The sequence below is a fragment of the Platichthys flesus genome, chromosome 19 (assembly GCF_949316205.1).
Source record: "Platichthys flesus chromosome 19, fPlaFle2.1, whole genome shotgun sequence".
NCBI classification, from domain to species: domain Eukaryota; kingdom Metazoa; phylum Chordata; class Actinopteri; order Pleuronectiformes; family Pleuronectidae; genus Platichthys; species Platichthys flesus.
Window position 1 is genome coordinate 7986468 of NC_084963.1, and position 116586 is coordinate 8103053.

A 116586-nucleotide genomic window follows, 5' to 3' on the forward strand; every position below is an offset into this window, starting at 1 on the left:
GGGATTTATTGCAGGGCTCTTGCATTAGACTGCATTAGTATAAGTAATATGTACTTTATTAGAATGGCCATTCAATGACAATTAAAGTTGTTTTGAATTATGCCCTATCAACAGAGTATGTTAGAAATCATTAGAAATCAATATATGTATCACGTTGCTTTCTAATGACTTCAGTGTATTTTTATGCATTTTAATATAATGTGCTTGCTTTTTTCTGTTTAATTTAATTAACATTTTTATTGCTTATTCTTTTCTTGTATATACAATATCTTCATACTTTAAATATTTCAACTCATATTTAGTCAGGTCATGTATCTGTGGTGCAGCTGTGTGTTTTAGTCTATGCTTGTCATCTCAAATGTGACATAAATAAACTTGATTTGACTGATTATTCACTTATAAACCCCTTTCTGCTGTTAATGTGTGATCATGATGTGATTTTATATTTTCTTATAACTATGCTCCACTGTTTAGACCCGTTAAGAACTTTCCCAGCTGAGGACCATGGCTGACGCAGCCTTTTCGGTCAGGGCTCTCACAGAAGAAACCTCTCAGGGACAATTATCCTCTTTCAAATCTCTCTTAGAGAAAATTTAATAAGCGTGCTCCCTCCCAGTTCTGACTGTACCATCTGTTTTTGTTTTTCATTAAATAATGTATTATTTCATTATGTTTTTACTCTTTACTCATCAGTAACATTTCTTACTTCTGTGCTGCAATGTTATGTGATCTTTACATTTATTTTTCTGATTGTATTAGAACTGTTTCCTATTGTTTGCCTTCAAATTAAAATGTTTAACTTGCAAAACACAGGGTGGCATCTAAACTAAATGTATTAATATTATCATTATCACCATCATAGTGCCTTTGAGCATTGTTAAAAGTAAATAATAACATATTAGCATGTATTGTTAAAACGTATGCAACACTTTAATGTGACCCTGGGAACTTCACAATATTCCACATTAACACAATAAAATATTTAAAAGAAGGCTTGCCAGGAGACCTCGATCATGTTTCTAACTGAGAAGACAAATGTCTGATTTAAAATTAAGGAATTAAAGTCTTATATTAGCGATGTTTGTGGTACTCTGGCTACTGAGGTGTAAACATGCTGTAAATCCATGTCGCTAGCTTACTTGTGGAGCTACATGACTGGCAGGCTCTAACGGGATGTTAGCTTGAACAGCTAGCCGCCGTGTTGTCAACTCTGAAAATAAACTAAACCCCGGAGTTTTCCTCGGTGTGTCGCCGCCCCGTGCTTCTCCGGGATGTGGAGCACCGGTTGTGTTACTTCACACGGTGTGTGGAGGCTGAATAAAGTGTGTTAACGGAGATGAACGGAGGATGCACGGGCTCCTCAGTGACCGGGCTGACTGACAACAACACGCTAACAGCATCATGCCGCCGGCACGACCTTGTGTGAAGCTAGCAGGATGCTACCAGGCTAACCACAGCGCAGAGGCAGGCCACTCACCCGGGTGTCCTTCTCCCACCGACTCGGAGGTGAAGAGGAAGCAGTCTTCATCAATGTACGAGTCGCCGTGGAAGCCGTTCAGGTGGTCGTTCATTTTAGTGGGTGAACACACTGTCAGCTAACCAGCTAGCAGCTCTCTCTCACGCTCACACTCACACACACAAACTCACACAGACCTCCTGCTTCAGCTCAGGTCGTACAGATCTCCTCCTCACACACACAAACACACAATGATCAGCTTCAGCTCCCTGCATGAAATATAAAGAACTGAACTCCTCTTCCTCTTCTTCCTCAGCTTCTTCTGGGACTTTATGGAGCCTTCAACTCATCTCTACGCAGCCAATGTTGATGTTGAGCTGAGACCATGTGGTGCGAGAGGGCGTGTCTGTGTGTGGAGAGAAACTGCACGAGGGGAAGGAGGAGTGTCAAGTGCAAATGTTGACAATAAAGTTTAACAATATCAAGTGTATTCTTTAGATTTAGCACTTCGAGAAGGACATGTTGAGAATTAAGCCAAAGCCAATCTAAGTTTTTTCTTTTAAATAAAATATAAAAATTCAACAATATATGTATTTTAATTTTACATATCAACAATACATTCAAAATGCTTAGATTAAAGTCAGTAAATGAAAGAGTATCGCATTTCGAGAATTAAGTCAAAAAGTTCAGAATAAAGTCAAACTATAATAGATAATTTTCTTTTTTTTGTAAATTTCAAGCATAAAGTCGAAATGTGGACGATAGAGTCAAACTACATCCTTTAAAAAATATATTTACCATTTGAAATTTCAAGATGTTAGTAAAGCTTTTAAGAATACATGAAAACACTTATATATAAGAGCATATAACTTCCTTTACAATAATTAACTGATTAACTGATGAAAATGTTCTTCAGAATCGGTTAAACGTTTTTTTCTCTCTTAATTCAAAAACACAGTGTGGTATTCAATATTCAGACTTTGAAGGGATTTTGCTGAAAACTGCATCGGTCCTGAAGGAAAAAACTCAGAAGCTTGAAAGAGGTGTTTGCATTGGGCCTTATTGAAACAGTGGGTTTATTCAAGGAGATTTATCGACCTTAAAGGTGATGGAATCTCGTATTTAACATGATGTATTGAGCCTGAGAAGACTGAAACTGTGCAAATATCAAATATTTGTAATATTTAATCATTGTTTCGTGTATTTAAGTTTTGTCAGAGCCAGAGTTGTCCACACTATTTTCTGTCACCTGAACAGGTTTAAGTATGACCACATCAGTTATCTTGAGGATTATCTTTTTGAACTGATGGGGAATAGTAGCTAGAACTGACTTATGGAAATATATGGCATGAAGGAATGGAAAGTATGAAGCATATGACACAAAAAATAAAAATGAAAAAACAAACGATAAGAAAATTCCCACTGGAATAACCTTCTCCAAACAAAACTTAATATATATAAATATCATCATATCCACAATAACTGTAGCATAGAAATGAAGCCGTCCAATGGAAAGTGTTTGGAGTAAGTGGAGGTTGTGGATCTGCAATGATGGTTTGGGCTTGACTTCAACTTTCTGCAGCCAACGTGCGATTTTAAAATCATTTCTAGAAATAGTGAACACAAAAAAGGAGCTACTTTACTTTTGTGCTGGCATCAGGTGCCTCACTCGTCTGCCCATCTGATTAAACCTAATGCTCACTGGAATGTGCAGCCTGTTTCACCCTCGCCAGCGTCTCTCTCTGGTTTTAGATGTGCTTGCTAATCCAAAAGAGATTAACTTGATCACAAACATCAGGACGAACCTTAAGCTGTGTACACTCGTCTCTGCGAAAACCTCAAGAGTTTCTTTGTCTATATTGAATGGATTTTGTTTTGTTGACTGTATTTAATACTTGATACTGGATCTTTTTCTTGGTCTTGACACTAATAACCTTTATCAGTATATGACTGATTTTCATCTTTTGTCGTCCTGTCTCTAATCTGGATTTTGACAACACTGACCTTTTCAGTGCAATACGTTGGTTGTACACACGTGCAGTGGTTTGACATTATCAGTGTTTAGTCACAATTCACAAGCACAGTAGTTTTTTGTTTTTTTTTGCTATGATGTCCTCAGGTGCCATTATAAAAAACAGTTCTCAGTAAAATTGAGTTAAAGTTGAAATTTGATTTGCTGCACACAAAGAGGCTGAGAGTTAGGGTGAAGTTTGTATCTGATGTTAAAATTAAATTACTTTTGTTTTTCATTTGATCAAGTCCAGTCAAAACTCGTCCAAACCGTGACTCCACCATGTGCCCCTCCCCCTCCTCTGCACACATGCACAAAAAACAGATAGAACTTTTTGTTTACATTTCACAACTTGTTCTGTTTTTTTTTTTATTATTATTTGCACACTCGCACAGATAAATAACAGTTTTCCTTGAAGCAAACAAACCACATTGGTCTAAAGATCCACTCACTGAGCTCTATAGAACAGGGGCTGTATCCACAAAGCTGCTAAGAATAAGAGCATTGAAGCAGGATTATTGTTGAAGTCACTTAGTCACATGAACACTTCAGGTTGATTGCGTTGGTAAAATGCTCTACCACTATTCACGAGAGGTTCATTTCATGAATACAGACCGAAAACTATAGAGGTAAAATGTTTAAACCACCATTTGGTCCAAAATGCATATTTCACAAATTTATGTTTTAACACAACCCACAGACACACAAACACACACACACTCTCCCTCCACGGTGAACCATGATACCGTCAGTGTTTCTGGTCCGGAGTCATTATGGTAGGAGACAGTTTACAAAGATCCGTATTGCTGTCGATAATAACCGCTCACATCAATCACAGGTCTACTCTGGTTTCACATTCAACATGTTGTTTACGTATGATTTAGCTTATGAGTCTATAAAAGCACTTGTTGTCCTTGGGGGCGTCTGGGCTCAGCTTCCAGTCCGAGATACACACAGTGTAAGAGATGATGGTCGATTCAGAGACAGAGCTGCAGGGCTACAATGTGGAATGTTTGCAAACTACGTTAGGAGTCATTGCTTGTGCTGCTTCTACGAGCACAGAGACAGTGTGGAATCACATCAGACTGTACCTGCTTTCAGTAACTGATCTTTATGTCCGTTTCCCCGGCCTTCCCTATGTGTCTGTCCCCTGTGGGGCTAACCTGAGCTGGTCTGTGTTCACCTAAGATGGCAGCGATGAGGGCCTCCGGTGCAGTCACTCCACTACCTGGAGACACAGGACTGCGAGGACTGAGCGGGCTGATGGACGGAGACTGCACAGTGTTGGGGGACACCAGCCGTTCCTTCTTAGCAGTGGAGCAGGGTGAGCGGCTTGGCGTCTGTCCGTCTTTGGAGCGAGGGCAGAGGCTGAGGCCCTGTAAGGAGGGGAGGGGGTTGGAGGAGAGTGTCGGGACCGCCGGGCTGCGGCTGCGCCGGTGGCGATGATGGGCTTTTCCTGTTTTAGGACTCGGGCTACGGGAGCTTGGGACCAGCAGGACGAGGGTGCTGTCGTCTTCTGAGCTGACTTCAGAGCTGTCGGAGCGATGCATGGTGGGACTGTGGACTGGTATCCTGATCTGCAAAGGATGGAGGATTCAAAGGGAATAAAATTCATAAGCAGGGCTGCTAACAGAAGACGTCACACAATGCAGAAAAGTTACAAGCCGAAGTCATCTTTCAAAATATCACATAAGTATAAGTACAAATGAATTATCACCTGAACGGGTGTTGACAATCCAACGATACTGTTCATATTATTGCTGTAGTAGCCCATGAGGTATTCACAATCGTCTTTGGGCAAATCTTCCTCTGAAAACGTCACCTGGAGAGAAACAGAGTGGTAAAGAACTCAGCGTGAGTTCCTCTGTGGCAAAAAATCCATCAGAGAGGTTCAGTATGTGACCAACCTGTGATATGTGCTCTCCCTTGGCCCACACGTACGCCTGGTAGTCTTTGTGATGCCTGAATCTGACCTGTGCAGAGAGAACAGAAGAACCTAACTGTAACATAACAAAGATCTTTGCAGGGGTGAATGTGGATTTGAGTGAATGAAAGATCACCTTATATATTGCCACCCAGTCCCACGAGCTGCGCTGATAAGTAGATGCATATGTGAATTTGACTGTGGCATCGGAGACTTTACACCACTCCTTATTGACCTGCAGCTCCACCAGGGGCACAGCCACCTTGAATGGGAACTAGAGGAAAACGGGATAAATAGGAGAAAAAAACGTGAAGAAGAATCAAACTGTGCAAAGTGAAGAAGTAACTGAGACAGTTGATTGAGAAAATGTGTAAAACAGTGTCTCACATGCAGGGAGAACAGGGCAGAAACAGGCTTGTGGTCGCTGATGGTGTAGCTCACGTGACTTCGGTACGTGTGCTGCGTCACTTTGGTTGCCCCACCGAGCCACGAGGTCAGACCCCGCTGTAGTGCTGCATTGTGGGAAGGGGCCGGGGAGCCGGTGCGTCGGAGGCGCCAGAGGATGCGATCCGTCCAGGCAGGTTTCCTCTTCTTTGTACTGACACACACGGAAACAAGAGAGACAGAATCTCTATAAGGCCTCACTTTTAATAAGAAAACCTACTAATTACATCTTGTGATGGAGGTGGCTGAACAAACCTGGTGTCGTACGTATGAGTGCCCACATCAAACTTGTAGGTCGGGGCAAAATTGAGTGGCCCCTCTATGAAGCCCTCCAGGATGGGCTCTGTGTTTTTAGCCATGTTGAGCTGTGGAGGTTGAGGACAGCAGGGTTAAAATATGCACTACAGCAGCGCCCTCTGTTGGTGGAGGTGTGCGGGACAAACAGGTCTTCCAGAAGAGCCCCCCTCCGTGAACAAGGGGGATGTTTCCTCACCTGATCCCGCTCCCACAGAAGAGGCAGCTTGTTGCTGTCGATGGCACATTTCACCACATGGATGTCGTAGTCTTCGATGCGGAAATTTAGATCTCCAAACCAAAACACCACACTGGAGGCAGGAAAAACACACAAAGAGACGTTTTACTAACTCGAGATGCATAAAAAACACATAGGGAGACCCATAACCTTTATTACATAACATAACCTCCTAAGATTCGTAAATAATTGGTGAATGCAAATTCAAAGAATAAAACGTAAATAAAACAATGCAGCCTTCAATTAAATGCCAATCTGTGTCAAGTTATTTTAAAGGCTTGTTACTTTATTGAGCGACTCAGATTTCTCAAACCTTAAAAAGCATGAATACTTTAATGCAATAGAGTCGCAGTTAAAAAAAAAAAATCTTGCAAAGTTAAAGATAGTGAAAAGAAAGACCGGGCTCTGCCCCAATTTTAATGAGTTCTTCCCTGACTCACAACAAATCACATGACTAAGTTTTGTGGTAATCCATCCATTAGTTTTTGCAAGTTCCCTAACACACAATGAATGACTGCCGGGCATGTATTTGTCAATGAAAAGCTGACTAATGGTTTGCACTTTCTATGGGTGGTAAAAAGATTGTGTAACATTGTCGTCACCCACTCGTGGTCCAGCACACCAGTGGCATTGCCGCCTTCAAACTGCTGCTGCTGCAGGATGCTCTCAAAGTCCTCCATCCGCTGCTCCAGGTTCCTCATGTGAGCCGGCAGGTGACAGTTGAGGAAGCACAACGGGTGTCCGAACACCGTCATCCTCGCACTGACACCCCCTTTATTCCCCTGAGAGCGAGAGGAGAGACACAAACACATCCTGTCCTTATTCACATTTAAATAAACACTGAGCGCATGTATCAACCAGATCTGTGTGCGGGGTACAAGGTCGTGTTTTCATGTTTTGCTGCCGTGTGGAGTCAAAGAACCGGAGCGCGAGACAGCCCGCTGCTGCACTGCCCTCAAAGAGAAGGAGACTGCACCAGCAGCAGCCAGGGGTGATGCTGACATCAACACGCACAGGAAGGTCACAGGCTGACATATGCACCCACACGTGCGTGCGCCTGCCGGCAGGAGGGGGCACGCACGCCACCTTTCAACACCCCATCCCTCCCAAAGCCCTCTTACTGAACCCGCCACACATGTACCGACGCAATAAATCTCTGAGCGGCTCTCTTCGATGTGCAGCACGTACCCAGTATCCCCCAAGTCCTGTGCGTGTGCTCTCCGTCTGCACGCCTCGGAGGAACGGAAGATGGCAGAATTTAGAGAAAACCAGCAGCAGCACTCCCTGCATTCGCTGGGACGCCACCTAACAGATGGGAGGGATGAGAATAACAAACGAATGAGCAATCCATGGCACAAAAAGGGGTCAGGGTGAAAAGAGATCTCAGGTATGGGAGATATGAGTAGCAACATCTTTAACCGACCAGAACGTATCCGAAAGGGCTGAGTGTGTCCATGCACAGCTCGCTCCACTGGTCCGAGAACAGAGCATCCTTCAGCCTCTTGTTGATCATGGAGTTCACCTCCTGGAGTCTGGACGGTGCCAGGAAAGCAGAGTCACGTCGTGAAACAAGTGAGGATGAAACTTTTTTAGGACAGGACAGTGATGTGTAACGGGAGCACAGATGACTGAGTGGGCACCGTGTCCCTGGCACCGCTGAGTCTGCTGGGAATACTTGCTTACCCGATGATAAACACGTCGACGCTCCCATCTGAAACATTTGGTCCGAACAGGGAGGTGATGTCATCCGGCGGGACAGCTGAGCCCACGTTCCATGTGACGATGTACACCCTGTCAGGAGAGGAGATGGTGGAAATGGCTGCATTAGATTTAATTTGTGTAGAGGCTGAGAGAGAGAGGACGTAATCCTCAGGGATGAAGCTTTCATCAGCCTCTCTGTGTATGGAAAAAAAAAAGATAAGCACAATTAAGCACCTCTCTGTACCTCGATGATGACTAAGTATTTCACGTGTGTGTGTGTGTGTGTGTGTATGGGTGAGAGACAGAGATGGCTCTAATTGCTCTCCTACAAAACTGACCAATCAGCTACTCTGTAATAACACATATCAGGCCTGTAGCTTTATATTTTTATTCGTGATTAATCCGTCCATCTTCTTAACTAATTGTTTTGTATTTAAAGTGTAAGAAATTGTGATGAGGTGACATTGAATAATAAATTCACTAGTAATCAAGTTAAGACCTGTTTGATTTGTTATTGTCCTTTATCAATGTTATTGTATACTTGTGTCTAGTTTTTGCTGTTTTCAGTTTTGATTATTACAGTTTCAGCTTCTCGATGACTTGTGTGTATTAATCTAACACAGTTTGACATTTGTACTGTACTATCCGCTTGTCAATCATCTGTAGAGAACTTCACTTGCATGTGGTGCGGTGCTACACTAATAAAGTTTGAGTGTATTAAATTAAACCCATTGTTACTGGTCTACAACTTTCTATATAAACCCGAGACATACAGTATGTGAAGAGAATGTGTAACAGTCGGACGTGCAGAAGGCTTCTGCCGTCCCGACACCTTACTCGAACATTTTCACCTTCGTATAAACACAGGTCTATGAATTCAAAAGGTTTTTACAAGCTGACATTGTTTATAGTTGAGGAACAACAGAAGTATAAGCCTCTGGGACGGCTGCCAACAAAATGTGGCCGTGTTGCCCTGTCAGATTCACAAAGCTCTTATTGAACTGTGCCGCCTTGATTCATGTGTCATGGTCTGGCTCACGTCAACATCCTACCCACCGACTGCAGGGCGGCTTCTGTAGCTTCTGTGCAAAACAGGGATCGGCCCAGTCTCAGGGGTAAAAGCACAGAATCGTTTAATCTGACAGAAGCTCCAGTAGGTCTGATAAAGTGCTTTAATCAACGTGTTAATATTAGTCTCACCTGAAGTCATTGTTCTCTCCTGCCGGCTTCTCTGGCTGCACTTGGCTCTGTGTTGGACACACGGGTGAGGGGCTCCTCTGTGACTGACCACCGGGGCCTGGTTTGGGGCTGAGGCAGGCGGGTGGGAGAGGGCTGGGTGAGGGACTCAGGTAAGGCTGGCTGGTGTAAGACTGAGGACTCTGAGGACTGTGGAGCGGGAGGGAGGACTCAGTCTGCGGCAGGACGTTGGCACTCTGAGGTCCTGGGATGTAAACGGGGATCAAATCTATTTCCTTGGAGGGGTCCGCTGAGATCCTGTTCGGCTTCGGAGCAGGTTTAGTCCCGAGGGCGGTCGGTCTCGGCCGGCTTATGCTCGTCAGCGTCGGAGCGGACCCAGTGCTTGTGTGGCCGGCCTGTGACGGTTCTGTCACTCTCACGGGTGGAACCGGGGACTGGACGGGGCTCAGTCCAGACTTTGGTTTGCTGATGAGAGCTGGCTCCTGGATTGCAAGCTGTGGAGGTAAACCTGGACTGGCTGCGAGTACCAGACAGGGTCCAGGCTGCACTTCGACCCCACATGGGTCAGTGCTGATTTGTTTGTGCCGCATGCGATCCATCGACCTGAAACATGAAATAAGTTTAAAAAAAACAAAAACAAGACAGGATTCGTTTGCAGCCAAAAGGACAGGCATGACTTTTGTGTAATTTTTTTTCTTCTGCTGTCACAAAACCTCTACTTTTATCAGTGCAACAGTGAAGGATGCAGTCTCTTTCTCTGATGTTCCGATGAGCAGGCAACAGGGCTGAGGACCTAACGTGAAGTCTTCCTAACCTGGGTTACATCATTGTGGCTCAGAAGCCTTATTTACCCCCCTGACCCTTTATACCAAGCAGGAGAAAGGTTTGGTCCTTTTGGGATGATATGAGCTTGACTGTGGTTTGATCTCTCTCTCTCACTTCAGAGAAGGGGGGGGGGATGCATGCGATTGGACGATGAGAGCTGAAGATAGACAGAGGACATCAGACAATGTCAACAGATCCTGGATAGGTCACAAGATAGAGGATATGCCTCACATGACAGGAGGACATGGAGCATCCCACCATTTTGTTACCCCCCCACAGAGAAATTAAACACCGCTTTTAAAGTATTCATGACATGCAAATGAAAAAAGCTCTTTGTGTCTGGTAAATCCACCTGACCACAGTTCTGAAATAATCTGCAAATCAAAAGCAGGGAATGGTAACGGTTCGAGTTTGGTGTTAGATCTACTTTTTTTTTAAGTGGGAACTTTCAGAGCTTGAATACCTGAGGACTTGTGGGCCTGATTCATATTTTAGAACCCAGTGCATGAGCCTGCGAGTCTGAATGACAGCTCCGTTATCCACAGCCTGGACTGAGCGGCACCACAGTGAAAACACCAAGTCCGGGACAGGAGCTGCGGTGTCTTCGCAGGTCTCCTGAAAACACGTCTTACCTTTCATGCGTTTTTCTTATTTCCAAGGTGAACCGCAAAGGTGATCTCACAAGCGCACCGAGGGGCGAAGCATCAGTCTCCCCCCCAGTCAACGCGACAGCACGGGGGAGAGAGCGAGCGAAAGAGAGGGGCAGGCGAGGGCAGGGTCGGTTGTTTTCCGGTCCGGGGACACACCGGATCCGGGGACGGATGGATGGGACCCGTCGGTGCCGTGGACAGCGGTCGACTCCGTCACGGTGCACGGACCCGCTCCTCCTCGCCGCTCCGCCGGGCTGTCAGGACAGGAGGAGGCGCTCGCTGGTGCTGGACTCGTGCATGTTGATGTGTGTGCCACGACACGGCAGCTGATTATTCCTCATCCCACTAATCATGTGCGTCTACGGCAGATGGACGGCGATGCGGTGCGCTTTTCTGCCAGAAGCATCCCGCCCGCACTTCCTGCACACCGGCACCGTACCCACAACCCACCGGGCGCGCTCACGGTGCACCCCATCCCCCCTCTCTCTCTCTATCTCTCTCTCGCCTTCACATCACACACTCTCACACACACACACACACACGCACACACACACACACACACACACACACACACATGCACGTCTCTCGATAGTTGTGAGGACACACGTTGGCATGATGCTTTCCTAGCCCCTTACCCTTACATCACAATTAAATGCCTAAACTTAACCCTAAACCTGAACCGTATTCTAAACCTAACCATCACAACTAAATGCCTAATCTTAATCTTAACCTTTACCCTAACCCTAATCTAAAGCAAATTCTAAGCTTAACCCCAAAACCAAGGACCTGCCAAAATGTCCTCACAATGACAGTATTGAACAAAAATTGGCCCTAACAACTATGGATAGACACGTATGTACTTCTATCTTAACGAGGACACTCATTGGCATAATGCATTCCCTTGCCCCTTACCCTAACCTTAACAATCCAAACTACATGCCTAGCCCTAACCCTAATTCTAACTCTGACCCTTAATCCAAGTCTGAACCCTCAACCAGTCCAATGAAAAAGTAAGGACCAGTCAAAATGTCCTCACTCTGCAGGGTCTCTATGCCTAAAATGGTCCTCACAAATATATTAGTACAGTAACACACACACACACACACACACACCTATTATTAGAATGAACTGATCATCTGTCCCATATCAGTGACACATCAATCTGGTATCGGTGCGTCACTGATGGGGAGAATTGATCAGCATGAGTATAAATGAAGCTTCACTCTGGCGAGGCGCTCACGGGGCGCAACAACACAGACACCATAAACGATCTAATGCGATCAATAAAACAACACAATAAAACCATCAGATGTTATTTGCATTTGTGCTAGTACGTTGTAAAGTTACCTTTTGCAGAGATTGTTTTGAAAGTATGTTCATTAAATATACATTTTGAAGCATCATGTTAATATGGTGAGTTGTTTCCTGATTCCTCAAGTCCCCTTGTGCTGCAATGCATGGTTTTCAGCCTCAACATTTATTAGGCTACTATTTAATGCAGTGGCTCTACTCAATATATGCAAGTGTTTTTTAAGATTCGCTTATTTATAATTAAAAGTTTTAAAATAATAAGTTATTGAGCAGGATTTCATTGTAAGCTATGCATATGTCCATGAGTCTGTGTCGAGAGAAGCTGGTGCAGTAATTCCATGAAGCCGCCCTATTAAAGGGACATTCCAGATGATACAGTTGTGGGCCCCAGAAAGGTTTGCAAGACAGGATTTGGGTTAAAAATCTCAAAATCCCTGATGACATCACAAGGGTCATTATCAGTACCTCAACAACAACAGACACAGAAAACATCATACAAAGGACAAAACTAGAAAGTGGAATTATGAAAGCAAGTTTTTTCAGGCTGTGTTTATTCACTTTGTTAGTGGAGTGCCCATTAATTTATCCCATAATCATTCACCACACATTTATACCACTCACACAAGGTGTTGGTGGATATGTTCAAAATAAATCTATTCCCTCCAATGTACTTTTCTGACTATATTATGAATTATGAATTTATCAATGAACATAACATCTGATATCTCAAGAGAAACTGCGTAATAATGAAATGGATACGTAGTAAATCTGTCTTGGCCCTAGGGCATCATCATAACATTTGTTCCCAGATTCTCCATGGCCCTGACTGGGATTAATGCAGATGTGTAATCTCAGTGGAATGTACTGATCCTAAGCACCATCTGTCCACTGAGAGCACACAGCCAACCATAAGTCCCTGCTAACACACACACACACACACACACACACACACACACACACACAGTACAAATACGTTAGGCACTTTACATTCATGTTCGTATGGGGCATCAGAGCTGAACACTTAACCTTTTACCCCTTGGCAAACTGACAAGAGTGCATGATATAATCTTTTGACCTCATCTTGTGCTATAATCTGTGTTTCGATTGAAATTCCATCGAGTCATGCATGGCTGTGTCTGAGTGTCCCCGGAGTCTACGGCTTCTTTTTGGTTTTCACCAGGCCTTTCTCCACCAGGCAGCGGTAAAACTCCTGGATGTATGTGTACACACACTTCCAGTCGGGCTCTTTCATCCGGACTAAATCATCAGGGTCCAGCAGAGGGGGGCAGCCTGCCAGCCTCCTGCAGGCAGAGAGCGAGAGTCACTGACAAACGACTCAAGGCAAACAATGACACCAAACTGTAACGCCACTTTGTCCTTATTTGCGATTTACTACCGGAGCTCATTCCAGACAAGATACTTCTCAATGGTCATATAAGGAGTGAGCGCTCACTCTGCAGTGTCGAAAGCCAGCTGGAAGTTTTCCCTGGGCTTGTTGGGGTTGAGGATGGAGTACTCGAACGCATCGGGGAAGAACCGGTGCACTAAGGCGCAAAAGGCTATACCGTCTTTCCAGCTTGAGGAGAAGTTCTGGATTTTCACCCCCTGTTTCATACACCAGAGTCAGTTTAGGAGAAATGGTGGAAAAGAGTGAGCCATAAGGGACAGAGCTATGTATAGCTCCACAGGGCAATAAGAGAGTCTGGGCATATTTACCTCATATGGCTCTGTTTTGGCCCTGCACCAATCCAGAAGCATCTGTTTGACATTTTTAGCGTTGGGTACTGCAGCAGCAGCAGGACATGTCTGGACCGGGGCTGCAGCAGGACTGGTCTTGCTGAGGAGAGGACACGGAGATGTATCACAGATATTCAGGATTTAGCAAATGTTACTTTAAGCAGAGTAAATGTCCCCCCCAACCTTTTGGGTGAATGAGGTCACTAAATAAATATACAAGACGACTGCGATGGATTACATTTGCAATGTAGTAAACAAACAGCTAAGGCAACAACTTCCATTTTAAAAGTTGCCAAACAATAAAATTCATGACATGGAAGAATAAATTTCCCCTCTAAGACTGAGAAATGATGGAGAAATGGTCAGAATGAGAAGGTTTAGTTTTCTGAGCTGGTAACAAATCAGGCATTGCTGTATATAACCCATTGATCAGATTCCATGATGCCTATGTCAGTTGGATGGAAGTTGGATTACATAGCAATTGGTAATTATTGTTGTGTGTCTACACGATTCCTTTCTCTGTGCACATATGATTTTATAATCATCCTTTTTACAGTTAATGCAAAACTGACCACGCAAAAATGTTCATGTGCCGATATGTGACTCACCTGCCTCCTGTCCTGTTGAAGGGAGCGGAGGCTGATGGAGAGGACTGACCTGTCGGTTCTAAAAAGAGAATATCAGCAACAGTTAAACATTAAGTATAACAAATTCATAGGCAACAGCGGTGTGAGAGATTATCTGTATTAATCTGACTCACTGTTTGTTGATGGCTGCTGGTTCATGGACGCTCTGCCTGTGCTAACTGCTGAGCCGGTCTTTGCTCCTTTGCCGAGGCCCTGCTGCCTCAGGTCCTGCTGCCTCGACCCTCGCTCCTGCTCCCGTTTATCTGATCACAGACGGTTGGAGAGTTTAGAAAGCAGGCAAAGCCTCAGAGGAGAATGTGGTTAGACGTCCTCAGCGTTTACCTCTCTTTTTCTTCAGCAGGTCTCTTAATGCAGCACGAATCATTCGTCTCTGGTCGAAATCTGCTGCGTCGTCCAGCTAGAATAGTAAAAAAAAAAAAGGAAACCTCTAGAGTGCCAAGCTATTAATTCTCACCGAGCCCTTCAAACACTTTGGTCAAATGATCACCACGTTTCCATGACACTCTGGTGAGAGATCAATCGCTGGCTCACCATCTTGTTGAGAACCTCTTCATCTTCTACAGCAGCCAGTTCCTCACTCGTCACTGCAGCCGATCCACCGTCTGTTTTTTCCTCCATGTCTGAGAGGCAACACACATATACACGCTTGACATTTTAAAAGTTGACTCTGACTTTTCTGACATTCAAATGGAACAACTTGGATTCAGAAATCAAAACATTCATCAGGACTGGATGTGTCTGAATCACTTAAACAGACCAGATAGTGCTCCGGTGTTTACACTGAATAACCCAACAGCATAAAAGCCTGCATCTGTTCTAGTCGCAGTCTTCAAATATAAACAGTTGTGTGAGTCTTGACAGAAACATACTGAGCGTCCATGCAAAACGAAATGTGTTTGTATTAGTGAAGTAGCGCTCAGTGTATCTCAGCAACAGGCTGAGTGCAGCAGAGACGGAGCAAAAGCACGTACAAATATAGTAATGTAGTGGAACGAGAGCAAAACGACAAGCATCTGATAACAGCGTGAAACTATGTGCTCAGACACAGAGGAGAACGAGATGATTCAAACCTTAAAAACACAAGATTTGGGACAATAATGCAAAATAAAATGTGGATTTAATGGTTGTGGTTTTGGTTGTGTGCTGAGGTGCAGTGTCACTCACCTGTTGATGGGGTCTAGTGAGTCTCTGGGCTCCTCAGACGTCTTCAGCGCACTTGTCTTGCAGGGCTGTGAGAGCTGAGGTCTGACATCAGACCTCTCACCACAGCGCGGGATTCCTGTTTGGAGAGCGAGAGGAGGTCGCGCACGAGAACCACCCAAGATGGGAAGAAGGTGCAGGAGGAGGAGGAGGAGAAGGAGGAGGAGGAAGAGGAAGGAACACATCAGGTCCAGGTCCATCAGTCTCGCCTCCTCTGGCCACTGCATCCTGGATGGATGATGTAATGTGAAACTTAATCGGGCCTTCCCTCAGCCACACTCTGTGTTTTTTTTTAGTTGTTCACACATTTGGCTTGGTCACAGTTCGTTTGAAGGAGTCGGCTGCGGGAGAATAATTTAGTGAGAAATGAAGGATTTAACAAAGGGGAAAAACTCTGAGCGCTGCCTTATTCAGGCAGAAATACTGACCAGTGAACTTTGTTTAGAGACAAAGGAATTTGTAAAAGTGAGCACACACACACACACACACACACACACACACACACACACTCACACACACATCCATAGACACACACAAACACACACACACACAAGCACACTAGCTATAAGTCACAGAGTGTCCTCAGGACAACCCCCCTCAGTCTGTCTATGCAGGTGGTGAAACAGAACATTTTGTCTCCAGAGATCTCGGGACATTGGGTCTGTCCTGTCTGTCTTTTGCCGCCTTTGTAGATGTTAGTATTTTCTCTTGTTGTATCATCTGTCCTCATCTCAAACCACAGTGGCTATGGCCCTCGGTGTCTTGACCTTAATGACACTGTGACATTTTCTTAAGTGATGCTTGAATAAGCCAGAACTCTTCTCTCTTCATGAGGGAGACGTATGAAAGTATATGATCCATTCCAAGAACTAAAAGTTTTCTGAAGTGCAGGGATCCCCCACACATCATCAGTCCTGTCTCTAAAGCAGAGGAGCAGATAAATCAGAAATCAGATAAACAGTGCCACTCAGTGGGGAAAATGCATAACCACTTCAAAATAAACAATTGAGCTTCAATGGGCTTTTTTCTCAACATTTCACTTGTCATATTAAGAAAGAGCGAATTACTCGATTATAACCAACATAAACAATTCCAGGATCTTAATACTGAGAAGCTCAACTGGATTCAGTCAATTTTTTTTTTTTTTCATAATTTTCTACATGTTCTGATAGGATAAAAAGTATTCTTTTTCAAGATATGATTAATTATATCATTTATGAATTAAATATGAACAAAGATGAAATCCTGCTTTTCTGTGATGATTGTTTTTTTCTTTTGTACTGTTGGTCAGACACAACTGCTATTTAAAAGATGTCATCATTTCACCCATACCATACTATTTTCTATTATTTTAGACATTTTATATAAAAAACAGTTAATAATTTGATAAACTCGCAGTCAATTTTGATGACAATAATTGTAACTTGCAGCCTTGAAGGGAACTTTAATTTGTAATAAATGTCATCGAAGCGTAATTGATGCTTTATGTACAAATTCGAAATTGCTTTGAAATGTCAAGATTTATAAACATTGGTGTAAGTCATTAACAGTAATATGGTGTGAGACAGTGGTGGTAATTCATGTAAACAGCAACTCTGACTCAGTTATGAGGTGTTTGTTATTGTTTATTGTACCAGTCAGTTTATTTGTATTCAAGCAATTGGGGATCATGTGAATCGTCCATATGTCTAATCAGAAGCATACTCTCGCCTGCTGTTGGCATTCAAAGTATTCCCAAACAATTCAACAAAAAAGAAAAAAAGAGAGATTGTTTCACTCCTTCCTCTTCTACAGTGTGTCCAAATAAGGCATGAGGCAAACAATTCGTTCTTGAACCAGTGTAGCTTAAACCAACCATATATTACTATAAAATACATAAATATCATAAAATAACTATTTACATCCAACTAGCTTTGCAAACAATCAAAAACCAATATATATATATACACAAGAACCGTAGGCTCTGAAGACACAGGCGTCTTCTCACCATGTCAGTGCAACTGTTGCTTCGCCCCACACTCATTATTTCCTCAACATGAAATCCTTGAGACTTGCCCGACACCAGACTGAGAGTGTAAAACTGAAAATGAATTTAAAATCTGTTTTAAAATATGCTGATATCTGTGCTCAAGTGACTCTGTTGACACATTATAACCAAACATCCACAGGCTGGTTTAGAGTGGTGGTTGAAAACCTGCTTGCTCTCCATCCAATAATTAATAATAAACAAACACAGGGGCATGAGGTCGTATTTAACAGATGAGGTATTCAATAATGTTAAACCCACAAAACCAATCATCAAACAGCAGAATAAAAGCACTTCATATCTTTCTTACATTTTCCACTGACTGGGGATTAATTAAAGATTAGGTTCAAATATTAATTCTCAATTACTAACAATGCTCAGGAAAATGAAATTTGAAGAATGGCACTATTGAAATACATTTTAAGTCTGCGATAAGTCTGCGATATATATTTATATATATCAACTAAAGATCTTTCACTATACAATCCTAAATAAAGTTATTCTTATGGCAAAGTATACAGAGGGTATGAAAAGTGTCAAAAACAAAAACACACTTAGAAGTATGGCTTCGTTGTTGTTGTCGAAATGAACTAGAGATGACTGACGACCATGTTCCCTCACTGAAGGAACCAGTTATTCAAAGTAAACATTTGGCATACCATATATGTTGGAGGGAGTATGAGGGACGTCATGCTTATCATACCTGACTTTTTTCTCTAGAGAGGTATAGAAGAGGCCAGAGCAATCGATAAATTCACGAATGCATGTAAAAGACACTTGAGAACAAAAATGTACAGCATTATTAAGCCAATGATTGTTATAGTCACTCAAAAATAAATATTCTCTCCTACAGAAATATTTAAAAGGGGTTTCAAATGAAAGCACTTACAGAGAGAAAACATAACACTGTCCAGCAGGAGTCAGCCTTTTGTCAAGATGTGCTGTATAACCAACTTTGTGTCACTTGCTAAATCTACACTCAACAGAAGACAGTGGCGGGGATGGAAGAAGCTACCTGAAAGGTCGGCTCGGTCTTCTCTTTTCTCGTCACCCCCAGGGGAACGAGTGACAGCTAAAGTGGAGTGACACTCCTTAGAGAACTCGTGGAGCTAATTATCGAGCTGCGGCGAAAGACTGGAGTAATTGGACTAATTCTACTGGGAGAGACCTTCCTCTCAAGCTGGGAGGAGCAGAAGATCTCGGCCTTAATTGGGCAGCGACAGGCGAGGTTCAGAGGGGGAGAACAAAACACAGAGCTCGGGCCTCTTCTTAAAAATGTGCTTCAGTGGAGGAGAAGAGGCGTCTCATTGCACAGGTATGTTGGCTTTGACAGTTGTAACAGCCACAACTGCAGTGTCCTTATTTGACAAGCTTCCTGCATCTCATATCAACAAAAACATGAAATCAAATGTTTTAAAAAAAGCTGCCAAACAACCCTGGTCCCCTACCATGACAGGGCCAGGTGAATGTCAGATAAAAGTACCATATATATACTTTTTTCTTTCTTACTAAAAATAGTGCCCACTCTGAGGCTAACAATGTCCACGTCAGCCACTGAAGATCCTTGATTAGAGCCCTCTATTAATGAGACTATTTCACAGTGTAGTGTGAGTAATGGTGTGGATACCCCGTGAGGTACTGACCAGTTTAGTGTGCTCTTGCATGCATATACCGACACAGGTTAGGTACAGATGAAGGAGGGAAGTTAACCATCACCGTGAGAAATAAAAGGCAAACTTCTCTTCTCTGAGGCCTGGAGTTCTGTGTGACCAGAGGAGAGATAAATTGGAACAGTGTGGAAGTAAAAAATAATAAACTTGAAATAAAAGATTCGTAACATCATTAGTTTTAATGGCCTTATAAGGTCACACTCCCTCCAGCCAGGGTTTTTAGCTATTTTTTCCCCTTCAGCATATTACTCTCTCCTTCATCTTTTCACCTTAGTCTATCTTGTCTTCATCTTTGCCGTCGGATCTCTGCTGATGATACGTTGGTTCAGACGCACAAGATTCCTCTCCACATGCACCGTGACCGTCCACCTGTCCGGACACTTTCGCTTTGGCCTTGTGTGCGTCAAAACAGCTGACGATGAACTCAGAGTTCTGATAGATGAGCATGCCGGACAGCGTCAACACCACTCCCGCGCAGCTGAGGGCGGACAGTTCGCTGCCGAAGAGCAGCTGGGACAACAGCAGGTTCCCCACCACGCTCAGGTTGCCCAGGATGTGCAGGGTGACGGCCGAGGTGAGCGTGATGACGCAGGAGCTGGCCAGGTTGTACATGACTGAGCCCAGGCAGCTGAGCAGGATGAAGACCCACAGGTGGCGGTCGTAATGCATGGGCGATTCCATCAGAGTCCAGTTCTCTAAGGCCAGAGCCGCCACGGTCAAGATGCAGAAGCTAGGAATGGACATCAGGTAGAGCAGGAACACAGAGTTGATTTTCTCTTCCTGAAGTAGGATGCCTGATTTAACAAAGACACATACAAAGAAGTTATAAACATGACTGGAATGGAATTTTTGAGACTTACAGAAAACAAACACACTCTTCTGGGTTGAGGTGATGTAACAGAAAGTTATTGTGTTTTTCTAGTCAAAATAACAGCAGCAGAGTTCAAAAAGGCGAGAGTGAACCCCGAAGTGGACAGATAGCAAGAAATGGACTTATGCAAAACTCCTGTTTGAAAACTATAAAATGCCTTCATGTCTGGACACACTTCTTTATATGAAGGTCATATATATATATATATAAGGTAAAGTGGTGAAGCAGCTCTAATGCTGTTCACAGATAGTAAACACAGACCGAGGCATTGACTCCTTTAACCTTTAAACTAAACACATCTGAAGTGTGTCAGAAAAATAGCCTGAGGGGAAACTGTTAACAACAACAAGCGAGAGAGGGTTAAAATAGCTCTTTGAAACTTGAGACAACATCTCAGAGCCAGATTGGATCCTCAGGATTGATTTTAAGTGTTGGATTAAAAATAAAAGAAATGTGTAGCAACTTTCCTTCGCTGGACCTTGTTTTTAAATTCTGCTCGAAAGGAGGTCATAATCTTCCCTCCATGTTCTTTCTCATTAAGGCATTGCATTAAATAAAGCAGGTAACCTTCTGAACAAATTTGCTAGTAGCTATAGTAAAGTATTTGAGGATTTAAAAAGATAAACCTATGGAAACAAGCTCTGTACCTCGAGGTCCGGAGTCTGCTCCTGTATAATCTAACTAATTAAAGAGTGGGCCTCATTATATTTTTAGAAACTCATATCTCATCTTTCTTCTCTGACAACTACAGTGTTATTAAGCCTCATGACATTAAAGTGACTAATCCACTGCACAGACGCACATATTAAAGCAACTACGACAACAAATGCTTCCCTGAGAGCGGAGGACATTTGAATAATTGAGAAGTGATGGCAAACCATGTGATGTCAATTCAAGAGTCTCTTTCCAAGAAAGGTTCACTTCAGCTGTGGCCACATCTTAATTCTCGCCATGTTTTCAACCTCTGCCTTGGAGGTCATGTTTTCCTCCCTGTCTGCTTGTTTGTCTGACAAAGGGATTTCCATGAAACTTGGTAAAAGGATGAGACATGGGCCAAGAATTAACTAATTCAGTTTTGGGATGGATTCAGACAAATGGCTGGATCCAGGAGATTTTTACTTTCTCGAACTTTGCGAGAATTTTCATGGATTCTCAAGTGAATAATTCATGAATCTTGATGGGAAAAAGTTAGCTTGAATGAATTTAAGGGTGTTTTTGCGGAAGCTTTGGCAGAGGTAAGCACTCTACTAACAATACTGCACACCATGGAGTCCTGGGTACATATAATAAACAACAGATAACTGTCAATGAATTTCAAGATGAGGTCTCTGGGCCACCTCGTTTGTTTATTTTGAAAACCGGAAATTAATTCCGGTTAATTACCGAATAATTAGTTGGTAACAAAGAGAAACTTGAAAAATATGCTTGCTTCATGACGATTGCTTCATGGAAGCAGCTGTAACAAGAAGTTTAGGCGTTCTAAAGACTCCTGTCCCTCAACAAACAAGAGAAGCATTCATGCTCAACTGATCAGCATGTCATTTGGATATACGGAACCTCTGGCAGTTATACCTCATGAACACATACACATTTTTTATTATGTTTCCCTGGTAACCAGAAAATGTGCAACTGTGACATTCCAGCGTAATGTGTGGGTGTTACTGGACCCAAGAGTGATTCACCGAAACACTAAAAAGTTCCAGGACCACAGACCGCTGTGGCGTCCGGGGGAAAACACTAAAATATCCTCTGATGTCATGAGGAATTTTTCCAGTTTAAAAATAATTTGAACTACCTCGGAGGATTAGCTTCCACAGCCTGGTGTTGACCTACAGGACAGAAAACAGGGAGCTGGCCCAGTAAAGAGGTACTCACTCTGCTGAATGGACTTGACACCCCTCAACATGGTCGCAGCAAACACAAAGAAGCAGCCGGTCTGGTCGTACTGGACCTCCCCCATGATGCTGAAGGAGGCTCCCAGGCAGATGGGCATCATGGCTGTGTATTTGAGGATGTGATGGTGCTTGCCCAGTATCAGGGCGGAGATGGCGAGAGTGAAGAGCGGAGTGGTCGTGTAGATCATCTGTGCAAACGACAGCTGGACCTGGTTCAGGCCCATGTTCCCGAAGGCGATACTAGCGCAAAATGTCAGACTCAACAGGAACACCTTGCACTTGGCGTTGGTGGTCAGTTCCTTCTCTGCAGCACCTTTCTGGTGGATCACCCGCAGCTTGATGAGCCCGTAGTCCACCACTATGGCTGTGAGCATGTGCAGGGCGGACAGCAGCAGCGGGTACCTGAAGTTGTACACGGCAAAAATCCATTTGTTGAGGCTGGAGATGGTGGTGCCCGTCACCAGCCACACGATCACAGCTGTCAGCAGATGGAGCATCTCCGCAGGGGGCCGCCTCCTGCCTCCCTCCCGCAGAGTCGCCTCGCATTTGGAGAAGCCATCGGCGCTGATCATGTTCGCATCATGGTCCTCCCTGAAAGGCAAACACATGTTGAATCCTCGGCTCTCGCCCCAGACTGTGAGGTAAACATCGCAGCCGGTTTCCTCCTCCTCGAGGCTGCGCCGCTTTGTTGCTCAGCAAACCTGCATCAACTCGGCGCCGCCCACAGACACGTGTTACCAGTTTGCATGACAGACTGGTTGTGTAACTTAGCCCAGGTCGTGCTGGAACAGGAAGAGAGCAACGGCGGAGGGGAGGGAACCGTTCGGGGCGGGTTGGACAAATAGAACCAAAACGCGCCTTCCTCTCCACAGATATATATAACAGGTTATTACCCTGGTCCGCTGCGATGGACTGACTGTGACGGGACGATGCACCTAACACCACCCAGAGCAGGGTAGTAAACACCAGGGGGCAACTCCTCCACTGTAACCAAATACCACACACACGACTGGGTGCAGTTCAATGGAGTTGTGGTTTGAACCTCCCCTTTAAATAGCAGCTTACTTCAGGTCCGGAGATTCTGAGATTCCCATTTCCCAGAAACGACACAACAACACGAACACGGTGCAGCAGAAGAGGCAGCGGTGGCTCAGACGCGATGTGTTCATTCGATCACACTTGCTGTCTAACGGCGGAGAACCGGCATTTTGTTTGTTTGCTTAAAAGAAGTGGTGAGGCGCGTAAAGCTCGCCTGACCTCTGCGACGGACTGCCAGCGAACACCGGGCAGCCAAACCCGCGTTCCTGCTTCACGCTAACGTTAGCAGCTAGCTCCCGTCCGGTTGCTAACGATCAAAAACAAAGCTGGCCATAGGCGGCCGTTACTCCCGGTCTGACCCGGTGTTGGCTCCCGTTCAACGGGCGACACGTTAGCAGTCTCCCCGCTGAGCTGCGTCATCTTTACCTTGTTCTCTGACGAGTCCATTGACCGCATTGACTGCAGCATCAGCCCTCCAAAGGAACAAGTCTCCGCCGCTTGGTCAGCCGAGCCGAGCCGGAGCGATCGCGCTTCGCTGTCATTGGCTGGTGCGTTTAAAGAGCCACGACCCTTCAGAGACCTGCAGCGGAGTTTGGAGCCTCCAGCAGGTCTGGAAACATCATCATCCAGCGACACAATGTGACCCGGTCATCACTCAGGTCGAGGAACGAGCAGGATGTAGCACGATAATAATGGTTCCCTATTAAAAAAATGCGAGACTTAGAGGGATAGTTCAACCCAAAATGAAACAAATCCCTCATTATCTGCTCACCACTGTGCCCATGGGGGGTGGGTGAAGTGGTACGGTCCACAAAACAAAGTTCAGGGGTAAAAAGTGTTGCAGCCAACCCAAATCCAATACAATTGAATTAAATGGCGACCACTTCTTTAAACGTAATAAAACATGTCATATTGTATTGCATGTATTTCGCCTAAATGTCCTCTAGTATTCTCAGCGAGAGTAGATGAGTGAATTTTCCTTTTTTAAGTGAACTTACCCTTTAAAGTTACACTTCAATAAAGCACCAGCTAACCATCCAATTGGAGACTTTCAATTTTTAAGGCTAAAGTTCCCAAAATAACTGTCAGAGACATGTGACCCCCAAAAGAACATTTATATGAGCCAGTTCACGAAAACAATCACCCACGTGCACATGAATGCAAACTAAGTGTAAACCAACCTGTTAAAACTGAAGCTGTCTCAATCAAACTCTAGAGGCGTGGAGACAAGGACAATCAGAAGGTTGAAGATTCTTTGCATGGTTTATTTTAAATTACCTACTTTTTAAAAATCTTTTGGAACATTTAAGGATCAAACAACAATTGTTTTTATTGTTGTTTTTATTATGGAAATAATCTTGCGACCCTCTGGGTCCCGACCCTGGTTTGGAAAACATTGCTTCAGTGCACCGGCTTTACTTACTAGACATTTTCGAGACTCATTTCCACTTCCTTTTTAAGTATAAATCATCGTAACAACTCATTGTCGAACTGGCTGATCTAAGTCAGTCTCATCCATTGCATCGTCCATAAAAATCTATTTAACCTGCAGTTTTTCTTTAGTGAATTATAAAGTGAGTTGACAGCAGTTTGGAGAAGAAAGAGACAGTTATTGGTCTTAAGGACTCATGACAGACACTGACACTCGTAACGTCTTATGCATCATCTGTCCGTGGGGACTTGAAAGATTTGACAGTAAACAACCACACAGTGACAAGTTAATGTTTTTATTTGAGCTCAAAAAGTTTTCTCGGCCTTTGGGCCCAAAATGTTGAGTTCACATCATGTAGTCCACGTTACAGTTAGCTAGGTGAAGAGGCTTCTCACTACAGAGGCGCTAGAGCCCTCTCATACCATGCATAGCTATATATTGTCATGGAAACCTTGGAATTTATGTAGCATTTGCTGACGTCTGCATGTAAACATGATGTTGTGCTTATTTTTATCATCAATATTTTATATTCACTGTATCTTATAAACTCAAGTTCCTCATTTAATTCCCCAACATCACAGGAACTTGTATATGATATTGACAAATAGTTAAAATAGTGACCAGTGATGTGAAATAATACTTTCTTACAGTAATTTTAATGAGGTGATTCTATTTCTATTATATTCTTGCTATATATAGACCAAATGAACCCAGGTAGTACATGTGCATCATGCCCTATTATACACAACAAGCTGAAAAGGATGAATAAACAGCTTATTATTGTTTATTAAGAGAATGCATATTGACTACTTATGTACAGTGTTTATCAGCACACAAAATCTGAGCTAATGTTCTGCTAAGCTTTCTCTTAATAGTTTTCGGGCTCTGGACTGATTTAGAACTATGATTCAGCTAAATGACACTTCTACTATATGACATGTGTTGCATAAAACACCTTTCTGACTTGGGAGTATTTTCTTCTCATGTGTGGTTTTACTATTACAAAAGTTGTAATAGTAAAACCAGCAAATTCTAAGTGTTTTAATGAGGGAGAATATGTTTGTTGTCACTTGCTATATGATAAACCCTGATATTCTGAGTAAAAATAAAATGAAATTCACCCTGAAAAATACACGTAAGTGCCTTCAAAGGAAATAGTCTGTCCGACTGCCTATAATCTGCTCCAAATCTCAGAGAACATGTTTACAGGGTTTTGCTACTTTATTATATAATTAAGGCTAAAATTACCAACAAGCACCAAACAGCAGTATAATCCCTGGCTTGAGAAAATCCCCCTGGTTTAGCAGATTATACTTCAGCGGAACTCCTATGGTAGAGTCTCTGAGATATTTGAAGTGGTTTAGTGCTGCAGAAAAAGTCGTGGAAACTGCTGCAGCAGAGGTGCAGGACTTTATGTCAATAATATGAATCAAGCTCCAATAAATGATGTGCAACTCAGCCTGAGTGTCCAAACCCTGGTAAAATGTCCCCTTTAATCCAACCAGAAACAGGTTTGAAATGATGTGCAGCCGTACCTGTAAAACAACATGGTCTTGTCATCCGTTGTCCATCCAAAGACAAAGATGTCTACTTTGGGTTTCATGACAAAGAAGCTGCTCTCCAGCCTGTCACAGCCGACTGTAACTGTAAATCCTTGAAAATACAGTTTGTGCAATTTTAAGAAATAGAATAGTAAAAAAAAAATCTCCAAGTATCAGCTGGATCAGTGAATGAAGTTCTGCTGTGAAAAAATCCTTCTCTGCCCATAACAATGCTTCATCCTGCAACGGTCCTTTCAAAGTTTTATGTCTCTGGCGCAGCCCAGCGTGAGGATCGTGTTCCAGCTTCGAGGAGAACAAGACATTCAGTGCTTGTACCAAAACATTTGCAGCACTCCTTGCCCCCTAGGTTATTCCCTTACACATACTCTCACCCCAGGAAATGGAAGTTTTCTTTACAGCCTCACACGCACATTCACACACACATAAAGAACTCTCTGCTGAAGTGAGGCCCTGCATTATGTAAACACAAGCTATAACAGAAGGGATAAAGTAGATCAGTCACTTGGAGTTGGAGCCTTGTGCAGGAAATTCTGCAACTGCGCACACGCACACACGGGCACACACACACACACACACACCCACACACACATAACTCACAGAGATTCCTCACATCAGAAGGAACCACTCAGCAGATTTGATGCTCTGGTGAATGGGAACATTTTGTCTTTTAGAAAATCTCGGGGCATTGGGTCCAGTCCTGGCTGTCTTTGGCTTCCCAGTAGCCGCCCCTGTAGGTGTAAGTATTTTCTCCCGTTGTGTCGTCAGTCCTCTTTTGAAACCACAGTGGCTCGTAGCCCTCGATGTCTTGTTGCCCTAAGGACACAGAATCACATTGTTTTAAGACCTAGCATGAATGTGCACAATGTCCTACTTTCTCCACACTATGTAAATACTGCACTCTTCGTGAGAAAGTACGCTGTCTGGATAAGGAGAGTAAATACTGTCTGTGTTCCACCCCAACATATATAAGTTAGGTTCTAAAGTCCAGGATTTCTCCACTCTTCTTAATCAACCCTTTCTCCTGTAGATTCATGACCATACAACTAAACTGCAAACATACATTGTGCAGTAACAATCTGGTTAAGTTTGTTATTATCATAATGAGAATATGCTGCAGATTTATGGATTTGTCAAGTTGCAAATATGCTGAATATAAAAGGTTTATTCTCTATCTTGTCCTATGATCAAATATTACACATCTTTCTGGTTATGTATAGTTGGCTAGTGAAAGATTGTGTTCTGGTTTAAAACGGAAAAAGTTCTTTAAGCCTAAACCTAAAAAAGCAAAACAGGGATTATGTTTTCTTGCACAATGTATGCTTTTAAAATGTATTATTTGTACAGAACCAAAATGATCAGCAGCCTCCATTTTTGAAAATCATTTCAAAATGCTATCTTATAATGTAATGCAGACAAACAAACTCCAGCCACCGTTTACATAAATTGATCCAACCATCATCTGTCTGGTAATGTAAACTGTATATTAGGTAAAGGCAAAATCTCTCTCTCTCTCTCTCTCTCTCTCTCTCTCTCTGTGTCTGGTTCTGGTTTCCTTGTGCTTACCCTCCTCAAGTGCCTGATTGGCTTGCGCGCCACGTTTTTTCCTCTCCACCCTCTGACGTTCCTCCAGTCGCTGCTTCTGGCCGTTGGCTTCATCCCACAGACCGGCCTCCATTAGCCGCTGGTCCTGCCGCAGACGACTGTCAGTGGGTGCAACCCCCTCCTCCTGTTCATTCAAAGTCAAAGCCAGGGAGGAGAAAAAGTGCATGTTCTCTGCATTGTCTCTGGAAGGTGACCGATAGAGGAGAGAACACATGAAGACAAAAGGTCAGATGCAGGTCACAGAGGGGGGGATGGGTTGAAATGCTGCTCTAATCATGGAAACGTACGGGAGAGGGTATTTCTTCCAGAGGAGTTTGGGCTGAAGCGTCTGATAAACCGTCTTCTGTTTGCCTTCAGAGCCACCACATCCTTTGCTGCTGTCCACTATTTTGGCACTCTCCATCTTGTCGTCCCAGGTCCCTGAAAGGATGTAATGAGCCGTGCCCTCCCTGTCCTCGACCACGCCTGTCACCTGGAGACACCAGAGAAGAAGACGAGGAAGGACAAGACCAGTTACATGCATGGCCTGACCTCCATGCAGTTTCACAGCATTACTATTTCTCTAATTTCACTCTTCCAAATGGTGTGTCCACTTGAAATATTCAGGCTACTGCTCCTTATTAGCTGATAACTCAATAACTAACAAAGACGTCTGTCAGAGGGAAAAGGTAGAAGGAACGTACTTTCCGTGGGACATCTCTGGAGAAGTAGCTGTAGGGGGAGAATTTGAGACGGCAGGTGTCCTTGGTGGTGGTGTTCACAATGTCAATGTCCCCCGACTGCCAACAGCAACAGACAGGAAGACGGTAAGAAAAACAGAGGAGGACATAGATGATTTTTTGTAAGATCAATATAATGCGTTTTTATTTTCACTGTTTTTCCTGCTCTGAAATAAACTCAAAGTCAGAAACTGTCTGTGTGTTTTTTTGGCCAATTAAAGTCAGGAATTATTCAAGGGCAACAAACCTGATCAATCCAAAGTTTTCCCACAATAATGTTGTGCACCGTTGAGGTCACTTTGCTCCACACATAGCGGTTTCCACTGGAGTGGAACTGCAGGTGTATGTTTCCTACAGGGAACAGAATGAAGACACACATTAATAGATTGTGGCAAATTATTCATAAGCCTACAAATGTTTTGGGTGTGGTTACAGATCAAATCTAGTTTGTAGTTGTGCTATGTATTCACTGAATAACAGCACTAATGGTTTAATGGTAAGTGTGCTGAGCAGTAGAGAAGAGAAAGGTTAACCTGTCCTACAGGATCATAAAGTTAGGGGAGTTTCCTAGCAACCGTTACAGTGATGACTCACCAATATTGTAGAACTAGACCAGACAGACCATTTCCTGTGTAGCTGCACCAATCAATAACATTGCATGAGTCTAGCAGGAGCATGGAGTGAGGGGGTCAAAGTAACATGTCAGGAGAGGAGATTCTGGCTCTGCAGACTCTCCAAGCATGTCTGATTTGTTCTGTGTTCACTGCGTGTCTTTGATTTGTTTCCTACACACCTAGAAGTGAATGTTTGATGGAATAGAAGGAGACTGTTCAATGACCGTCAAAGTGAACTACCTCAGTGGTACGGTGTGTTTGAAGTTCTTACCTAATGGCACGACAGAAATATATTTCCCACGGAACTTGCTGTCGATAGTGATGTGCTGCCACAGCGTCCATCCCTTCTGTGACATCACGTGGTGGGCGGCGGCTGGTGGGTGGTGACTCACCTGAGAGTAAATGGCATCAGCTGGTGTCAGCAGAGGCAATCGACACATCCTATCGTATTCATGTTCCTGTTTGTAGTTTATTTCCCAACCTGTTCACAAATGGAGCGGTAGCCGTACTCCTCCAGTCGGTCCAGCTCGTAGGTCTCCCCCAGCAGAGGGTTGAAGGGCTTGGCTGTGCGGTGGACTGTGGTGGAGTACGAGGAGACAGAGAAGGCCGCCACCAGGCACATCTGCTCCAGGGTGGAGTCGCAGCGAGCTGCTCGGTCCAGGAGATCGCTGTACTCCAGATCCTCAGTCAGACGCTGCAGCATCGACAGCGGCTCGTTGAAGTTTACCTGCAAGCGAACAGACACAAAAGGTTTCTTGTATATAATCCCAAAGATTCCATATGAAAACCTGTTAACTCAAATCCACATGTAATAACTAGAATTACACCTGTGTTTTGGGTTACAACCAGTTTTAAAGGGGACATGACATGCCCATTTTACCACAAGTTGATATGGTTCCTTTGGGTCTTAATGAAATGCCTGTATCATATTTTGTTCAAAATACCACAAGGATCATTTAAAACAGCACCCTTCTTACCCTGTCTAAAACAGCCCTCCTAAGATTGACCTGTTTTAAGTGCCTGTTCCTTTAAAAGCTAATGAGCCCGTGTAATAATCTCCCCTGTGTCTCCGCCGCGGAAAGACACAGGGGTCTCCGACCAAAGACACTGGGGTCTCCACGGCGGAGACATGGCGGAGACACGGGGGTCTCCGAGTGATGGAAAAGCGAACCTCAGACAGGCGTAGCTCCGAGAGGAACCCGGGGCCTACCGGGGCGCACACCAACAGACCTTCGCCATTGCCTTCAAATGTGAATTCCATCCATTTCGCCCTTGTGTCCTCTGAGGCTGGGATGTAACGTACAGATCTGTACCACCTACCACGACGCATCTTGCATGCTTCATTTGCCTAATTTGCTGCTAGCTATCTATTCCAGGTGTATCCGAGGTTTGCAAAATTTCCCATTTCGCTTGTGACGAGAGAAGGATCCGGAAGCTCATTCGCAGTCACTCAAGCATGGTGTTTCTGACTTAGAGGAACCATAACAAATCGCGGGAGTTGTTTTTTTCCAGAGTTTTTGCATCGGTAGACAAACCAGATACCCAAATTAACGTGTAGCAGCACTACAAAGGTGTAATTTTCATAACATGTCCCTTTTATTGTTTTTTCTTTACAGGCATTGGTATCTTGGACAGGTCTTTGCCAATACAGTTCTTCATGATGCTCCAGAGATTGAGGGAGTAATTTGGTTTGTCAGGAATACGGCTGCGTCTTGTTTTTCGAAGCTGCACCTGGTTTGTGCCGGATGTCTCCTGAAAAGAAAAAAGACTGAAGTCGATTTGTTGTTTGCAAAAGACAAAAGAGAAGAAGTTTAATCTACAACAGTGAACCGGGGACCTACATTCTCATTGTGAGTCCAGTCATTGGGCACTCCTCCACTCATCATACTCTGATTACTCCCCGAGCGCCTGAGAGAAAGCATCAAACCTTAAATACAGTGCTGCGGAATTGATCACAGCTCTGGTATTATGAGGCACAGACATGATGTCTCACTTGTGCTGTATGTTGTCACTGGCTGTCACGGTTATGAATCCAGTGGAGTCCTCCATGGCATCGAAGAACTCTGCGTCATCATTCTCATCACTTGCATCCCCCTCCTGAGACCTAGCCACACCTGCAGCCAACACAGGACGAGGACAATGCTTAGCCGCTCCTCCACCATTAATATACAGTACATACATCATAGATAATGTAGTGCTGATATTCAAGAGGTGATCAAATAACAGAGGCACGGTAACATAACTCACAATGGTTAAAAGGAAAACATATTGTGATAAATAACTCTTCAGTACAGACTGCAGAAGCTCAACAGTTTAATTTAGACTTGATTATCTTTACCTCCTTCAAGGTTCATTTGTATTGCTTGTTTGTCAGCAGGATAACATAAAAACTACTGTCCTATTATTTATTTTTTAACTTGGTGGATATTTTGTAATTACTTTAAGGTTATTCAGTTACTCTACGGTAACAAATAGTCCTTTCAAGTCAATCCGGGAATGGATTATTTTGCCTGTGCACATTTTGCCGAAAAACCTCATGCTGTATTGTGATTAAGTGGCTAATTTGCCTTGGCGGGGGTATGAGCTCTCTGTGTGCTCTTCTAGTTTAAAGTGATGTAACAGCAGTTTAAGCAGCAAATATTTAGCCTATTTATAGCTTTGTAACGTGAACTCTGTAAGATGCTTAATGTCGTCATGAAAACGCATTCATGAGAAATGGGAACTTAGTATACTGAGCTGGTCATTTCTGTTTGAGCCTCTGTAAATGTACTACACAGTTGTTGCTGTCTTGCGTATTAAAGAAAAAAGAAAGACCTTTACACTCAGTTTTGTGGTAATCCGTCTGGAAGGGTAAAAAAAACAGTTTAGGGGGATTATTTTGGTTTCAGGTGGTTTTAATTTTACTTCCCATGATAATGCATTTAAAAGGACAGAATTGAGATAGGATAAGAAAGGATAGACTGAATAAGCTTCATATCTGTGACAAAAATGCATCACTGCTCCTTTCTAGAAGATGCAGAGTATGTTTATTCTGTGAGACCAACCCTACACTGAGGAGGACGTCTTCGGGGACAGAGTGTGATGTTGTCTCACCTGTGTACGAGGTGGGATTCTCTCTCCAGGCTCTCTCCAGGCTGTTGTGCTGTTTGGCTAACTGCTCGATGGTCTCCTCCAGATGGTGGCGCTGTTCTCTCTCATGCTGCAGGGCCTTCTGCCACCTCCGGCTCTGAGATTCTGCTACGTCCAGAAAATCCCGACAAGCCTGACAAGTGTGAACATAACACATGTGAAAAGACACAGGCGGGGCCCTCATGCCGAGTCCCCCCCCCCCCCCCCCCGTTAAAATACTCGTTTGCGACGGAGTAGCAGTGGTGACATGCTGCCTGAGGCGTTGCACTGTGGGAACTCACATTGATCATAGCATTGGAGGTGATGCGGAACAGGGTGGCTCGCTCGTTCACAGCTTTCACTCGGTCGGGGCTGTCTACGGATCCACGCAGCTCCTCGAGCTCGCTGAGGGAACGCTGGAGAGCGGCGCCGTGCTTTCCGATCAGATCGTTGCAGGTGCTCAGGTCGTCCAGCTTGCCGGCCAGAGTCTTGAGCACCCCTTGGGTTAGGGCACGGTCCTCCTGAGGTACGGGGCCTTCATCTCCTGAGTCATCTTCACGCAGAGAGAAGAGAAAAAGGCAAAGGAAGGAAGGATACAACAGGGATTATTAGACATTACTAATGTATAAATCATTTGGATATTTGTGGTGGTGAAATCATGTCTCATCTCATTACACTGATTGATAGAGGTAGTTCAAATACTCTACATTTGATTGAGTTGAGAGACTGCTACTGAGTAATGGATGGGGGACGATAATAACACTTCACTCCCCGATCCCCCTCGACCCCCCTTCCTCTATAAGATCTGAAAACTGTGAATGAACACGGTTGTCCTGGTAACGTAGTCCTGTGCAATCAGGAGGCAAGGCTATTTTTAGAGGAAGAAAAAAGGATGACGCACTATCCTTTTCCTCCTGTCTTTCTCTTTCCCTCCTTCTCTCTGCCCCTCATTGACTGAGCGATCATTCTCAGGGATATGAAAGGAGACGAGGGAGACTGGACTCAGAAGCAGGACCCAGAAAATAAAAACGAGGACAAGGAAATGTCCAAACCTACATTTAAATCTACAGAATTATTTTTTGTATGTGGCTGCATCCGACATCGAATGTAAACATTTTACCACTTCATATTCTTATATATTTATATATATATTTTGTTGTTTTTATATTTATATATAGTTATCTGTTTGTAATACTCCACTCCAGCAGCATACGGACACTTTTCTACTAGACACTGACACAATCACATCATTGCATTCTGTAGCATAGGGTCAGTCCCAGTCATGCACCTGTATCTGCAATGTTCTACCTATGTATACGTGTTTTACATACGTGTATGTATGTCGGTTAAGTGTATAAGCTACTGGATGACCTACATTTCCCACGGGATTAATAAAGTATCCATCTATCTATCTATCTAAACCTCAGTTATTTTGAGCAAAACCTTTCTGACACATTTTCTTGTGACTCAGCCACACAGCCCAGTCGTGTTAATCCTGAGGATCTGAAATAGATATTCACTTTGTTGTTATTCACACCACACACAAGACAAGCGCACAGTAAAACCAAATTACATCGCATCCAGAATGTTTAATGCTTGGGTTTCCAGAGTTTCTGAAGTAGGTATAAAAGCGTTCTAGTAAGTAAAATAATAAATAGGTAAACTAGATGCAAACAAACATGAGATATTATATCAAAGAAAACATACTAAATATAATAAATATGAGACTGATAGAAATAATCTCTGAGGCTCAAAATAGTGCTTGTATGCATTATATGTGTTTGTAACAATACACCTGGCAAACAGTCTGTGGCCGGTGGAAAGACCCTGTAAAAGGAAAAACATTAGTTTATAAAGAACCTATAGTTGTAAGTCACAATAAAAAGCCAGAACAATTTGATCATGTCTGGCTTCATGCTTTAGACAGTTATCGACCCAAAGAATCCAGCAAATAACTGCCTCCATCATATGTAATTGAATTATTCTAGGTCAACATATCGCTACAGGAAATGGATTTTGTGTATGTTTGTTCACTCTGCAAACTCCTGAGCTTGTTGACAGAATCTAGGCCAGTGTCTGCTTCGCTCGTGTGAACCAAGCAGGGAGACACGATACGACACTCTATTCGAGGGGGAAAGAAATTAAAAACAACTAGAGAGCGAACTGGATTAACAAAGTCTCAGGAGGAGGAGATTGTAAATTAGAGGATGAAAAATCTTTCAAGCATCTGAAATGATTTCATGACCCATATACAGCAGAGAGAGAGAGAAGGAGAAATGATCTGTGCTATGGATGGAGATTATAAATAAGAGACGCGGGTCCATTTGCCACCTAACCATGCTTACGCTTATGGATGTGCACTTCTCCGTTCACCCGCTTTCATGGAATAACAATGTGCTTCTACCAGAAAGGAGCACTCGGGTGGTTTCTGTGCACTAATTGGCTGGTTTTCACACAGGACACAGGCAGAGCGGTGACTCATTGTTGAATCACGGGAACACACCCACAGGTGATAGAGGCAGCACCAATGTGGACTCACAGTGTGGGAAGAGAGGACAGGACTGTGAGCTGATGAAGTGATAAAAGACCAGAGCTAATATCCAGCTGGAAGATTTGCCGAAGCAGAAACTGAGCTGTTCTCTCTTTGTAAACATTTCATCAGATTCACCCTCACACCCACAGATACTGAACTTTTGACTGCATATTTAAGGAATGTTAGAATTCTGTCAATTTTACACATCATTAATTGAAAGGGAAAAGCCTGTAGTGGTCAATTATGCCTGTTACAACATGGTGAAACATCAATTTAATGAATGAAGTTCTAGTTCTGTTTACGTAATTCAATTGGCTTTGCTATTAGTGCCACTATGCCATGGACCATCCATCCATCCATCCATCCATTTTCTGCACAGTTTATCCTTCCTGGAGCTGGAGCCAATCCCAGCTGACACTGCGCGAGGGGCGGGGCACACACAGGGCCAATATACAGAGACATATAACCATTCAAGCTACGGTCAAATTAGCGTCTCCAATCAACCTCTGTGTGCCTGTCTTTAGACAGTGGGAGGAAGCCAGAGAAAACCCACAGAGACACTGGAGAACCTGCCAACTGGAACAAAGGCTCATGCAATAATAAATTGTGTACATACATTAGCCTCTGTGCTTGCACATATATAAAAGCACATTAGTTGTCATGCTCAAACTTGTGTGTAACAGACAGCTTAATACTAATGTTTGTTCAAGAACAGCACATTAGATTAGTAGGATATTAAGATACAAAAGTAAATGACTGCAAAAGAGAAAATATAGCCAAAACATATGGGGGCAGCACTTTCAACAACATTTCAGGGAAACCCTGGGAAACCTCAGAGAGCAAATACCAATCTTCTAAATGGGCTCAGCTCTTTAAATCCTGTTTAATATGATAAGTGTAATCACTACCAGCTCGTGGCTGTACAGTGGCAGATGCAGCACAAACAAATCCCACATCCATCCTGGGCTTGTTACGCCAAATGGTGCCACAGCAGCAGAAAAAACTGATTTGCATCTTGCGGGGGGGCAAACCTTTAACACCGCATTAATGGGAGCTCAAAGACACTCCCCTCTCAGAAACGATTCCTCTGGCCGCAAACAAATGAGATAAATATGTAGCACACGATCGAGACCCACTGTTAAATAAGGTTCTGCTGTTCGGTCGTCACTTCATGATGCCATACTGTGGAGTTTCCATTGCCACATTAAGAAAGATAGTTGCACAGAATACAGTATTTTCATTAATTGCAACCTCACTGAACTCCAAAAACACCATTACAATCCCACACGTGCATGCATACAAGCACAAACACACACACAGCAATTAGTATGCTTCTTATTTTGTTGTCAGTAAATTATCAACAAGGATCTCACTTACAAGGTGTCGCTCACCGGGAAGGCTGCACTCATGTCTCCCTATAGTCCAGTGAGAGTGTAGTGAAAAATATTTTCAATGAAAATATTCCCATCCTTCTGCTCTCTCCTCCTCCCTCTCTCTCTTTCTTTTTTTTTACTCCTCCTGCTACCAGATCGGAAGGAGGAGTCTAAAGGAAGGTCATTTAATTCAACCCTTGCTGTCGTCATACCGAAGGAGACAGGGAGAAAGAGAGGAGACAGAGTGGGAGGGAGGAGGTAGCTCTGTGTGTGTGTGTGCTTGTGCACATTTGTGCAGAAAGAGGGAGAGGCAGAGAGAGCGAGAGAGAGAGAGAGAGAGAGAGAGAGCGGAAAAACGTCACCAAGCATCTTTGCTCCTGGTTTGTTCTTATAAACGGCCACAAAGAGGCAGCAAACAGACAACGTCCCTCAGAATCGTATAATAGAAAACAAATTATATTATATTATATTACATTATACTGTGGTGGATGACATGATTGAATTCATGGATTTTAAATTGAATAGCTCAACCATTCCTTCAACACGTCTTGAACAACACTGCCCTCTTGTGATTTTTTCTTTCAATAACACAAGGACACACCGAACTAAAAAAAGCATTGAGGTAAGTGGGTCTTGGTTGCAGCAGCCTTCAGGCAGGATGCAGCTGTTTTGTCTCCATCAGACTGGCATAGATGAACCATGTTGTTCCCTTTCATTACATATTCCGGAATGTTATATCTTGAGAGAAACAATGAATAATAATCTACAGCTCTGAAAGAATCACGCTCACCAGTGTTCCTGCTTATAAAGACTGCCTGTTTTAAGAACTTGCATTGTATCTTGGCAGAAGGGCTAAAAAACACTATTGTTCCTCACTGAAACACAGAGGACACACAAGTATAAACTGTCCTTCTCACCTGAGTGAGGCATCAGGAGCGTGGCGTTGGCCTTTGCTTCCTGCATAGCTGACACCCAGCGCTGACACTCTGCCTCAGACGTGGCCTTCAGGTGGTAGCTTCGGCCTCCGCTGGTCAACACCATGTGGCAGGTGTCACCCACCTCGATGTGCGCTGTGGCCAAGGGGATGGTGCCCCGGCAAGTGTGTCCCATCTCTGCCTTAGTCCTGAGGGAAAGCAGCAAACACAGGGTACATGTCAGTGTATGACAGCAGAGCAGAAAGATAAGGTGTTCATGAGATGCATTTATGAAATGGGCCAAAAGTAGTTTATTGTTAAAATAGCACCTTTTAGATATAACATACAACATCACACTGTACTGAAAGGTTTTTCCAGTGTAGTTTACTGATTTCACACGAATCAGAGAGGAGATACACACTTTAATACACTGCATGACTTGTTTGTAACTAACATTAGATATATTCAATTTTTGTAATTTTTCCATTTTGATATGGACCCATGACTCTGTAATAAATCTAAGCTAACAATGGTTATATGATATCGTATTTAAGATGAACAAGTCTTTGAACTTGTGACCTTTAGCGTGATGATTATTGATATGGCTGATTTGCAAAACACCTCAGTCACGATGCAGGCAGCAAATGTTACCAAACAGTTTTCGTGTCGTGTGAATATGGATGTAAACCGGATGAGGTGGAGTCGCAGCGCCAATTAGTGACGTTTAGTTCTCGTTCGGGACGTTTAATTATCCTAAGTGCAGTTAGTTCCGGTTAGTGACGTTTAGTTCTCATTCGGGACGTTTAGTCACCATTAGTGTCGTTGAGTTACAATTAGTTCCTGTAAGTGACCGTTAGTTCCTGTTAGTGACCATTCATTCTGGTCAGTTCAAGCTAATGACAATTAGTTCCCGCTAGTTCCGGTCAGTTCCCGTGTGTGAGCGTCGGTCGCCGTCGGTTACCTGTAGTAGGACACGAGGCCGTTGCTGAGGACGAACCAGCGCCTCTGGTAGCCCTTCAGGTAGTTGGTCCATTTAAAGAGCCAGCCCTTGTAGGTGCCCGCGCACGGCAGGTGGAGCCCCGGGAGGCTCGGGGACGGCAAGTTCCGCACCAGCTCGTTCATTAGCTCCGCTCGGCCGCGCACGTTAGTCCGGTCAGGATGGAGGGATCCAGAGAACAGCTGTTAGCTAGCTGCGTGAGAGAGAGAGGGTGAGGGAGCGAGAGAGAGAGAGAGAGGGAAGGAGAGCTGCAGTGCACTGAGTCCGGAGCTAAAGCTGCTGTTAGCCTGCAGCTGTGTGATGGTGAGGAGGATGCTCCGGTAGTTTCTAAAAACACCTGCGACCAACCACATCAGTGCAGGAAGCTGCTCTGGCTGCACCCTCACTGCGTCCAGGAATAACACAAAACATCATAACATCATCACAATATGAATACAGCCTGTGGATATGAGAGAGAGGGGGGGGGGGGTCCTATGATGACGTCCACATCACAGGAGTGTAGCATATGGGTGCAGCTCTCTCTCTCTCTCTCTCTCTCTCTCTGTGTGTCACATGGCATTTACTGCAATTTCTGCATCATTGCAAGAGGAATTTTTTTTATTTAAATGCATAACATCAATATCTATTACAGGGCCATGAGCAGTGGTGGTGTGTTACTAAGTGCATTAAGTACTGTGCTGCAGTCGTGCACTTGTATCTCAGTATTTTCTTTTTCATACCAGTTTCAACTTGTATCCCGCTAGATTTCCCGAGGAAAACATCAAAGCTTTATTTAGGTAAAGTAATTTCTAATATGTTCAATTTTCTTACTTAAAGTTGTATATATTCGGTTGTATGCGTACATGAGCAGTGGTGGTATGTAACAAAATAAATTAACTTGAGTACTGTGATGTAGTTGCCCACTTGTACTATGTACGTTACTTACCCTAATTTTCACTTATAATGTTTATGCTCATATCCGGGATAAATAAAATAGTCATTTTCTGAAAGCTTGAGTGACAAGAATTTGACAACAAATGATTGGAAATCAGTGTTACAATTTTTAAATGAGTGCAAATTCTCTAAAAAGCTGAAATTGATCCCTGACATGTTTTCTCACAAGTGATGTTGTTCAGATTACACAACAGGAAAGATTAAACCCTGAACCTCTCACTCAGGAGCAGTGGCTGAAAAGTAATTTCTTATTGTTTTTAATCAATAAACAACTTTCCTCTGAAATAAAAGAATGAGAAAGCTAATAAAATGGCATTGAACACGAATGCTTTTATTTGCTTTGCATTTCTCAAAACAACACATCAAAATGGTAAAATATTTGACTCTTGTACAGACGATAATTTAAATAAATACAGTGAATAATAATCATTATTAAAGGTTATATATACAACATTCACTGCCAGTAGATGTCGCACTCCCTTTGTGTTCTAATGATGCAGTGGCCCGTGAAACCAGCAGATTAACACACAAGCAGAAGCACAAATGAGTAACTTAACCCTGTATACAAGAGAGCCAGCAAACAAACAATCCAGCTCAGGTTGGTGTTCCTGTCAGTGTCTGAGCCTTTGGGTGAAAGATTTCATTCTCTGCTCAGGAAGCCATTACTCCCTTATGTCTTTACTGCTATTTTCATATTAAAAACCTTGTATATATAACCTTCAACAAGTATAATAAGCCATATCACCAAAGAAAGACCAAAGGCTTCTTGACTTGAATCTGGAGTATCTGGTATCGGTTACAGGGGAGGCTCCATTTAAATAAAAGCATTAATAAGTAAAGAAGCAGATTATTTTCATTTGGCATCATCACAGTCATTAGTGAAAACTTGAAATTTTACAATCATTTCTGCAAAGTGCTTTGTGACAATATGCCTCAAAAAGGGTTGTAATGGTTTTTAGTGTTTTTTGTATGTTGATGCCCGCAGCTTTTCCTTCACCACATCCCCATATCTTCATCTTCATCAGAAATATATCTATGGCACTACATGAGGATGCTCGATATGGTTTCCAGTAACATACTTGAACTTAGCATCTCACCGTCTAACCCTTCATTTTAAATACCATGTTGCAAATAATACAGAACCAGTTTTACACAGCACGATGCAAATGAAATATTACAAATTGAAACCCAACTGGTGTGAGACGTGATGCTGAGCGATGCCTCACCTCGAACTCAAAGGACAGAACAAACTTTTTGAACCTCTGTATACTCAGAGGTCTGCTGGGTACAGTAGTAAGGCAGTCAGCACAGCCGATACGATTTTTAAAAATTGTCGTGGTGAAAAATGTTGCTACAAGAGTGAGTTTCAATTCCATCGTCTCCCAGGTTGGTTGTCACAGTGTGAATTGTTCCAGCTTCCAGCGTCTGTCCCGTGGATATTGTCTGCTCCTGACTCGTATCCAGCACTTTGGAGTCCTCTCTTTCTTAAAGTAAGCCATCTTGCTCAAACACAGACGGCAGGAGGGAGAAGTCGAAGGGAATGAACTTGACGCCGGTTCCGTGGTAGAATTTGTTCTGAAACTCCACCCTGGGTTACGGAAGCAAGCAGGTACGATTTAATGGAGGCCCAGTAAATGATGGGGAATGTGAATGCAAACAGGAACAGTGAATAAAGTGGGTGACAATGGGAAATGAGCAAAATCTAACCTTCTTAACTCAATATGTTAAAACTGAATAACAGAATTAGGAATCACTGAGGCTCACATTCAATACCATACACTATAGACATCAGTTTAGATATAAACACAGCTACAAGGTCAATAGCTGTGTCCCAATTCAGGGGCCGGCTCGAAGGACGCAGTCTACGTGGCCCACAAAGGAGTGTGGTTCCGAAGGACACAGCTTATACCTAGTCTCATATCACTGTATTCATATTATATCACTGAACTAAAAATGTATTGCAAACATCCAGATCAGTTGTAACCACAGAGACTCACCAGTGGAGGCGGAGAGCATGGAGGAACGCCGACAAGCCTTCCATGACGAGCAGGATGGACACGGTGAGCACGGCAAAGAGGCCAAACACAGGCACCAGGAACAGGACCCCGAGTCTTGTGGTGACCCTCAGACCCAGACGCATCACCATGGACCACAACACCTCTGACAGCTCTGTGGAAACCAACAGAAACAAAATCCATTAAGACACACAACAAACACATACGAGCATGTTTTAGGCAAAGAAATGCAAGTCAGTAGAAACAAAGGCTACACCCATACTATGTATTTGTTTTTAAATGGTGTACACATACTGGGCGCCAGAGGTAACAGGAAGCAGATTGTCTTCGCTGCTGTTGGTTGCTTGTATACAGAAAACACTTACGGGCGTGAGCCAAGCTGAGGGCCCAGAGACGCAGGTAGGATGCAGTGTTGGAAATGCAGCCCAGGCAGTACTCTATGGTGTGAATGGCCTGGTGCAGGAGCACATCTGCGAAGTCAAACTGTGAAAAGATATTTCAACAACACATAAGACACCACACTTGAATAACAATGAACTGTTTGGTGATTCAGAGACTGTATATAAAGATGGGCGACAAGACTGCCACTAGGTCATAAACCCCACCTCCTCCATGTTAGCAGATGGGACATCGAACATACTAAAATGCAAAAAGTACAAATCAATGTTTGTTCAAGGGCTTTTCTAGTAAGTTTGATTTTAATTTGCTATAATTTATTCTGATAGGTCAAGGGCAAGTATCTGTGGAACTTAAATAATGAGGCTCCATCCCCAGATCGATACTGCCCAGACTCTTGATCCAAAGGATGTCATCGGTGGATGATGGTTGTGTTTGTAATTAATATAATATATTTTGGCTTTATTTCTCAATAATGGGAGGAAGTGGAGACGTGTCGTCCATCTTTATATACAGTCTTTGGGTTTCCTCTCTTCTACGACCACTAACCTCATCTTCATAACCACAGCACATCGCCCCATTAGCCGTTCAAATACCCCACATACAGCACACACTCCTCATAACGTCACATGCAGAGTTCCATTCACAACACAACAGCTTGAAATGTAACATCCAACCGGAGAGGACAGGAGGATGCTGGATCTCTGACCTCTTTGGGGAGAGCTTCTCTGCCGGTGATTTCGTCAAATCCCTCCTCTTCATCATCGTCATAGGCTGGCGCTGTGGAATTATCATCCTCACTGACACGCCTCACCCTCTCATAACCCTGAGGTGTGACAACCGATTTTCATTAAAACCACAAACGGCTCGAGTAGGAGGAAGACGTATGACACTGCGACGTTGATTTAGTTAGCTGGACTCACTCTGCGTCTGCGCAGGCCTTTGCCTCCTCGATACAGCCAGTACAAGTAGAGAGGCTTTCCTAACAGCAGCACAGGAACCGACAGCATCGCTACTACAACCAAGAAGATCTGCAGCCCGATCTGTGGAGGCGTGTTAACAAGCAATAAACATTAAGAAGGATTAAAATAGTGATAAACACAATCATTTAAGAGGAAACAGTAAACACACACTCACCTGTCCTGGGAAGAGAGGAGCGATATCATTCCCCTGCATGACGAACATGTTGATGAAGTGGATGAGGATGCTGGGAGCCTGGCTGGAGTCCCGGGCGCCGAACGCCAACCACTTGTAGATGATCATGAAGACCAGGTAGCCAAAGAGACAGAGCAGGAAGAGCATCTCCGGCAGGAACAGCAGATATATGTTGAATTTCTGTCGGAAGTGCCTGGAGGGAGAGAACATAGGAAAGTGGTCAGTGTATTGATTGGACCTTTCAAAATAAAATACATTGTACAGACGTAGTAAGTATTAATATATGAACAGAAATGGATGAGGATGATGATGATGATAATATTGTCATGGACATGTGTTGCATCAAGGCCAAAATTACACTGTAAAGCCTGATCTTTAGTGTATGATTGTTAGTATACCACATTCGCTGCTGAGACACAGAACTTCCAAAGGACAAAGCTCAGCACTGCAGCTCTTAACAGTTTGTACTTTTTATACTCCTCAAATCAGAGAATATTAACAGCGCTGTGGCCAGAGACTATTTTCGGCCGTGGATTTGGTGCACTGCACTTGTGAGTATTTCTGGCTGCAGGACGGTGCACGAGGGAATGATTCAAAATGAATTATTGTGGCCTGTGTTCGCGGCGATAAAGGAGCGTTACCTCCAGTGCAACCGAGAGGCTCATTGATGTGTTTGTTTTTCTTTCCTCTAGTGTGTTGGTTTTCTTTCCTCTAGTGTGTATTTTTAAAAGTTCTGCAATGTTAAAAAGCCCCAGAAATCTAAGGCAAAGCAAGCTCCTCTCTGCCAGAGAAAACACAGAAACTCCTTGTCAGTAGAAGTCTACATTTGCAATATGAACGTCAAGCAGCTAGTCTGATAAAACAAGGTTATATGAGAGGGGAGGCCGATAAGAGGAGCTGCAGCAACGGACATAAGAGGAAAGTGATGCGCATTTTCTGTACATTAGAGCATGCACACCTTTTAAAGTAATAACACAAATTTTAATCTTGAACCTGAATATGCGGAATGGTTCCTGGGAACTAACAGGCTGTAGCAACACAAAATGCTTAGCAAGCTCTATTTATTGCCCCTTGTGTTCTCTTAATTTTACAGAAACCCCTGTTGAATTTAATATATTTCTGATTTGAGGTAAAAACACAAATCAACAATCATTATAATAGCCGTGGAGAGAATTTCAGTGACAGCCACATCAAATTACTGTTTGTTTTCCGTCACTCTTTCAAAATAAAACCCATCCTTTCCTTTGTGGTGTGACTAAAGGGGACAGAGTTTGTTGAATGAAGACTCTGGAACGATCTACCTGAGGAAATGAGGTCAGCTGAGTCTGTGACCTCTTTTAAATCCCTTCTTAAAATAAACTGCTATCAGAGAGCCTTTCCTGATTATACCGGAATTTAATTATATTTATTGAATTTTACTTACAAAATTTTATTTAAAAGAATTTATATGTCTTCTAGAGTTCTTTTAAATGAATATTGTCTTTAAATATTGTGTTTCCTGCTATTTTTTTGGTTAGCACATGGTTTTAGGACCTGTCTTTTATTTTGCTGGCCTTGTAAAGCACTTTGTAATTTAGATTTTGAAAAGTGCTCCGTAAATAAATATATAAGTTAGTTGTGAAGGTGATGGAAAAATGACTGACACAGATTCTGGAGGCACTCACAAGTGATTGAAGACACTCAGCACCACTCCAAAGCTCATGTGGATGACCCCGATGACAACGGACATCTTCATCTTGTACGAGTTGAGGAAGGACAGTCGGTTCACCGCCATGTTCCATATCTGATTAAACATTCAAAATAAAACATTGCAGTGATAATGATACGACAGTGAGGTCAGTTATATTCTGTCTTTTCTGTTTAAGTGAATTTACTCACAGGATCAATTCCAAATGGATACGGTCCAACGAACACACCACTGACGTTTGGGTCCAACGTGAGCAAGGCGTTTGTTCGGAGCGTCTTGTTTCTGTAAGGGAAGACATTTTGTGTCACTTGTAATGAATTGAAATAAAGCACCAAAGAATCATGATTGTGATTGTTTGTATTCGTATATTGACAACTTACGTCCACTGCTGATTTGTGAACATAGCCTTCACACTCCAGCCGGAGCCGAATATGTTGAGAGACTTGGAGAAGCAGTCGTTGTAAATGAGCCCGGTGTAGATGGAGAAAAGCCCCATCATCAGGATGATGTAACGCCCGTTGAAGAACGTCGTCCAGATCTGGCAGCGACAAACACATGTATCAGCCAAAGACGATTCACAATAACACCACCTCTGCATTATGGATGAGAGGAAGACTCGCCCTCCCCCCCCACCCACCTCGTTGTTGGAGCGTTTCTTCTTCTGCTTTTTCTCCGTCAGCACCATCCACAAGGCAAAGAGGCTCATTACCATCCCGTGTCCAAGGTCACCGAACATCACGGCGAACAGGAAGGGGAACGTGATGATGGTGAAGGGAGCTGCGGATAAAGAGACACACGCTCAGTGCACCGACTCAGAGCTTCTCATATGAAGAGAAACTTCCCTGTTCTTTTAAAAGACCTAGCAGGAGCTCTTACCTGGGCTTACCTCGCGATAGTCCCCCACCCCATAAGCCTCCACAATGCTCTGAAACCCAGTTGTGAACTTGTTGGTTCTTAACATGGTCGGTGGAGGGTCGCTGCTCGGGATGCGGTTCACAAAGGATGGTACGGTGGCATCACCTTTTCTCTGATGAGGAAAAACACAGATACAGTACGTGTGTGAGAATGGAAGTGTGTGAGTAAGCTCTGCTAGCACCATTACTTCTGCTAGCATCACTACATCAGCTAGTATCGATACTCAGGGTCGAAACCCCAAAAGTGGACTCACCCACCTCTCCATCGACACAATGGTGAGTAGATAATGAGTGAATTTTCATTTTCGGATGAACTATCACTTTAAGGAGGCTGTGTGCCATATGTTTCACTCACCGCTCCCTCTTCTAGCGCCCCCCGCAGGTTCGCCAGGTCACTGACGGGACACCACACTTCAGCGATCAGACACTTGTTGGTGACGTCGAAGCTGCAGATGTTAAGGATGTGGTAGATGGCCTTCATCTTTTTCACCTGCACCACCCAGGTGTAGACCGACTCTGACGCCTTCTGCAGAACCTGCCTCAAGTAGTCCTCAGTGCGGTGCAGCACCTGGAGGAAGCACCACGTATTAACTCTCTGTGTGTGGACATGACACATATTCCTGTTTGGATCTGAGGCTTTGATGCTGCTGTGTGTTTGTGTGTATCCTACATTGTTAAGGTCCTGGATGCGTGTCTTTAAACTGTCCAGCACATCTGCCCGCTCCTCATCGTTCTCAGGGTGTGGATAGAGGTGGCAGTGGTAACTGAGGACAACAAAGACGGAGGTGAGTGGTAATAATGAAGCCGAAGACATCAGGTATTTAAACATTCAACAGTGTGATGATGGCGTTCTTACCAGTCGCAGATCTTTTGAACTTTCTGTCCGATCTGGTCTCCCCAGAAAGAGATGAGAAACACGACACTTTTGCTTATCTCACCCTGAAACAACACAGAAAAGACAAGATATTATTAAACTATTGAAAAAGCTATGAAGAGATGAAAATTAATTATTTTATGCTGACAAATTTGGTTGTATATCACTTATTTAAATCACTAGATTTTCATATACATTTTGATAAATAAACTCCTAATAATGAGCCTTGAAAACTTGGTTTCAACTCTTCATTACTTAAGTTACATTTTGGATAAACAGGAAAGCTGCGCCCCGATTCAGGGGCTGCATCCTTCGGAGGCTGCATTTGTGGACCGATTGCATCACAGCGGCACAACTAGGCTGTCACGTTTTGAAAGGCACCTTCAAATGTGTCCTTCCCTTCCCGAAGAACAAAGGGAATCTAACGGATGGATCCCTCTTGGGCCCAACCTATCCCAGGATTCATTACGTGCCAATGACACAGCTAATGAACAAACTACGCTGTATGCAGTAGGTGCGGCTGCTCTAAAGAGCTGACGATGCACTGGTAAGAGCTGCGATGCAAATAGGAAATCCCACATAGAGACCAGCCTTTCAGAGACTACTCGGTCTACGGGGGCCATGTCCTCGTAGATCGAGTAAAAGACAGAGTCCTCTGAAGGATGCTTCCTCTGATTTGGGACACAGGTTGTAAGGTTGACCCCTTTCAGCCTTGGTATTAACATCCATCCTCCATACCTGGTGTGAACCTTTACACCTGTGAACAGATCTCTCAGGACGGATGTTAGTACCAGGTCTGAACGGGGACGTTAGTGCGCAACTCACCGTGTCAAGATCGGTGAGGTTCTCATCCAACTCTGCGTAGCTGAGGATGGTGTAACCTTTACACACTCTCCACAACATGCGCTCGAAGGCCTCGACCTTCACCCGCTGGATGAGACCCGACACAAACCTGCGGACAGGAAGAGAGTCAGATTAGGATCGAGGCTCGTTTCTCTCCGATAACGGCAGCGTTCAGACGATGACGTGCTGCAGCTCACCCCAGCTTGGCTCCGAGTCTTTGCATACCGGTGCATCCACCCACCGAGTCGGTCTCCATAGTGGGGAATTCTTCATACTGGGGACCAATAGCCTCGTGCTGATTATGAGAAGGAACATGTTTCGTTGATGACAGCTTACAGTAACAGCTTTTATGTTTATTTACTCAAACCCCTCTCGTCACTGATGCTCTTTTATTCGCTGCAGCCTGGGTGAGTCAGGTGCTGCTCCTAACGGCTGCAGAGCGGCCGCGTCATCAATTAAAGTCAACGCTACCTCTACCTCCGTCACCAAGGGAAACAAGACACGTCAGCAACGAGAGAGCAGGATGCTGCTGTCGCGGTGAAGGGAGGCCCTTGGAATGAGACACAAGCACAAAGACACTCACTCTGGAGCGGCTGTGGACGAAGGTCCGCGTGATCTTCAGCATGTGCGTGTACTCGGTGAGCTCCAGGAGGTTCCGCTGCAGCTTCTCCTTGTTCTTCGCCACCTCGCTGAGCTCCATCTCCAGCCGCTGGAGCTGCTCCTGAACATCCCATAAATCAAGACTGTGTCAAATCTGGTGAGCAGCGGCCACCGGGGTCATGACAATCACGGAAACAACTGTTTACCAATGTCGCTAAAGTGCAAAGTGGTTGTAGATATTGGCAGAAGAGAGAATGAGTCATGACAGCAGATACATGTCTCAGTAATGTCTTTGTACACAAACACTTACCCAGGTTTGTTAACATTAGTTACAATTAGCAGTTATATTCCACTGGTCACAAGAGATTGAGTAATTCTGCAGCTGCAGCAACACTTTAAATTCATATAAGGAATTGTCTCTTTATATGTGTGTTGTCTCTTTATATGTGTGTAAGCACATGTATTTGTGTACTGTGTAGTGTGTGATTACATGTGTGTGAGTGCGTGTTAATATATTTTGGTAAATGCAATACAATATAAAGGTCAAAATAAATAACTGAATAATGATAACTTAAGCCCAACCGATGTATGAGCCTTTCAGAGACATCTGCGTTTATGTTTGCCTATATGAATCCTTTAATTTTACAGAATAACCAATGCAGATAACATGCAAACTTACGATTATATTTTACTTTATTTTTGTAAAGTGTAATACCGGAGCATCAGTACATTTAAAGTCACACTATTGGCCTTATTATATAATATACTGTATTTGAATCGGTTTTGGGGAGCATCCAACTTTTCAGAAACCTGGATAAGCCCTCAAGTGAAATGTAAAAACTCATCTTAAGTTTCAGGTCATTCTCAGACAGAAAGATTCTAAACTTGTGTTATGTAGCCGTTCATCATCATCACCATAAAGCATTAAAAAGAAGATGATAAAGGTGAAAGTCTGCCAACGCAGTGATGCAGATGATCACTTTTATTGTCTGTCGTCATCTTCCATTACTGATGATTACATGGAGAAGCTGAAAGCAGCAGAGTCAGGCAGCCAAAAACTAAAGTGGGCTTTCAGCTGCTGAGGTGAATCCGTCTGTACAGAGATCACAAACACGCTGGGTGACCTCCTGATCCCACTGGGAATTAGATGAGATTTCCAGCCAGGATTCATTAAGAATGTGTACAGACATTGAAGAACCTGGTGTGTGTATAAACGTACTCAACTATATGTAATGTGACGTGGGTGCTCGAATGGGGAAATCAGGTATAAAGGAAACTTACCATGATCTCCAGGACTTGTCTGGGAGGGGGAGCCAGTGGACCCTCATCCTCCTCTGGAACGGCTATATGAGCCTTCTGGATTTCCCTCAGCAGATAACCTGTCGACAGAAACACGCTGATGTGATGGTTTGTTTTCGTGGTAATTACTCGATCGCCGAAGTGTCAGAGCTGGCTGTGAAATCTTAATTCTCCGGGGGAGCGTTCTGCAGCACACAAAGGGCCTCGAGCTGCCTGCTATATATGATCAGCTGTGGGGGTGGATTTATACGCTCAGGCTGCATGCAGAGGAACCAGCCCAGGTGCTCCGCTCTCTTACCCAGAATCCTCTCCATCTCATCGCATCTCTTGATTTCGCTGACGAAGCGCCGCTGGAACGAGCTGACACTCGGGTTGAGCTGAAACCAGAGGAGCATCACAGGTCAGGTGGTGGCGCATCAGTCGATTGACGTGCATCGATAAATAGTCTTCTACTGGTTACATACAATATGAAAATGTTGCTTAAATACTTTAAAAAAACTGTTTTCATGTACAAATACCTCATCACACAATAAGTACAAATTTAAACCAGTTATCTGCACAGATGTTATAGATATATACATTTATAGATTTATAGACAGACAGACAGATAGATAGATAGATAGATAGATAGATAGATAGATAGATGCATACAGACATAGATAGATAGATAGATAGATAGATAGATGGATAGATGCATACAGACATAGATAGATAGATAGATAGATAGATAGATAGATAGATAGATAGATAGATAGACAAATGTTTTCAGACATAGATAGATAGATAGATAGATAGACAAATGCATAGAGACATAAATAGATAGGTAGATAGATAGATAGTAAAATGTTTTCAGACATAGATAGATAGATAGATAGATAGATAGATAGTCAGTGGGAAGATAAATGGTGGGGTAAAATTAATTTATAATGTTGTCAACATGTAATTAATCAAATTGTTCGAGCTGTCAGGGATTAGAGTGTGTCTGCATCCGCCTCTTCATCCTCCTCCTCCTCGTGTATCTATACTCACATCTCGGAACTCGACCAGTCCCAGTTCTCCCAGCTCACTGATGCAGTTATATTCAGAGCCGGACTGCAGGAACAGTTGCGCCAGACACATCTCCTCACTCCGGAACACCATCTTTATTCTGAGCCAGACGGTCCGCTCCGCTCCTTAGAATAAAACCAGACAACCCGCAGCCGCTCACTGCGAAGCGATGTAGGGCATCACGAATTCAACGAGTCTGCGCTTAGTCGCGTAAAACCCCCTTAACCAATTAACCTGGCCCCCGAGGGATTAATTATTATTCTCCATCGTTATTGACGCTTCTCGGGAGGGAACGTGTCCTCGCTCTGTGTTTGTTTGGTTCTTCTTCTGCGCCTCTCGGTGTCTACGGCCAAAACAATACGAAAACAAAGGCAGAAACCTCCCTGATGCACCTTCTGCGTCGAGCGACCGCAGCGACAGGCGTCATCCCGCGCGCTCCTCTTCCCCGGGAACACCTGTCATCAGGGCGCAGAAACACGCACAAGCACGCACACACACACACACGCGACGACGACGACGACACAGAGAGACGAGCCGCAGGCAACAGGCTTCACTCCGACTCAAAGCGTCCACCGGACCAAAGAGGCCGGACGCGTTCAGGGAGAGAAGCGGCGGACACACTCAGGCTCCGGCCTCTGCTCGGAGCTGCGTCGCCCGGCAATTGACACGGATTGCGTCTCCGGGGTTGCCAGGTCTGGTCGCATCCCGCGAAATAACCCGAGAGTGGACGTGGCATTCACAGACAACCATTGTAATCATACTTCTACAAATAATAACTGTTATTATACTACTACCAATAACAATTATAGCAATAATAATGATACTATACAAGCACTAGTAATAACAATAATCTGTACAAAAAACATGCTATTTGTTGTAATTCAGTATGGCACGGTTTATTTAATCTCTTGATGTTTTGCAGCTCAAACCAAAGTCTGTGTGAGACAGAGACAGTTGAAGATACAATATCAACAATCACAAATAACGACACATCTTAACATGTATAATAAATATAATTTATACATTATATTCATTTTAAAGACTGACTCCTAAATCAGTATTATAACGCAAATTTAAAAAGAATTGTTTTGGCATTCTTTGAAAATTATAATATTACCCTATATGTATATATATAAAACGTCTTAAATAAATAAATAAAACACTACATGATATGTTTTACTTCAAAATCAATGAAATCGCTCTACTGTGTGTTAAGTGGTAATATTTTGTATTCATCTTCCCAGTAAACAAGTTGGTTCAGTCCCTTTGTCTCCACAATGTGTTGTTTCTGTTTAAAAGGGGGTTTTGTACCCAAACCTGGCAACCCGCGCATCTTTTTATTCTGTTCCATCATTGAAAGCAGCCCGACCATCTGCCCCTCTTTGTGTGAGAAATCCTTTATTTAAGCTGCTGGTGGTGATTTGATCATTTTAGCAGTTTAACACTAAATATTCTCCTAAATAATTATTACTAGATGTTTTCATAAAGACGTATTTCACATGAATGAGCGTCTTCTTGGTGAGACGGACAACACACTTGTGTGCTTTGAGAGCAAAAATATACGACTCGACACAAATTACTCGAGAAATTTGAATATTATTGATTGAGCTGCATTTAAAAACCCATGCCCCTGATCAGTGTTCGATTCAGTGTTTCACTCTGTTTTATAAGTGCAACAATCAGTTCTCTTTACATTGGTTTAACAGATGCTTTTAACCAAAGCAACCCTCAGCTAGGATTTGCTCCAGCCCCCCCTCCCCACAGGCCCACACACACACAATGCTCATAGTACAGGCGGTATAAATAATGGACGGATGGCGTTTAATAGGTCAACATAGAACGATGTGTAAAATGGGACCAGATACACAGAAATACTGACACTGGTGAGACCAGCTGATGTGGTCACCACATGTGCAGCAGACAAACTGCTGTGGAGACTGTATGCAAATCATTGCCATTCGTTCGTAACTTTGAATATAGTTTGTTTGTAGGTTTTACATTCACACATTTCCATTTGTGTGAATTCTACAGTGGGTTTAAGCCCTCAGACTCTGAGCCAGTCTGTTGAGCTCCTGTGACAGAGCTGTGACTGTGTCCAGGATCCTCTTCTTGTCCTTCTCCTCTAACCGCGCCTCACATCTCTGAGCAAATCTGTCCGGATGCCACAGCGTCTGCTGCTTCTTGAGCATTTTACGAAACACCGGCACGTCCTTGCGGTCCACACCGTGCAGCATGAGGTCCACCATCTCCTGCACTGTACCTTTGGGAGCTGGCCAGGGGATGTCACTGTAGCTCAGCTTTGTGCTGCTCTCTGAGGAGCCGGTCTGGAAAGTAGCTGCACACTTCTCGTCGTACCTGCGCTTCTTGCCCTGACGAGTCTCTTCCTCTTTACGTGCTGCTCGAGCCAGATACTCTTCATGTTCCCTCTGCAGCTTCTCATGCAGCTCCTTGTAGCTTCGCTCCTCCTGCTCTTTATCTTCTTTACTCTTCTTTCTTTTCCATCCTGAAGACAACGCTGCCAGTCTTTGAGCTTCGGCATTCTTTTTATCGAAATATTCTCTCCTAATACGACTGGCCCAGTCCCCAAAATCTTCCTCGTCTTCATCAACAGGAAGAAAATCATCAGCTGTGAAAGAAATACAGCAGCACTGTTATCATCAAGTGGAGAAAGTTGATGTATAGGATGAAACATCGAAGAAGGAGACTGAGCTTTACCGTCGTATACTCCAAACATTTCAGAGAACTCATCTTCACATTCACCAAACAGCTTCTCCTGCCACTCCTTCTCAGGGTCTGCTTCAGGTGGACGACTCGGGTTCACTGCCCTCTGTGAAGAACATAAAGACAAGAGGTAAAAAATATGATCCAACACGCACAACCACCACAGACCTAACTGTGTTCTGCTAACTAAGTATGCTTAAGAAAAATGCACAAAGTTTACCAATGATTCAATAATCGCCATTTGCTGAGTTTCTCTGTGTTAAATACTGTTGAGTTTGTTAAACCTAAACATTTGAAGACCTCTTCGATGAACGATGGCAGACAGACATCGTCCATCAGCCCGGACCCTATCAGACAATGATAATTTGTCAAAATAAAGCCAAACAGAAAGTATCATTGGCACTTCTGCTGCTGACAAAACTCCATTTCAAACAGTCAGGCCTCTCCAGTGTGATGATGTGCTATGTTAAACCAACTGTGACTTTAAGTGTTGTAGTATCTTTGTGGGGGGAAAGCTAGTAGTTGGTATTTTACATCATATTCTTATATATCTGATTGTTAGTAGCAGCCCTACAGTTTATAGCGAGAGCTTGAATCTCCTTTTTACCTCTGGGTGTCTCATGAAACCCAGCAGGTCCTCGGGTGTGACTCCAGCCCGGTTCGGGACAGTCATGGCCTCAGGACAGCTCTGCTTCAGGGGCACAACCAGGTCATCGTACGCTGAGAGAAAAAAATCACAGAATAAATATGAATACAACAACCAATAAAATGTAAATTCTACACCAGCCTCCCCCTGTCACGCTCACCTGTCTTCCCGTGTTTGAGGGCCATGTTGGCCGCGGTGTGCAGCGTCGTGTCTCCTTTATGGTCCTTCTGGAGGACATCGGCTCCGTGCTCCAGCAGCAGCCGCAGCACGGCGTCGTCTCGCCGGCAGCAGGCGAGGTGCAGCGGGCTCCTCTGCCTCTTGCCTTGGGAGAAGTTCACCTCCAGGTCCCGGTGCTTCCTCAGGTACGACTTCAGCTTGGGTAGACTTCCCTCCTCCACGTACCTCCACACCCGCTTCTGCTGGCTGGACACCATGCTGCAGAAAACCGATTGTTGTTATTGTTATTTTTATGATTGAGCTTGAATATGCTAGCTTCAAATGGCCGTTTAACTTCCGGGTTGTCTGTGAAATAACTCCGACGCCAGCAACGGCTCGGTCGCAAAGGTTCCGGGGACGACAAGGTTCCGGTGCGGGCACTAGATGTCAGTATTGACCTATTTCTAAAGCAGAAATACATTGATAAAATAAACGTGTGTTTCATGGCAGTTAGCAGAGTGAAAAACAAACAGAAGCTGGTCAGGATGCTGTGAGATCAAACTTTTACTCTCTCCCCCTCTGTAATATAGGAAAACAAAGCCCTTCTGTTCTGCCTCTGAGTTCTTGGTATGCTGAAAACTGAAGCGTTTGGCACCACACAGAGGTTTTTCCTACTTTAATGACCGCGTTGACACATTCTTCATGACTAATAGCTCAGTATTCATCAGCCCTCCATGCTCGCTGTGGTTTTCTGGGCCTCGGCCTCATGTCAACACCCCTCCTGTCAAGTAAAGCTACGTCTGTTTATCTCTAAATCATCCAAACCGCTTTTTTGTAATGTCCTCTATTTGATCATACATTTTAAAGTTCCAGTTATAATATTTCTTCACAAACTACTTTATGATTTGTAATGATTGTTGCAATATTTGTTCTGTCTGTGCAATACAATGGTTCATGTGCAATCTATCCACTGCAAATGTTTTTCTTGTTTTTACAGTGTATATTAGGTTTCATACCGTTCATATTTTTCTACATTTACTATATTTACTAACACTTAATGTCACTTGCTGCTCTAAAATTGCAGATCCCCCCCCCCCCCCGTCTTAAAATAAGACAAGATGAAGGATCATCTTGTCTTATCTTAAAAGTGTGTCTGCACAGGGACACATCTGTTAATCTGCCTGCAGGAGGAATGAAGAAAAACATTAATGCAGATGCACATTTGGACTTTGAATAAACTTATAACCCACCGGGATACGTTTCCTTATTTGAAACAAGTACTTTTATATCGTTCACTTACTTCTATTTTCTTTCACAATTGAAAATAGTGAACTTACACAGATACTTCTCTGATGTTGCATGGCCAATTTCAACTCTCCAGAAAATTGATTTCATATGCACAGTCCGTCTTTTAATAATCCCGAGATTGAACCAGCGACCTTCTTGTTAGACCAAGACAACTCTACCAACTAGGTCACACCGCCTGCTCATTCCCGTAAGGAACTAAGCATCTTAAGAAGATGGAAATTATTGTGTGTGTGTGTCTGTGTCATTCTCTGCTGCTTTTTATACACGCTTCAGAGTAAATCATTGTATTTTCTACTTTACTACATATATTTGACAGCCTTACTTAAAAGTTACTTTGTGATTTTTGGATTTTAGCTACATGATGATTTTACATACTTTAACATGTTAGAGAATAACCATGTAGTTTCCAACCTTGGCTTCTGACGCCTTACAAGAATCACAGTTTGGGACACATTTAATCTAATATAATTCAGGGAATTCATGCAAAACCTTGTGGTTTATATTCAGTGATCAATAAATAAATTACATATTGTTCCCATCAACTAAGGAGTAACTACTGTCTACAACAACAACAAGCAGTCTGATGCTCTTTGTATCGATGTGATGTCCTGAGGCTGCCCCCTGCTGGCTGCTGGGTTCTTCTGCTGCTCTTGCTTGGTTTGTGCAGCTTGTGATTAACTAAAGTTGTCCATAAAAGAAAATCTGTATTATCCTTCAAGGGCAATTTGATATACAACCAACAATCAGTGCAGGACGAAAATACACCAATATATACAATGTAAATAAAACACAATATAAAAACCTTATAGACTAAGTAGCAGGGGGAAATTAGCTTTTATTAAATTAATTGATAAGTCGACCAACAGAAAATTACCCGTCAACTATTTAGATATTCTAGAAACATGTCATTCAAAATTTAAAGCAACAATTCCAAATGTTTGTGGCACCCATTTTTCAAATAGAATTTTAAGAATTTATTTAACATTTTTAGGGAATAGAATAATGTCCGATACAAATTATTATAAGATCTTTGAAAGATTAAAGAATTCAAGATTTGATTTGATACACTTCGCTTCAATTGAGCCCCAATCCTCAGAGCAGACATTTTAATATGAGACATACATGTTTAGATGAACTGACTCACACACACATACACATACTAACACACACACAGCGCAATTGCAGAAGACAGTTGGAACATGACTTAGATACAACATACTCCTCTGTGCTGTGCTTTCCAGTGAAAACTGTACCTCAGAGCATTTCTTGGTGATGTCCTTAAGAAGGATGCACACAGTGATTTCTTGCTTGCTTGTGTCGGCAGCGTTCTTTACCTGTGATGCCTACATCAGTGCAGCTGAGCCTCTGAACTGGCTCGGTCCTGCTGCAGTGGACAGGGCGCCCATTTAGGCCTGAGCGAGCGAAGGGATGCACAATAGAGAGGATAGAGGAGGGAATGAAGGGATGCACTGTGCACTGTGAAGAGGATGATCAAGTCCGAGTCTCACATAAACCAAGATCCGGAGTCTCCCAAAGCTGGGGCACATCCGCTCTTTTTTTTTTGCTTTCGGAAACGACGTGTCTCTACTAACGATGTCCGTCTTCTGTGAAACGACAGATAAAGAGAACAGAGGGATGAGGGAAAGAGAGAGAGATGTCTCATTTGTCATTTCAGGTGATTTGCATGAGTTGCATGTCTGCCACTGTTTTTCCACTTTTTTGTCTTATTTATGGAATCTCTTCAGCTCAAACATGATTCTGACTGATTCCTCACCGACTCAATGCAGAAGAGTTTCTAAAGCAAGTAGCCATGTCCTCCAAGACCTCACGTGGAGCATGCATCTCTTGCAGAGGGCCCTAAAAGGAGGGAGATGCCTCTGAAAGACAGGATTTCCCCGACCAGGAACCTCTACCTTGCCCACCCTCCCTTTGTCTTTCCTGCCTGGCCTGCAGACTTCTTTCCTGTCTGTGAGGTCTTGTCGTCCTCCTGGGACTCTGCAGGGAGGAGCGCAGAAGGACCAGGCAGCAGGAAGCCTGGGGTCCTCCAAGACGCTCCAGGGGTCAGCATCTCATCCTACCACGCTGCGGTCAGACCAGGCTCAAGCTCCGGTCTGCTGGCTGCGTTTATCCAGCCTCCATTGTTAGGAAAGGGGAGAAACGTGTTCCGACTTCCTCTGTCTATTTTCTGCTTGACCTGGTTTATTGGGTTTTCAATTTATTACATGTCGACTGGTGCTTCTAACAGAAGCAACGCCTGGCTGCAAGCGGGGATTTACAATAACACAAAGACACGAGCTATTTGTCAACCATTGATATGACAATGAATGGGTTAAGGTGGGCCCCTCCTATAGAAACTCTCCCTTCTTACGTCTATCTGTCGTTTAATTGAGTTACATCATGTCCCTGTCCAGTGGAGAGTTGGGGTTTCACCTTTTTCATTGTCTCCTTGTTGACTGAATGTCTGGAGGCACAGAGTGTTTCAAGTTCATCCAAACCTGAAGGGTCAGTTGGAAAATGGAAAATGGAAAAAGAAAACAAAATAATAATTTTATCTGGTTCTGTAAAATTACTAATTAAGTTATACTAGTATGATTTGTACATCTTTAAATACCCTAATGGACTAAAATGGATAAAGGCAAAAAAAGTGTGGGCAGTGCTGGGGAAATTCCATATATCCTTAAAATGGAGGTGAAAAGGAAGAAATAATGTAAGCTAACGCATCAAAACAGGCATCATAACAAGCCTTTCTTTAGATGTTAATGCACTAGTACTTTTTATTTCATTAATTTTAAAAGTAAAAAAAAAGTGCAGTATGTTTAACCCACAGCTGTTACTTGTGCATAAATGCTCAACTGTCGGCCTCCTCACATTTTATTTCTTAATCCTCCAGATCTTTCCTTTAACTGCCATTGAAAACCATTTAATCACAGTTTGGAAAGTGGTGATTTCGAGCTTGAAGAGCTCTCATCTTTCACAGCCTTCAGTGCATCTGTCGGCTTTATTTTAAAACCTCTGTCAGTTGCTTCGATGAAGATTTTCCCATAAAGGCTTAAATAAATAACTAAATGTGAAATATTCCTGAACTTGCACACACATTTTTTAAAATCAAATTAACATGACTATTTATTTAAACCTGTAATGATCTTTTTAATGCTGTGCTGGTTGTTTTATTTTTTATAGGTTGTGATAAGACAGAATCAAATAAATGTAGTACAATTAAAAGTGCAGTATTTCCCTCTGTAATAGAATCAAGGTATTTAGTAGTTGTAAATGAAAGTCTGTAGGCAAAGTGCTTAGTGAAGTATACAAATGTAAAAACAACAGTAAAAGTTCACAGCGACTTGTATTTGCAGGAACTATATACAGCCTATCTTGTGACGTAGGATTATCTACACACATTTACAGTTTTACATAACTTCTGTTTGATAAGGATAATTTCCTTAGAAAGGTTAGAAGCTTCCAGAGGTTTCCTTTCACACATGAGCAACGCAGAGAGAGGTTCTCCACTCAGGGTCGGTGCAGCCGACAGAGACAGAATGTTACAAATGAATTCTACTGCAGGGATCGTGTGTTTGTGTTTACAGCACATCAACACCAACATCGGCCCTCATCACTAAAGGCTATCTGGAAATCTTCATCAGTGTGTTTTACGTGTTTGGCTCCGCTTTTTCATGCAGTTATTCGGCTTTTCCGGACATTATAGCCGGGAGGCTCTCACTGGGGCATTTGCAGTTCCACATACACCTCCTCCAGAGAAGATCCAGAGGAGATCAGTGCATGTCGGAGAACAGCTTGTATCAGATGTTAACCGTTGTCAACAAGATACTATAATGGACGTCATTAGTGGTTTGAGTCGATTCATTTCATGGAGCCTTAATTCCCCCCCCCAGGTGTGTTTTCATTCAACAACAACAGTTGTCTTTGTACAGACAGTGTCCAACAATCCCAACCACCACATTACCAATACAGATATCATTGTTATTAACTAAATATTTCTAAAAGAAAGGGACACGTCATGTTTTGTGTTTGTGATTGTTTCTTGGAGATGTTCTTGTTGTTTGTCGCTTCTTGGAAATGGAGCCAGGACTGTTTATACCCCGCGGCAACAGGGCTGCCAGTGTATACACACTTCATTTTCACACTCTGTTATTACAGAGGAATGAAACATATTTGTGAAATCATTTCTGAACATCCAGTGCTCTCTGCAGACAGGCACCCGGCCTGACGAGGACCAGAGGGTATAAATCTTTTCCCCTCTCTCTCTCTCGGGACAGCTTTGGCTTGGCAAAGTTAGTGCCATGAAATCTTTGGTAACACGATCACATCGGCGTCATAAAACTTGAAAACCATGAAAATAATCTATCCAGATTGTCTTACCGAGCGGGCTTTGACTTTGATGCCGACAGGTGGAAGATAATGTGACATGTCATCTTGTAGAAAAGAAAAAAAACTAGCCGCTGCATGGTATTTTAAAATGTACTGTATGTTGTTTCACCAATAAAACATGTGCAGACTCCAGATGGCTGGACCGAGCTTATTCCCTTCCCTTCTGCCTATTTTTAATGCTTTATGTTAAAGTGTTACATGAAAAATTTCTAGACTCAGCTTCGGAAGTTCTATTTTTTTGCTTTGCATGTCTGTGTTTGCGCCTCCCGGCTGGGATCAGATTAAGGCGAGCTGAGACCGTGGTGATGAAGGAGGAGCTGAGGCCGAAGGGAATGTCACAGCAGCTGTTGCATTTCTCTCCCTTTCACGTGACGTGAGAACCTTCAGACGTCACCTGTCCCAGCGTTAAAGACGCAGATGCACTTCTTCTCTCCAGCAGGAGTTCAGCGTTGGTCATATTTGGGCCCCTGGGGAAAAAAAAAAATGTCCCTCTGTAATTGTACTTCAGGAATTGTGACTGATTTAAACTAAGCCCCTCTCATCAACAGGTATTACACAGGCCCAGTGAGTCGACTCCCACTACAAATCAGTGAGCGAGGATTTATCCAATCCCCCCTGTCTCCCTGCTGTTGCTGAGTATATCCTGTAGAAAGCTCATTACTGTCCGAATTGGTTAATCACTGAATTCTAATTTAAAGCTCAACAACCTGCTGTGGTTTCTGTTTGTTGAAAACAATACATTTGATTGTAACACAGCAAAGTGTGATGTTTAAAAGGTGGGTCGGGACTCTTTCTATAGGCTGTGGTAATTAACCCTAAGACTTCTGGGACAAAGCCAAACGACCCGTGCTTGATCCAATTTAGGAACTTTTGTGCTCGCTGATTGTTTGTGCTCGCTGATTGTCGGGAGAGCAGAAGAAACAAATACATCAGGAGGAGGAAATAGAAGTCCAACGTGCATTTCCTGCAGAGACGCATGCTTTGATTCTCGGGCCCTGCAGAACACAATGGTTGTCGGACCGCCTCCCCCCCTCCCCAACACCAACAGGAAGAAGTACATTCACTGAGTGGGAGAAAATGCATTCCAGCGACCAGACTAAACCATCACAAGGAACAGAGTGACACCAGAGAGAGGAGTTTTTTGTAAAGCACATTTTTTTCTGTTTTATTACAAAATCATAGACATTGGATTCAAAGTACTGTGTATTCACAAAAATTCTTTCATGTATTTGTCAGGAGCAAATTCATTGTCATTCTGACTATCAACACACACACACACACACAAGCAAACTCATTCCTTCACACACACAGAGACACACAAACACCAACAGACCGTCAAAGCAGTCACCTTCTAATTGGGCCCTGCACCAGCCTGAAAACATTTGTCAGCTGCCATCTGTCTGTCTGTCCGTCTGGGGACTCCCACCCCTTCCCCGTCTCTCCTTACAACACCCTTATCACACTCGAACACCTCTCACCGACTGGCACATCCTTCCTACACACACACACACACACACACACACACACACACACACACACACACACACACACACACACACACACACACACACACACACACACACACACACACACACACACACACACACACACACACACACACACACACACACTCTCTAAACTGCTGGCTGTGATGCAGATACTACAGACTGGAGCTGGAGAGCGGGACGGTCTGGTGGGTTTCACACCTCAAGTGCTTACAAATGAAAACAAGAACAGCAGGGGTGGGGGGGGGCACATGTATGAGTATTGACGGCAGGGTTTTCATAGTTCAAAGCTCAGCACTTGGCATCAAGTCCACATGGGAGAGCCAAGAGGAACTCATGAGTGTGTTGTCCTTTTTTTTTTTCAAAATACATTCCACTTTTTCAAAAAAAAAAAATATATAAATCATTTCATCTCTTGGTCCCCTGGTAAAGTTTTGCCTCCCTGCAGCTGAAAGTGGGAGTTTGAGTGTGGCGAGACCCAGACTCCACAAGCCTGAGGGTCACCTTGTAGTCCACAGAGGGGGGGTCGGAGGATGACTCCCTGGACGACCTGGGAGGAAGCACACATCAGCTGCACAGTTCTGATTCACCTGCATTGTCCTGCATCTTTCACCTCTTCCCCAGCATGCCCCTGGGCCCCCAGCAGACGTCACACCTTGGTGGCCAGGGACTGGGCCTCTGTCTTCTGGGAGGACAGGGAGCTGGCCGGGCTGGCGTGCAGGGACTTCTTCAGGTTGAGGAGGCACAGGCACTGGGACCTGAAGCGCAGGTCGAAGAAGGCGTAGAGGAAGGGGTTGAGGCAGCTGTTGATGTAGGCCAGGCAGGTGGCGTACGGGTGGGCCAGCAGCAGGAAGCGCAGGAACGCACAGGTGGCGGGGAACAGGTCCAGGTAGGAGAGGGCGTCCGCGCTCTTCACCAGGTGGAAGGGCGTCCAGCAGGCGGCGAACACCACCACCAGCGTGGTGATGATCTTCAGCAGCCTCCTCTTGCGCTGGTCCTCCTTGCGCAGGGTGTTGAAGTGGCGGGTGACGGTGCAGCCGATGAAGCCGTAGCACACCATCATGGCCAGGAAGGGCAGGAGGAAGCCCAGCGCCGAGGAGGAGATGCTGAGGCCGGCGATCCACAGGCCCTCCTCCTCCTTGCTGGTCAGCACCAGGCTGAAGTCCATGGCGCAGGAGGTGCGGTTGCTGCTGGGGTCGTCCTTGGTGGTGCGGAACACCAGGGTGGGCGCGGCGAGGAGCCCGGACAGCAGCCAGATGCCGATGAGGCAGCCGCGCGTGTGGCCGCGGGAGCGCAGCTGGGTGCTGGACAGCGAGTGCACGATGGCCAGGTAGCGGTCGAAGCTCATGCAGGTGAGGCAGAAGACGCTGGCGTACATGTTGAGCAGCACCACGTAGCTGCTGATCTTGCACAGGGCCACCCCGAAGGGCCAGTGGTAGCCCATGGCGGTGTACACGGCCCACAGGGGCAGCGTGACCACGAAGGTGAGGTCAGCCAGGGCCAGGTTCCCGATGTAGACGTCCGCCGCGCGCCGCTTGCCCTGCGCCCTCCACACGGTGAAGATGACCACCCCGTTCCCGGAGAGGCCGAGGATGAAGATGAGCATGTAGAGCACCGGGATGACGGAGTACGAGGGGGTCCACTCCGAGTAGTCACACATGGTGGAGTTCTCCGACTCATCGTATTCATAGTAATCATAGTTACCTTCAGTTGGCTTCATGTCCATTGTCTGCTTTTAAAAGTCTGGTACGTCCACAGTGGTTGACAGCTCGGAGCTCTGTGGCTTCATGTGTGATGTGTGGACCTTTATATACCCTCTCCCCTTCACTTGTACCGTCCCAGGATGCCCCCCTCCTCCCCTCCCACTGCCCTCCTCCTCTGAGCAACATGCTCTGTCACTACACACACACCCCCACCCTCCTCTTATCATTAATATTCACTACCTCCTGCAAAGTGAAGCCACTTTAACATTAAAGTTAAAAACAGCAGAAGTTATTTTTCAGAAATAATTTTCAAGCATGATTTATGGCTTTCAAAAGAAATACAAAACCAAACCTATAATTGCCAAACTTTTTTCCCCTCTCCTCAATGGAATGAAAGTTAATTATTAGACATGTTTGGACGGTGGCCCAGGAGTCAAGTCCGGGCATGACAGGTTTCATGAGGTGCAGTCAATAGTCATGACAATCGAGAGTCGTTCTGGCACCGGATCACTGTGCTGGGACGGACGAGCACACGGCATTTACATCTCTATGTGTTTTGTTGTCATGTCCCCACATGTCCAAACAATGTGTAACCACCCACTGCAGACAAGAGTTTGTGTTCAGCTCTGAGGAACTGGAGGTTAGCCAAAGACAACTTTGACCTCACACACAAACACTAAAATATACAAGCTTTAACAAGAAGAGGAGACAGATGTGTTAGAGCCTTAATTTAAATACTTAATATGATTTCCAATCCATTCAGTAGTTTTAAGACATACTAGCAGGATTTAAAATTAAAGACATGTAGGCAAGGATGTTTTTTTTAAAGAAATGTTACTATATTTTCATAATGTGGAGATAATCATTAAGATACATTTTGGTATAACTGTTCAAAACAATGTTTAAACATGCCGCATAAAGTTCAACAGTCTATTTCATATGCAAAATGAGACATTAATTAAGGGCGGGGGTAAAATATGATATAATCACGGAGATATAACAGTAAACTACTACAAATTAAAGATCTATCATATGTTTATGTGATTATGTTCTGGCTTTGGCGTTATTATCAAATCCTTACAAAACCGACCACACAAGTACAACAATTTGCACTAATGTAGTTTAGCACATCTTCCTCATTTTTATCAGTAATTTTATCCTTTGTGGTCAGAGCATTTTTATCAGTACTGCCATTTCTGCTTTTTATATTGATTTACACAGAAAACAAACGCTAGGCTATAAACTGCTTTGCAGAACAATGCATCTACCGATTTAACCTCACTCTAGCAGCTTTCAGACATGTGAGAAAGCAAAATGTATGTTTGATTTGCTCTGGACATTCTGTGGAGTTTTTCCCGGAGAGAGTAAGTCTGCGAAAACTGTAGAAGTTGTGCTAGTTAATTGTGTTCCTAACAAGCACAAAAAGAAAACAAACACAGTATCTCGGTATTAGAAAAAGAAAGGTGGAAGCCAACTTGTAAAGACAAAAAGATTGTGCCAAGGAGCTCTGAACAAAAACACATGAATTCTGAAGCTGAATTTTAGTTTTTCATATTAGAAAGAAAAGTAAGGAAAGTTTCTGAAAACAGCAAAAAAACTCAGAATAAACTCACAAAAGTTTATTCCCTAATTGTTGGTAGAGATGCAAAAGTTAAGAAAACGTAGCATCAGTAATATCTTTGAATGAGTGGATGGTGGCACCATAAAAAGCATGGAGTCTTGTGTTTGAACCTTCAGCCGTTTTAGCATTATGCTTCACGAACGAGCTGTTAGAAGGCACGATACCGACTGTGTGGCATAAGATGACTTTTCCAACTGTAGAGCTACTTAAGGGCAACTCAGTGCTGAATGGTTAAACGAGTCACGCTCCTCTTTTTCCTTCTGTTCTTTCCCGTCTCTCGGGCAGGATTTGTCGGCCCAGGTGGGAAGGCTCACTCTCCAGCCTGCTCCGTCTCTCAGCAGAGCGGCAGCAGTGGCGCCGGGGCACCAACCAATAGACAAAACGTCTGCATCACTCAACAATCTTTTCCTTCTCCACCCCCCCCCCCCCATCTCTGCCTCCTCCGTCCTCCCCTCCCCGCTCATCTCCGTCTTCCTCCGTTTACCAAGATGAGGATTGATTCCCGTCCCGTCTGCTCCTGCCAGCGTCATCGACTCTCAGAGAGCGGTTTGTTGTTGCCAGTTATTGTGATGCGCTCGGCTGGTGTTTGATAATCAAACTGATGTGTTTGTGTTTGTGCCTCCACCCAAAGCTCTGCCCACACGCGCTCCGCCTGATTGTCCGTTCCAGCTCTTTGTCCGTCCGGCTCCGTGCCGCAGAACAGGAAAAAGGCAAAGTGAAGTGAATCAGGCGAGCTTCCTATCTTCAGCCTGGTGGGACCCAGGTCTGTTTTTAGCTGCGTTCGTTGACAGGGGATGTGAAAATACAGCTAAATAAAACAGAAGGCCTTGATGAAATGTCCGCCCACACACTGAGTCCAAAATCCCCTCATCAGGGGAGATGGGGAAACAACATTATATCTCTGTTTTATATCTGAAGGGGACTTTTTTCATGCTCAACACTGTCATGACAGTAAGCATTTCTTTTTCTCACTTCTCCCTTAGAGTCGCATGTTCCAATAGGACTGACCTGGAACCTCTTTGCCCTCCGGTTCCAACCTGTGTCTCAGGCCAATTGTTGTTTGTGTTGTTGTTGTCCTCTCATGTGTGGTCCTGCGCTGTAAACCACACACCGGGACGTGCCTTGTGCTTTGCGCAACATTCAACCACAGCGAGGTGTCGTCTATCAGCGATGAGTGAGCTCCAAACTCATCTGGAGAAAGACGAATATTTTCTTCTCCAAGTATACACAACAGCAGAAAAGACACACAATCCCCCCAAAACAGACACACAAACTACAGTGACAGTCTGTCTGCAGGGATGCATAGCCTCCTTTTGATCTTTCATCGTGACCTTGTGTGTTTATTGGCCTGTTTTGGGTGATACTTGCAGGGCCAAAAGAGCTGTGAGGTGTGTGTTCTTGTTGTTTAGGTGTGTGTGTGTGAGGGCCTGTGGGGGTCTGACAGTCATTTGATGTGTGTGTTAAGCTGTTGCAGACCACATGCAGGAGGGGAGCCCCTCTGTGACGAGACAGCTGGTTCCTCGAGGCGTTTTACTTACCGACTCTGACTCCCACCCCAGTTCTTCGATGACACTGCACGTCAGAATGCATCAACTCAGAGCAGCTCGACAGCCGCGATGATAGACGGACCCTCGGGCCGACACACACCGAGTCATCAGCGTTACCAAACCAATCGTATCAACCCTCTGATCTGAACTTTTAACTATCTGGATGCGCTGTCAAAGCTAACACTCCGAGCACAGCTGGAGAGCCGGAACAGTTGTTGTTGCCGCCTGCTCCTCTCCATTTACCTCCCTCGGCTCCTTTCAGCAGGGACCACGAGGTGATTGACACCTGGTTGTCAGACACAAAGGCCACCGGGACGGAGGACGTTCACGCCTGCTCTCACCGCTCCAATGAGGACTAGACTCCATCTGAAAACTGAGTTGAACAGATGGGTTTTTTTGTTTTTCTTTTAGAGTTTTTAGATATATCACAACTGCAGAAACTGATTCACAGGCCAGGAACTACATTTTTGATTGGATGATTGATTTGTGTGTTCCTGTGGTTTTAGATCTTGATCAGTTCATTGTTCGTTGAAGGAGATTCAAGCTTTTTACTGTCACACCAGTTATATCACCACAGTCGAATGGAAAAAACTACTTTTGCAGGGAAACACCAAGGCCCTAAAGTCCCCTTGACTTCAGGCAAGCTGCACCAAAGTTAACACTGTGAAAATGTTGAGAAAGCTCTATCTTGCAATGTTAAAGATCGGCTAAAAACTTTGAGGAGTTCCTATTATCCCTCATCCTTTCACCAGGTTTCAGGGAAATTCTGTTTTTGTGGAATTGTGCAAACGGCATTACAAAACAAGCAACAAACAAACCGACAGGGGTGACAACTATCAAATAAACAGTAATTTGATAAACATTTGTATTTATCTGCACAAAGAGAACAAATAAATAAGAAAAACAGAAAATAAGTTGAAAAGGGTATTTGGGATGTAGTGCATCATTGCATCACCGTCACTCTAATTTAATTAGCATTTTGGTCTCTGCATTGGATTTATTGACAAACTGAAAAATTAGCAGATAAATCCTCAAAACCACATTAAAAACAAAAATCGGTACACCACGATTTCAACGTGTGATGAAATGTGAAAACCTGATAAATCTGCTGCTTTGCCTCCTCATAGATTATCAATTCTAATTATTTTTACCAGAAAAAAAGTCCTATAACTTTATCACACATCTGAACAATCCGGAAGCAGCCACGGTTCAGACTTCGCTGAGTTTGTGTCTCTATTATAACGGTTCCCTTGTTATCAGCTCACATGCACTGAGTTTCAAGATATTACCCTGAACTTAAAGTCACAGATGACCTTACAGCCCAGCGGCATATTCCTCAGTCAGAATATCAGCAGCTACGGACACAGGCACGTCTAATTTGAGGTCTGTGTTTGTGGGTCAGTTGACCGGGGGGCTCTGTTGATAAGACTCTTCCTGCTTTCAGCGTGTTGTTATCTTCCGAGTCCGGAGCGGCAGAGCAGAAATATTTATCAAATATGAACTTAAGGACAGGAGAGGGAAAGCCAAAAATGTTTTCACCGAAACGGTCACAAATAGGTCGGACCTGCACTCCGAGGTCGACAGAGGAAGTATGAGTACGAGGAGAGAAAGGCAGGAGGAAGGGGGGGGGGGGCTCCTCCTTGTCTTTTACGTAGGGCAGCTGAGAAAAGGGAACAAAAGAGAGAGGATCATTTTTCATTTATAGAAGCAGTGAGGTAACACTGCTGCTGCGAGTCCTGACAACCGTCTTCTGTTTACACCGACAATGACTTTGGTGTTGGGAGTTTTTTCAGGGTTAGTCAGCTGATGAGTTAATCATGAGGTTTAAAGCTAAGAGACGATGTAAAACACTGACAGTGACAGTGAGCTGCACCAACCTTCTTCACAAAGATGGTGGGATAATTTATGTTGGTGTTGTTCCCGTCTTCAGGTCTTAATAGGCAAATGTTCATAGGTCTCTCCACTGTATTTATTATCTATAGAACTCATTAAATTCTAAAATATATAATGAGGAATCTTGGGAACTTCTTAAGCACCAGAATTAGTGACTTTTTTTAATATAATGAATGTGTAGCTTTGCAATTTGTTGTTTGCCGCAAGCCAGCACCTCACGAAATGCAGGCATGCAAGAAATTAAAATAGTTAACATGTGATACCTTCTAAACATCTGTATAATAGCATTGTCATTGTGATCATTAGCATGCTGATGTTAGCAACCAGCTCAAAGCACTGTCGTACTTAAAGATGCATGACGTGACAGCTCCCCCAGAAGTGAAGCCGAATTGTCTTGATCGCCACCTGGTGGCTGGCTGCAGTAAAGGTCATGAATCCCGGCTCCTCCGTGTTGAGAAATTGTACTTGGACTAAACTAATAGGTGAATTTCTTAAAGATTGTTTCTGTTATTTAAGGTAGTTCTCACCACAATGATGAATTCAATTAGTTTGTTTAGAAATCCTGATGCATTTTCATAAAAATGTGCAGTCAGTAAAGGGGGTAAAGTGTGTATTTGATATTTTGTCCCGTTCACTCCTATGATGAGGACAAAGCAACACATTTACAGATGCACGGCTGGAATCCCACACTCTTCAGCTTTACTGCATGACACTGAGTTTAAAGCCTCGTCACTGAACTCAACAAACCCGGCGTCCACACGACGTTTCAAAATAGAGATAAAGTTCTTCCCTGATGAATAAACACAGACAAAAGAAAACTGCAATAAAACCGGCAACCACGTTTTCCTCTTCCTGTACAACCTGCAGGCGGGAAACTTTCCTCTGCTGCTGCGCTCCTGCTGCTAAAGAGGATGTTGGACCGATATCATTCACAAAACCGTGTGAAACAGAGATGAGTCAGAGAACAGGAGGTACCGAGGTCTCAGAGCTGTGTGGAGGACTCCGCTGGACTTTATCCCTCACATGTAACAGGAACCATTTGAAAGATTTTTTTTTTTATGGCTGTGCAGACATTCACATAGGTCCTGAAACACAAGCCTCACTCACAAACACACACACCAACACACACACACACACACACACACACACTCAAAAATCCTACATGTCCACACACACTGTGTAACACCCATGACTACACTGGATGCAACACAATCAGCTATTGTAACTCCAAACCAAAGGTTTTGATGCTCATATGCTTTTGTCATTAGTCTCAATTCTAACAGGCTACGAGGTCACAAGCTGACACCCACACCCACACCCACAATGCACGTATTGACGAAGAAATTATATTGTATATAACTTCTTTGTTGCAGCTGGTTCTAAAAGTTGTTCCACTAAATACGAATTTGGTTTACTGCTTTAGAAATAATACAAAACCTGGACCACTTGTAAGGCTTGTTGGAAACACAATGCATTTAAAAAAATGTGTATTAACCCACATACACTGACAGAATTTCCCTTTAATGAAATAATAAAGTCTCTTTCTATTGGATATGGTGAATTATACTTTTTAGTAGTCGTCATACTTCTGTTTTCACTATTTCAACATATGCCGTTTGGTGAAAGAACAAAAAAATGTGTTTAATTTATTTCCCAGCTCTAGGTTGAAGTAAACCTGAATTTATGCTGAAAACTTTAAAGCTCAGTATCTCTAACTATCCGTAAAGCATGTAAAAGATCACTAAGTGATTCCTAGATCGTGTTTTTGAAAATTGGGCGACTTCATTTCTGTCACTCCAAACTCCAAATCTTTGCCTCTGTTTCAATCCTGCAGACGTTTGTGTTAGCGTTACCATTCACTCCCCATCAATATCTGCTCGTCTCAGTAAAAGTCTGACCTGGTTTATCAGGAGCAGAGCAGGTCTCCCACTTTATCTCGCATGCACACACATGCACACACACACGCACACACACACACTAACACACACATCCCTGTGTATCCTCTCTGCGCACCCGGTTTCCTTGCCAGGGGGGAAAGAGAGGACTGGATGGACGGGAAGAGAGGAGACAGTGGGGATGTGACACAACAATGGCAGGAAGTGACTTCAGATCAATACAGATTAGGGAAAGACACCAACACAGCAACACAGAGCGAACAAACAGCCTCGGTGAGGAGATAAACATGCAACGCAAAAAAGTAAATGCTGCAAGACACAAAGGCACGAGATCCAGGTCCGAAAGCATCATCAACAACCTAATATGAGTTGTACAATAAAACACAGATTTCACCAATTTCACTGCACGTTAGACTCTAAAAATGCATTGTAGGATAAATTTACCACTCAATGACGATCAAACATTTCCCAGTTTTCTTCTCAAAAACTGCAATGGTTACACACTATACCATATAGAACCGCCAGTCGAGTTATTTGATAAAAGTTATGAAGCCTATCTCTGTATTTCAAATGTGCACATTGTCAATAATTACCTCTACCTTTGTTTGGAAGTTATCAGGATTACACAAAAACGACTGCACTGGTTACCACGAAACTTGGAAGGAATGCGATATGGTTCAGGGAAGAATCTATAAATCTTTGGTGATTTCTTTTTCACCCTTTGAAATATTATGCGATATGTTTTTCTTTCTACATTTTCAAGGGTGGGGGGGGGATCTGGCACATTTATGGGACTGATATTACACAGTTTGGCCTCTGGTGGATGTATGTGCCATTCCAGTTCATTATTTGACAGCTTCAACAGCAACAACTATCAGTAAATTGCTTATAAGGTCCACTTTTCTGAAACAACACTTTCACAAACTACTGCAAATAAACTGTGAATAAAGTGTTGAATCGATTAAATTATTTCAGCGCATTTAAACTTGGGCCAAAGTGAATTGAGATTCTACAAAAAGTAAACAAACACATGAAGAACATGCACAGGAACACGGTGACAACACAACGGGTCTTAAATCCTACAAAATAAAACCTGATCGCAAACAGGAAGTTGAAACAGTCAACAGTGGGGGGGGGCCGTTGGAGAAGGAGAAGAGCCGTTCAACAGTTCAAAGGTCATACCATGGTCCCCGAAATTGAAAACCTGAGGCCTGGAGCTTGTCTAATGTGTAACCAGGAGCCGGCTGGACTTCAAACATGCTTAAATCGAGCGGAAAGTGGCCTGAATAATTGGACGATGTGATCTTTTACAGCCAGAGGCCTGTGTGCAGCTCTGTGTGATGGATCAGCTGCGAACGGGGAAAACTGACGTGGGCGACACCGAGGAACAGAGGGATGCAGAAAACAAGATTTAACCTTCGCCTGACGGAAACAACAGCTCGGTCACTGCTCTGGAGTTGTTATGCACTAATGAGTCTTATGATTCATAAGACATTCAGCTGCTACACAAGGAGATGGGGGAGGGGGATCCCCAGCTGGAGCCGAGCATGTGTGTGTGTGTGGGTGTGTTTTCATTTCCTTTAATAAATCATAAACCAGAGTCAGAAAATAAAGCTGATGGATCTGAGATCATCATAGGGCTGCACATCCAGCTACTGTTATCCTGAGGAGAACCATAAAAGGACACACACACTTCCTGACCACCGTCCATTGAACGGGCATCTGTCCGACCCCTGACACCTTCCACTCCAACTCCGCTTCCTGTCCCACACGTGCAGCCCGGCTACTAGAGGCTGTTCATCAATGCCTGTTCCCCCAAAACAGGGAAGAATCCCAAACAGGAACATGCATGAGGTCTCTGGAACGAGGGGAACTCCCTGCAACATAATTCAACCTAAAAAATATAAAATGCACATAATAAAACTATAAACTTTTACATCAAGATATACATTTAAACCCTTCCCACACAAAGCATTGCAGCTGCAATCCAATAAAACTATTCAAGCTACTGTCATTCAAACAGGTCGCAGTGGAGTTTTTTGGTTTCGTGGCCCTGACCTCTACCCCTTCTAATCCAGCTTTGGGCAGAGGGCATGTGGGGGGCTGGTGGGGGTGTTGGTGGTGGAGGACGGGGATAAAGGTGCAGACCATCAGCCCTTGTTACCAAAAAGCTTTAGAGGAGCTTTGCAGCTCATGAAGCCAGACTTTAATCTCCCAGACGCTTCACACATATGGCCTCATGAGATCATCCAACCCTCCCCCCCAATAAACAGCTACAGTGTATAAACAGACATCACATGTGGGAGATATCGGTTTTCACACCTACTATAGATAGGCTTCGATCAACAAAGAAAGGCGTGTGAGAACTTTGTCATCTGTACTGACGAGAAGTGGGAGCGACAGGACGTTCTTAAGGCTGCAGGAAAGGGTTTGAGGTTTTGGAAGAAGTTATATGTGAACTTTAGCTTTAGCATATCCATGATTAATATTGATATATATCAGCTTCCCCACACACGGTTGATGGCTGGTGAGGGATCTTCTCAGCCAATCAGTGATCAAGGCCAATTTAGGATTTACCATCTTGCTGGAGGACACTGCGGCTAGCGAGAGCCAGGGATCGAACCAATGACCTTCCTTTTAGTGGACGACCCTCTCTACCTCCGGAGCATGCAGACGCCATCAGATATTTTTTCCAACTGTGTCTTGAATACTGATATCACAATCGGATACAGTGACAGTTCAGCAGTGTCAGATAGAAAAAACTGGAATTTCTCAGTTACACACTTTTAAGGACAATACAGACTTTTTTTTAAACTGTATTTATGTTATTATCCTTCCACAGTTTCTGTGTTGGTCCCGGCTTGACCGCTTTGTTTTCTGGTGGAGTGAGATAAATAAGAACAGGCAGCAGATTATGATTTGGTTCTGATGTCTTGTGTCATCAAACGCTTTGCAAGATTTTTCAGAAGTCACCCAATTTGCCAACTGTTGCTCAAAAACAATTTGTAACTTGTGGGTGTTTTGATGCAGGGAAATTATGTTTTTGTGAAATAATTTTTTTTATCCTACGATCTTTACGTCTTCTTCTGTCCACATTCTGCCACAACTCAATGTTATATATAGATTGCTATTGTAATGTAAACATTGCAACCGTGTCAATATATTAATTTGTTGTTTAATTGTGTCAAAGTATCGATTACCACTGTGCAGCAGATATCAGAGGCTGATGAGTCTTAAAGGTCGTGGTTGCACCGTTTTTCTCAAACTGGATTGGATCAAATTTCGTTTTCTCACCAACATACACCCTTGTGTTTATATTTATAACAGAGTCCTATCTACAGTGTGAGAGTGGCTTCAGATAAAGACTTGGTCGTAACAAACGGAGACGAAAGGGAAAGAGAAGAAACAGCAACACAAATATTTAGATTTTCTCAATAAGATTATTCCTTAAAAGCTCACTATGTTCAAATGTTATATAGTTTTTAAATTAGCAGAGCAACGAAAAAGAACGGACTTGCGAGAGTTATCATGTCTTGCAAACAACGCCAAAGAAGCAACAAGCTATTGTTCTGCAAGGGCTACAAATCTGCTCAGCTCTTTTCTGAGTGTGGTTATGGGGGCACGTCTGGGTCACGTCTCCTCCTCCTCCTCCTCCTCTGCAGATTAGCCATAAAGCCAGTCTCCCATTACACCCTCCCTATGGTCTCGGCTCGGGGTCTCACGAAGGTCCCCCCGTGCACCATCAGCAGAGTGACGGACAGACAGGTGGGGTTGTGGGGTGGATGATTTGAGCTGAAGGGGGGAGTTTGGTTGAGTATTGGTGGACAAGCTGACGTTTACAGGGAGTGAAAGGCACAGAGGAGATGATTAGAGGAGGCAGAAGTAGAGAGAATGCTCTAATGACAGGCATCGTCCGACGAAACACACAGAATGCGTCACAGAAATAGAAAAAGCTGTGGAGGCTGCGATTCTCGGGGTCGTAGAACTGAGAAGTGTCATGTCATGCGGTTGTTGGGAGTAATATAAATCTTTGTGCTTTCTCAAAAGATAGAAGATGAGCGGAAGCAGTTCGGTTAAGCCATTAAAATTCTATTATATCCAAACATATCCATATTAAATCAAATTAAACGGTGCTGGGGGTTTCTCTGCTTGGGTAAATTAAAATATAAGGGAGGGCATTCTTGGCTGTCATGTTCTTGGACTGCAGCTGAACCTTGTCGAGGAAGAAGGAGGCCTGTATGCACTCCATTCAGTCACCAAAGGCAAATGGCTGGGTGAGACACTGTGGGAATTCGACCTATTTGAGATGCAAATTCCTCAAAGAGCTGAAAGAGCCGGAGAAACAGGTGTCCGAGGAAGTGTGCTGCAGTGTGGGTGCGTGAGGGCGGGTGCGAGGGCGCTGAATGATAACACAGGGTGTATTGAAATCCAGCTCGCTCAGCGCAGTCTGTGTGGCACTTCATCTCTTGTCTGGTTTTCTTTGTTTCACAGAAGATGAGGGGAAAAAGAGAGGAAACCGGCTGTAAAAATAGGAAATATGACAGATATGCAAAATCCAAGAAATGTATTCATTCATTTATTGATTTAAATGTAATTTGGTACAAAAACATATCAAATCACAGAAAAAAAGTCCTATATACTGATTAAAACAGCAGAAATTGTACGAGCCCCTAGCTAAATCAGTGTTATACTTTAATACAAAATCTTACCAAGAAAATCTAAGGTTTTGGATGGAAAAGCACATCCGTGTATCCTTCATAGTAACTTGACAGTTTTATAATAATCTCTGGATGAAGCTCAGTGGCACCATCTACATGACAGAGCAGAAAATGCAGAGTAAAAACTCTTAGAGTGCATTTTGTTTAAAGAACTAAATGTTTTAAATCTAAATATCAAAAGCTTCAGAGAACGTGGCAGAGAAACAGTGCTTCCTAAACCACCCAAATTAAACCCGTAGCATATATTTATGAACAAAATATTTTTGAAATCGACACATTACCAGTTTTCATTACTCATAAAGATTTTGACACCAACTAAATTTCCAGGAACCGAATTATTAACTGCTGAGTGCATATGCATCCACTTCCTCTCAAACCATTTCTTCATTTAGTTTTTAATCAAAGTTTATGGCTCGGTGACGTCTTCACAAAAGGCCTTTGCATGAAAGTGCAGAGAAAAATCCAAGAAATCATATTGAGGCATGAATATCACATAACCGAGTCTGTAAGTCAACAACAGCTTAGGATTTGTAAAATAATTGAGACTTTTTATTTAGGTTGCCGATTTTTTCAATTATGGAAAAAAATTGGATTTCTTTGTAGTTTTAGGACTAAAACTAAAATAAGGAAAATATAGAACTTTTTGAGCATTAAAAAGTTTAGATTCTCAGACCGCAGCAAAATAAACAATCTCCCCATACCATCAGATATCATCAGATAAATAAAAGTATAAAATCTGCTAACCCTTTTACAAGATTGTACAAAACAACTCTGTCGTAGCGTTCTTCAACATAGCTCATTCACGACATAAATATAAACCTATGAGCTCTCCCAAATTGACAAATTAAATACTGTACGACAATATAATTGAATAAACTGTTTAGAAAATATACATTTAGAAAGATATGCAATACAAATCTTTGGCTTAGTGGCATAAAATATTCCTGCACACTTTTTTCCCCTTCATTTGAGAGTCACTCCGCTTTTCAACAGTTCTTCTTCTCATTAGAGGTCTGCTGGTGGTTGCTGTGGCATCAGAGCTAATCTCACAGCACCCTCCAGTGTTCGAACTCACAGATGCATCAGAACAGTCACCAGACCGTGCAAAACAGACGCGCTCTTAAACTTTGTGTCTGCAAATTAGTGAAAAGCGACAGCGCCTGGCAAAGCCGTATGAATACAAATCTCTGTGTTGGCAACATAGCGACTAACGCAGGCAAAGAGGAAGACTAGAAAGGCAAAGTGCTCCAGGAAACATCTCATCGATTAAGACTAAATCAGACTTCATTTATGTCACAGGAGATAATCAGAGCTTTACTTTGAGGAGGAAATAGCAGCAGTATTTTTTAATGGGAGAGATTCTGAGTGAAATCCTACATGTTCAGTCATATGATGCTGATATTCCCACTCAGATAAACCTCACAGACGTGTTGAAAAGTGCACACAGTCGCCACCTGCTGTTGCTCCCTGGCACTCATGCTGTCTTGAGTGCCACTGGGTTTTAAACTATACAGGTATGACTGTACTACTTAAGTAAATGTCAACCTTAAGTAAACATTGTTTGTCATTTTTGAAAATGTAATTTCAGTTACAACCGTTCAAAATCAAAACTTTTCTTGGAGTGTAATGACTGTAAAAATGTAAATGTTCTCACACTAAGAGATGGAGGTTTGTCATTTCTCTATGCCTGAAAGCTGCTGAGTCAGTGAAGGCTATATGGAATGGTTTGTGTATGTAAACTGGTGTGAAACTTACCCTGCTACAGGTAAGTGTCATGCTCTGCGCTGCTCAGACTCTCTTTGGACTCTTGTAAGGTCAAGTGTTTGAGCAGAGGTGAGGGATCACTGGGAGGAGGATATGGATTATGTGTCTCCTCTGGCGCTGGGATCGTTTTTTTCTGCTGTTCCCTGTTAGCCTTTCTTCTTCCCTTTGCGTCCTCGACCTGCCTCTTGTCTGCAGTGGGCGCCAGCGGAGACTCAACGATGATCGTGGGCCTCTGTCTCAGGTCCTGGCGGCTCGGTGGCTCGGCAGACATGATGGCCTTGGCCCCGTGCAACCTGGGAGGGGACTTGCAGTGTAGATCTCCGTGACTCTCCTTCCAACGCCGCAGCTGAGCGTGGTGCTCCCTCTCGATGTCTTTCTCAGACACCGATAGCTCTATAATCTGAGACACGGGGACAGAATCAATGTGAACGTGAGGTGATGTCTGGATTTTCCAGCATATCACACGTGAACGTTTTTTATTCACCATTAACACGACAACGGAAGGGCAAAGTCCAAGCAAGACTCCTGCACCTACATGAAAATCTGAGTGTGTATTAGGTGCTGAGTCAAAACAATAAAATGTAAAACAGATGAAGACAGCAGGTTTAACCGTACCTCGTGCACCAGGAACCTTTCTTGCATGTACTGCGGCTGTATGGCTCGGAGCAGCTCCATTGTTTCATAGAGACCTTGGCAGGACTTCAGTTTCTCCTGGGATCCCAGCATGCATTTCAGAAGAACCAGGCCCACCTTGAAAACGATCTTCACTCCTGAGAGAGGCAGCAGATGCAGCTAAAGAAGGTGTTGCTCTTACATTTACGGATCAAATTGTAACACTGTTCATGCTCTGCTGCTTTACCAGTACAACTAAAGGGGAGGATTGATAAGTACATGATACGATCTTGAGAACATTTTAATACCTATATTGTATATTGAAGTAACTAAAACACTAGAGTCGCACTTGCTGTGTCATCTCACCCTCAAATAGGAACATGTCCCAGACGCGCAGCACCGAGGCCCACGGCAGAGTGCGAGAGAAGGCGCACATGAACCACTCGGTCATGCACAGGATGGGCTCCAGCTTGTGCTTCTTCAGGTGACCGTGGGCCGCAGGAGACACCCGCCGCAGCAGAGCGTACAGGATCTCCCCGTCCAGCTGGATCGCCTCCTGTGGAGACGACATGGAACAGCGACCAGTGAAGGAAGAGAAAGAGAGAGAGATAGAGAGATAAAAAGGGAACAGACTATTCTCTCTCTCTCTGCCTAAGCTGATTGTGTGATTATCTCGTCCTTGTGGCCTGGTCACCACCTCCAGTTGGTAGGTTGTTGGTGTATCATGCTGAGACACACTGGTCCGAGAAATTCAAAGATTCCGCGGCAGAAATGTCGTCTTCAGAAACCCTGTGTCATTTAGTAACAAGATTGTGTATTTATTGTAATATACAACAGATTCGTTTTAGAAAGATATATAATGTCTATGGAGGTGACAACTGATAGTTTAACACTATCAACGTGTAATGTCAAGTATTACTCTCTTTGTGCAAGCTCTTCTCATGACATACCAGCCCTGTACTGTAGTATCCTGGAAGGTACTTTTCACACATCTGGACAAGAACCCAGAATGCATCCTAGGACAAAGAAAGGAAAGATAGCAGGTATTTATTGATATAAAATATGATATTTAAAGATTTAAGAAAAAAAGATTGATATTTAAGTAAGTAAGTTTAAAACATCTGGAGAGGTTGAACATTTAGTGTGAGCTCACCTCAGCCGGCATATGCATCAGGAGAACAGCAGCTATGGGAGCCTGGGCCTGACAATAACCCTCATCAGGACGATGCAAAGTGTAAGCCTTCAGAACTCGGAGCAGGTCCTGCTGCCTGCATGCATGAAAATAAAGAGATTAATATCATAAACGTCTGTGTATTCATTAACATCAATACAGTGTTGGGAAGTATGATACTTCTGATGGAAGAACATACCCATGACCTCCTCTTGCTTTAAACATTTCGTGGAAGGGAAACTGTCGATGGAGGTCTCTCTCAATGATGTCCACCCATTTAGGATCTCCTGACTGATCATCAAGTTCCTGGAGATACAGATTGTTTTACATTCAACTTTTGAGTGATTTCCCTTTGGCTTCTTTTGACAAGACCACTAAAATATAGCAGCTCTGAAACTCAGTAAAGTTATAAGTCTTGTACCACACATTATGTAATGCATCTGTACATAACATACATGTAATATGGGTATAGATTATTTCCATTTTGGAAAATGCTCACAACTGCAACCTCAAATGTGTCACTGACCTGGAATCTGCCCTGGTTTTGCTCCCTTTTCACCTTCCCCCCAGTGAGGTAGAGCCAGGCCCGGCCACGCAGCGATGGAGGGATCCCCTTTTGACAGCGCTCTTTCACCTGTCATTCACATGCACAGTTAATTTAGAGAGGAACACAGACTTTCCTTTGTTTTTCCTCTTGACTATATGAAATATTACATGAACTTCTAATAATCACACAGTTAGTATAATTGTATTGCTGCAGTTTCTCAAAAAAACTGAAAAAAAACACAAAGTCATAGTAAACACAGTTATAAGTGTTCAAGTTAAAAATATAAACATTTCCAAACACTGAAACATGGCACATAAACTATCTTCATGATGAGGCAAATTGCTCTTTACCATAAGTGCTAATATGTAAGACACATAATGTAAAATCAGTGCCGACCTTCCTGTGTTTTTTGGCCATCCACTTGTCCCAGTTGTTCAGCATATCCAGCCATTTTGCCTCTCTCTGTCTCAGCACCTCGATGGGGATTGCTTCTGCACTGTGGTGAAAGGAGAAAATGTTATGACAGAGACAAACAAATTAGTTGTCATGCAAAGTGACAGCAGTCGTACTGTCCAGTGTCACCTCCCTGTGCTTATGACAGGGGAATCCCAGAGGGTGGCGTGCAGTGGCTCTTCTCTTCCTTGTCCACGCAGGAAACATAACCTCAGACAAAACACTGGAACCCTTGCCCATCGCCAACGAAGTACAAAGGAAAACAGGAAGCTATGGGAGAACTTTCCCTTAGTTCAGTTCCCTTCAACCTTCTGCTCTAATACCTCATTTCACAACAGCTAAACTGAAGATCAGAGCTGGCATTTCCTCAGCTGATGTTGAACACGAGCCTGGGCTGCATGTCACACCTTTCAATACAATAGCTCGGGACAGATCACAAGTTGTAAATCGGTTTTAAACAGGGAACAATGGATCAAACTTTCGTTACTTTCATATTTATATTTGCCAGCAGGAGACAAATCAAGTGCAGCACAATGTTCAAGCTTTAAGTTAAAGATCAGCTGTATAGGGAAAAAAAAAAATGCAGGATGTTGCCCAGGTCTGAATGTGAAAGCCTTAAAATGGCCTCTGAGGCAGAAGCTGAAGTTTCCTTTCAGAGGGAGGCCAGACCATAACCTCTTTGCCTTAAAACACAGCAACGTCTATTCACTACCCAACATGCAATTCGCTGACTAATAACTTTAGATGATTAATATAGAAACATCTGAAAGATAAACATGATTTTGATTATCGTAATTTGCCTTGATTGTTTCTCATTAATCATCTCATGACCAATCAGATATATTTTTGAAAACCTACAGGGATTACAACTATCAGGTCGGCGACCACAGACCTAGAAAGTGGAACACCAAACAGGTTTGGTCAGAGGACCTCAAAGTCCAACAGGAAACAAGTGACAAGAATCGGTTAAACCAATTGACCAATTGATATGGAGAGTCAAGCCCACGATTAATGTGGTCTCTGAGGTTTAGTGAAAGAGAAAGCTTGAACAAGGGAAGTGGGAACAATGAATATTAGCTGATACGACTTTAAAGGGAATTACAGCGGTGGCGGTCTGTGGTTTCCAGCCTGAGGGTTTCCAAATGAATTAACACTGGAGGAAAGAAAACAAACAAACAGATAACACTTGTTTTGTAAACTTGTTCCTCTTTTCTTATCTTTTGCATATTCAAATGACAGGTCCCTTCCTGCTCCTGAAAAAGAGGGAAGCACGAATGAAACACTTCTCCTATGGGCTCATAACTGATAAGTATGGAAGTCGTGACACGGAAGGTGGACTTTGATTCATACATAAAGAAATAAGGTTGGTCCCTGCTGGTCCAGGTGACAAGAGACCAAGCTGTGACTTAGGGCCAAGATCATGTCAAGATAAAACTGTTCATATCAGGTGACATCGATAATCATCACCATAAATGTCACGTTATAATTGTTTTATGTTTAAAAGCTGATTTTGGCTCTCAAGTGAAGGTGATGGGTTTAAACTTTTCTTAATGGGCAGAGAATGAGAAACACTTGATAAACACCAAGATATTTTTTCCAATATCTATGTTCATATTGCACTTTTGTTCAGTTATTGATAAGTAAATAAGATCATTAATTGATTATTATTGAACTTAAGCCTGTCCTTCTATATATTTATATAAAAAAATCAACTAAATTAAGCCACATCTGAAATGTTGACGGATCTATCTGTTAGTCTTAATCCACACTCTGAGTATACTGAATATATATGACATGACAAACTGTTGGTCCCAGTAATAACAAACTGGTTTCATGTCAGTGAGTGAATGTGCCTGAGATCCAGATACCTTCTACTTGTGTTCAGCTGAGTGAAAGAATAACACTGCGGCCATGTGGCGGCCGATCACTTAATGTGTGTGAAAATCCACTTACGTTTCCTCGGAGTTCTGCTGGGCTCCCCCGGTGAATCCGTACTTATCCACCCGGTCCTCCCCCTGGATGGCACCGCCGTTTACCTCGGCTCCAGCCCCGCCGCCCTTCCCGTTGTCTGTCAGCTTGTCTGTGGCGGAGTCCAGCCCATTGCCCCGCTCGGTCTTTGCCATTTAACCAACATTTACCTCACAGTCCGTTCGCATAACATCGAGCTAATCCCCGGATCTCAGCCAGCAGCTCGCAGCTCTCCATGAAGACAACCACCTGTTAGCTTAACCCGCTGTCACGGCTAGCTAGCTAGCTCGCTGCGGCTCCTGGGAAGGACTCTCTTCCTGGCTGCTAACCTGCTCGCGTTAAACAGGTAGTCACTCTCATGGCTCCACTTCCTCCTCCTTCCTCTGGCTGACTGCTGTCTCACAAAGCGGATTTCCACCTATTCGACAAAGCTCAAGACCCAAAACTCCTCGCGTCTCGGTTCCCTTTTAGGGTGTCTTCCTGCTAGCTGCTAAGCTAACACGCTAGCATCACATTGGTGTCAGCTGACCCAAGCAGGGAATGTGTGCTGTCAGCGGGAATGCGAGTTAGCTAAGTGTTTAGCTGGTTTTTCGCTGAGTTGGCACAGATAGCTGCTGCTGAGGGGAAGGAGACCATCAGTAAACAAAACACCCACTGACTCTCCAGCGCCACCCAGTGCTCAACTCATCACATACAGGGACAGGCTTTATTCATACATTTGTATTTATTTCTAACATATAAAAGGGAATTTGTATGGAGAGGCATCCCCTTTAAACTGAATTCAAACAATTTATGAATTATCCTTGATATTGAATTCTTCCATCCCCTCATCTCCTATGATAGATGGTGAAGCCTGTGCAAACTCATGCAGGATTGAAGTCGAACCCGAATGGCATCTTAAAGAACAGGACATCGCCCTTTGCCCGGTTGACTCACATTCTTTCAACCTGTCAAACCTGCGTTTGACAGGTGTTTGGTTAGATACATTTTTTGCTGATACTAGATAGATATGAACAGCATCAAGTTACAGATACTTGATGCTGATATAGTGCGGTAAAGGTATGAGGCAATAGAGCATGACAATATTCATAGAAGTACCTCAATTTGTAGTTCATTAAATGTACTTAGCTAATTTATGTTTTACCAAAATAGTTATTTCATTGAACCTTAGATGTTAACATAAAGCCTCATTTCAAACAATCAGATAAATATATGCATTTGCTCTGTTATTTATTTGACTTCATTCAGTATTTGCACTGACAAGAGAATCATATCAAACAAAATGGCAATAAAATATTGTAAATGTTAATCAGGTGATGAGAAAAACTAATTTGGTTTTTAAAGAAAATATAAAACCTACATCAAATTGAGGCTTCAGTCAAGCCCAGCCCCCCCCATTTCCCTCCTTGAGGAAGAATAAATCTATAGCTATCAAACATCTTTGGTGAAACATTAAATAAAAATCACGAAAAAACAATTCAGTATAAATACTAGATTCTTTATTTAAATATTGTACATATTTTAAAACATATTTACATAAATTAGACCTGCATTGTTACACTGACATGGGTGTGTCTTTCACACGCACAGACATCGCTTGCTTGAGAGATGACAATCGTACCATACAGACCGCAAAAGCACCTTTGAGAACGACTTTACATTGACATTAAACACGATGTGGGGGAGACGAGACAAGCTTGCAATGACAGGAAAGGCCTCTTGATTACAGGTCTAGCTATTTGTTAAGGCTGAAACTGTGCTCACACACCCACACACTTTAAGTTAACAGCACCATTACCCATCTCCCCACCCCCCCCTCCTGCATATAGGTTACATCTCTGTCAAATGTAGCTCCATCTTTACCGTTAATACAAGGTCAGAAAACATGTGACGTACAAAAACGTCCTTAATACGAGAGCAGGATGCAAACGAGTGACACAAACTGACACAGAATCCACAGAGCGGGACAGAAAATATGCAAATAATTTGCCACGAATTTGGATTAATGTAAATGTGGTCATTAGTTGCACTTCTGATCCCTCACATAAATTAATTATGAAGTTTGTAGCATCCTGCTTTCACAATGCAAGATACAATTTCTCCCAAGTCTATTTAAGAAGAACAACACAGTGACAATTCTGGCCTCCACCATTGAAATGTTATCCTTACAGCCGGGCTGAGCAGCGACCTTATCTGGTATTTATATATGGCTTTCCTTCTTTGGTTTATAAACCAGTTTGAGACTTTGTTATAGACAACCTAACATATAACTTAAACCAGACATATGATGCAACCATAACTCTCAAACAACTTTAAGCATAGAAAATATACTTCAACGTCCCTCTGAACATCTCCACCCCCACTTCTGGCCATCACACAAAACTCAGAGCACAGGAGCTTTACAGTATTGCTACATGATATTTATAACAACTAAGCATAATGACATACACAACGAAATTGTGTCTTAGATGCACCTGCTTTTAAATTATAAGACATTGTCCAAACCAATGGGGCGAGGTGTTCGACACAGGGACAGGCTATTATGGGCAGAACAGTATTATTAATGTCTTTAATTTATGTCATCAGATGGAATCCAGCACAAACATCAATCATTACGACCATCCAGACATCTGAATTACGAAAGAGAAGCAGCAAACAAATGTAGAGGGTAAAAAGAAATGGAGAAATTCACTCACTTTAAGATATCTGGATCCTTTTTTTCCATCCATCACACAAACCTCATGTCAGCAGACACTTAAAAACGATTTACTTTTAAAACTAAACAACATTAAAAAAATATGTATTTTCCTTAAAAATTCACGCCTGACCTATCATTGCAATTGCAAGCATTCCCAGATGCTAGCTTTAGCTTTGTGAGAGAACAAATATCAACATCGAATAAGTCACATATTCAAACAACAATTCCTCCCATCTATACCCGCACTCACACGCGCACATGTACTCCTTCCTACCACACAACTGAAGCAATCAATCTCAGCAATTATATTCTTGTTCATTTCAGCAAGTGGAAGAGTGGGATTGGTAAAGCTCACTTCAATATCAACATCTATACAGGAAAAAGTATATATTTATGAATGCATGTGTACCTCTTCCACAACAGTAACAAAACAACTCTTTGCTTTAAAGAAAAAACGAGCAGGGACGACAGAAAAAGGCGGAGCCCTGAAAACACAGAAATATTTACAACTTATCAGGATGTGCACACCGACGGTTCCCACGACCAAGTGACCAAACCTGATAAACCTTCGCACGGGAGCTTTAACATGGGTTAGTATCTCTTTACTTTGATCTGACCAAATTAACTAACATTCCCAAAGCCACCTATTACTTTTCATTCCCAGTTAAGACTCCTCCACTCCCAGCCTCAGCCTCCTCAGTCCGTCTGTATGGTTCATTCAAACATGTTTACAACATGGAACCGATTAACAAGGAGAACAACACAGACAGATGTGTCCACAACTGTGAACAACCCCAGACCATGGCTTACTCCTCTTAAAATATCACTTTTTCTTTTTTAATCACGAGGGCCAGCAGATTTGTAAACCCCCAGTGACTGTCACTGTGAGACATGGGAGACTGACGATGCATCCCTCAACCCACTGTACTCGGCTCCTCCTGCATCATGATCAACATGAAAGTGGCCTAGCTGCCTGCTTCTTCTTAAACCGTTCAAGCACCCAAACGAAACAGAAGAAGAAATCAAAATGTCAAACAGGGGGACGTCCTGCAGCAGGGAGTGTGTCGTGTTAGCGGCGCCTCTCCAAATCAGCCCGGAGGACACAGTGCATTTTGGGAGGGCTGCAGGTGGAAGACTCAGGCAGATGGTAAGGAAGGATCAGCCCCCCCAAGAAGCGTGCACACACACACAGGCAGAGATACACACACTCTTTTAGTCTGTATATTCAGCCACAATTGACAGCAGCACCGTGATATCATCTGGCTTCCCTCCTGCAGAAAAAGACACAATGAACAAAAATCATTAGAGGTTTACACACTATTTTCATAACGAATAATCATTTTTTATTTTATTTAACCTTGGTGAAACAGATTATAATAACTTCTCTGATAGATGTACTGTACAAAGAATAAAAGTGAAAAGACAACATGAACAACTTACCTCTTACATTCAGACCATTGTCACAGGCAAACTGTGCAAAAGGAGACATATAGTTGGGGTCGTAGGCAAGATCGTGAGCTTGCTTTGCAATGCTCTGTGCAGTCTGCAGGATGCTGTCATAGTTGGCAGTCTGAAAGAAGAGGAAAAACGACATAAAAAGTATGTTGATGTCATTGAAACATGAAATAAACCAACTTTCTGTACATGTGTATAATGTGTCACTAGACACACACCTTCAGTTTCTTGAGCTCCTGAAGAATCATGTAGTCGGGCATGTTGTCAAAGAGGCCGTCGCTTGCTGTCAGGATGATGTCACCGAGCTGCACATCAAAGGAGGAGCTGTCAGCTGCATCGGGACTGGAGGAAACAGGAGAAGGGTGAGTTCAGTCACAAGTGAAACCGACATGTGACGCCTGAACTGCCCGCAACACTTTCCACTACGGAATTAATCAGGACACGTTGCCAAATCTTATCGGTGGACGCGGTAGGGGTGTTTAATCTGACAGCTGACTTGAAAGCAGCCGGTCCTGTGTGTCCTCATCGACACTGTAAGGCCCCCCTGTTTGCTGGTGCTCCACCAACACTTAAGTTTTATTTCCTGGTACCCTTTAAGAGTATGATCCTCCCTGATCTGGGGGGACTGTATTTTAAAGTATTTTCTCACACCATGAGAAAAAAAATTACCAAGTGGGAGGAAGAAGGAAAAAAAAGTCCTTGAGACTGCTCTAATGGATTACAAAAGATTTATCCCTTGCTAATCAGGCTTCCATTGTCCGAATCAAATTGTGACACCTATCTGGGCAGCCTGGCAAGTCTGTATGTGCGCACCACTGAGATAACAGCGATAACACTTTAGTTGAGGCAGTTGTCTGCCTCAACTAAAGTGGTTGTCTCCAGGTTTTATAAAAAGACGATATCTATAAAGAAGGATTCTGTCTGCAGAAAGCCAATTATAAAAGAGTATATTTGTATCCAAGAACCCAGCTAATAAAAGGCTGCCTATTATTATACTGTTATTCTTTCCTGCTGAGATGCATAATCTGACCTTTTTTACAGATTGTTTCAAAGAGGCACACAGAGAAAAAGAGAGAACAAAACCATACATCTTCTCTATACTTGTCTTGTCGACTTGTGTGAGTCAATGAACCACCAATACAACAACAAGCATCACCTAGAACACAAGTCTGTGCAGAGAATAGCATTAACTGATGATGCTGTGCTTAAAGTACTGATATACTTTCAGCAATAAATAAGTTAATTTGCTTATAAACTGGGGTCAGTGTTTATTACAGAATTAGTTCACTCCCTGGTGGTAGCTGCCAATGGAGAGAACGAATCAAAGATCGCTGCAAACAATTCTACAATTAAAATAAGGTTCAAAACCCAAAGTTACAGTTATTATGAGTGTGTAAAAATTGCTTTTGTTCATTATGAAACTGTGACAGGAAAAATAAGGCTATGGCGAGTCACCAAAGTCCAAGGCATTTATGTTGGAAAATAGGACAGGGGGATTTTCCATGTCAGTTAAAACCGGAAAGATGATGAACTAGTTCAAATGTCAGATGCACAGTCGAGTTTGTCAGCAAACAAGTCGTGTGTACACCTGCACAAACTGGACTGTGACGCCAAGCCGCTCAGATCTTGTTTATTCTTCAAACATTGGGGGACAGCTTGTACTGCAGCCACATTTGCTCAGTCATGTCTCTACCGCAAAGCACTTTTTATTTTTGTTCCTTAAATAATGCTCACATGACTTGTTATGATGCGTCCAAGTGTGAGCTACTGACCTGTCACTAAGCACCACCCCTTCAGCCCCAGGGGGAGCGATAGACAGCTGGAAGGGCGTGTTAAAGTAGTGCTGCTGCTCGTCCGAGCGATGGACCACCTCTCCCTCCCGGACCACCAGGAAACCAGAGTCACCGAGGTTACACGTGTGTAGCCGGTGACTCTGTCTGTCCAGAACCACGATGCAGGCTGTGCTGCTCCCTGCAAACAAGAGGAAAAACCAGTGTAAACTTATGGATCATGTCGTACCACAGTGAAAAACATCCAGGCCAGGCAAACATGAAGCGGAGCCTGGATGTGTGTTTGTCTTCACTTTCAAGACGTAGAATGCTGCACAACCAGTATATCACTGCCTCTGCGTGCACCTTCCTTGTGAATGTAATGCTGAGTGAGAAAAACAAAACACATATCTGGGTCACATTCTTTGCTTGTCCCAGATCCCCAGAGACTGCAGCTCTACGAACCAATCGTCTTAGTAACCTTGGGAGAGGAAGGTCAGACACAGAGCGTGTCACCGCTCCTCAAAATAAGACTAGGTCGTTTGATAAACATGGCGACACGGGGAGGAGGTTAACATTTGGCGTCTGCCTCTGGCTGTGGGTCAGAGATACTGGGTTTCAGGAGAAATGCGACCTTGGTCACATGTTTGACTCGGTCAGGCGTTTGAAATCTGTACAGCTCTCCGGCAGTGTCTGTTACAGATACACTCCAGACCTTTTGGAGGAATCTGGTATGAGGCAAATTATTCCCCCTACGCTGAAGGAAAATTGTTTAAGGTCACTGCATCTCAACTTTCAGGTGGCGACATAACAAAACACAGCTGATCAAGTCTGGTGGTTACGTCAATTGCATCAGTAAGTAGGGTACAGGTCAAAGCCTGAAGCAATGAACAGTCCTTACATTAACAGATATGTCATAAATTACTTCAGGTCAGCAGGTCTGTGTTCAAACATATGCAAAACCTGATCTTTATTATTTCATCATGTTGGTCTAAGGGTTTTGCTAATTTTTCCATCCTTTTTGCAATTTTCTGGTTAGTTAAAGAAAGTCTGACGTGCAAATGTTCTCACTTGAGTTGAATCATCCTGTAGCGCTGTTCTTTAATTCTCTTCAGAATACAGCTCTTCACAGAAGAACCATGACTCACTCCACCGCAGGACGTCTGTGTGTACTCACCCAGCAAGGGAACTTTGTTCTGTAGAAGCTCGTAGTAGCCAGAGGTCAGGATGCCCACTGGGTAACTGGGAATGAAGCGTCCCTCCTTCACCAGTCGCTCACAGGTTCTCATTAAGGTGGCGGAGAACTGAGAGGGGTCAACGCCGTAGTCACGCCAGCCACCTACGCCATCCGCTACACCTGATGGACGGGAATGAACAAAACATTGGTCAGATGCCAGGCAAACATTCTCACACTCCTCAGTCCTGACTCCATGCTCTTTACCTCACCATTATTGTTGGTGGTTAGCTTCCCAGTGTTTTCAGGTGAAATTAACTGGAAAACATCCTTTGAGATTAATGATTCCATGAATTCACAAGACTATGACAGTTCAGACAGGCTTGCAGCTCTGCACCAACCAAGATCCAGAAACTAACAGAATTGGGAGACTTTGTTATTGTGAGAATTTCAGGACAGTCTACAGAGGAATTACTTAATGTGACAGTAATATGTTGTGACATTATTTATCAAAGCAAACTTAAAGTCAGTGGGATAAAGCCATATCGAGAATTATTGGAATATATTTTGTATCAATATAACAAAGGTTATATATACATATAGCTATATTATTACTTTATATCACCCAAGCATACTATATATTGACCAATGCTTATTTTGTTATAGTTTTGACCATATCCTCCAGCCCTAGACGATATTGTGAGGTTATTGTTGATTAGAAACATCAACGTTATTAATAAATGTTGTTTCTATTCCGTAACTTCTTTATAAAGACATTCTGGGAACTTCCAGATATGTCCAGGTGTGCCTCTGGAAATAGGACAATCATCCTGTTTTAGTAAAGCTCCATTGAGGGGCGACCACATACCTCCAGCACCTCTACGTTGTTTCTGCTTACATATGTAAACACGTAAAGCCCTCATTCCTCTGAGCTGAGCTATTCTAACGTCACATCACCAGCACGTCACATTGAACCCGAAACGTAGCCTGTGTAAACACACAACACGTAATAGCAACGTTGACAAACTCGTGCTGAGTCGAGAAATTCACTTTATTAACCCTCAAGTCAAACAAGCGGTGAGGACAAAGCATTGACGTTGAGCTAAGCTACCAGGCTAGCGACGGGTATTAGCAACATGGCTGCCTCCATGCTCAACCATTCTGACCTTTGCAAGACATTGTAGATTTCGGTCCGAGAGGCAGGGATCCGCTCTTAAACAACTCAATCCGCCTGGAAGTGTAAATATCTGAACATCCTGACCAAACGCCATCGATGTGTTGAGTCCGAGCGGAGTAACGTGCAGGTTGAGCTCAACTGGGTGAAAGGTCATTTGAGTTTCTTATCAAAAAACGTGCACATTGGAGAACGTGCGTCAAACAGCTCGATCAAAGGTTTAATACGCGGAATGCTCTATAAGAAGAATGTGTTCTGCAACCTGTTATTAAACTGAATGCTTTTAGGGGGGGGGGGGTTGTGGCTGTGTGTATGCAGGGGGTGATGGGGGGGTGTTTTCATCCGAGGGGTCGCTACACGTGAGGGCTCACTGAAGGTCAACCGGTCGCATAGTGCGTGTTGTGTGTGTGTGTGTGTGTGCCCGGTGACGGTGCTCCGTGTGGCCGCTGCAGCTTACCCAGCACGTCCGCGCTCTTGTGCCGCGCTATGAAGCAGGCGTCGTCCCCGTAGCACATCCCCTTCTTCAGGATCCCCTTACGAAAGTCTTTGCCGAAGCCGCAGCTGGCGCTGATCAGGCTGTAGTCCCGGCCGTCCGTCTGCGACAGCCCGCCCAGGACAGCCCGGGCTACCAGTCTGCCATACGACAGTACGGATAACATCCCCGGCTAGGAGCGGCCCCTTCTCGGTTCGACCCCCAGCACACACCGATCCTCCTCCCCGCTGTCTCGGTGTCCCTTTCGCCGGCCCGGTCGCCTGCCCTTCTCGGCTGCTTCTTCTTCCTCTTGTCTTCCCCGCTGTCTTGCCTGCCTCTTATCCGTCCATGCGACACAGACTACGCCGCTTCCGTGAAATCGTCGCCCCTCCAGGAAAGTCTCTCCCACCTCGCGCAGAGATCCACCGTCCGTCCCCCGGGGCTGTTTATGTGTGAGAGCCGCTCATGGACGCAGATCCTGGACAGAGTTTCCTCCTTCCCAACATGATTCCTCACTTGTACCGGAGCCAGATCAGCGAGTACATACGGGTCCTCGGCGGTTTACAAGCCTGACGTCACGGAGAACTGCCTTCATCCAATGAGAGCCGCTGCGCAGGCCTCCTTTGGTGTGCGCTCGTTTTATTCACGGGGACGTGACGGAAACAGAGCTAATGTTAGCAGCATTTAGCTTGCCTATGATATAATAACACTATGGGGGCACAGGGCTGCTTATGCAAACCATAATTGTATCTTCATTTTACATCTAAATCTATCTATCTATCTATCTATCTATCTATCTATCAATACAACATTCAAGGATAATCATTAGTAAATATTAAAAGAAGATTGTTTGTCATGCTAAATTTCACATTCACAAATGCAGTGAGGAAGGAAGCACCCAACCACCTAACTTGAAAATACAAATTAAGAGATTCTTAAGAGGTTAAGAGGCTTCTTAAGAGGTTAATTCATACTCAAATAAAGGTTCTGCATGAATATAAGTAAGCAAGTACTTTCTTTAAAGTATGAAAAGTAAAGAATGTCACATATCCTCAAGTGCAACAGTCCACCAAATCATACACTGTGCCGACTGCATATTTATTTTAATGCAAGAGTAATAGAGAATCTGTCATAATAATAAATAATGAAGAATGCTGCAGATCCTGCTACTGTAAACACATATCTAATGATGGTTTGCTCAGCTGTGGCCTCTTGTAAATCCATGTTATGTGTGACACAATAATCTGTAAAATTCAGTGGATGGGAAAGTACTGATATTTGCTGATATTTGCAATATGAAAAAGTGTAAAGTACCTGAAATACAGAAATTAAGTGAAATGACTGTATTACAGCATACAACTTTACACATTTATATTTTCAATGAAGAAATAAAAACTAAATATTTCAATATCTTTGGCCAGAAAAACATGCTGTCAAGTTACATTACATTTTTTTACATATATAATAGAAGCTATTATAAAAACAATTCCTGACGTCCATATGTGTTTTTTCTTTGATGAGGGTCAAAACAATATTTCCCCTAGTATCTCCACCTCTACCGCCCGCAATGGAGTTGCCGTGCATCGAAACGAGCGCACCCCGTCTGGACAGACCCACCCCGAGCCAGGCCTCATAACGGAGCAGAGGGAGGACTTGAGCATAACAACGCAGCAACAACGAAGCTCTCACACAATCCAACAATTCACGGTAAGAATTTAGAGTAAATTGAATTATACTTACTGCTTATGTTACGTTAGCCATCGTTTATTAGGTTAGAGAACAAAGCGGCGCACGTGCCCCACATATAAACCTATCATTTAATTTAGTGAATATATTTAACCGGACGAATAGGCTGGATGATAATGATGCAACGCTTGTAATTCACCGATTTAAAGATCAAAAAACATGTTGTTAATTTATCAGAGTGTGCTGATGGTCCGTTGATATAATGTATTTATTTATTTCTGTCTTTAAAATGAACCAAATTATGGAATTATGTGGTCTGGATGTAAGTGGATGTTAGGACACCGATTTTAGTGATGGAACATAGAGAAATATTATTTGGTGCTTAATTCTGTATTATTTTTCATGTAGGTCATTATGAAATGAAAAAGTAAGGCCAGGCCATTCTGCATGTCATGCTAATAGATGATGCTGGAGGAAGGGACATGGAAAGCAATGTTTGTTCTTCTAATGTTGTCATGTTTTACAATAATCACCTTGAAACCCTTTTGTCTGTGTAGGGCCACGATGGGGAGGTTGTGCGAGGTTGCGGTTGTATCCTTCCTTGTTGTCTTTCTTCTGAGCACTGAATCTACATGGGCTAAAAGAGGAGGCAGCAGCAGCAGCAGCGGAAAGAAGACCTCATCATCCAGCAACAGGGGTGGGACACAATCCAAGCCTAGCTCTCAGCCAGGAAGCTATCCGAGGCAGCCTCAGAATCCTAATCGTAACCCCAATCCATATCCCGCCGGGGGAAGTTACCCTCATCCTGGAGCAGGCAACACAAATCCAGGAGGAGTTCCCAGACAAAACCCAGGAAGTTATCCAGGAGCTGGAGGTTATCCTAACCAGAATCCTGGTAGAGTCAATCCTGGAGGTTATCCGAACCAGAACCCTGCTGGAGGTTATCCAGCAGCAGGTGGCTACCCAGCAGCAGGTGGCTACCCAGCAGCAGGTGGCTACCCAGCTGGAGGTGGTTATCCTAACCAGAATCCAGCAAGAAATTATCCAGGTGCAGGAGGCTATCCAGCAGGAGGTGGTTATCCTAACCAGAATCCAGGAAGAAATTATCCAAATCAGTATCCAGGTGCTGGAGGATACCCAGGTGGAGGTGGCTACCCAGGAGCAGGTGGCTACCCAGCAGGAGGTGGCTACCCAGTCAGAGGTGGAAATACAGGACAAGGTTGGGGTGCGCCTGCCGGAAATCCAGGGGGTTACCCTGGTGGTTATCCTGCTGGTTCGCCCAACTGGAATCCCAATAATAAGATCCTCAGTCCCCGCTTCGGTGGGGGAAGCTATGGGCAAGGTGGTTATGGGACGGGAGGGTCTCCATTCTCCCATTCTGTACAGAATATGGGATACAAGCCCCAGTCAACAGGTTTTGCCAAAAAAGCCATGATGGCAGCAGGTGTCGGTGCTGTGGCTGGAATGGCCGTTGGGTATGGACTTGGGCGGTTCCCTAGACCGCATTTCAATTTCCGCAACCCCGAAGAGGAGAACTCCTACAACAACTACATGTACCGCAGCTATGGCTCCCGCTCCACTGATCAAAAAGACTATGGCCGTGATTATGTCTACAGCCCTCCGCCCCGAGCGCAGACTTATGAGAACTTCATGAGTACCTGCATGAACAGGACTGATCTTCTGAAAGAGCAGAGCCGCAGCTCCACCACTACTCAGATCGAAAGCAATGAGGATAATGACACCGTCAGCATTGAGGAGATTGGATACCCGGCACTAATTGAGCAAGTGAGGTCCAAACGCTGCGTGGAAAAGTACATGGAATATTCTCAGCAGTTTCTTGTGGAACGAAAGGCCGAGCAACAGTTGCAGCCCAGTCGCGGTGACCCCCTGAGCTATGGCGTGATTCAGCTTGGCACCTCCCTCTTTGTGCTAATGTCCAGCATGCTCCTCCTCCAGTGAGAACATTTCGACTTCCTTTCACTATATACCCCGAATGGGTTTCTACTTTGCCCAGTATACTTGCACGTCTACTGTCTACTTATGTCACTTTGTTCCAACATCACAAACCTAGCTGTATGCTTAATGTAGAAGCTCTCCGAATCATATTTAGTCGACCATCTTGTACTGCTGCAGACTAACAAAGGGTAACAAAATGTTTATGTGTATATTGTGACAAAAAGGAGTACACTTCAAGAGGCAGCAGTCTGTTTGGAATCTTTGTTAGATCTTTTTGTAGCAGGAACTGCACTTAATTTTCTTCTGCCAGTTTTTTTTTCAATGATTGACTTTAAAAGCTTAGAAAACTGATTCAGGGCGCTTAAGTTAAGTTAATGACAATAAATGTATCTGCTACTGTGTAAAATAGGAATGTTACTAAGAGTTTTATATATGTACAGATTAATCAGATCTAATCATCCCCTCATCAGAACTGGACGATCAAATAGACTGACTGTGGCAAGATAGTCTTAAGCAAAAGGAAATTTTCATTTGGAATCAAAGTCAGGGTCTGAGTATTACATTTGGATAGATGCAAACATTAGTATGCTACGACTACGGTATTAGGGCCGCATAAACTGGAAAAGTTGAGATAATATATCAGTATAGATTAAGGCTTCATGTTTTTTTCGAAGGGGAATATCAGAAGATCAGCCCTGTTGCCTGCATGCAAATAACAAGTTGGAGCATGTTGTTGTGTTGTACTTTCAGGAGTGGCACATTGTGTACAGAGGCAACTGGACCTTCTTGTTTCGTCTCTTCAAGGTTAATTTGGTTTATTACCCCAATGTTACAGCTCTAGTAAAATTATGTCCAAGAGTACAATTGACATGTTGCTTGAAATTATGATCTCTGTCTTAAATTGACGACTTTTTTGCCTTGTGATATTATGGCTTTTTCGGGAAATCTCCCATTATTTTTTTCCTTTCAAGTGGCCCTAATACTACATGGTATACAGTTTTCATTTTGAGATGAATAATTGATTTAAAAAAGGAGCATCACTGCTAAATGCTGGAAATTGATTTGGCAGTGGGAACAAAGTAAGAGACATCTCGTAATTATGGTGGGCAAGTTGTGTTCTTGCAACAGGATCAGCCTCTGTATTAACTTGGGGAGTCGTCCATCGGGAGTGATGAGTGATAATGTTGGCTCCACTCAGAACAAAGCCACTAAAAGCTTTCAAGACTGGCCCATGTTCAGATTTTGTCAAAAGCACATTTGTTGCAAGATGATAATAGCCTGAAGGATTTCTTGGAAATGGTTATTAAGTCAAATGTCCCAAATGGCCTCCAACTTCATTAACAGATTGAATTACACTGGAAGATGCTGGAGGCTAATTTCTTTCTTTTTCAAAACTTGAGATTTTACCATTGACATTATTGCCAATGAATAGTTTAACACTGTCGAAGGAAATCAAAATAAGAAGACATCCTCCCGTTAAGGGGCAGGTCCGCCTCGTCTCAGGTTCACCGCACTCACACATTGTTAGTTTGTTGTTCAGCGGCCTGATAACAACCGAGATTGGATTTTATAGCTCTGGAGAAATGAGGCTTGATGCCATTAGTGCGGCCTCTGCCCACTGTTGAGAAGGAAATGGGAGCATTTGTCGATGCTCTTACTGTGGGCAGTGATTCCATTGTTGTTTAGATCAGAGGAGCTTCCACAACAATCCACCTTCTCTGCTCTATCTCTGCACCTTTACCTTAATGTTGTCGCACGGCTTCTTCACAGTTGGGACCAGATTAACTGGGGAACTAGAGGCGCTGACTTTAAATCGGCTGGAAACGGGGTCTAGCTCCACCGCTCCATCGTGCATGAGCATCGCTGTCCTGGTTCGCTCTTGTATCTTGTGCCAACCTTGGTTTCAAGTTCATGTCACCGGAGACACTGACACTTTATAGGCTTCCCAGGGCTGAGCTGTTCAGTACATCTCTGTGTCTTCCTCTTACCTTTGCCCATGAGATAAGTTCGATGCCCGACTCCAAAGGCCTCCCCAGCTTTTCACGACGTGTCTCTCCAGTGTGTAAATGTGTGCTCTTCTTTTTGCCAGTTGTGTTTAGTGATTGTTTTTGTGATTGTTTTGTTATTCCAGCCTATTTTTATCATCTGACTATTTTAATTCTTACCTTCTTTTGCTGTTCATTTTAGTCTGCTGTTTGGAGAGGTTGTATTCAATATACTAACACAATATTCAGTGTCTAATAACATATATATATATATATACACCTATATATAGAGGCAAAATCAAAGAGTACAGTTAAAACAATCGCAAAGCATCTGGAAGTGATCATATATGGACTTTTAATGATTGTTTTCTAATTGCTCCTCCTCCCAGTTAATTGTTTTCATTTTCTCCGTCTATACTTTTTTCCATTTAATATTATTGATTCTGACAAAATGAATTGAATTTATTTGAAATCATAAATTGTAATAATTTTGACCACTTCATCATGTCTGTGCTGTAGAATATCTGTAAAGTGCACTTATTTCCCTGTAGAACTGGATCTTTTGTAACTGCTGGAAATCTGTTTGGATTTTCTGGTTCACTTTACTCATCTAATTTCTCTTAGAAATGATTGTTCTGATTTTGTATTGTTATTGGATGTTTGTGTGTTAAAATAAAAATAACAACAATTACGGTTTTCTCTGCCTTAAATATAATTTCACATACACTTACATTTATTCTCACAAATTATCTTTCAACTAATGAAATACTTACATTTAATAAAATTGTCGAATTAACTTTATTTGTAGTTACTTGTAATTAATCTTTCATTTTGATCAATATGTGATTATTCAGACTCTGGATCAGTAAACAAATAATTGTACATGCTAGACAAGGCTTTATATCTAAATATGATGTTTTGAGCAGTTTAAGCTATTTAGTTGAATGGAAAAAAATGGTCAGAATAAGCGGCAACTTAAGATGTAAACTATAATAGTGACAAATCATTTTCAAGCCAAAATAACTCAAACTTGCTCCTTTTTTGGGATATCTGGCATTTTTGGCAAAATATTAAGATATTTGATGAGAGAAGAAAATACTTCCACTTATAGGCCTTTTCCCAGTTTTTCAAAAGTTTAAAATATTAAATTATTAATTGAGGACATATTTGGTGGATAAATTGAAAATTTAAATCATTGGTTGTAGCCATATAGTCTAAACATATTTGTATCCCTATAAGCACTTATATTGATAACAAGTCAATGTTCCTTATCAATTTATTTGTTGCCCTTAAAGTTTTAGGGCTTAAGTGAATCAATAAACAGACTGGAAGCAGCTGGTAAAATAACCACCACAGTGCATTTTTAATGGCAGAATGTATCCTCCCCCTGACATCCCAGATAAATTACTGCAGACATAACTTAAGTTGCTATGGGTCTGCATTCACATAAGGCATATAGAACAATTTTAAGTTGAAGCTTGGACCAATTTAATCATCTCATATTAAATCAGAGAGGACAGGGAGGATAGCTTAGTCAAACAAGCATTTATTTGATTTGATCGGACGCTTCATCCCACTGATCCGAGGTTAGATTAAATATCTGCTATCCAGGCTGCAACGAGGAAAGACGCCACTTGTCCGACTGTGAGAAAGATGTTAGTCGGGTGAGCGGGTGCGGCCGTGTTGACCAAGGACTTCCACAGGGACGGGTTCTGATGTCCTTGGCCTTCGTCGTGATGAGGCCGCTGATCTTTCTCAGAGGAAGACTTGTGGCCGTGATGACCCCCATGATGCTTCTTCTTGCCCAGGAACCCCAGCCCGTACCCGGTGCCCGTGCCCCCCAGGATGCCGGCTGCTGCTGCTGCTCCTGCCAACTTCAGGCCCTTCTTGGAGAGGCCTTTGCTTTTGGAGGGAGGCGGTTTATCGTCATCGCCTTTTCCTCGACCCTTGAAGAAGCCTCCACGCTTACTGTCGACAAGATGTGGGCACAGTGCTGCCATAAGCAACAGCAACACCCACAGGGAGAGGAGCTTCTGCTGGACCTTCATGACTGGGGATCTGCACCCTGCAAAAACACGCGCGTGCTGATTAAAGAAGTGGAGGCAATAATAACTCTCTCTTTGCCGAAGCTGCCCCCCTTTTATATTTACGCTCTGCTGGTTCTCATTCAAAGTTGCATCAAAGCTTTTCATTTTGCTCCCCGCACAACCACAGTCACATGCTCACCTCCAGCACGGACACAACAGACAACCAGAACAATCCACACGCTCCCTGTGTCAACACTGGGATTAACTGGGCATTGTGCATGTGATCACATTTCTCCCTTTCATGAGGCATCTGTTTTTTCCAAGTTGTAATTGGCACCATACATTATTACAGGCTGCTGCAAAAAATATGAATCATGTAGTATCATCATTTACATTGTTAGGATTCATTTGGAAAAAACCAACAGGTAAAAAGTGCGGATTGGAAATGATTGATTGATCAAAAACCATCTTGCTGTTAATAATAAGGAAAGTTAATCACACCTACCTTTGAGAGTAGTCACACTGAGGTGATGGAGGTTTTGGTGATGGAGCAGCCGTCCCTTTTCAAATCACAGCACCCACAGGGCAGCACAGTTTGGTTTTCAGCATCATTCCCATACCTACAAGCACTTAACACGCGGCTCCTCCCCAAAACAAACCCTTCACTACGATTGGCTCCTGATCGATAATACAGATACAGGTTCAATGATTTTTGTCGACGGGGGGGTTTTCACATACAGTTGTGACGCCTCGTTTTCTCTCGTTATTCAGCAAATGCAACGGCAACACATAACTGTATGCATTGACTCTGTATTTTCCAGCACAGGTCTGTAGCTCCCACAAAATATGTCTGCACTTCATTTGATGGATCATAAGCCCACTGGTTTTTTCGTGCATGACTCGAAGGCTCAAAAATGGTTAAAGGGAAATTGTTGGGTTATCTTTTTAATTGCAATGTCTGACCATAAATTTGATTTGGATCTTAAGATGGAAGGATGTTCTGTAGAGAGAGGGGGTCGGTCAAAGTGTGCAGGTCTTAATTGCAAGTTTAACCCAAGCATATTTATTTCTAGGATTCATTTACATTGTTGTTGTTATCTTATGGCTCTCTAATTTACAATTAACAATCGCTATATACACGCACTCTCATTCATTTGCAGTGATATCGGAATTGAAATGGAAATAAATCACCCGTATCGCCATATTGCACAGGATAGTTTGATATAGACAGTTTCTCAACATCTCATATATGGAAGCTCTTACAGGGAGGATTCAAGGATCCTCTTTAGCAGCCAAACTGCGGCTTTGCATGAAAACATTGTATGTATTGGTGTTGCTGTGCTATAAGTATGAATGTAGAAAAACAGAATACTGATCACTACCAATTTAAAAAACCCATTTGAATGTACTTATAGACTATGAGAGAGTGTTGATGCTTTTCGTCGCTTTGAAAAGAAAATAAGGTTAATTTAGTTATTGTTGTCTATGCAACAACAAGTTGAAGACATTTGGTCGAGAGGAACGACTTCAAGTCCGTCGCTCAGAACAAGAGCCAAAAACTCAACCCTTTGCACAGAGGATAAAATGAACATGGCTGCCAGGCTTTAAGAATCTGAACTTTCTTTTATGCGTGAAATGTCCAGATGATGATGTAAAGATAGAAAGAGAAGTGGAACAAGAGATTTCATTTCCCCAAACTGGTCAAAACAGGAAAAGAATAGCCTCGAGCAAAATCAAAGAACTAAGAATTTTTTTGTTGTGTGTCATGGATTTGAAGGATCGTCTGCACATAACAATTTTTACAATTGCTGCTTTGTTCATCCTAACTCTGCATATTGCTAGAGACATGGAAACACCATCTTACAAGTGTAATGCAACACATTTGATGCAAACATATGCTGAAGACTTGTTTGGTTTTATTTTGAAATATACCAGCCATGTGTATTTATATCCCAGTGAAAAATAGTAACACCCTGCACATGTGTATTTAGCACATTCACATCCTACTCTCACATTTCAGATATTCTCTCTAAAAAGAAGATGCATGCTGGAGTGGACAGTGACGGCATACATTTATTTCAGCAGGTTTTGGGTCAACATGACAAAAACCGAACCTCAATCTGAAGACACACACCAAAAAACTGGACTATTTTTCTTTGCAGTGTGACACAGTAAAAAGTCTCATCCCACTCTCGCCTGAGTTTCAAAGTGGTCAACAACAAAACTCCCCGTGGTCTGCATCACATGCTTTGACTGGTGGGGCAAACACTCATGCTCATACAGCAACGATGACAAATCCTTTGTGCTTCATGTGCAAATAATAAAGTGAAAACTGTCATGCTAAGAAAAAGGGCTTCAGGTGATTTGGGTGAATTCTGCACATTTCTCTGCATAACAGTTTGTCTGGAGAAGTACGAGTGTTTGGCTGTTTCAGGGTGAATTGATTTATGAATTTATTTCAGACCCAGAGGCTTGTAGCTGGAAGCACTTTGCCGCATTACTGACTCGTGTCCGCCCAAAGACACTAGATGACGTTTTCAAAGAGCTGCATTGAAGCCATTATACTTTCATCCTGGAGAGGAGATTAAACAGAAGCACCAGCTCAGCCAATCGCCTTTGTTTAAAACTTCGGTTGTATCACGCCGGTCGGCTTTATGGATACTTTACCTTTTGGCAGGTTTCTATGAATTCATCTATTGTCACCACTCCGTCTCTGTTACGATCCATTTTCTGAAAAACGTCATGCACAGGAGAAAAGAGACTTGTAATATTTAGTTGTGTAAGTGTGTGAAATACTATGTGATTTTGATGTGAGGATCCAGAGATGACACGCGCTGGACATGACTGTTGAGAGTTTGTTTAGCATGTTACAATAACAAGTATTAAGTAATGTGTGATAAAATCTCTCTCTTATCTTAGCATTTTAGTTATATTGTTTACAATGCTATTTGGGACATTTTCACAATTTACCACATGGGCTCCATGTGGTAAATGTGGAGGAACAGAAGTGCTGCATCACTGCCTGAAGTGGCCCACTTCCGCATGCTGTCTGGGAAGTGCAGTAATGCAGGCTGTGGTCTCAGATCAGTGCAAGATCTGGATGTAATGATATCTAATTAGATGACCAGGACTGGGCCGCGCGGTTTTGTGGATTCAGAGATAGCTCACCTGGAAGAATTTCTCCACGTGGTCAAAGGGGGAATCGTCCCGCACACTGGGCAAAGTGTACCTGCCCATCATGTCATAAATCGATGTCATTATTGCCAACATCTCCTGCAGGTGAAACAAATAAAGAAGAAACTAAAAACATCCACATCTCACTGCAACAGATTTGGATATTTTCCCCATGACAATCAGGAGCGTACCTCCTTAGTGACGTAGCCGTCCTTATTGATGTCGTATAGATTAAACGCCCATCGCAGTTTCTCTGTGACGGAGCCTCTGAGCAACACAGACAGTCCTACCACAAAGTCCTGGAACACAAAGATCGTTGATAAATTCAAAACTAAATGTCCCTCTTGATTATTGACCACAGGGAACGAGACATCAACACGAGAGCAGACCTCTGGGAACTCACTTCAAAGCGGATGGAGCCACTTCTGTCCATGTCAAAAGCGTTGAACAAGAAATGTGCATATGTGGTTGCATCTGAAAAACAAAGAATGGACACACAGGGATACAAATGAACATGCACAATTTGTAAACATTTTGACTTTGAGAAGCAGTTAAAGTAATAGGGACTGATACACACTAAACTTCAGGAGCCCTGGACCATGTGTTCAAATATCACACTTTACCTCCTTGAGGGAAGAACTGTGAGTAAATGGTCTTGAAAGTTTCTTCATCCACGAGTCCACTGGGACACTCCTGTGGGAAGATAAACAAATAAATGACTTACATGTTTTCTACAGTGTACGCCAATATAAATACCTAAACTGTCACGTTAAAGATTCTCCAGGATCCTGTTTTATTTTGCAAGTCATTAACCCTTCTTGTCTTCTGCAGTACTTGGTTCTTGTTACACACCTGTCACCCGATTAGCTTCCTGTCCCTGCATTGTTCCCCCAAGAAACCCCTTTTAAAAGACTGCACTTCCCTTTGCCCCCTGCCACACTATTGATAAAACACTGAGGATTAGGAAATGAAGGCAATGATACCATCTGTAAACCAATGGGAGCGTGGGGCCTGTTTTACTTCAACACACACTCCCTTCTCCCTCTAATCAGTACCCGAGGGCCGACCAACAGCACAGTGTAGTGTCTAACTCAGATGCTCAGACAGAGAGGCACCACCTCTGACTGTTGTGCGTATTTCACCAATGGTAAAGACACAACATGATATAGAAATGCATATTTAGTCTTAACTATCCAAAAGGATGTGAACGGCTACATGTAAGCTAGAGAGTGACAGCAACGTTAGCCTTTCAGGGATGTGCTGTTGGAATGGGTGACGCAAGTAGAGGGAGATATACTGGGATGCTGTTTGGAGACGTCTTGAGACTTGTGGGTGACGATTGCTTATTGTTCCACCTTCTGGTCTCATTGATGCATCAAGTCGACATTTAAATCTTGTCCATAAGACATCAGCTGCAGCTTGAGTTCCCCTTTCACCAGCTTCCAAAAATATGCCATAACAACAATAACCAAGCGACCAGCTGTGATAGAACACTGGCAAAGTATAAATACATAACTACACCCATACTGTTCTTTTGTGGGCGACAGCTCAAATATTGTTCTGTAATCAAAGTATTCTTCATAAAAATCATAATAACTTTACTTGTATAGCATTTTTCAAAACAAAGTTGCAAAGTGCTTCACATAAAACAGAGCAAAACAGTAAAAGACAGGAGAAAGAAAAACGAAAGGGAATAAAAACAACATGGCCTATTTCGATTTTATGAATTAAATGAATAAAAAACACTGACAAAATTGAAATGACTCATCATAACCATCATAAATTAAATGAAACAAAGTATCAGCTTTGTACCAATGTGTTTTAAGGAGTGTTTTAATATGGGCGACCAGATCAGAGCTCCTGATCTTGATGTGTTCCAAAGTCTAGAGGCTCTGGTAGAAATAGCTCAGCGCTGCATCTGAAGAATCTCTTTTTCTTCCTTCTGTAGTAGATGCTGATATTTTAAAATACACCAAATCCATAACTGCAGTGCCAGGATGTGGCCACGAGAGGGCGAGGAAGGCAGGATATCCAATACACAGAGACAATTAAGAAAATTGCCTTGACGCCTTTTGAGCTTTTCATCAATCCACAGAATGTAGTTACACAGACGTGGTACAGCAATGAGGAGCCTGGTCTATGAGCTAATGTGAAGCAAAACAAGAGCTTGGTCTCAGTACAACAGGAGCACAAGTGTCAAACTGTTTATTGGAACGTCTTCCAACCCTTTGCTCTCAGTCTGCTGCCAAACACCAGCAGGAATAAATCTTACTCCACAGCCCAAAAGAATGATGATTCACATGCGATACATATATGTTTCATAAAAACCTGCATGCAAAGGTTTTGAGTGGATGAGGAAGCTGCTAAATGAATCTTTCTATCAGTGACATAGCAGAAAAATATTGTTGTTATTAATGACGACGTTTCTATTCCTGCCATGATGAGTCAGAAACGTCTTATTATTTGACTCCGTTGAGACCTCGGGGAGGATTTCCTTTTAACCACTTTCTTTACCACAGTGTTTCCTTAACGTCTCACAAACCCCATCAAACCTTTTTAATGCTGCAGTTTTGTTTACATCAGCTCCTGGTCCTCTCCCTCTCCTCTTTAATGGCACATTGCTACCTTTAATGGCACATTACAGCTACTGACTGTCGATATTCAATTACCTGCATCTGTGCTCTGCAAAAAAAAACACACGTCTCGTCATCCCCATGCTTTTCCATGTGTTGGTAGAACACAATATGAGGGAAGAATACGTCCAAATGGCTCAACTGGGCCACTAAAGGTCAAAAGATCCTCAATCTGCCTCTTTTTGGTCTCGGTGCTAATGTTACTGAAACAATGATTATTTAAAGATGTTCATGAAATGTTACAATTGAACAGCCAACCGACAACACATGACTAATGTGAACAACCCTGTATATATTTGTGTTTTTCATGATTTTGGATCGACTCCACAAAATCGGTTCAGCTGTTTTTTGGTAATCTTACATGAATGGCGATGAAATCACAACCTCCTACAGAACATATCGCACAATAGACTGTCTTGCTGAGGTCAAGTGGAGAGGAACAGAGGCTAGAGAGCCAAGGAGGGAGTGGAGTCTACATACTTTTGACTATTAAGTTAAGGAACTGTAAATTGTGCCTGGAAGTTGACTGCACCTTTAGCCCCAGTTGCTCTATTTAAAACGTCCCTCGCGTTCTTCTTACATTTTTGAATCCTCTGTAAAGCGACTGCAGCTCCTTCCTGGTGAACTTAGTCTGGACCTGCAGCTGATCGAGACCCTCCGGTTGGTAACGCACCATCGAGAGCTCAAGGTCCCCGTCGTTGCTCTCTGCCGGAGGGAAACAGAGAAATCGAGGGAGGTGCGATACAGGAGGGTAAGGAAGAAATGAGGGAGGAAACTAGGTAAGACAAAAAAGAAAGAAAGAAAAAGAGGGGAAAGGGGCCGGGCAGGAGTCGAATGCAGGGAAATCTAATGGATGGGAGACAAAGAATTAAAATAACTGAATATAACTTGAAATGCTCACCATCTAATCACAAAGAAAACAGAAAGGAAGAGGTGAAGGAAGAGAAGGTGAGACAAGGAAACAGGTGGGAGATAAAACGTGTCAAGTAGAATGTACAGAATTGGACAAATATGAGAAGAGAAGATGCGACAGATGAAAATGTTATATTTGACAGAAAAGTAGGAAAATTATGAGTAAGAGTAACTTGTAGCTTGTTGTAAAAAAACCTGGAAAGAAAAGGCAAAGAAACTGTTTGTTTCCATTTCGATCTGAGCAAATGTGCAGATATACGTGCTCATTTTTATATTCTTGCTATTCTGGGCCTTTCTTAGGTCAATTTTCTATAAAAAGAGCAACTTTCCCAGAAGCAGCACATAAAAAAGACGAAAATAAAGTAAATTTAAAGCGCATTTCACTTAGATAATGTTATTTGGATCAGCTTCATCTGACAAGTCTAGGTGTCCTTCAGGACAAAAGTTTATTACAATTGCCAGAGGGACAAAATTGATGAGTTTAGTTTAAATTAAAAGACAAAATATGTATATTGGGGATGACGGTTTGCAGAGAGGGCTGGGATGAAGTCAAGCTACCACTGGAGCTGTACTCACCATCTTTACAAGAGTGACATGCAAAGAGAAAGTTGAGGAAGACGAGGGAGGGATGGAGGAGAGGGGGGGGGAGAAGAAAGTCACAGGACTGTTAAAATGATTAGTTATACATTTATTTTTACCAACACTGATGTACAGTAAATGATGATTAATGGACGAATGCAGATTTGATGGTCTATCTCAAAACACTCACAAGCCATCATGTCTATTGAAAATACTGTAATACTGTAAGATATTGAGACGTGAGTATATATGTATTGTTTTTACCCGGTCAACACATCCAGCCTGTTTTCATGACTACATTCAACTATTGCATTACAATCCACTACATCGACTCCACAGTGTTTTTGCTCCAGTGCTGCACAGAACGCCAAATAAACTCACGCCACTGATGTCTTACCTTCCAGTGACAGCGGCTCCCAGATCCCAAACTGTTTGAGCACGACATAAAACAGTCCAACAACAACCACGATTGCAATTACTTCCATGCCATCCAGTCCCATTGTCGCCTTGCATCAGATAGGACCTGTGCAGAAGCTTCACCTTTGAGAACTTGTGTTTCTAAACGGACAATTTGACCGAGCGGCTTGCATCCACAAAATATCACCTGCTGTCAGTCATCTCCTTCCTCCAGGCAGCTTCCTGTTTGATCAGTGTTTTTGTTCAGGCATCAGCAGTTTAAATCACTTAAAAGACTTCAACCACTGACCAGGAAAAAAGGCTCTATTACAGTGAGTGGAGAGCATCCTCCTCTATGCAAACAAATCCAAAGTCCATGGTGCGATCCTGCAGAGACGTATGGAATTCACAAAGTCTTAATCCCCCAAAATGATCCGAGGCTATCGCCGCTCGCACACGATCCATCTCTGCGACTGCGTTTCACCTCCTGGCCCAGATCATTTTAGGATCTCTCCCACAACTCCCATCAACGCAGGGGCTCCACCCCCCTACGCACTCCACATCCTCCATCACTCTGGCCCGAGCTGTGCGTGTGTGCGCGTGTGTGTGTGCGGTTGTTACTGAAGGAATTTCTTTACTAATAGTCTCTGATTGACAGTCTGACCCGTCTTTATACCCTCGGTCCTTTCGAGTACGCAGAGCTGTAAAACTAAGCATTGATCCACATCCGCTGATGACTAGGATATGAACTGCACTTAGAGCGGAGGAGTGTGCCCTGCCCTTTGTGGCGCTGCTCGTGTCTACCGGGCCGTTCACAGATACTCCGGCTCAATAGCTACTCACTACGCACCGTTTCTGTGACTGCAGAAACGCTGCTTTGTTTATTACATTGTAGTTAAGAATAGTAAAGTTGCACTGAAGTACCTCTGGGCTGCGATGCACACCTCCGAGGTCACTTTGCAGCTCCTGTTAAAAAAACGCTCCTCGTAAAACGTTCCCGAGCTCTGACACAACGACAACATGTGTTTGTGTGTTTGTGCCACGCTGGAAGACAATGAGAGTGAAGAAGAATGTGAGCATATAGTCGGCACCACTGATGACCTGGCACAGCGTAATGGACTCGGTTCAAGAAGGAAAGGGGGGTGGGAGGGCAAATCAATTGTTGAGAGATAAAACATTGTTGCTGGAGTGGGGGGGGGGACGGCAGGGCCAGAGATGCATTCCGACGGCCGGGCAGGGTTTATGTAAGTGAGAGACTCCAAATGGGCTCTTCCTGAATGTCTGAGTCAAACAGCCACTGACATAACTAATGAGCTGAGATGATGCCGAAAATACAGAGATGCAGTATCGATGAAAAACGCGAGAAGAACAGTGTTACAGGTGTAAACAGACAATTAGAATTGCTGCCCTGTGGTTGCATGACTCAGCCATCCAGAGCAGTTCCAGTCTATATGTGACCTTTGACCTTCCGGAATCTAATCAGTTCATCTTTGAGTCCAATTGACAACTGATCAAATATCCTAAAGGCAGAGTTGAGGCGTCATGTTCAGGAGACATGTTTTGTGAGGCCACCATGACCTTTGACCTTTGACCACCCAAACCACATCAGTTAATCTGTGACCACGATTCTAAGGGATTCTCTTGAGACATCCTTGAGACAAAATTATAGAACAGAATTCTTGAGGTAGAATGACTGGAGCGTTCATGAGGCAAAACGGGTTTTGTGAGGCTGCAGTGTCCTTGTCCTTCAACCTTTGACCACCGAATGTTAATCGGTTCATTTTTGAGTCGTAGGGAATGTTTGTACCAAATTTGGTAAGGACTCCCCGGAGGTGGTTCTACAATATTCTGTTCACAAGGCAAAAGGCCAAGTGCATGATCACGAGAATGGGACGGACTGCCCTTAAAAGTTCTCACTTAAGAAGAACACTTTGTTAACGTAAGGGAAGTAAGCTACAACCGGTTTTGCACTGGAGCAAAGTACCAATGGGTATAAACTTATAATAATATGCTTAATTTGCCTTTTCTGAGTGGAAAGTGTGAGGTCATCGTCGAGCTTGTAAAACACTTCCCCTTAAATACGGCGGCAGAATTAGTGAGACGTGCGCAGCTCGTTTCCTCACCAGACAGAAGCCATTACCCCAACATGCAAGATGCATGAGCTGATGTGGATGTGGGAAGTCACCTGCCATAAAAAATAATGCAACATAATACTGTTTAATGCACCTTAAGTGCTGATCTGTCCACGTACTTCTATTAAATACAGACAAGAGTGAGGTGGCTTAAGCCTGCGGAGATGCAGGCAGTGCAGCCATCACCATCAGCCTTTAATGACTGCAGAGAGAGAGCAACATTACAGCTCCCAGCTCCAGCTCATCAATCACACACTTCCACCAGCTCAAGTCACACAAGTGAACAACATTCACTTTGTTCTCTGGAAGTAATTTCTTTGCAACTTTCGAGGGGGCCATTGTTTTTTCAGGTGTTTCAGATTTTGTGAGATATTATCTTGACTTGTTTTTATTTTCTCCTGTGACTTGATTTGATAACAATCTCATGTCATTCATTTTTAGAGAGGATTTTTATAGTTATGTGAAGATGGTCACATCATTTTCAGAGCTTTGTTCTGTACATTGTGTACGTCTGTGTAGGTTCAGTGCAGAAATAGATGCTATGATGACTCTTGACCAGCAGATGGCAGTAGAGTTGCAGGAAACGTATTTAAAGCTCAATGAATGTTTTCATATCAGTAGGTGAAGAAAAGTCAATATGGATAAAGTGATTGATAGATATAATAATATATGTTAAAATTGTTTGCTTAATTTGAGTTCACTGAATGCAGAGGGAACAAGATTTTAGGATTTCACAATTTTACATCTAATGGAGTCCTTATGTATATATAAGTAAAGAGCTCATAAATAAATTATTCGAGACCATTTCCTTGCTGATGTCCAAACTAGGGGTGAGACACGTGGATGTTTAGTAATTGTATAATGTTTCTGCATTACAGTTACAACACATTGAAGTCAGGATTTCTTTTTTTTAAAAAAGCTATTAGAGCGTTTGCTATGTCACTGTTTCCATCAGTGTCCTGTCGAAGGCACACGACCATCTGTCTGCCGGCAGAGAGCGGAGTCAGCAGTGAGTGAACGAGGTCGTCTCTGGAAGCAGGTCACGTTTTCTGCTTATCATCGTGGTTTCCACCGAGGCAAATTTAAGCAGAGAACAAGAAGAAATATTCCATCATGGATGAAAAAACCCTGTTTGCAGATTGAAGACAACATGTGATATTGGCAGGGCGGAATGTGAACTGTCTGTGGAGCGTGTTCACACAGCGGCCTGCCTGCTCCGTCTGCTCACACAGGAGGGCACTGTCAATAATTCAGATTTGGGTGTGTAAGGGCAGTCGGTGGAAAGGTCTCAGCTCCTCCCGGAACAAAAACATGGTGAAGGGGAACTCAGATATATAGTGTTCAAAATGTTGACTCCAAATCACTATAATTGATTATATAACACTGAAACTAGTAGATGAAATCATTTCTGTGTCTGTGTACAGAGGAATTCAGTGTGCAGAGGAACTATTCGTTCCTCTGTTACTATTCGGAGGGAGGAATGTGGAGTGGATCAAGGTTAAGCCTGCGAAGCGGACCAGGAAGTAAAGTGGCAGCCATCCGATCACTAACCGATTAAGTGTTTGGAAGAGGTGGCGTCGAGGTATGTGCTGTAAACACTGAGCAGAACAGAGCGGAGGAAGTGCGACAACATTAAATTCTAACTGTAGATCTATACTTTAAATGGGGCAGACGCTTTAAAATTCATGTATTCTGTAATGCCGGAGGTAGAAAGGTCTTCCTCCCTGCGCTGGATCTGCCACCTCCCCTGCCGTCACACACCATCAAGTGGTTACAGGCCGTGGTTCTGTCTCTTTATCTGCTTCTACCTGGGCCCTGTTGAGTCGTGCTGGCGATGATCCACTTGACGAGACAGCACTTCATCAGAGATTTACGCGTGAGCCGCGGCTTCTGCCACTTGGGGCCCTCGGCCTGCCCGCTCGGGTTGGGATCTTTTCCATTGGCTTCGGGCATCACACCGCCGTCAAACACCTTCTCGTTGGCCTGAGGAGAATCACAGAGATGAAACCAACGTGGCTCATTATTCACTGAGGGTGGATTTTGATGCTCCACTGTACACGAATCACATGACCACACCTCAGACAGGGAGGAGAAACCAAGCATCTACCTGGAAAAGGAACCACTTCAAGGCTTCAGCTCCATTTTGACTCCCAGCTGCGTGTTTAATAAACCAAATTATGAACTTGGTTTAAACGTCTACAACTGACCTGTTTGGATTCTTTCACATGGCTGTAATCAGTAAAGGTTATTTTTCTCTTAATCTCTTAAACCCGACAGTACACCTCCATGGTCAGTTATAGAGACGATAGCTGGTGAACATAGTCAGGTTTTTAGCAGCATTTCCCTTTTATTTAAACGACTCTGGTAGTACTTCACCTTCAAAACTCTTCCAATTTAATCCAAGATCCTTGAATAATAATAATTCAAAATATTTCAGTCTGGCTTTCGATCTTTCCACGGCGCAAAGACGACCCCTCTTTGTAATGACCTTCTGTCGCCTGAGGATGTGGCTGATAAGCTCCATCTCACTTCTTCTGGACCTCAGCATTTTTTCGTTCGAAACCATCGATCACAATGTTCTCTTTGACAAGTCTGGAGAAGTGGGCAGGAATCTCTGATTAATTCAGGTCCGCAGAACTGGAGAAACTCTATTTCCTCTTGTCTCCACTGCTTGTAATCCATATACGCCTGCCTGGGAGAAATCAATCAGCTATAGTTCAAAGTGCTACAGGTCAGCTCCCAAACAATATGTTTGTATCACCGCTGTCGATACACGTGCTTGTCCAACCGTGACTCAGTCTCAGCTGTCAATCATGATGTTTCTTCTGTTTTTGTAGCATCAAATAACAAATAAAAAACAAACTTTGTAGAAACATGAACACTTGACCACAGTGTTGAGAACTACCTTTAATTAAACCATCCATGAGAAACAAATATTTGACCTTGCCTTTTGTCCCATCCACGCACATGAAGTAAGCAGGATTTTTGACCCATACTGCAGCCAGCCACCAGGGGGCAACGAAGGCACATTAGCCTCACTTTCGGGGAGCTGTAGTGTCTTCCATCTTTGTTTATATGTCTTTTATATAAACCCTCTATTTGTGTCCAGGACCTGACTTTTACAGAACTACTTATCAGTTTACGTTGTTCTGTACAAGTCAGGTCCTTTTTCATGTATTCTACAAACAGGAAGGAAAATCTTTAAAAAAGTTTTAAATGTGCTCACTTGCTGGGCAGAATTGGAAAATGTCTAATATTCAAGTAACAGGAGCTCATCTGAGAATAAGGAAACACAAGCTCCTTCCTTTCCAGTTATTTTCACCATCGCAGCTTCTCATCATCCAACACTGGACTCACAGTCACTGCTTCTGTATTCAGATGAATATTTCAGTGAACATGAAGCCTGACATTTTCAAACATCTTCGATACAACCATCCAATTAATCATGTGTCATGAGCATCTTTATGATGATTGATCAAAATATTAGTCTGAATAGATCACTGTCATCTTATCAACTGTGATTAACTGAGCCTGAATATGATCTTACTCAGAATAAGCAAAAATGTAATGATTGCATCAGTCAAATTATGCAGATATCAAGACGTTTTAATGACATAATTAGGTCAGTGTGGAGTTTTCACAGGATTTTGCTACATTGACCTACATTAGCAGCCGCTTCACGGCGCGTGCCCTGGGTTGGAGTGTAACATCTGACATATGGACATGATATTGACGTGAGACATAATCAGATTTATGCTCTGTAACATGTTAACAAGTCTATGCATGGAATATTCTATTGGCAACTCATGTAAACCTCTCAATCGGAGTAATGTCAGAATAAGGTCAATAGTCGGATTGTTACCTCTGCAAAGGAGGTCATGGTTATATCTGCGTTTGTTTGTTATTTAGAAGGATTACACAAGGATGGATCACCACAGAACTCAGTGGAAGGATCCAGTCGGTTCCTTGGCTGTTGTCTCCTGTGTCTCTCTGTCCCCGCTGTCTTTTCCTACGTGGAGGTGAAGCAGCAGTATGAATAAAACAGCTTTCTTTAAGAGGCTGCTGAGGATGCAATGTAAAGAGTTTGTTATCGAAAATAGACTGAAGCACTGTCGGGGGAGTCCCCCCCCCCCCCCCTCTTTGAATATGAAAGGAGGCCAAAGGCACACAGAGCGTCGAGAATGTCGCTCAATAATTCACACTCCTTAAAACGGCATCAATAAAATATCAGAGTCAGCCGCCACGGTGAGGTGAACGATGACTGCGAGTAAAACGGACTGACACTTGATAGACCGTCCAAAAGCCAAATAAACAACCCAACACACACACACACACAAACACAGATACACACATACAGATATGCACACATACATACTGTATACATCCATGCTGCACACACTTGCAAGCTAAATATGCTTGTTTAATCAAGTGCATAAAGAAGTCTTATTCATATATGCAGCTAACATACTTTTCAAGCATTTGAAGCAGAGTTTCCTCCGACTTTGGTGACGAAGCTTTTCATAGTAAAGCGTGATAATATAATGAAATTATATATCGAGCAAATTCAAATAAAATATCAGCCTGACCCAATTCTCTGTGATCCCGTCAGAATTTCTGAAAAGGTTGACAACCCGTTATGAAAGATGAAGCGTTGCATTATTTAAATGAAATAAACCATGTGAGCCGGTGATCATGAGCGTCATGAGGAAGACCATCCTCAGCGCACTCATCATCATGTTAACACACACACACCCACATACACACACACAAACTGAAATCAGTCATGAAATCATTAGTTTACTGCCTGGATCAAATGTTTACCACCTGTGATTCTCCTATAATAACCTGCTTCATAATCTGCTTTTTTTTGTGTTGTGCAATGTAAATAATCAACTTTTTAACCCAACAGTCTTTATACTGCAGATTTAATTACTGTGTATGTCTGTGTTTTGGGTAGAAAACACATGATCAACAAATTAAACAATGTTTTTTTTATCTGTCAAACTATGATATAAGTAGAGATGAAGTAGTTGAAGTTATACCTGCCTCAACCAACCACATCACACACTACAATGGGTTAATAATAACATTGTCCAATTAGTATAATGATACATTTCTAAAGGGATACGAGTATATTTTCTCATCCATACTTAATGTACTGCAAAAGCACACATAAATACCACCACTGTTAATCATCCTCCATGTTATTAGCAGCTCCTCTAGCAATAGTCAACTAAAGCAGAAAACAATAAATGTTTACCGCACCTGCATTGCGCCTGGGGTTGTGTTGCTGTTTGGGAGATACGCTGCTCGGTCCTCCTCAGCTCGCGCTCCTCTGTCAAGCCTCAGTGAGCTGCAGCTGCCTGCAGGGACGCACAGAGAGAGAGAGAGCATCTGTGTGAAGGAGGAGCAGAGCTGCTCCGGTCCCCAAGGCTCACACACACACACACACACACACTGAGCTGAGGATACACACTGTCAACTCACTATCATCATTAACATCTTCATCAGCATCATCATCTACGTGTTGCATGTGAGCAAACGTTCCCACCTGCAGAGTCAGGAGGAAGGGATGGTGTCGGCGTTGTGCAGGAGAGTCGTGATCCTCAGCTGCTGATGAGAGCAGAGAGCTGTTGGTCCATCGGCTGGTGATGAGGAGGCAGACGCTTTATAGAGCGAGCGAGGGAGCGAGGCGTTTGCATCGTGACAAACGTTACACACACACACACACACACACGGTGTGGATTTTATGAGCCGTTTCCCACACTTATTTTAGAGGATCAAAATGTCCAAATTATGTTTTCAGAGGAAGAACATTCACATGCTGTAGGCTGAGAGAGAATTTATTTCAGTGCGTAAAGATGTTAAATGTATCGTGTGCTTCTGTCTGTAAAACATTAGGGTGGATTAACGTTAATCATCATCATCCTCTTTCTCAAATCCTCTTTTTCATCTTCTTTTTCCATCATCTTTTTCGTCTTCTTCATCTTCTTCAACTCTTTCTTTGGCTTTATCTTCTTCGACTTCTTTTTCCAATATTTTCTTCTTCACCTTCTTCTCCTTCACCCTCTTCTTCTTATTATTCTACGGCTTATTCTTCTTCTTTGTTGCCTTCTTCTTCTTCTTCACCTGGTTCTACTTCCGCTTTTTCTATTCCTGAACCAGGCTTTCCACTTTATTATATAAAGATATGGAGACGCAAGGCCGTGGGTGAAGGTAGGCAGCTATAGGGAGTGTCTGGGGGAGTGCAGCTCACATGAAGTGATGTATTTGAAATGAAAATTATGAATCGGAAAAGTAAGCATGATCCTTCACTTTGTTTCACACAAAGCAGGACCAAATGAGTGAAAATGCCTGATGGTGTATTCTCAATAGACATTAATACAAAGCTTTGGGAGGTTTAAGGTGCTTATTCAACCCCTGGCGCTTTTTAAACAGGATTAATCTCACACAGTTCCCTCTGTTAAATATGGCTGATTATACACATCAAACAGAGAATTAGTAACTGGCTGGACTTCAGTGAGTCGTCCTCTATTTGTCCAGCAGCCAGTGCAAAGCTCTGGATAAACAGGCTGTAGTTGCAATGTACTGACACTGCAGTACTGACAGAGCTGAAATGGCCTCGTGCTGCTAAAATTCCTTTAATTTTTGAAACTACACATAGGACTCACTTTGTACCCTGCATCTGTCTCCATCCATGGTTTCACATTGATTTGAAATGAATATGAGTGCAGGGAGCTGCCCAGAGTCGGTCCCACACTGCCTCTGCTTCTGTTAAAGTGCCTCCTCTCAAATTCGGTGACAGTCGTGAGGAAGAGGAGGATGACTTTTTTATTGTCAAGAGGAAATAAAGACCAACAGGGAGGAAGAGACAGAAAAAAGATGGTTGGATCTTTTTCGGTTCGTATTATTTTCCCCATTCACTTCATCTTTCTAAGGTTTCAAAATTGCTCTGGGCTTTGCTGCTGCATTAGCTCTGAAATGTGCACGTTACTGTGCATGTTTTGTATGATTTTTAAATCCCAAAATGATTTATAGTTGCTGCCCCCATGTCACGAGAAGGTTTGCACGAAGGAAAATGTTCTTCACTTTCTCCAAGATGTATTCGTTCTGATAGGGAATGTCCCTCGGTGCTGAGGAAGGATGATGGTGACGTTTGGGGAATATCTCCGGCTTTAAAAGGGAAACCATGTTCAGAAAGTCCCAAAAGAAATGACAAGGATTCTGAACAGGGACTGGAAATATTATATCTTAGTCTAGATGAAATTTGCACTGCTATAGAAGCTCAATATTAGTTGCTCTTCTCATTTAAACAGTGTAGGTTCCATCCCCTGGGGGACATGAATCTCCCAGCACAGAGTTTCATAACAATCCATCCCAAAGTTGCTGAGATATTTTAAGCTCGACCAAAGTGGTGGACTGACCGATGCAGGACAATCCAATATGTAAGTTAATTATAAATCAGACGCTTGAGCTAACGTTGTCAGAGACTGATTCAAAAAAGTTTAATGTCTTTCCCTCTGTTGCAGCCCTCATAACCAAACTGGAGAAATTCAATATTTCTGCACAGTCTGCCCTTGTGCCTCTTATCTTCCTACAGGTCTGTCTCGCTCCTGCAGACGCGGCAGTTATTTTTAGCCTCACAAGTTCCAGAGAGCCTCCAGTTTCCCTGGTGCCTCACACATCAGCTCAGGGTTTAATTGAGGGTGTGGGTTTGGTGCAGATGTGTGTGCGTCGGTGAAAGCTGGTTTGTTTTATTTTCTCTCTTTCCTCATAAATGTTGCATTTTTTGGAGGACACGCACGGCTGCACACGTTTGTGCACGTATTCATACTTTGTCTCCAGCTGTGGCACAAAATCATCCACTGCTGCTCATCGGTTTGCATGAGGAGAGACAGGAGCATGACCTTGAAAGAGAACATGTTAAATCTCAGACATCATTCTTTTCCCCCAAAGGTACAAACACAAAGCAAAGATATTATACAAGGGACAATATTAAAATCTGTGCAGCCATCCCAATAAATACAAACTACACAATAAAGTATTGTAGCATGCCTGTTTGATAAGAAACTTGCAGTATTTCATTTGTAAAAAAATGGTAAAAACAGGGACAACGAGAAGTTTACCTGAAATAAAAAAAAAATGTAATCTCCTTCTCCTTCCTCTTTTCATTCCCCTCTCTCTCTGCACCGCTGCTCTCATTTCATCTCCAGCAAAACAAAAAGCAGTTGTGTTTTCAATTGCCGTTTAAAAAACAAACATCAATTTATTTAATGGCACTCAGTAGGGCACCTGCCGCTGCCAAGGTCCTTAACTTCAATCGAGCGGCACCAGATTGCTCAGATATCCTTCCCCTAAATATGCCGGATTTGTTTTTTTCATCAAGATCCATAAATATTGCCTGGGATGATGTAACAAATTAACTTAATCTGCCCCTTTGTCAGGATCCATGCCAAAATGTGAAGGATTTCTTCTTGGTCCATGTTCCATCCCCTCATCAGGTTTCATGGAAAATCCGCTCAGTAGTTCTTGCATGATCCTGCTGTCAATCACACAAACATTCAAACAAACAAAAAAACTAGCTATCTAACTAACTTACTACCTAACTATGAATACACGCCACTAACTAACTATCTAACTAACTAACTAACTAACTAATAGATGGAACTGAAAATCCCTTAACTTTCTTTTTCAAGCTGTATGTTACTGAGGACGTGTAGTAGAACCATTTACCCTCTGCTGCACCCCACTCAAACCCACGAGGCTTACCGGTTATTCTAATGTCACATTTTAATTAACTCAACACTCCTAATCTGTCTCTAGTGTTAATTATGTGCGAGCAGAAGTGAGCGGCTCTGAAAATGCTGTTATGGTCATTTTTTTATTAGGGAACACCGAAGGTTACAAGTTAATTACATCTTGTGCCCCCCAATAAAATCTCACTAAATGTTAAATACAGCAGATAAAAGTCATCCTAACTAATGCACCGCACCTACATCATAAAACATATCTAACACGATTTATTGTAAGTATATTGAAATGGTTGTTCTAGATTTGAAATGTCCAAATTAGTAGTGTCACAAATTAACAGTTTGTACTTGTTTGTCTACTTATGATACAACAAACACAACGGCTAACATGACCCGTCCTTACCAAAGAATTTAAACTGTCACTAATCAATTAGGTGATATTATAATAGTAAATATTATAGTTTATTTTTAATATTTATTAAGAGTTCCTTCATGCATCAATACTTGCAACTTCTTAACCAAAGACAACCTTTTAAACCCCATTTGTGAATTGTGATGTTTTTCTTCCTGAAACTAAACTTCATTTGAAAAGAATAAACACAAACGAAAACACATTTTCGTAATTTGCTCAACCATTTCCTTCTTGGGCCTCCTGAGACTCAGCTGCAGCGACAGATCCACAATTTCCTTTTAAAGAACGAGCAGCGATGTAGGTTTTCCCCCTAGACACCAGATGTCACTACTGTCAATAACTTTAACAAAGGTGACAGTAACACGCCACAGATGTTACTGTTCTCTCTCTCTGTGTCTCTCGTTCTCACACAGGCATTCTAGCATCCATTTTTAACTTTACTAACTATAATTTAACTTTACTTTCTAACCTGTGATTATGTTGCAGTCCATAATCACAGCTTGTCTGTGTGTGTGAATGTGTGTGTGTGTGTGTGTGTGTCTGTTTGTGTGTGTGTGTGTGTGTGTGTCTGTGTGCGTGCGTATGTGTGTCTGTGTGTGTAATGAGGTGTGATTAGCTCATCGTAACATCATGTGATATTCAAACATATGCTCATGTGTTTCTGGACTATTTTCCTCTTTGAATAAAGTCAAAAAACTAAGTATGACAGGACGTGCTTGGTTTCCTGGACAGCTGTTCCAGCCCTCGGGGAACAAGCTGTAAATATCTCTTATAATTATTCGATGGGGTAAAGGGGAAACCACAGGATGTCTGGAGGATTGGTAATTCTCTGTGAC

At 43.1% G+C, this 116586-nt stretch overlaps 13 protein-coding genes across 17 annotated transcripts in view; 1 reads left to right on the forward strand and 12 right to left on the reverse strand.

Moving 5' to 3' along the window:
- Positions 1-1825, reverse strand: part of mat2aa (methionine adenosyltransferase 2Aa) — a 9216-nt gene extending 7391 nt beyond the window's left edge. The window contains exon 1 of the mRNA XM_062412584.1: positions 1478-1825. Coding sequence (XP_062268568.1) covers positions 1478-1571 — 94 coding nt within the window. The 5' untranslated portion in view covers positions 1572-1825. The remainder of the gene's footprint in view (positions 1-1477) is intronic.
- Positions 1826-3832: 2007 nt separating this feature from the next.
- Positions 3833-9864, reverse strand: LOC133974603 (inositol polyphosphate 5-phosphatase K). The gene is made up of 12 exons (XM_062412233.1): positions 9269-9864; positions 8051-8158; positions 7791-7899; positions 7556-7672; positions 6974-7149; positions 6329-6440; positions 6091-6200; positions 5779-5989; positions 5528-5665; positions 5375-5440; positions 5185-5289; positions 3833-5044 (listed from the first exon to the last, which is right to left on the reverse strand). The coding sequence occupies exons 1-12, from the start codon at positions 9862-9864 to the stop codon at positions 4565-4567; spliced, it is 2328 nt and encodes a 775-aa protein (XP_062268217.1). The 3' UTR covers positions 3833-4564.
- A 2733-nt stretch (positions 9865-12597) lies between these two features.
- smtna (smoothelin a) lies at positions 12598-15846 on the reverse strand. The gene is made up of 8 exons (XM_062412234.1): positions 15600-15846; positions 14967-15055; positions 14757-14832; positions 14549-14677; positions 14397-14454; positions 13768-13888; positions 13505-13656; positions 12598-13352 (listed from the first exon to the last, which is right to left on the reverse strand). Exons 2-8 carry the CDS (start codon positions 15051-15053, stop codon positions 13205-13207), a joined length of 771 nt encoding a protein of 256 aa, XP_062268218.1. The 5' UTR covers positions 15054-15055; positions 15600-15846; the 3' UTR covers positions 12598-13204.
- Positions 15847-17199: 1353 nt separating this feature from the next.
- On the reverse strand, positions 17200-23649 carry slc35e4 (solute carrier family 35 member E4). Of its 2 annotated transcripts, XM_062413443.1 has the most exons (3): positions 23562-23649; positions 22078-22688; positions 17200-20125 (listed from the first exon to the last, which is right to left on the reverse strand). In XM_062413443.1, exons 2-3 carry the CDS (start codon positions 22667-22669, stop codon positions 19602-19604), a joined length of 1116 nt encoding a protein of 371 aa, XP_062269427.1. In that variant the 5' UTR covers positions 22670-22688; positions 23562-23649; the 3' UTR covers positions 17200-19601. The 2 variants fall into 2 exon arrangements, with proteins under 2 accessions (XP_062269427.1, XP_062269426.1); XM_062413442.1 differs by lacking the exon at positions 23562-23649 and having other exon boundaries at positions 22078-22741.
- Positions 23650-25282: 1633 nt separating this feature from the next.
- Positions 25283-38296, reverse strand: osbp2a (oxysterol binding protein 2a). Its single transcript, XM_062412186.1, has 14 exons — positions 37954-38296; positions 36996-37201; positions 32475-32725; positions 32158-32326; positions 31058-31178; positions 30906-30972; positions 30679-30816; positions 29546-29791; positions 29336-29456; positions 28698-28801; positions 28415-28510; positions 28019-28203; positions 27693-27913; positions 25283-26942 (listed from the first exon to the last, which is right to left on the reverse strand). Exons 1-14 carry the CDS (start codon positions 38112-38114, stop codon positions 26797-26799), a joined length of 2232 nt encoding a protein of 743 aa, XP_062268170.1. The 5' UTR covers positions 38115-38296; the 3' UTR covers positions 25283-26796.
- A 936-nt stretch (positions 38297-39232) lies between these two features.
- On the reverse strand, positions 39233-50383 carry atp6v0a2a (ATPase H+ transporting V0 subunit a2a). The gene is made up of 20 exons (XM_062413507.1): positions 49735-50383; positions 49004-49082; positions 48688-48785; positions 47390-47527; positions 47004-47101; positions 46789-46915; positions 45946-46028; positions 45760-45853; positions 45445-45657; positions 45052-45202; positions 44813-44952; positions 44556-44713; positions 44367-44457; positions 44153-44271; positions 42471-42681; positions 42257-42376; positions 42043-42159; positions 41303-41420; positions 40920-41091; positions 39233-40510 (listed from the first exon to the last, which is right to left on the reverse strand). Exons 1-20 carry the CDS (start codon positions 49843-49845, stop codon positions 40408-40410), a joined length of 2541 nt encoding a protein of 846 aa, XP_062269491.1. The 5' UTR covers positions 49846-50383; the 3' UTR covers positions 39233-40407.
- A 1169-nt stretch (positions 50384-51552) lies between these two features.
- On the reverse strand, positions 51553-53630 carry nfkbil1 (nuclear factor of kappa light polypeptide gene enhancer in B-cells inhibitor-like 1). Its single transcript, XM_062412194.1, has 4 exons — positions 53280-53630; positions 53081-53193; positions 52468-52579; positions 51553-52378 (listed from the first exon to the last, which is right to left on the reverse strand). The coding sequence occupies exons 1-4, from the start codon at positions 53551-53553 to the stop codon at positions 51789-51791; spliced, it is 1089 nt and encodes a 362-aa protein (XP_062268178.1). The 5' UTR covers positions 53554-53630; the 3' UTR covers positions 51553-51788.
- A 4145-nt stretch (positions 53631-57775) lies between these two features.
- Positions 57776-80994, reverse strand: LOC133974985 (TBC1 domain family member 10A-like). 3 transcript variants are annotated; one of them, XM_062412824.1, is made up of 10 exons: positions 80352-80994; positions 78342-78441; positions 77925-78032; positions 77598-77704; positions 77381-77495; positions 77178-77243; positions 76594-76783; positions 76231-76385; positions 75607-76015; positions 57776-59436 (listed from the first exon to the last, which is right to left on the reverse strand). In XM_062412824.1, the coding sequence occupies exons 1-9, from the start codon at positions 80519-80521 to the stop codon at positions 75611-75613; spliced, it is 1416 nt and encodes a 471-aa protein (XP_062268808.1). In that variant the 5' UTR covers positions 80522-80994; the 3' UTR covers positions 57776-59436; positions 75607-75610. The 3 variants fall into 3 exon arrangements, with proteins under 3 accessions (XP_062268808.1, XP_062268809.1, XP_062268807.1); XM_062412825.1 differs by lacking the exon at positions 57776-59436 and adding an exon at positions 72349-73611; XM_062412823.1 differs by lacking the exon at positions 57776-59436 and having other exon boundaries at positions 73697-76015; positions 80352-80993.
- LOC133975437 (apelin receptor B-like) lies at positions 60107-62262 on the reverse strand. The gene has a single exon (XM_062413381.1). The coding sequence runs from the start codon at positions 62198-62200 to the stop codon at positions 61124-61126; it is 1077 nt and encodes a 358-aa protein (XP_062269365.1). The 5' UTR covers positions 62201-62262; the 3' UTR covers positions 60107-61123.
- An 849-nt stretch (positions 80995-81843) lies between the features above and the next one.
- LOC133974573 (protein phosphatase PTC7 homolog) lies at positions 81844-89649 on the reverse strand. The gene is made up of 6 exons (XM_062412190.1): positions 89094-89649; positions 87466-87645; positions 86292-86490; positions 84738-84861; positions 84505-84634; positions 81844-84335 (listed from the first exon to the last, which is right to left on the reverse strand). Exons 1-6 carry the CDS (start codon positions 89293-89295, stop codon positions 84277-84279), a joined length of 894 nt encoding a protein of 297 aa, XP_062268174.1. The 5' UTR covers positions 89296-89649; the 3' UTR covers positions 81844-84276.
- Positions 89650-90711: 1062 nt separating this feature from the next.
- LOC133974572 (FHA domain-containing protein FhaA-like) lies at positions 90712-95426 on the forward strand. The gene is made up of 2 exons (XM_062412189.1): positions 90712-90815; positions 91352-95426. Exon 2 carries the CDS (start codon positions 91359-91361, stop codon positions 92751-92753), a length of 1395 nt encoding a protein of 464 aa, XP_062268173.1. The 5' UTR covers positions 90712-90815; positions 91352-91358; the 3' UTR covers positions 92754-95426.
- A 647-nt stretch (positions 95427-96073) lies between these two features.
- sprn2 (shadow of prion protein 2) lies at positions 96074-98510 on the reverse strand. The gene is made up of 2 exons (XM_062413562.1): positions 97268-98510; positions 96074-96800 (listed from the first exon to the last, which is right to left on the reverse strand). The coding sequence occupies exon 2, from the start codon at positions 96781-96783 to the stop codon at positions 96328-96330; it is 456 nt and encodes a 151-aa protein (XP_062269546.1). The 5' UTR covers positions 96784-96800; positions 97268-98510; the 3' UTR covers positions 96074-96327.
- Positions 98511-98661: 151 nt separating this feature from the next.
- Positions 98662-112259, reverse strand: LOC133975580 (calsenilin-like). 2 transcript variants are annotated; one of them, XM_062413563.1, is made up of 11 exons: positions 112140-112259; positions 111854-111951; positions 108397-108571; positions 107566-107568; positions 103150-103274; positions 100560-100629; positions 100340-100410; positions 100128-100235; positions 99931-100035; positions 99430-99492; positions 98662-99334 (listed from the first exon to the last, which is right to left on the reverse strand). In XM_062413563.1, exons 2-11 carry the CDS (start codon positions 111857-111859, stop codon positions 99287-99289), a joined length of 774 nt encoding a protein of 257 aa, XP_062269547.1. In that variant the 5' UTR covers positions 111860-111951; positions 112140-112259; the 3' UTR covers positions 98662-99286. The 2 variants fall into 2 exon arrangements, with proteins under 2 accessions (XP_062269547.1, XP_062269548.1); XM_062413564.1 differs by lacking the exons at positions 107566-107568; positions 108397-108571; positions 111854-111951; positions 112140-112259 and adding an exon at positions 104458-104722.
- Positions 112260-116586: the final 4327 nt, after the last annotated feature.

Bases quoted from the DNA above. Each gene is read 5' to 3' on its own strand.
- LOC133974603 (XM_062412233.1), bottom strand. From the start codon at position 9,864: ATGGATCGCATGCGGCACAAACAAATCAGCACTGACCCATGTGGGGTC. The intron at 7,150-7,555 runs GTACGTGCTGCA...TCTCGCTCTCAG, and splicing joins CAGGACTTGGGGGATACTGG to GGGAATAAAGGGGGTGTCAG. The intron at 5,441-5,527 runs GTGATCTTTCAT...CTCTCTGCACAG, and splicing joins ACTGGGTGGCAATATATAAG to GTCAGATTCAGGCATCACAA.
- smtna (XM_062412234.1), bottom strand. From the start codon at position 15,053: ATGGAGGAAAAAACAGACGGTGGATCGGCTGCAGTGACGAGTGAGGAA. The intron at 14,455-14,548 runs GTGAGTCAGATT...TTCTCTTTTTAG, and splicing joins CCAGCAGCCATCAACAAACA to AACCGACAGGTCAGTCCTCT. The intron at 13,889-14,396 runs GTGAGTCACATA...TCCTCTCCTCAG, and splicing joins TTCAACAGGACAGGAGGCAG to CAAGACCAGTCCTGCTGCAG.
- slc35e4 (XM_062413442.1), bottom strand. From the start codon at position 22,705: ATGTGTTTGCCTTTCAGGGAGGACCATGATGCGAACATGATCAGCGCC. The intron at 20,126-22,077 runs GTGAGTACCTCT...TTGTTAAATCAG, and splicing joins TGTCAAGTCCATTCAGCAGA to GCATCCTACTTCAGGAAGAG.
- osbp2a (XM_062412186.1), bottom strand. From the start codon at position 38,114: ATGAACGAGCTGGTGCGGAACTTGCCGTCCCCGAGCCTCCCGGGGCTC. The intron at 32,327-32,474 runs GTGAGTTCCCAC...CACACTTGTCAG, and splicing joins CCTCCAATGCTATGATCAAT to GCTTGTCGGGATTTTCTGGA. The intron at 26,943-27,692 runs GTAAGCACAAGG...CTGTGTCCTTAG, and splicing joins CAATCAGGCACTTGAGGAGG to GGCAACAAGACATCGAGGGC.
- atp6v0a2a (XM_062413507.1), bottom strand. From the start codon at position 49,845: ATGGTGTTCCGGAGTGAGGAGATGTGTCTGGCGCAACTGTTCCTGCAG. The intron at 49,083-49,734 runs GTGAGTATAGAT...CTCTGGTTTCAG, and splicing joins GACTGGTCGAGTTCCGAGAT to CTCAACCCGAGTGTCAGCTC. The intron at 41,421-42,042 runs GTCAGAGATCCA...ATCTTTTCACAG, and splicing joins GAGAAGCTCTCCCCAAAGAG to TTTGACTTCGCAGATGTGCT.
- nfkbil1 (XM_062412194.1), bottom strand. From the start codon at position 53,553: ATGGTGTCCAGCCAGCAGAAGCGGGTGTGGAGGTACGTGGAGGAGGGA. The intron at 53,194-53,279 runs GTGAGCGTGACA...TTTTTCTCTCAG, and splicing joins CCTCAAACACGGGAAGACAG to CGTACGATGACCTGGTTGTG. The intron at 52,379-52,467 runs GTAAAGCTCAGT...TTTCTTTCACAG, and splicing joins AATGTTTGGAGTATACGACG to CTGATGATTTTCTTCCTGTT.
- LOC133975437 (XM_062413381.1), bottom strand. From the start codon at position 62,200: ATGGACATGAAGCCAACTGAAGGTAACTATGATTACTATGAATACGAT.
- LOC133974985 (XM_062412824.1), bottom strand. From the start codon at position 80,521: ATGGCAAAGACCGAGCGGGGCAATGGGCTGGACTCCGCCACAGACAAG. The intron at 78,442-80,351 runs GTAAGTGGATTT...CTTTCACCACAG, and splicing joins CAGCAGAACTCCGAGGAAAC to TGCAGAAGCAATCCCCATCG. The intron at 76,784-77,177 runs GTATGTCATGAG...TCGTCTCCACAG, and splicing joins GATACTACAGTACAGGGCTG to GAGGCGATCCAGCTGGACGG.
- LOC133974573 (XM_062412190.1), bottom strand. From the start codon at position 89,295: ATGTTATCCGTACTGTCGTATGGCAGACTGGTAGCCCGGGCTGTCCTG. The intron at 84,862-86,291 runs GTCAGTAGCTCA...TGTTTCCTCCAG, and splicing joins GGGGTGGTGCTTAGTGACAG to TCCCGATGCAGCTGACAGCT. The intron at 84,635-84,737 runs GTGTGTGTCTAG...CTCTTCTTTCAG, and splicing joins AGGAGCTCAAGAAACTGAAG to ACTGCCAACTATGACAGCAT.
- LOC133974572 (XM_062412189.1), top strand. From the start codon at position 91,359: ATGGGGAGGTTGTGCGAGGTTGCGGTTGTATCCTTCCTTGTTGTCTTT.
- sprn2 (XM_062413562.1), bottom strand. From the start codon at position 96,783: ATGAAGGTCCAGCAGAAGCTCCTCTCCCTGTGGGTGTTGCTGTTGCTT.
- LOC133975580 (XM_062413563.1), bottom strand. The intron at 100,411-100,559 runs GTAAAGTGTGAT...TTTGTTTTTCAG, and splicing joins ACAGTTCTTCCCTCAAGGAG to ATGCAACCACATATGCACAT. The intron at 99,493-99,930 runs GTGAGCTATCTC...GACGTTTTTCAG, and splicing joins ACGTGGAGAAATTCTTCCAG to AAAATGGATCGTAACAGAGA.